We start from the raw sequence: 140,520 nt of genomic DNA on the forward strand, positions 1-140,520 counted from the left end.
CCCCCAGAGTGAGGGAGATAATGAAGAAAATAGGGATTGGTAGAGCTGGAGGGCCCTCAGGAGCTGGGGCCCCGTGTTGTTTGAACCCTTTTGCTCAATTATAGCTACGCTATGCCCCTGTCTCAGTGGCTTCTCACAGGGACAAGATGCTTCCTGAGGGACTGTCAGGCATCCTTGACTGCATTGTGCTCGTGGCAGTGGTGCCTTAAGAGGTTTATGTGTATATGTATCTATATTTTTATTGGGAAAGGATGAAGCTGCTGCAAGGCTCCAGGCACTAGGCAGCGGCTGAGTGGGAGAGGAAACAGCCACTGCTAGCAAAACTGACTGCAGTGCTGCTTTGTCTACAAAGTAGTGTGGCCACAGATCCACAATGAGCACAAGTGTGTGTGTGTGTGGGGGGGCAATCAGGGCAGTTCCAAACCCCCCTGCTGTGTGAAGTGGTGGATGGTATGACTGCCTGAAGTGATGAAATTTGGCAGGCCAGTGCTCAGCATTCCCTTCCTGGGTCATGCTCCAGGGCTGTCCTTCGGGCATGGCAAGCAGGGCAACTGCCTCAGGTCCCGCTCTTCTAACCCCCATTAGAATTAACTGGAAGAGGGCCCTGCACTGGCTCATTTCCCCCAGTCCCCGCACCTTGTCAGGGCTCTCTAAAGACGGCCCTGCCATGCTCCTACGGAGGCGGTGGCTGCAAGCCCTCTCAGACTATGTCATCAACCCAGGCAGAGGTGGATGGGCAAGGGGGCAGATTTCCCCTCTAAGCATTGGGGTCCTTTCCTCCTCATTTGACTGAACTCCTACTCCAAAGTGCTACTTTCATCTCCCTCAAGCCTTTTTCTTCTCCCCAGCTTTTAAACAGTCTTTCTCTTTCCTCACCCACCACCCTCCCACCCTCTTAAAAAGTGCTGGGCTGTCTGTGCCTGCAAAAGGGTTTTTTCTCCTCTCAAAGTGTCTTTCCCTGTTACCTCAAAGAAATGAAGTGAGGAATTACTCCTCCAGCGTTCCCTTTGTCTGCAGCCCTGCTGGCAGGGGCATTAATCCTAGTTCACTTCTGTTGAGGTTTGTGGTTATTTAGCAAAGCCCCAAGGAAGCTACCACTCCAGTTACAGAGTGCAGAGTTTAGTTGTTGCAGCTATTTAAGGCAGTGGCATAGCTATAATTGAGCAAAAGGGTTCAAAGAACACAGGCCCCCACCTCCTGAGAGCCCTCCAGCTCCCTCCCTCCCTATTTTCTTCATTGTCTCCCTCACGCTGGGGGGCCGCCAGAGAGAGGGATAAACATGGGCCCCCTCTCCCCTAGCTACACCCCGGATTTAAGGAACACACATGGAGATAACTGTAGACCCGAAACTAAATTAGCTTACTGAAGTACATCTGGATTAGGAAAGACATGGGCAGAGCCACCATTGGACCAACGGGTTCAAAGAACCCGGGCCGGGCCCAATCAGGGGCTGCGCCTCGTGGCCCCAACACACCCCTCAACACACCTGCAGGGAAGAGCCGCTCCTGGCTGCGCTGCAAATGCAGCATTAGCCTAAGTAACTCCTGAAGGGGCCGCGCAGCACCCTTCAGCGCCAGAAAGCAGTGCCACCCTTAATTTAGCTCCCAAAGGGGCCATGCGGCCCCTTCGGGAGCTAAACTCCAACAGGAGCCAGACCATGCCCCCCGCATCTGACGTCAGATGCAGGGCCAAGGCTAGCCCCTACATCTGATGTCAGACATGGGTGGCGGGGTCAGGGGGCCGCCGCCACACACAGGCCGTTGGCAGTCAGGCTCCACCACTGAGGAAAGACATATCCAATCCATCAGTTATATAATGAATAAGTAGGGAGAGAAAGAGATGCCTCCATTTTCTCTCTAAGTGGAAAGGAAGAGGACGGATACATTTCTTAAGGCTTCTCTGGGATAAGCACAGCACAACACAATACAATTCAATACAATGGTTTTCGGGCAGTCCTCCAACAGGCAAATGGAGGCAACTGTTCCCTTGGAGAGGACACTAAGATTTTTGGTCCTCCGGGACCCAGTGCATTGTGTGGCAGTAGCAGGATCTTCCTCTCCTTTCCCCACACTGAGCACTTCAACAGTAAGGACGAAAAGGCAGGGGCGTAGCAAGGTCGTAGCGGGCTCAGAGACAAGATTGTAAAATGGACTCCCACCCCTCACTGAAGCTCAAATCATGAAGTAAAGAAATCTTAAATGAGGCTGAATAGTGGAAACAAAAAGCATAGTAAAATTTATCTATATCTATATCTATATCTAGCCTATGTGCCACAATATAACATCATCCTAAATTATTTTTAACAAGGTTTTGTAAATTGTGGACGATGCAAATCATTGAATGGTACTAGAGAAAGACATGGAGCCGGGTCTCATGATCAGTGAGACCTGGTTTAGAACCGTGAGCAGGGAGAGCGGGCTAAGCCTGCTCTACCCGCACACATGCAGGGAGGGAGCCCTGGGCGGCTGGATCGGCCACCCACATGGTTGCTGGCTCCGTCACGGAGGGGCAGGGGCTGGGGAGCTCGGGGGCCGTGTGGCCCCTGGAAGCTCCAGTATGCCCTGCGCGAGCACGCGGGGCATACTGGGGAGATCCCCGGAGCCGGGAGGCGGCTTTTCGCCTCCTCTCCGGGGGTCTACTCGCAAGTAGCCATGGCACAGAGCCGCGCTGCGGCTACTCACGATCACATAGCCCAGGTTTGCGAAGTGCTCGCTCCGCGAACCAGGGCTAAGGCAAGGGCAATAGAAGCGGGTGACCCGCTTGTAAACCACCGGGCTTGCCTACGAGCCCTGTGGTTTACACGATCAGCAAAAATCGGGCTAGGCTCTCCTAGCCCGATTTTTGCTGATCGTGAGAATAGCCCCATGGTGTTCTGGTAGCTCCAGGTCTTAACACTCACATCAATTTCGGAGGATGAATACAACTGAAGGAAGCCCGGGCGGGTGTGTGGCTGGGCGAGTCAGTCATGTGACGGGCCCCCAAGGCAGTGGGCCTCCAGACAACTGTCTCCCCTTGCCCTATTATAGTTACGCCCCTGCAGAAAGAGGATTAAAGGGCATCCATTGGGATGAGAAAGTGGTGCAGTGGGGAAATGCTTGACTAGCAAGTAGAAGGTTGCCAGTTTGACTCTCCGCTGGTACTATATTGGGCAGCAGCGATATAGGAAGATGCTGAAAGGCATCATCTCACACTCTGCAGGAGGAGGCAATGGTAAACCCCTCCTGTATCCTACCAAAGACAACTATAGGGCTCTGTGGGCACTAGGAGTCCAAACTGACTTGACAGCACACTTTACCTTTGTTGGGGTGACCGTTGGAGTGATCCTCAGGGCAGAACCAGGGGGAAGTACGTGGCAGGCAGGAATCCAACAGGAAAAGTCCAGCACTGTGACTCCCATTGCAGGGAAATTTGCACCTGTTGAATTTATACATCTCTGGCACATGTTAAAGGTGCACGAAGAGGAAAAATCAGAAAATCAACATTATAATCCTGGAGTTTCAGTATGTACACCTGCAAGTGCCAGCACTGCTTTTCTCTTCGGGAGTTTGCACCCCCTATGATGGCATTCTATCAAGATAGCATCTGAGGGTTAAAGCTAGAGAGACGTGCATGGCAGAGAGGCAAAAATAGGAATCCGAGATTGTGATTGGTGAGAGTCCTTTCCTGCCCCTCCCACTTCCTGGAGAAAGTGGCCTCTAGGATCTGGTGAGTCTCTCGCCTGCATTTGTTTGGGGGGGTTTCTCCGTGGAAGATGCGTTGCAAATGCAAAGCAGGCAAGCGAGGAGTGGGCGGGTTGGAAGATACCGGGGGGAGAGCAAAGCCGGGGGGCTTGTGGCTGGGGGAGAAAAAAGAAGCCTCCCCCTATATCTCAATCTATGGGGCGGGGCCTGTGCACCTGATCCACCGGGGGTTCTTCCAGTCCAGACCCCAAACAAGCTTCTTTCCTTCCCTCCGCGAACCACGGAGGGCCTTTTAATCTTGAGAGCCTGAAGCAAGTTTGAAACTACTTTCCATGCATAGTTTTCCAGGGTCATGAGGAGAATAGAAAGACAGGGCAGAGGGAGGGGACAGATCTGCCTGGGGTGTTTGAGGGTGGGACGAGCAGAAAGTGTGGGGTCGAAATTATTTTTTGAAATGTTTCTCATACTTTGTTTTCTCATGGAAAATCTGACACTTAATTTTAGTTATTTAACACACTTGTATACCACCCCAAATGCAAGTCTCTGAGAGGTTTACAACAAAACAATAAAAACAACAAATAAAAAGGTTAAAACTTTACGAAAGTTTTAAATTTGAAAGGTTAAAACCAGAAGTGCACCTAGGTGATTTTGGAGCCTGGACTTAAAGGCCTTTAGAGGCCCCCCCCCTGCAAATGAAGCATCATCATGCTCTGACAGGCGACCACACCATCTGGGACAGACTAAAGAGGATTTGGAGGCCCCAGGGGCTGTGGAGGCTCTGGACTTCGGCCTCGAAGTCCAGGAGTATGAACACCTCTGGTTAAAACTATTTAAAACACAATTAAAACAAGATCTAATTAAAAGCCTGGGTGAACAAAGGCATCTTGACTGCCTTTTTTAAAAGTTGCAAAAGATGGGGAGGCTTTCTTATGAGGCAAGGCTACAACACCTGGGGCTGTTTAGTTTAAAAAAAAAAGATGACTACAGGGAGACATGACAGAGGTCTATAAAAATCACGCATGGTGTGGAGAAAGTGGATAGAGAGAAATTCTTCTCCCTCTCCCATAACACTAGAACCAGGGGTCATCCTGTGAAATTGATTTCCAGGAAATATAGGACCAATAAACAGGGGTACTTTTTCACACAACGCATAATCAACTTGTGGGATTCCCTGCCACAAGATGTGGTGACAGCCAACAACCTGGATAGCTTGAAGAGGGATTTGGATAACTTCATGGAGGAGAAGTCTATCAACAGCTACTAATCAGAGGGCTATAGACCACCTCCAGCCTCAGAGGCAGGATGCCTCTGAGTACCAGTTGCAGGGGAGTAACAGCAGGAGAGAGGGCATGCCCTCAACTCCTGCCTGTAGGCTTCCAGCGGCATCTGGTGGGCCACTGTGTGAAAGAGGATGCTGGACTAGATGGGCCTTGGGCCGGTGGCAACTGCAGACAATCTACAGACAATCTCAGTCATTGACTGACATCTAGGGATGTGCAAGGAACCGCGGAGCTGCGGTCCAGCACTGGGGTGGGGGTCCCTTTAAGGGTGGGGGGAGGGTGTACCTACCCCTCCCTCCGCTTGTCCCTCGCCAGCGAGCGTCCGTTTAGCAAGCATTTGGGGCGGCAGGATATCTCCCTTCCCCCTCTGGCAGAAAAAGGCTTCAGGAAGCCTTTTGCACGTGCGCGCGTCATGTCTCCGCAACGTGCGCGCGCTCAAAAGGCTTCCTGAAGCCTTTTGCTGCTAGAGGGGGAAGGGGTGGCAGGGAGGTACCCTGCTGCCCCAAATGCTTGCTAAACGGATGCTCACCGGTGGGGGACAAGGGGAGGGAGGGGTAGGTACACCTTCCCCCCGCCCTTAAAGGGACCCCCACCCCAGCGCCCGAACTGCCCCAAGGCCGGACCGGTCCGGAGGCCTGCAGAATGGCCTCCGGACCGGTCCAAGCACATCACTACTGACATCCAGACTAGCATTGCACATGTGCAGCAGTTTGAGTTCCAAACAGTGGTCCCTCTAATGGATTCCCAGATGTTGTTGACTGCAACTCTGGAAGGGCGGTATGGAAATCGAATAAATAATAACTCCCAGCATGCACAGCTGCAATAGGCTTTGCTTGGGGAATGTGGAAGTCAACAACATCTGGGAACCCCTGTTATTTATTTATTTATTTACTTGCTTACTTACTTATTTTTTACTTTATTTATTTATTTATTTATCTATTTATTTATTTATTTGTTAGATTATTACTATTATTTATTTATTGACTAGTTAATTTTGGCCCGTTGAACAACGGGCCCTAGTAACGGCTCTCCTGTCCCCCCGCTGCCATTCCCCCTCCCTCCCTCATTAAGGGCCAAATCGGCCCAGCCACTTGCCCCCGCAGCTTCCGCCGCCGACCAACCGCCCGCCCACCCAGCTGCCGATACCTCCTTGCTCCCGGAACACGTCCTCCACTTGATCCACTGCTCGATTAACAGAAGGAGAGAGGTGCTCGCATGCAGAGCTCCACTCGCTTTAAAGTCTCTTCCCGAACTGGCTCCGCCGCTGCCTCGCCCAGTTTACCCCGGCGCCGGTTTTCCGGCTTCTTCGGGGCGGCCGCTTCTGGCCGCCCAAGATGGCTGCCGGGTACTGGCGAGCGTGTCTCCCTTGCCCTGTTCTGCGCCTGCGCTTCGCGCAGGCGCAGAACAGGGCAGGGAGGCACGGACAAACGCTTGGTGTCCATCCACGGACGGACACCAAGCGTTTTATTAGAGAGGATTAGATTTATATACCGCCCTTCCAAAGTGGCTCAGGGCGGTTGGGTTTATATCCCACTCTTCCTCCAAGGAGCCCAGAGCAGTGTACTACATACTTAGGTTTCTCCTCACAACAACCCTGTGAAGTAGGTTAGGCTGAGAGAGAAGTGTCTGGCCCAGAGTCACCCAGCAAATATCATTGCTAAATGGGGATTTGAACTCGGGTCTCCCCGGTCCTAGTCCAGCACTCTAACCACTACACCACGCTGGCTCTGGAATCCTTGTTAGAGGGAACATTGGTTCCGGACTGCCACGATGGGAAAGGGGCAAAAGCTGTGCATGTGTACAACGCTGGTTCGGATGTCCAGCATGGTTTCATAAAAGTCTTTAATAATAGCAATTGAATGCCAGTTCAATATTAGGTAAGTTCTACACTTTTTTTTGAAGTTACATTTAATGTTTTCAGGTGATTATACCTAGGAAGTGTGTGAGAGAGCACAAAAGCTTTATTGATTTACTGTACTGAGTATTTCAAAAACGTTTCTTTCCATAGAAAGCTTTGAATTTGTTTTGGTATAATAAAATGCATGAAGTGCTTTTATTGGCAGCCCCCACCCCACATCAACTATTACAGTTCAACTACTTGGCGACCTGAAAAACTCTGGAGATGCAGTGTGGGAAATTAATATGGTGGAAGTGCTTTTTCTTTGGTTTTTAACTGCATAAATAGATGAAATAATGTGCCAAAGCAGATCACAATCTATTTATGACATCAGGAAAATTTATATAGTTTTTGTTTTTAAAAAAATATTTTTAGAAAAATGCAAATTATTCATGAAATGAGAAGGAAATTTGCATGGGATTTTTTTCCTGGAAGTTTTTTCAGAAAACATTTCAATTCAAAAAATGTCCAGCCAGTCTATATCTCTGGAGACAAGGATGAGGAAGAGGCACCTGTTGTTGTTGTGTCGGGGTGGGGGGCGGCACTCAAGAAGATATTTCTGGGGCGGGGGTAATGCATTGTGTGATGCGCAGCCAAGTGGGATGGTGGAGGTCTGTGCCTTGCAAGTGACGGAACCTTCCTCCAGTCCCTGCTTACTCTTGGGATGTTTGCCTGCTTTCCCACAGGGAACAGTCTGTATCAAGAACTGGAATCAGACTGGTTGGCCATTCATCTCTCAGCAGTTGTAGCTTCCACATGAGGTGGCAGCGACAAACTCCCAGTTTGTTTGTTTATTACATTTCTATACCACCCCATCCAAAGACTCTGGGCAGTACACAACAGTAAAATACAACAGGGAAAGGGAAGGTTGTGCCATTGATTCCATGTCGACTCCTGGTGACCACAGAGCCGTGTGGTTTTCTTGGCAGAATACAGGAGTGGCTTACCATGGCTATCTCCTGTGCAGTCTGAGATGATGCCTTTCAGCATCTTCCTATAACGCTGCTGCCCGATATAGAAGTTTACAAGATACTTTCTATCTTTCCTCAGGAGTAGTCTTAGGGATGTGCACGGAACCATGGAGGCGTGGTCCGGCACTGAGGGGCATGTAGCTTTAAGAGTGGTGGTGGTAGTACTCCCCCCCCCCCGCCACTCTTCCCCCTCTGGCGCTGGTGCTGTTAAAAATCTTCTTGGGGTGGCAGAGTTCCTCCCTGCCGCCCCTGCCCCCGGCGTTCTTCAAAGCTCTCAACGGAGTCCAGCTAGCGGCGCGCGTGCACGCCGTGTGACATCACGTGACGCGCGCGCCAGCAGTGGAGACGCACGCGCTGCACAGGGCGCATGCGCGCCACCAGCTGGACTCCGTTGAGAGCTTTGAAGAACGACGACGGGGGCAGGGGCGGCAGGGAGGAACTCTGCCGCCCCAAGAAGATTTTTAACAGCACCAGCGCCGGAGGGGGAAGAGCGGCGGGGGGGGCGGTAAGTACTACCACCACCCCCCTTAACCTACATGCCTCCACCCTGCCGGACCGCCGGACCTCCGAACCGGTCCGGTGCTCCTTAACATAGTTCCCGGACCGAACCATGCACACTCCTAAGCAGTGTTCCCTCTAAAACATGCACATGTGTGTGTGCTCACGAGGGTTTTTTAAACGTCTGCTCAGTTAATTTTAGATCCTGCCCAGGAAGGCCCCACTCTGAATGCATGTGCCTTGATACTGCCTCCCAGAACAAAACTCATTCCGCACACAAATGAACAAACTTAGAGAATACTGCTTGGGGGTGGGGTGTGGGCGGGAAGGCATTTTTCCTATAATCCCTTGTATTAATGAGTAGATGATAAAAGGAAGCCACTGATGAAGACTGGGTCGAAACAAGTTTCGCGAAAATCAAGTTTTTTGTGTGTGCCCTGCAAGATTTAAAAACAAAGGATCCATAAGATAATCAAAGAGTGAAGCCACATGTTGAAACTATTAATAGACTTTAGTTAAGCCAGTTATTATATATTGTGAATTAGACTATTGGACTTTGTATTGTTGATTAGTTTGGATGATTATTCAATCCATCTTTTGTTGATTAAGATTTCTATATTATAATATCATGGATATTAATTAATAAATGTATATTGTACCCTTGATCTTCCTTATTTTATACAGTTTTTGGCCAGATCAGGTACATATCCTGAGAGTTGTTTGTTTAGGAACTGGAATAATTCCTTTTCCTTGTAAAACATCTCCCTGACTTTACTGCATTGTACTTCTCTCTCCAAACAAAGTGTTGGCTTTGCAGAACACAGTGGCCCCACCAATTACAGCAGTTCCTAATGTGAAGCAGAGCCTGACGGAAGAACAACTTTGACCTTGTTGGAGGGTTCCTTTTGGAGCACCAGATGGAATTGCAAGACCCAGCTTGCCCAGATCTAATCATGGCAGGGAGCAGTGAGGAATTCTGGGTAAGGAATGTGCAGAAGATCCTGGATGAGGACATGCTCAGTCCAGATGTACAGTGTCAGCACTTCAGGCAGTTCTGCTACCAGGAGGTTGAGGGGCCCCGAGAGGTTTGCAGTCAACTCCACCATCTTTGCCGTCAGTGGCTCAAACCAGAGCAACACACAAAAAACCAGATCCTGGACCTGGTGATCCTGGAGCAATTCCTGGCCATCTTGCCCCTGGAGATGAAAAGCTGGGTCAGAGAGTGTGGGCCAGAAACCAGTTCGCAGGCAATGGCCCTGGCAGAAGTTTTCCTTCTGAGCCAGGCAGAGGACAAGAAGCTGGAAAAACAGCAGGTGAGAGTTTTTTTCCTGGTAGAAGATTAAGTGAGATCTATCGATCTATCCATCTAAATGAAATTGATATCCTACCTTTCTGTGAACACTCAAGGCATCACAAAACAATTAAGAACAAATTAACACAACAAAACAGTATAATAGTTAAGCAAATTACTAAAATAGAGAATAATCTGAGCAAGGATGATTTCCCCACATTTCTCTCAAAGTCCTTGAAGATGGATGCATCCCAACCCTTCTCCTTCCACATCCCACTCCCCAACACTGCCTGTGGCTCTTCGATTCCTTGTCTAAGGAGGAGGAGGAGAAGGTTTGAGGGTCCGGCTGTTGTTTCCTCCCTTCCTCCTTCCCTCCCCCCCCATCGCTCGGACTTTGCATCTGGCCCTCTGGGTTTGTGTTTCCATCTTGCCCTGACGAGGAGCTGCCTGCCAGCCTGCTGCCTTCAGAAAGCCGGACAACTAACACCTGTGTCAGCCAGCAGTCCTTTGTGGCAGAAGGGGCTGCTGGGAAGCTTTAGAGACTCATAAATATTGCTGAAGACACGCCAGTGGCGTGGCCGGCGGCCTGCCTGTAGGTGGCCGCTGAAGCCGGCCGCCAAAGGGGTCCAGCCTTTGGGGCCGGGCCTTCGGGGGTGGGCATGAGGGCTGGGGGATGGTTGTTTTGTGGGTGGGTGGATTTTTTGGGTCAAGTGCTGTTTTTATTGCCCTGAGTTGTGCCAGGCCTAGTTGATGAGATGTGTTTGGGCTCTCCTGAAGGGGATGATGCGGGGGGTGCGCTTGGCAGCCCTGGGGCAGCTATTGCTGTAGTGGTGGGGAATAGAAGAACTGGTGCTGGCAGAACAGCTGGCCGTTACAGGGGAAGAGAAATTAGTAATTTAGTAACTATTTCTACTTCCAACTGTTCTGACAACTCTCAGGCCTTGGAGAGCAGCATCAACTACCCACAGAGCCTGACCATGCTGCTTTGTAATACCAGGTCAGTTCAAAATAAGACCGAAATTGTTCATGATTTGATCATGGATGAGGGAGCTGACCTGGCATGTATAACTGAGACCTGGTTGGGGGAAGCGAGTGGCCCGGTGTGAGCTCAGCTTCTTCCTCCAGGTTACTCCGTTGTGGAGCAGGTTAGGGGAAGTGGGCGGGGGGTCTGGGTGGAGTGGCTGTGGTCCATAAAAATACTATCTCCCTTACCAGGGCCCTTGTGAGACAGTTGACCTATATTGAGTGTGTATTTTTGAGGCTGGGAACTAGGGAGGGATTGGGGATTCTGTTGGTGTACCGTCCACCCCACTGCCCAACTGACTCCCTGAGCTGACGGAGCTGGTCGCGGAGTTGGTGTTGGAGTCTCCCAGGCTCTTGGTGCTGGGGGACTTCAGTATCCACTTTGGGACTGGCTTGTCTGGTGTGGCTCAGGAGTTCATAGCGGCCATGACAACTATGGGCCAATCCCAATTAATTTTTGAACCAACTCATGTTGCCGGCCACACACTGGATTTGGTCTTCTGTTCGGATCAGGGGGGTGTTCCATGGGTGGGGAATCCGGTGGTTACCCCATTGTCATGGACGGATCACTACCTGGTTAAGGTTGGTATCACGGTCACAATCCACCCCTGCAGGGGTGATGGACCTATTAGGATGGTCCACCCAAAAAGGCTGCTGGACCCAGCAGGTTTCCAAAAGGCCTTGGAGGGTTTCGAGGTTGGTGCGGCCGGTGATTCTGTCGATGCCCTGGTGGGAACATGGAATAGGGAACTCACCAAGGCAGTAGATATTATTGCTCCTAAGCGTCCCTCCAGACCTGCTTCTAAGATGGCCCCCTGGTACACGGAGGAGTTGTGGGGGATGAAGCGGCTTGGTAGGCGACTGGAACACAAGTGGAGGAGAACTCGGCTCGAATCTGTCAGGCTGCAGCATAGAACCTATTTGAAGACCTATGCAATGGCAGTGCGCGCGGCAAAAAAGCGTTTTTGGTCGGCGCGCATTGCGTCTGCCAGTTCACGTACGGCAGAGTTATCCCGGGTGGTGAGGAGTATAATCTCTGCTCCTTCTGCCTCAAATCAGTTCCCAGAGATACTCTGCTGTGACGTCTTTAGTGGGTTCTTTGCAAATAAAATCTCCTGTATTCAGGCCGACTTGGACTCCACTATTTCTGCACGGTCTGTGAGGGAGGTCTCCAGCAATCCCTCTTGCAGTGTTAGGTTGGATCAGTTTCAATCTGTGACTCCTGATGACATGGACAAGCTGCTTGGAGCGGTACGGCCTACCACTTGTTCTCTGGATCCTTGCCCGACCTGGCTGCTTTGATCTAGCAGAGAGATTGTTGGAGATGGCCTAGTTAATATCATAAATGCATCGCTGGGGGAGGGTAGGGTGCCTCCTTGTTTGAAGGAGGCAATAGTTAGACCTCTTCTTAAGAAGCCTACCCTGGATCCCTCAGCGATGGATAGTTATAGGCCAATCTCCCCTGGCTGGGCAAGGTAATCGAGAGGGTGGTGGCTAACCAGCTCCAGGCGGTTTTGGAGGAAACCGATTATCTAGACCCATTTCAAACTGGCTTTAGAACGGGCTATGGGGTTGAGACAGCCTTGGTCGGCCTGATGGATGACCTTTACCGGGGAATCGACAGAGGGAGTGTGACTCTGTTGGTCCTCTTGGATCTCTCGGCGGTGTTCGATACCATCGACCATGGTATCCTTCTGGGTTGCCTGGAGGAGTTGGGAATAGGGGGCACTGCTTTGCAGTGGTTCTGTTCCTATCTCTCGGGTAGATCCCAGATGGTGGAGCTTGGTGACAGTCGCTCCTCAAAGCAGGAGCTGTTATATGGAGTCCCTCAGGGCTCCATTCTGTCACCAGTGCTTTTCAACATCTACATGAAACCGCTGGGTGAGGTCATCAGGAGATTTGGTGCTGGGTGTTATCAGTATGCTGATGACACCCAAATCTACTTCTCCTTTTCATCTTCAGGAAATGGCACTCACTCTTTAAATGCCTGCCTACAGGCAGTAATGGGCTGGACGAGGGAGAACAAATTGAAGCTGAATCCAAGCAAGACGGAGGTGCTCATTGTGGGGGCTCAGAATCTGAGGGGTGAGTTAGATCTCCCTGTTCTGGATAGGGTTACACTCCCCCAGAAGGAGCAGGTGCGCAGCTTGGGAGTACTCCTGGACCCAGGCCTCACCCTGGTCTCTCAGGTGGAGGCCATGGCCAGGAGTGCTTTCTATCAGCTTCGGCTGATTCGACAGCTGCGACCATTCCTTGAGGAGGATGACCTCAAAACGGTGGTGCACCAGCTGCTAACCTCCCGGCTTGACTATTGCAATGCGCTCTACGTGGGGCTGCCTTTGTACGTAGTTCGGAAACTTCAATTAGTTCAGAATGCGGCAGCCAGATTGGTCGCTGGGGTAACTCGGAGAGACCATATTACGCCTATTTTGAAACAATTGCACTGGCTGCCAATATGTTTCCGGGCAAAATACAAAGTGCTGGTGATTACCTTTAAATCCCTGAACGGCTTAGGCCCGAGTTACCATAGAGAGCGCCTTCTTCTGCGTGATCCCCACCGCACATTAAGGTCATCTGAGGAGGTTCGTCTCCAGTTACCACCAGCTCGTCTGGTGGCGACTCCAGGCGGGCCTTCTCTATAGCTGCTCCGGGGCTGTGGAATGCGCTCCCTGCGGAAATCCGTAAGTTGAAATCTTTATTAGCCTTCAGGAGAGCCCTTAAAACATATTTGTTTGGCCTGGCTTTCCAGGGTTTTTAAATTCTAACCCGATTTGGGGGCTTTTAATTACTGTTAATTAATTAAATTAATATTTTTAAATAGTTGATCGTTGTTATATTGTTTTTAATTTGTTTTAGCTTTTTATTGTTTTAGTGGTTTCTTTTAATTGTAAACCGCCCTGAGCCATTTTGGAAGGGTGGTATATAAATCAAATAAATAAATACATAAATAATTCCCTCCTCCCCCTTTGTTGGTATTTCAGGTGCTGGGGCAGTTAGCAGAAGTGACTGCCAATTTCTCTGAGGCAGAGAAGGCTCTATCAGTCACAAGGCAGAAGCTGCTGTCCAGGGAGATCTCTCAGGAGGATGACAGAAATGCCGCCTCGCTGGGTAAGCATGAACGCATCACCCTCCTACTTGATCGCCTTTCCTCCTTTACTACTGCTGCTACTACTACAACAAATATTTATATACCACTCTTCAACCCAAGTTCTCAAAGTGGTTTACATAGATAGAAATAAATAAGAGGGCACCCTGTCCCCAAAGGGCTCACAATCTAAACAGAAACATAAAGGTAGACACCAGCAACAGCCACTGGAGGAATGCTGAGCTGGGGTTGCCTAAAATCAGTCATCTTTATGCCTAAAACAAACCACCTGTGTGCCCCTGAGTCTGTTTGTGGGAGACTCTTATTTCCAGTCTACTCCACAGAAACCTGGAGATCATTTTAGAATCAACAAGCTAAGGCATGTATATGTCCAAACCTTGTGTTTTGCTTGGGAGCCAGTGGGGTGTGTGTATGTGTGATCTGTTTCCGCCTTCAACAAGGAACTGAGACTGAAAATGTATATCAAGGATCAATCATTCTCTCACCACCTTTGTCTCTCCCACAGGCTGTGGAAAAACACGGATGGTGTGTGCAAGATCGTCTCCAGTGGGCGATGGAGGAGAAACAGCTTCCAAGCAACCAGACCAGGTAAGAGAGGGATCACTGGGGAGATGGGCAGGGGTCAGCCTGGGTGCCCTTTTCTGGACATGAAACAAAACTGTCTCTTTGCCTTTGCTTCTGTCTAAGTTGTGCTTTTTAATTTTCATCAATGATCTAGAAGCAGGGGTAAGCAGCGATGTGGCCAAATTTGCAGATGATACCAAACTCTTCCGGGTAGTGAAATCCCAAATGGATTGTGAGCAGCTCCAAAAGGATCTCTCGAAACTGGGGGAGTGGGAGACAAAATGGCAAATGCGGTTCAGTGTTAGCAAGTGTAAAGTGATGCACATTGGGACAAAAACTCCCAACTTCAAGTATATGCTGAAGGGATCCGAGCTGTCGGTGACGGACCAGGAGAGGGATCTTGGGGTCGTGGTGGACAGCTCGTTGAAAGTGTTGACTCAATGTGCGGCAGCTGTGAAAAAGGCAAATTCGATGCTAGGGATCATTAGAAAGGGGATTGAAAATAAAACGGCTAACATTATAATGCACTTATACAAAACTATGGTGCGACCACACTTGGAGTACTGCGTACAATTCTGGTCACCACAGCTTAAAAAGGACATTGGTGAACTGGAGAAGGTACAGAAGAGGGCAACCAAGATGATCACGGGCCTAGAGCACCTTTCTTATGAGGCAAGGCTACAACACCTGGGGCTTTTTAGTTTAGAAAAAAGACGACTGTGGGGAGACATGATAGAGGTCTATAAAATCATGCATGGTGTGGAGAAAGTGGAGAGAGAGAAATTCTTTTCCCTCTCACACAACACTAGAACCAGGGGTCACTCCATGAAATTGATTGCCAGGAGGTCTAGGACCAACAAACGGAAGTACTTTTTCACACAACGTGTGATCCACTTGTGGAACTCTCTGCCACAGGATGTGGTGACAGCCAACAACCTGGATGGCTTTAAGAGGGGTTTGGATGACTTCATGGAGGAGAGGTCTACCAATGGCTACTAGTCGGAGGGCTGTGGGCCACCTCCAGCCTCAAAGGCAGGATGCCTCTGAGTACCAGTTGCAGGGGAGTAATGGCAGGTGAGAGGGCATGCCCTCAACTCCTGTCTGTGGCTTCCAGCGGCATCTGGTGGGCCACTGTGCGAAACAGGATGCTGGACTAGATGGGCCTTGGGCCTGATCCAGCAGGGCTGTTCTTATGTTCTTAAGACTGTGATGGTGTAATCAGGCCTGGTTAATTTAGGGCCCCCCACCTGCTGTTTTTGGACTACAGCTCCCATAATCCCCAGCCACAGCGGCCAACAGCTAGGGATTGTGGGAGTTGTAGGCCAACATCTACAGGAGGGCCAAAGTTGAGCAGCCCTGGTGTAAATCCTCCATTAAAACCCTAAGTGGCTTCGCCTTAATGATCCTCAAAGACTTTCTTGCAAGGGCATGAACTGTTTTGCTATCTGTGAAAAAATAAACAAACTTTTCTTCTTCTTTCAGGGTGCTGTGTCCTTTGAGGAGGTGTCTGTGAATTTCACTGAGGAGGAGTGGGCTGTTCTGGATCCAGACCAAAGAGCCCTACACAGGGAAGTCATGGAGGAGACTCATCAGAATGTGGCCTCTCTGGGTAAGTGTCCCTTACCCAGAAATCGTTGCTCCTGGTCAGTATCCAGCGTGCCCTTCTTTTGGTTACTTCTTCTGGAAGAATTATGGGGTCTTTCCATTGGGGAGAGGAACACTTACCTGGTTATCTTTCCTTGAAGCCACATCTGACGGAATTTGACTTGGATATCAGGGGTTTATCCTCACGCCTTTGGAGGGTGTGAGATGTTCTAGGAAAGTGCTTCCTTTCCTTGTATTTGAGCCCTGCTAGATTATTCTACAAAACTGGCTTTCCCAGTTACACTTCAAGATGATCCTTGACTGATGGAAAGGTGATCCTTGACTGATGGAAAGGTGATCCTTGACTGATGATCCTTCACTGATGATCCTTGGCTGATCTGTGGCTGATGCTTCCAGGTTCATGCAGTTCAGCAGCACTCATTGGCTGCTTGGGAATCATTGAGACACTCTGTCCTCTTGAAGCTGTCTTTGAGAAGAGTGCTTTGGAGCTGATTGGCTGTAGATAAGCAGGGGGAAGGGCTGCATCAGAGCCATATACCATAGAGAGACCTTTGGTACTGAGAATTTGGCAGGGTGAGCTTCTTTGGGGATCTAATGGACATCTTTTTGACAAGCTAATACAGTGGAAGATCAGCTATAATTGGTGGGGGGGCAGTTTGGAGGTGGTACAAATTCTGGAGAAAATGTCTTTCATATATGAGGACTTATTCACCGTACAAAGTAGTGATCCATTGATCTGAACCTTGTCTGCACTGACTGGCAGTATCTCTCCATGATATGCTCAGGATTTCCAAACCCACCTACCAAGATACTTCAGCTAAATATGTTGAGGATTAAGATGGGACCTCCTGCTTGTAAAAGCATGTTCTTCAACTGCTCTGTGAGGTCTTCCTACTTTTCTTTGATTTACATAAGAACATAAGAACAGCCCTGCTGGATCAGGGCAAAGTCCAGAATTCCATTTCACACAGTGGCCCACCAAATGCCACTGGAAGCCCACAGGCAGGAGTTGAAGGCATGCCCTCTCTCCTGCCGTTACTCCCCTGCAACTGGTACTCAGAGGCATCCTGCCTTTGAGGCTGGAGGTGGCCTGTAGCCGTTGAAAGACCTCTCCTCCATGAAGTTATCCAAACCCCTCTTAAAGCCATCCAAACTAGTGGCCAACACCACATCTTGTGGCATAAGTTGATTATGCGTTGTGTGAAAAAGTACTTCCATTTGTTGGACCTAACTTTCTTGGCAACTTGTTAGCACTTTTATTTATTTATTTTTGTTTAACACATTTGTATACTGCGCAGTATCCGGCACCCTCTGCGCAGCGCGAGCATGCACATGCTCCAGCCACACAAATGGCCAGTGCAAATGCACGCTGGCTGTGTGCGTGCTCATGGGAGCGGGCACCGCCAGTGGAAAAGCAGTGGCGCTGGGGACAAGCAGGTAAGGAGAGCCTTACCTGCATCTTAAGGGAACCGATCCCTGCCCCTTCGAACCTATGGCATGGAGTTCGTGCACATCCCTGCTCCAAAGGGTTCTGAACAGTAACGGTGGGGTTATTCCATTTATTTTGGAAACAACCCTGTGTGGTAGGTTTGGCTGAGAGAGAGCTACTGGACAAGGCCACCTATTCAGCTTCACAGCTGGGTGGGGAGCTAAAGCCTCAGTTTCCATAGTCCAAGACCTCTGTACCACACTAGCATTCATTTAATGCCAATCACCGGCCACTATTTGATATGCATCAAGATCTACTTCTTGTCCTGAAACTGTTTTGTCATTTGCAATAGCAGTTAATTAGGTTTATTGCCTACATATTTCCCTGCGATTCATGCTGTTCTTTGTCTGTATTCCAGCAGGTGACGAGTGGAAGAGCAGGACTGAGGGAGAAGTATGCAGAGCATTAGTGGAAAGAGTGGGATGTACAGAAGGGGGACAGCAGAGAAAGGAGACAGAAGTAAAAGAGGAAAGGAGGAATGAATTATCTGCTCTTCATGCTCATGACTGCCAGGAAACCCCAATCCAAGAGAAAAAAGACAAAATAAATGAATGGAGGAAGCACTTTGGCAAAATCTTTGGTTGTAAATCAATGCTTAAACGTCACTGGAGAATCAAGAGAGGAAATACGCCATTTAAGAACTTTGAGTGTGGAAAGAGGTTCAGTCAGAGCTCAGATCTTGCAGAGCATCAAAGAGTTCACACAAGAGAGAACTCATTTAAATGTATGGTGTGTGGAAAGAGCTTCTGTTGGAGCTCAGAGCTTAAGAGACACCAAAGAATGCACACAGGAGAGAAACCATTTAAATGTTTGGAGTGTGGAAAGAGATTCAGCCAGAGGGAACACCTAGAAGTACACTTAAGAATTCACACAGGAGAGCAACCATTTAAATGCTTACAGTGTGGAAAGAGCTTTTGTCGGAGCTCAAAACTTAGGCAGCATCAAAGAATTCACACAGGAGAAAAACCATGTAAATGTCTGAAGTGTGGAAAGAGCTTCAGTTGGAGCTCAGATCTTAAGAGACATGAAGTTATTCACACTGGAGAAAAACCATTTCCATGTTTGGAGTGTGGGAAGAGCTTCAGTCAGAACTCAGTCCTTAAAATCCATCAAAGAATTCATACAGGAGAGAAACCATATACATGCGTGGAGTGTGAAAAGAGCTTCAGTCGAAGATCAGCTCTTACCAAACATCAAAGAATCCACACAGGAGAGAAACCATTTAAATGCTTGGTGTGTGGTAAGAGCTTCTGTCAGAGTTCAGCACTTACAAGACATCAAAGAAATCATGCAGAAGAGAAACCATTTAAATGCTTGGAGTGCGGAAAGAGCTTTTGTTGGAGCTCAAAACTTACGCAACATCAAAGAATTCACACAGGTGATAAACCATGTAAATGTCTGGAGTGTGGAAAAAGCTTCAATTCAAGCTCAGATCTTAGGCGACATGAAGTTATTCACACTGGAGAAAAACCATTTCCATGTTTGGAGTGTGGGAAGAGCTTCAGAGAGAACTCAGTCCTTAAAATCCATCAAAGAATTCATAGAGGAGAGAAACCATATACATGCGTGGAGTGTTTAAGGAGCTTCAGTCAAAGATCAGCTCTTACCAAACATCAAAGAATTCACACAGGAGATAAACCATTTAAATGCTTGGTGTGTGGTAAGAGCTTCTGTCAGAGTTCAGAACTTACAAGACATCAAAGAAATCATGCAGAAGAGAAACCATTTAAATGCTTGGAGTGCGGAAAGAGCTTTTGTTGGAGCTCAAAACTTACGCAACATCAAAGAATTCACACAGGTGATAAACCATGTAAATGTCTGGAGTGTGGAAAAAGCTTCAATTCAAGCTCAGATCTTAGGCGACATGAAAGAACTCACACAGGAGAGAAACCATTTACATGTCTGGAGTGTGGGAAGAGCTTCAGTCAGAACTCAGTCCTCACAATCCATCAAAGAATTCACACAGGAGAGAGACCATTTCAGTGTTTTGAGTGTGGAAAGAGCTTTAGTCAGAGAGCAGCTCTTACAAAACATCAAAGAATTCACACAGGAGAGAAACCGTTTAAATGTTTTGATTGTGGAAAGAGCTTTAGTTGTAAAGCAGTGCTTACAAAACATCAAAGAATTCACACAGGAGAGAAACCATTTAAATACCTTGAGTATGAAAGCAACTTCTGTCAGAGCTCAGATCTTACACAACATGAAAACATTCATACTGAAGAGTTTGGCTTCGCTTTGAACCCTGGCCAGAGCCCCCTGACTGTTTCTTTGGCTTCAAAACTCTATTTCACTGATTTCTGAGAACCGGGTTGCTTCTCTTTCACACCTGGGAAATAGCTGTTACTGTGTGGGACACTAGGATTAATTAATACAGATGGAGGAACTTCTCTGTTGCCTTTGTTTTCCTGCTAGAGCTATCACCTGTCAAGGTCTGGCCAAATGCCAGGGAAGTTCACGGCTTGGCTGAATGCTGTCGACTGAATGACGTACGTTGTTTTTCAGCAAGGAGTAGACGGCTGGTGACAGGATTTATAGTGGAAGCCGATAGCTCCCAGCTGGCAATAATTCACGGCTTATCAGCCTTCAGCAAGAGGCGTTTGCTCCTTCTAATAGATTCTAATTGCGTTCTGCGTTTAGTGCGCCTGCGTTGTTGTGGTGTCAGTGTTTCATTGCATAGTTCTTCTTCCAATTGGTCTCTCACGCTTTCTGCTGACTCAGGTTGTTGTGCCTGCTCTAAATCATTAGTTGGATCTACTACAGCCGTTTCATGAACGCTGACAGCCGGGCTCTGCCCCTCAGACACTCCTGACTCGGCTGGAAAGTTGACAGCTTCCCCTTCCTCCTCGCTGTTGGAGATCGAGGGCGTGACATCACCAATCATGGTTGAAACCATTTTCTAGGGCTGAGGATACTTTACTTTACACATGCATAGCAGCTCATGGAATCTATTAGATAATATTCTAGTGGTCTTCCTGTGTCTAGACAGCCAGATATGCCAGATTCCCAGTGTAAAAATGTCTACTTGTTCATGTTAACTTTTAAAGTAAGGAGAATGGGACAAACAGTGGAGGGTTTTTTTAGTTCTCTTTCTAGAGAAGGGACTCAGAGGCTTGTAGTCTGACTTCTGTGCCTTGCCAGAAGCCACCTTCCTTTTGTCCTTGACTGGGGACAACTATAACGCAGATCAACATGTTAGAGGAGAGGTCGCCACCCCCCACTTGGCCTGGCACACAGAATGTGCCGTGGAATCCTCAGAGAGGGAGGGAGAAACCTCTCTCTCGCCGTGCTGAGGCTCAGCCGCCATATGAAAGGCACACTACGAGCCGAGGATGAAGCGCTGGCGCTCTGTCTCCCTGGTTCCCTTCTAAACTGGCCTGGGGCCCACAGAAAATATTGAGGAGGAAGGGAGGAGAGAAGATAAACACAAAACTCAATTGGCTCAGATATTAGAGTGGAGAAAACGGAGCTCAAAATAGTAGCACCTGCTTGGAGCGAGGCAGGGCGAAGAACCAGATTAGGAAATATGACTGTTGCTGGTGTATATCTTATGTTTCTTTTTAGATTGTGAGCCCTTTAGGGACAGGGATCCATCTTATTTATTTATTATTTCTCTGTATAAACTGCCCTTAGCCATTTTTGGAAGGGCAGTATAGAAATCAAATAAGTAAGTAAGTATGAAAGAATGCCTATGGTATTTTTGAACTAATTTCCCCCCTTGTTCCATCTGGATCATTATTTGCCTATAAACTCTGTTCCTGTTATTGTAATAAAGCAGACATTTTGCTTTTTCATGCTAAAATTAGATTGTGCTGGGTTTTATATTATGCAAGCCACACATGTGCACCACTTTGTCTAGCATTCTATTTGAAAGTTACTGGAAAATTCAGTGAGAAAAACCTCTCCTGACTCCTTGTACATTCTGTCTTAAGGCAGCCCATGAAATCACAGATCAGAATGGAGAGGCAATCGTTATACTTCCCTCCTTCAGCATTTTCCCTCCAAAATTCCTTCCTCCTCAGAGCATGGAGACCTGGCCTTAGTGGATTCTCCTTCTTGATTGGCTCCCTCTCCACTGAAGGTTTACTCTCATTGGCTCCCCTAGTGCCATTCTGGCATGAAGGGAATAATGCAAACCTAGAGTGGGTGGCTGCTATTAACCACAGTCCAGCGTTCCGTTGTGTCCAGTTATTAATATGCTATGGGCTGGTTCACATGATGGATATAATGCGGGCTAAGCAGCAATCTATAAATCCCTGCAGCATGCACACTCCCACAGAGTGTGTCATGTGAATTCAGAAAAATTTCCCCAACCCCAACTGGAACTGTACCAAACCCATTAAGTGTACTCGACAGTGTGGCCTTCCTGTGGCTTTGGTGCAGTGCCAATTGGGTTTTGGGAAATTTTTCTGAGTTCACGTGATGTTCTGTGGTAGCACGTATTATTATTTTTATTATTATTTACATTTTATATCCCACTCTTCCTCCAAGGAGCCCAGAGCAGTGTTCATAGTTAAGTTTCTCCTCACAACAACCCTGTGAAGTAGGTTAGGCTGAGAGAGAAGTGACTGGCCCAGAGTCACCCAGCAAGTCTCATGGCTGAATGGGGATTTGAACTCGGGTTTCCCTGGTCCTTGTCCAGCACTCTAACCACTACACCACACTGGCTCTCATGTACACCACAGAAATTCAGCCAGATCCTGTCATTCTATTAAATCAATGTGATACAAATATCTTTTTATCCAGGGCTTTGGACAATGGCTAGCCTTCTGATTTCATTTACTGTAGCTTTATCTGTTTTATATTGATAATACTTTTAATTGATTTTGTTTTGTTTTGTATTGGTTAATTTTATATTTGTTATTTTTGTTTTTATAATGATTAAATAAAATTCATGCTGATGGGGGGGGGGAGAAATTTTATTAATGCTGCTTTTAATGTGGTGTTCATTGTCCTGGGGTCTCAGGACAAAGGGTCGTATAGAAGGTTAAATAAATTCTCAAGGTAGCTCTCTTTCACTCACTGATAACCCAATACATTAAAACTAAATATCTATTATATGGTAAAACAAGAAACCAATTATTGTCTAAGGTTTTGTGGCATTGGTGGTGGGTCATATATTTCAAATTTTGGATTTTCATGACAACACAGATACTGTAGTCACACTGTGGCCAGATTGCTTTATGTGGTATCTGATATTGTATTTCATATTGTGGCTAATTCATATGGTACATCTGCCACCTTCCTCCAGCCTGACTCCTTTCTCCTACCGTTAATGGATTTTCATGTAAGTTTTAATGTTACATTAAAGCTTTAATGTAAGTTTAGAAAAAATACGACTGTGGGGAGACATGATAGAGGTCTATAAAATCATGCATGGTGTGGAGAAATTGGATAGAGAGAAATTTTTCTTCTCCCTCTCACATAACACTAGACCCAGGGGGCCATCCCATGAAATTGATTGCCAGGAAATTTAGTACCAACAAACACAGGTACATTCTCTGCCACAAGATGTGATGACAGACAACAACCTGGATGGCTTTAAGAGGGGTTTGGATAACTTCATGGAGGAGAGGTGTATCAATGGCTTTTAGTCAGAGGGCTATAGACCACCTCCAGCCTCAAAGGCAGGATGCCTCTGAGTACCAGTTGCAGGGGAGTAACAGCAGGAGAGAGGGCATGCCCTCATCTCCTGCCTGTGGGCTTTCCAGGGGCATCTGGTGGGCCACTGTGTGAAACAGGATGCTGGATTAGATGAGCCTTGGGCCTGATCCAGCAGGGCTGTTCTTATGTATGGGGGTGCGTATAAGAGAAAGAGAGCTACCTCTGGCCCAGCCCCCATTTCATTCATGTTTATTTTTTTTGTTCCCTGGTAGCCACCTGCTTCTAAGTCCTTCCCCTCCTCTATTGGCTGAGTTGCTGTGATGTCACAGAATTTTCACATATATTTTAACTTGGCAAGTCAAACGCAGTCAGCAAAGGAGAATACTGACAACAGTCAGTGAAGAATTTGAGTGGTTTAAAAAAAAAAAAACTACACACAAGGCCTAGATTTACATGGTCAGAAAGGCTGAGGGCTGGAAGAATTTGCAAAGGTGTCCCAGGAGATGGAATATATTAGGGACAGGAACCCGAGAGGTAAGTGGGTGGAAGAATAGCACTGAATCAGGGACTTATGAGAAATACAATTGGGCAAAGCATAGATTTAAAGCAATGGTGGGGTGGAATCTCACACAAGGCTGCATACCATTGACAGTCTGGGACAGGGAGTTCAAAGAAGCATCTGCGGAGTCTGCCATGTGGGCAGGTTGCTAGAGGCAGCACCACGCACTTGGGTGGCACCAGGAGGGCTTCGAGGAGGGGTGGCAGCCGCTGGGCCAGTAAGAACCTTAATCTGCTTTTAAAGGTGCCCTCTCCACACCCCTGGCTGCCCTTTAGCATATTTTTCAAGGATTCCCCCCACCCCTTTGCTTGAAAAGGGGAATCCCCACCAGATTCCCCTGTACAAGCGTAACCCCTTGAACCTCCAAACCACACCGAACCGGTCTGCCACAGACTGGGCTCAGTTCACAATCGAACCAGCCCATTTTGTGGTGAACTGGTTCACGATCGAACGGTTTGTGCACACTCCTAACACCAGTGGTCTAAATGCTGAACATAGCATGTAAAACAGAGTTAAATGATGCTGTGCTATCACAAGGACAAAGAAACTGATTAATATTTGGCCTGAGTAGCAGCAGAAGGCTTGCATGGACAGCCAGTGTGGTGTAGTGGTTAGGGCAGGGCTGTACAACTTTGTTGTACTACAATGGGCTGTACAACTTTGTTGTACTACAATGAAGATGTGACAGATGTACTATTCCTATAATCCCTCACTATTGGCCACTGTGGCTGAGGGTGAGGGGAGTTGTCATCCAAAAACAGCTGGAGAGCTAAAGATGTGTAGTCCTGGGTTGAGAATCAGACTAGAGCTTGGAAAACCTGGGTTCAAATCCCTTCTCAGCCATGAAACTACAACTATGGGCCTATCCCAACTGGTCGTAGGACCAACACATACAGCTGGTAATACCTTCGATCTGGTTTTTTGCTCAGACCAGGGTGGTGTTCCATGGGTGGGGACTCCTAGAGTGTTTCCATTGTCATGGATGGACCACCATCTGGTTAAGGTTGGTTTCATGGCCACAACCCACCTCTCTTAGGATGGACCGCCCAAGAAGGCTGTCTTGGCCAATCAGCTTAACTCACTCACCTTGCAGTGTTGTCGTGAGGGTAAAAGGGGAGGCAAGAACCATGTTGCCCTGAGATCCTTGGAGGAAGGGTGGGATATAAATAAAATAAAATGTAAAAGTTTCCACTAACTCTGTTCTCACCTGTGTGGGGTATATTTTCTTCACACTCTTTATGTAAACTTTAAGCCAGCCATATGAATGCTGAGAAGACAGTGAGCAACATCTCCAATGGGTTTTTTTTTTTAATTCAAAAAAGATTAATTCAAAAAAGATTAATTCAAAAAAGGTTGCATAAAAACACCAAGCTGCCATTGCAGAGAACAAGGTGATGAGGCTGAATGTTTTGCCATCTGTCCATTCTGACTGTGAGAAGAAGATTTATCTTCAGCTTACCCTTTTAGCTTCCTATCTTTTGCTGCCTCTCAATTGGATTTGATGTGTTTTACACCTGCTGGAGTGTGAGGTGTGGCTTTCTCACACTACTACGTGTGTGATGTGTGGCTTTTTCTCTGGCTATTTGAGGGGAGGCAAACAGCCGTTGGTCTAGACTAGAGAGCAAGAACATCCTGTAGTTCTTAATGGTTGATGCTGTGCTGGCTATAATTATGTGTTTGGGTTCTGGTACAAATGGGGGATTTTTTTTTTGGCAGGGTGTGCCTGGGGAGGTCAGGAGCAGCCATTTCAGTCATGATGGGGAATAAAATATTTGGTGTTGGCAGGCTGTTACAGGGAAAGGGATATCAGACATTTAATAGCAGTTTCCCCTTCCAGCTGTCCTGTCAGCTGCCAGGCCTCAGGTGTGTAGTTCCAACAACACATAGAACCTGACCTTGCTCCTCTGCAATGCCAGATCAGTTCAAAATAAGACTGAACTCATCCATGATCTGATCTGGATGAGGGAGCCAACCCTCTGATCATGGATGAGGGAGCCAACCTGGCCTGTATAACGGAGACCTGGCTGGCAGGGACTAGTGGGCCAGTTTGGGCTCAGTTTCTCTCTGCTGGGTACTCGGTTGGAGAGCAGGTATGGGGAAGGGGTGGGGTTGGAGTGCCTGTGATCCATAGAAATAACATACATCTCCCTTACCAGAATCCCTGTGAAAGAGCTGACCTATATTGAGTGTGTATATCTTGGCCTGGGGACCAGAGATAGAAATGGCTCAGGGCGGTTTACATCAAAACAATACCTTCGCTTTGGTTTCCCCCCTCAGATCAGGGTGGTATACCATGGGTGGGGGATAGAGTGTTTCCATTGTCATGGACGGACCACACCATCTGGTTAAGTTTGGTTTCATTGCCACAACCTACCTATAGAACATAAGAACAGCCCTGCTGGATCAGGCCCAAGGTCTAACTAGTCCAGCATCCCGTTTCACACAATGGCCCACCAGATGCCTATCAAAACCTACAGGCAGGAGTTGAGGGCATGGCCTCCTGCTGTTACTCCCCTGCAACTGGTAAACAAAGGTATCCTGCCTTTGAGGCTGGAGGTGGCCTATAGACCTACGATTAGTAGCCGTTGACAGACCTCTCCTCCATGAAGTTATCCAAACCCCTCTTCAAGCCATCCAGGTTGTTGGCTGTCACCACATCTTGTGGCAGAGAATCCCACAAGTTGATTATGTGTTGTATGAAAAAGTACCTTTGTTTGTTGGTCCTAAATTTCGTGGCAATCAATTTCATGGGATGACCCCTGGGTCTAGTGTTATGTGAGAGGGAGAAGAATTTCTCTATATCCACTTTCTCCACACCATGCATGGTTTTATAGACCTCTATCATGTCTCCCCACAGCCATCTTATTTTGAAATTAAAAAGCCCAAGGTGTTGTTGCCTTGCCTCATAAGAAAGGTGCTCTAGGCCCCTGATCATCTTGGTTGCCCTCTTCTGCACTTTTTCCCAGTTCTGCAATGTCCTTTTTTAGATGTGGTGACCAGAATTGTATGCAGTACTCCAGGTGTGGCCGCACCATAGTTTTGTATAAGGGCATTATAATATTAGCAGTTTTATTTTCAATCCCCTTCCTAATGATCCCTAGCATGGAATTGGCCTTTTTCACAGCTGCTGCACATTGAGTCAAGACTTTCAATGAGCTGTCCACCACGACCCCAATATCCCTCTCCTGGTTACTCACCAACAGCTCAAATCCCAACAGCATATACATGAAGTTGGGTTTTTTTTCATCCCAACATGCATCACTTTACACTTGCCAACATTGAACCACATTTGCCATTTTGTCACCCACTCACCCAGTTTGGAGAGATCCTTTTGGAGCTCCTCACAACCTGTTTTGGATTTCACTACCCAAAAGAGTTTGGTATCATCTGCAAATTTGGCCACCTCCCTGATTACCCCTACTTCTAGATTATTTATGAATAAATTTAAAAGCACTACTTTGAGTATAGATCCCTGGGGGACCCCACTTTTTACTTCCCTTCATTGTGAAAACTCTCCATTTATTCCTATCCTCTGTTTCCTGTCCTTCAACTAGTTAGCAATCCACACATGTACAGTACTTGTCCCCTTATCCCATGACTGCTAAGTTTTCTCAAGAGGCTTTCATGAGGAACTTTGTCAAAAGCTTTTTGGAAGTCTAGGTATACTATGTCAACTGGATCACCTTGATCTACACCCTTGTTGACACTTTCAAAGAACTCCAAAAGGTTTGTGAGGCAAGATTTCCCTTTGCAGAAGTCATGCTGGTTCTCTCCCAGCAGGGCCTGTTCTTCTGTGTACTTATCCTTAAAAATGTTTTCCATCAATTTGTCTGGAATGGACATTAAGCTAACTGGCCTGTAATTTCCCAGATCACCCCGGATCCCTTTTTGAAAATAGGTGTTATATTTGCTACTTCCCAGTCCTCCAACACAGAACCTGATTGCAGGGATAAGTTTTTGGGGTTTTTTGCAGGGAGGTCAGCAATTTCACATTTGAGTTCTTTGCGGACTCTTGGATGAATGCCATCCGGCCCTGGCGATTTGCTAGTTTTCAATTTTTCCAGACAGTTTAGAACATCATCTCTTGTCACTTCTATCTGACTCAGTTCTTTAGCCGCCATCCCTGAAAAGCCTGGTTCAGGAACAGGTATATGTTCAGTATCCTCTTCCGTGAAAACAGTCACAAAGAAATCATTTAGCTTCTCTGCAACCTCCGTATCATCCTTAATAATCGCTTTCACTCCCTCATTGTCTAACAGTCCAACCGCCTCCATGGCAGATTTCCTGCTTTTGAGTTTTTGTTATTCCCCTTGATGCTTTTAGCTAAATGTTCCTCAAACTCTCTTTTCGCCTCCCTTATTGTCACCTTGCATTTCTTTCGCCATTTCAGTCTCCTCCCCAAATTTTAGTCTCTTACCCAAATTCATTGCATTTCAGTCTCCTCCCTAAATTTATATTCTTTTTTGTGGCATATGACAGAGTTTCTCCTCAGGATTTTCTTCTCTATTAATGGGACCCAGTCTCACCCAACTAATCTTTTGCCAGCAGGTGCTAAATCCTTCTAAACTGTCCACTTTGTTCATCACCAGCAATTCTTGCTTATGAAAGCCAATGCTCTATATCTGGTAGCCTTGAAGACCTTAGGTCCCAGATGTTATTGGACTACAGCTCTCATAATCTTCAGCCATAATGGCAAAGGTCATGCTTTAAGATGACAAGGGCCTCTGCCATTGCTTCTGTAACAGAACAGGGCCCCGCTTCTCAATTCACTTTCAGCATGTAGTGCAAATAGTGCCCTGATTAGTGCATACTGCATTGCAAAAGAATTTTTTAAAAGGGGAAATGAAAAGCAGTGGAGAGATCAGAGATATTGTTGGATAATTTCCACACATGGAAAGGCAAAGTCAGCAGGGGAAGAGCATAGGAGTTTAGAACTGCTTGCTTCTTGCATCCATATTGTGAAATATTGTTTCTTAGTTTCTACAATAGGTAATAAACCTTTTTTTGTTTGTTTTCACTCCCCCACATGCAATTTATCCTGAAGAACTCCCTGCTACAGGATATGGTAAAATTCCCTGACAAAGGTTTTCTTCCTCCTATTTATTTATTTTTAATTCCACCCTTTTCGGTGACCTTGGAAGCCCATTCTTTTTCCGTGGCTCCAGTAGATTCTGTTCTTCAGGCTGCTGAAGTATTCATTGCATACCTGAGACCTCTCTCAAGTAGGCCCACTATAATTACAAAAGCAAGGATATTTGCATTTGTCCCTAGGCTGATATTGTATTAAGCATAAGCAAAGTACATTAAGCATAAGCAAAGTACAAAACAGAAAATTAAATAATGTTAGGAAGAACATTTTCACAGAGTACCCGTGGGGTTAAATATACTTTACAACACTTTCCAAGTTTGCTGATGTTTGTCTTGCTCAGATTGTCTGATACTCTTTCGGCAGAACAGCCGACAAGCTCAAATGGGGAACTGGTCAGCCACAGTCCCCTCTCTAGAACTCCTATTTCAGGTTTCAACCCAGAGATAAAAGGGAGCATTAGGTTCTGCTCTAATTAATACATTTTTGGCAAGAAGCAGAAGTTTGTTTAGTTATTTATGTGTCTACTCAGAAGCTACATTCTCTGAAGTCAAATGCCACCTACAAACATGTTGTAGTCCTACAAGCAAGACTACATGTGAGCACTGTACGACATTCCCCCTTACAGGACAGGGCCGCTCTGGGAAGAGCATCTGCTTGCTTGCATGCAGAAGTTCCCAAGTTCCCTCCCTGGCATCTCTAAAATGGGGGGCTGAGATTCCTGCCTGCAACCTTGCAGAAGCCGCTACCAGTCTGTAGACCATACTGAGCTAGATAGATCAATGGTCTGATAATATGGTATAAGGCAGCTTCCTATGTTCCAACGCAGAAGTGAAAGCAGGGGTGTAGTAAGGTTGGAGTGGGCCCAGAGACAATATTTTAAAATGCCCCCCCCCACTGAAGCTTAGCTCATGAAGTAAAGAATATTATATATATCCTATGTGCCACAATAGAACATCATCCTAAAGGTTTTGTAAACTGTCGGCGATGCAAGTCATTTTATGGTACTAGAGAAAGACATGCTGTTCTAGTAGCTCCAGGTCTTAACACTCACATCAATTTCAGAAGATGAATCCAACTGAAGGAAGCCCGGGTGGGTGCGCGACTGGGGGAGTCAGTCATGTGACTTGCCTCTGGGGGGGGACCCCAAGGCAGTGGGCCCCCAGACAACTGTCTCCCCTTGCCCTATTATAGTTACGCACCTGAGTGAAAGGAGACCTAGTGTTTATTCAGTGGATATACCTGGTCTGTGCTTCACCTTGCCTCATTTGTTCTAAAGCCTCTGGAACAGGACAAGACTCTTATGCTGGTACACTGATGGCCTCCAGCCATGGGAGGTGGGCATCAGATGACTTTGGGACACTTCAGGCTCTGGTACACCATCTTCTCAAGGGACTGGTTCAGATGTTACTTTGTTGATGCACATGATTAGAAGAGTGGTGTGCCAAGAGTTCATGTCTCTTTTGTGGATGTCCCAATGTTCTCCCAGTGCATTCCTTGGTTGTTGGGGCAAGGAGGCTGTTCATCTGAATGGCTGCTTAGCATCTGTGCTCCAAATACTAGTGGTTGTTCTGATGAAGAGCCCCACCATGTGATAAAAGAATGGGCTGGGAAGATGTTGGGATATCCACAAAAAGACAGGGTTCTTTGTCATGAGCTGTTAAGATCATCTGGAGCGGTCCGGTTATGGTTGCCACTCATTAAGGGGCAACTCGGGACCAGGCTTTCTCTGTGGCTGCCCCGGGGTTCTGGTATATGCTCCCTGTTGAAATAAAAACATCTCCTTCTCTGTTTGCTTTTAGGAAGACATTCAAGACACACCTGTTTTCTCAGGCTTTTAACAGAGATTAATTTTAAACAATTTACTGTGTTTTTATCTTGTACAATTGTTTTTATTTGTCTTGTGAATTTTAACTGTTTTTATTCTGTTTTACAGTTGTTGTGTTTTAACTCTGTCCGCCTCCTAGAGATACACATATCAGGCACTATAGAAATAGGGCTAGACAGATTGATAGAAGAGGTCACAAGGGGCACGCTCTTGGTGTGACCCCCTTTTAATCATGTGGGCCAGTCTAGGGGGGAAATATTGTCATTCCTGGCCCAATGTGTATTAGGAACACACTGGAAAGCTGTGGGACCCACCCAGGACCTTCCAGAAGTGCTGCCCCCCTAAGCTGTTGTAGTCCACATTCTGAACTTGGCCCCTCCCTACTGTGTACTGGCTAGAGGGAGAGAGAAACAGAGGGGTCACACCCAAAGCAGTCAAAAGTGAGCCCAGCTATTGCCGAGGTGGGAGTAGAAGCCCAAACTGGGGGTGCCAACTGGCCTCTTGGACCACAAAGAGCAGATCATGTGATTAATTCTTCCTGAAGCAACCATGTTAGTTGGCAGTTACAGAGAAGGTGTTGCATGTCTGAACACTGCCCCAGGGTCTGTGTGTGTGTGTGTGTGTGTGTGGTGTGTGTGTGTGTGTGTGTGTGTGTGTGTGTATGTAAGCAAGCAGAAAACTGACCAGTCAGGGTGAAGTATGTGCTGCAACTCTTCTCCTTTTTTTACATGCAAGCAGAGTTGTGGATTGTTTTGTTTTTACATACATGGGAACATTCAGAGAGGTGGTCCTCCACCTACAGTTTGAAGCAGTGACATCTGGGAATACTTTTACCACATCTTCTGTTGCTCAGATGGAATAGCCTCAGAGTAATTATCAGGTACCTCCGAAGCAGAGGATCTGCTTTGCATGAGAAGCAGGGGCGTAACTATAACAGGGCAAGGGGAGACAGTTGTCTGGAGGCCCACTGCCTTGCCCCCCCCCGAGGCAAGTCACATGACTGACTCCCCCAGCCACGCACTCACCTGGGCTTCCTTCAGCTGTATTCATCCTCCAAAATTGCTGTGAGTGTTAAAACCTGGAGCTACCAGAACAGCATGTCTTTCTCTAGTACCATGAAATGACTTGCATCGTCCACAATTTACAAAACCTTAAAAAAAATATTTTAGGATGATGTTTTATTGTGACACATAGGAGAGATAGATAGATAGATAGATAGATAGATAGATAGATAGATAGATAGATAGATAGATAGATAGATAGATAGACAGACATAGATATAACGATGCTTTTTGTTACCACTATTCAGCCTCATTTAAGATTTCTCTACTTCATGAGCTGAGCTTCCGTGAGGGGGGGCATTTTAAAATCTTGTCTCTGGGCCCACTCCAACCTTGCTATGCCCCTGATGAGAAGGTCCCAAGTTAACTTGCTGGCATCTCCAAGATAGGTCTGAGAGAGATGCCTGCCTGTAACTTTGAATAGCCACTGCCTGTCTGGGTAGACAGTATTGAGCTAGATGGACCAAGTGTCCGACTCGGCATAAGGCAACTTCCTATGTTTACTAACTACTGTCCAATCTATTACCAAGAAGGACATGGAGACTTCTAATGGGTTAAGTGCTGTTTAATAGGCATCACTTGCAAATCTTCCGAAAATATTCCCAGACACACAGCATCTTTTCCTTCTAACCGTGGTAGAAAAAACAACCCTTCATGTTTAACAACTCCTGATAACACTGAAGCAACACAAGCATCAGCTGACCACAGCAGAAAGAAATCATTTCCCCCTACACCTGACTTCCATGCAAATGTGAAGGTTCATTGAATATTACAAGTTCATGCCCAGCTGCAAATAGGACAGGGCTGCACAATTTCCTACAGATGTTGTCCTACAACTCCCATAATCCCTGGCTGTTGGCCACTATGGCTGGGGATTATGGGAGCTGTAGTCCAAAACACCTGGGGGGGGGGCTAAATTGAGCAGGCCTGAACTAAAGAGAGAGGCATGATCAGAAACTTGAGAATGGAGTTTAGACAGGAGAGAGCCAAGAGTCTGCCAAGGTGGTCTGGAAATGAGATTGTGGCGTGAGTTCATGGACATCTCACTTTTGCCTCTGGCAAGCAAGGGTTTTTGCAGATTTTGGTACTGTTCCACAAACACTGCAATGCTTCCTTGCCTGGAAGCAGCCAGATTGGAGGAAAATGGGTTGATGAGAACAAATGCTTCTTTCAAACACCCTCCAGCTTCCTTCCCCAAAATTGCCAAACCCTTGCTTTATTCCAATCACCGCTCCAGCATTCAATGCACAAGGTGAACTATTGGAATCATCATGGAAGAGGCAGCAAATGAAATACACGATCCTCACCAAGACCTTGCCGCACTCTTGCACTGAACATATGATGTCTTTAAGAGCAAAAGATGGCAGCCGTGGGTGAATTTCATCCCTAGCAATTGAAAAAGTAGCAAAGAGATTTACAAATTAGCTGAACTGTTCACTTAAAAAAAACACAACCGAAAATGTAGGATTTCCCCAGTAAAATTCAACACCTTACCAGATGAACAGAGAACAGCTAATATAAAACAATGATGCCCTCCTCTTTTGTTGTATGCCATGTTCGAGGCTGTTTGGTGGGAAAGCTGCCTAGAAAGAATAAAATGAACACACGCACCAAATGCTTTCAAAAAAAGGAAGGAGGGTCAATGGATTCAGGTTTCCCTGTAACAGAAATATCTATAGTATCACCCTCTTTACATTTCTGTTAACATCTAGAAATATGCAAAGAACAAGAGAAAGTGTGAGCAAATACCCGAATTCGAAGAAGTTGATTCCAGCAGAAATTTTTCTCCAAAAATAACATACTGGTAGGTAGTACCTTCTGCGGTTGTTATTAGGGGATGTCTAAGGTGGCAAATAGGGATATGCATGAATCAAGGTTCGAGCACTGATTCGAAGCCAAACCAGTTTGTGGGGCCTCCAAACTGATCCGACTGGTGGAGCGCAGCGCTGGGTGGAGGGGCGGTGAGCAGCACCTTTAAAAGTGAGCAGATGCCACTGCCACTGCATGCAGCTTCCTGCTGTGATGGCTCTCCCGCTAGCAGCCCTCGCACAGTAGGGATGTGCACGAGCCTGTTCAGAGGCCCTTTTATGGGCCTCCGAATAGGTTCAAACACTGGCCGGTTCGAAGGGGTGTGTGTCTGCCTTTAAGGGCAGGGGAGGGTGCATTTACCCCCTCCCTCTGCTTTCCCCCCGCTGGCGCTTGGTTTTCTCAAAGTCCATCAGGGCGGCAGGGTACCTCCCTGCCGCCCCATTGCCCTGTTTACTGGAAGTAACCAGTACTTGATGTGCCTGCACGTATCAGGCCCCGATGGACTTTGAGAAAACCAAGTGCTGACGGGGGGAAAGCAGAGGGAGGAGTAAATGCACCCTCCCCCATCCTTAAAGACAGACAACCCCACCTTTGAACAGGGCCCACCCGGTTCCGTGCACTGTTGCACAGTGGCAGCATGGCAGTGGCACACACATGGCCTTCACACATGCGCATGGCCATGTGTGTGTCGCCGCTGTGCCATGGAGACACAAGGACTGCTGGGGGGAGGGGTGTACCACCACAACAGGAAGCTGCATGGAAGATCTGCTCTCCTCACTTTTAAAGGTGCCACTCACCACCACCCCCGGCAATGCACTCCACCAGTCAAATCAGTTCGGTCACCTCATGAACCAGTTTGGCTTCAAATGAGTGCTCAAATCTCAATTCGTGCACATCCCTAAAGGTGGATCATCCACCTTAGTTATTTCTGTGCACTACACAGTTTTACCTCTCTTTGCATTCTGATGAGGATACAATATGACTGAATTTAAATCACAAAATCTCTGGTTATCTTTGTGCATTCATTTATCTATTCACCCATCATATTTGTACACCGCCCCAATCTTCTGTCTCTGGGTGGTTTCTTACACTGAAGCACTTTTCGAACCCCAGCCAGTTTCTTCCCTGTGTGAATTTTTGTGTATTTTAAAGCTGATCCATCACAGAAACTTCTTACTACATGTAAGAAGCATGAGCATCTAAAGGTTTTTTCCATAAGTGATGTGTAATAAAGTTTAATTTTCTATCTCCTGAACTTCTCTATAGATTCCCTACTACATGCATTATTTGATGTGAAGTAAGACCATCACACTGACTGAAGCTCTTTTCACATTCTGGGGACTTAAAAGAGTCCTTTACTGTGTGCATTATTTTGTGTTTGAGAAGGTCTGAGTTTGCACTGTAGCTTTTCCCACACTCTGGGCATTCAAATGGTTTCTCCCCCAGGTGACTTCTCCGGTGTGAAGTAAGCCCATCGTTCCGACTGAAGCTCTTTCCACATTCCAAGCATTCAAAGGGCTTCTCACCTCTGTGGCGTTTCTGATGGGACGCAAGACCATCACTCCGACTGAATCTCTTTCCACACTCCAGACATTCGAATGGTTTCTCACCCGTGTGCGTTCTTTTATGCTTAATAAGGTCCGAGCTTGCACTGAAACTCTTTCCACACTCCAGGCATTTAAAGGGTTTCTCTCCGGTGTGGGTTCTTTCATGTTTAATAAGATCTGAACTCTCACTGAAGCCTTTTCCGCATTCGAGACATTTGAAGGGTTTGTCTTGTGCATGTCTTCGCAGATGGGAGTTAAGGGTTCCACCATGACTAAAGCTCTTCCCACATTCCAGGCATTTAAAGGGCTTCTCCCCTCTGTGACTTCTCTGATGTGAAGCAAGCGCATCACTCCGACTGAAGCTCTTCCCACATTCTAAGCATTTAAACGGTTTCTCTCCTGTGTGGGTCCTGAGATGGAACGTAAGGTGTGTGCTCTGATTGAAGCTCTTTCCACACTCCAGGCATTTAAATGGCTTCTCTCCTCTGTGGCTGCTTTGATGCGAAGTAAGCCCATCGCTCCGGCTGAAGCTCATTCCACAATCCAGGCATTTAAAGGGTTTCTCTCCTGTGTGGATTCTTTCATGTTTAATAAGGTCTGAGCTGACACTGAAGCTTTTCCCACACTCCGGGCATTTAAAGGGTTTCTCCCTTGCATGTCTTTTTTGATGCGAAGTAAGGCTATCACTTCGACTGAAACTCTTTCCACACTCCAGGCATTGGAATGGCTTCTCTCCTGTGTGGATTCTGTGATGGGAAGTAAGGTGTGCGCTCTGGCTGAAGCTCTTTCCGCATTCTAGGCATACAAATGGTTTTTCTCCTGTGTGGATTTTCCAGTGAATATCAAGGCTCGATTTACGGGTGAAGGTTTTCCCACATACAGGGCATTCATTATTTCCTTTCTGCATTTTCTGTTGGACAGGAATTTCGTGGATGTCATAACCTGGGCAAGCAAAGACCTCCTCTGTTTTGTTTTTCTCTGGTTTCTTTAATCCATCTGGACTCTCAATGTTCTCTCTCACATCTGGACGCTTCATGCTTTCCTCCATCTCCCGATGTGCTTCCTTTTCAGTTGTCCTCTCCCACACATCCCCTGCGGCAAGAAAGAGAGAAATCTGACATGAGCACAAGGAAAAAATAAGGCTTCCAATCAATCAATTTAGTAAATCAGATGCTGTGGATAATTCCAGAATATTTATTATTTATTTATTTTAATTTAATTGACATACCGCCTGACTTCAAAGGCTCTAGGTGGCTCACATAAATAAACACAATAGAAATAGGATAAAACCAACTATTTAAACAACAATTAAAATTTAAAACATTCAAAGATAACAGCAATTAAAATTTAAACAGCAATTAAAACCTTCAGAAAACTCAGAAAATCTACTCAATATAAGAGTTGGCTCTAATGGACATCCTTTTAAGATTTGGCAGGGAAGCTAATTCTGCCACAGATTAGTCTGTTGATGGATTTATATTAATCATAAATCAAAAAGCAAATAATATCATTTAAATGAGACAGTCATTAGAATCACAGTTAGAGGGTTCTTAAAGGCCATCTAGTTCAATCCCCTGCTCAACACACTAATCCAGATCTAAAGCACCCCCAATAGATGGCTGTCCAGCCTATGCTTGAAGACCTCCAATGAGGAAGAGTCCATCCTCCCTCTAAGAAATTGTTTCCATTGTCCAACAACCCTTAATCGTTAAAGCAATTTACTCTAACGTTCTACTGAAATCTATCCTCCTGTAATTCAAGCCAATTGGAACTGGTCCTGCCATTTGAGCCAGAGAACAAGTCTTTGGCCGCTTCTACAGACTAAGCAGAGTCCAACATGGAGCAAGCCCTGGGGCCGGTAGTAGGAGACGACCTGTGTGGGCAACTTCTAAAAATACCCATTGTGTCATTCCAACGTACCATGCCTCCACATGGGATATCAAGATCCCTTCACCAGTGCCATAGTTGCCCTTGATGGTCTCCTGCTAACTGAGCAAAGAGGCACTTTTAAAAAGTGGTGATTATCTTTATTTAGCAGGGGGAAAGCAACTGGCCCTATCCGTCCCCAGCACAGCATCCCTCCAGTGACTGTTCCTGGTGTCTATCTTTTTTCTTTTTCTTTTTTAGAATGGGATCAGGGAGCCATTTTATTTATTTAGTTTATGTCTATGTAAACTGCTTTGGGAACTTTTTTTTGGAAAAGTGATATATAAACATTTGTCGTATTCGTATTGCCTGCTGCTAAGACTGACCATCTGCTGCAGCTCCTCTCTCCAGCTCAGTTAAGCCTTCTCCTCACATCCCTTTGCTTCAACTCTAAAGCCTCCTGTAACCCAGGATATAATTTTGTCCCAGGTGTGTGAAGAAGTCTTGATCTGTAAAGACCCATTCTAGGTAGTCTGGGTCACAAAGTGATAACCCTGAGCCATGATTTGCTTTCCAGCAAGGTCAGCGGTCTGGGGAAGAAAGATCTATGCTGCATTTCAGACAGCTTAACACAGGACCAAGGGAAACAATATAGGTTTTGAAACCGGTGGAAAAATCTTGACTAGTTCATTGGTGGCTAGCAGGACACCGCAAGAGGACCACAGGGTCTGGAGAGCCAATCTCTTTGATACATTACTTGTGTAAACTTGGGTTTACTTGGATGTCCACAAAGGAAAATGTAAGGATAGAGAAAGAGCATTTTAGTGTCCCAAGTCACGATTACCCAATACAGATTTTATTAATTAACATATAAATGTTCTGGTCGAAGTATCTACAGGAGAACATCATTAATCACGGATTCACGATCTGTGGTTTCGCGTATTTATTTTATTTTATTTTTAAATTTATTTTTACATTTCTATACCGCCTTTTGTTAAAAGAAAACCCCAAGGCAGTACTCTACCTCGGTATACGTGGGAGGGGGAGGTAAAAAATGGTTAGCTCTGCATATCCACAGGTTTTTTTGGGGTGGTGGCCCAAAATGACCTCAGAGGTAATTTCCGACCTCCATTTTTACACAGAGAGTCATTTTATGGCTCATTTTTTTAAAAATGGGCAAAAATTGGTGATTTTCAGCCAGTTTTCAACTCTTGGGGTTGTAGTCAAGCAGTTATTGCTTGACTGATGGGGACCCATGGAGCATGGTAATCACATCCCCCCCCCCGCATTTCAAGGGTATTTTAACTCTGCTTTTTAAAAAAATCACAGAAAATGGGCAATTTCTGGGGGGCATTCCTGGACTGCTGGGGACCCATGGAGCACACTAGGCCATAACCCCCATATTTCTAGGGCCTTTCGAGAGGAAAGGAAAGGAAAGGAAAGGAAAGGAAAGGAAAGGAAAGGAAAGGAAAGGATTGTGCCATCGAGTTGGTGTTGACTCCTGGCAACCACAGAGCCATGTGGTTTTCTTGGAAGAATACAGAAGCGGTTTACCATTGCCTTCCTCCCGCGCAGTATGAGATGATGCCTTTGCTGTTGTCACTGAAGTGAGTATCTGCCTCCAGCACCTTCCTATATCGAGGCTGCCCAATATAGGTTGTAAGATTTTATTTTATATTGAATAAGTGCATAGATAGGTTAGCCATATTGGATTAGATTAATGCTTGACATGAATCTGTTTGCTTGCTACAATTTAGGCCTTGATCTTAGCATGAAGCCATGAATGCCGTCATAGAAGGTGGATTTTTGAATCCCACTCAATGCTCCAAATTAAGATATCCTCCTTATAGGCCTGTACCTAAGCCTCCCACAGTTGGACAGAAATGAGACCATGCCAAATTCCCCTGTTGCTTGACCATGTCTGACTGCGTCAAATTCCCCCTTTTTTCAGCAAACCTTCCATGCTGCCAAAAGCAACCCCATCTAGAGCTTTTGTCTAAAATTAGAGAAAATCGGCCTGTTGGCTTGGGCACACTTCCTCATTTTTCAGTACCTCAGATCGAAAGACTTGGTGTTCCATTTGAAGAGGGGGTCGTTCAGCCCATGCCTCGTTCCTCTTTTGCATCTTCCCTAGCCAATGATATTAAATGTCAAGGGGGAGACAGGTTGCTGGAGGGTCATGGATGGTCAGGACCCCCCTTTCTGTCCAATCACCGTTAGTGCGTGGGCAGATCGGGTGGGGGTACTTAAGACCCTGATCTGGAGCAAGAGGGGGGTCGGTGGGACCAGTGAATGCAGAAGGTGAAGAAAACAGAGGAAGGAGGGGAAGGAACCGATTGCCCAATCTGACACACTTAACATCTCGCAGAAGAAGAGGAAACATCCGTTTCCTTTGGGTAAGCTCAGGGGAATTGAACAAGCCATAAAGAGTGAGTGAAAGTTCTGGCAATCTAGAGAGAGCGTGAGCTTGATATTGCTTTTAATTGTTGAGAGAGAGAGAAAGATTAAAATTCTGTGTGCGCAAAACTCTGTACGCGCTGCTGTGTTTCATCCGAACATTGGTAAGAAAATAAATCTGTTTTGATTAAATATAATCTCTTCACTTTTCCTCGTGTCTTCTTGAGTCTTGGGATTCTTGACAGCCAGTACCATCAAGAAGGACCCACGTCTATGAATGTGAGGATTTTTGGAGCCCTCAATTATTCCTGGTTGCAGGGATTTTAGAGGTGTCAAAAATCTCTTACAAGGTGACTACAAATATATATTTACTAGGCACAGCCTGGGAAGCACACAGGTGGGGATTCAAACTAACAGTGTCTTGCTCCCTAGGCAAGCTGTTTCTCCGCTGTGCTACCACAACCTTAAAAAAAGGAGAGAGAGAGAGAGAGAGAGGCAAAATTGGTGATTTTTGACCGATTTCTGACTCCTGGGGGGGGGCATATATTGACTGCTGGGGACCTGTGGAGCACATTAGGCCACCCCCTCCACATTTCTAGGGCCTTTTAGCCCCATTTTAAAAATTAAAATTAAAAAAAATGGTGATTTTTTGGCAAATTTTCCTCTCCTGGAACCTAACCCCCATGATCCCATTACCCAGTAATAACCCAGTATTCACAGTTTCCGTATGAGTGGTAGTAGCAGAGAATGGAACCCCTGCGAATACAGAGATTCTACTGTATAGACATAACCAGTGTTCCCTCTAACAAATATTCCCAGATGTTGCAGACTACAACTCCCATAACCCCCAAGCAAAAGCCATAACAGCTGGGGATTCTGGGGATTGTAGTCAGCAACATCTAGGAATCCCTATTAGAGGGAACACTGGACATAACAACAACAAATACAATGTATGTCGGTCCAGGGCAGCTCAGGAGTTCATAGAGGCCATGACAACTATGGGCCTATCCCAAAGTGTCCCGGGACTGATGCACGTTGCAGGCCACACACTTAATCTGGTCTTTCACTCTGATGGGGGTGGTGTTCCGTGGGTGGAGACTCCTGTGATTTCACCATTGTCATGGACGGACCACCATCTGGCTAAGGTTGGACTCACAGTCACACCCTACCTTCGCAGGGGCGAGGGGCCCATTAGAATGGTCCGCCTGAGAAGGTTATTGGATCCCATAGGGTTCCAAGAAGCCTTGGAGGGATTTAGTGTTGGCTCTGCTGGCAATCCTTTTGATGACCTGGTGGAGAACTGGAACAGCAAACTTACCAGGGCAGTAGATATGATAGCTCCTAAGTGTCCTCTCCAACCCGATTCAAAAATTGGCCCCTCGATATACGGAAGAACTATGGGGACTGAAGCGGCAAGGTAGATGACTGGAACACAAGTGGAGGAAGACTCAACTCGAATCCGACAGATTACAACATAGAGCACATTTGAAGATTTATGCTCTGGCAATACTGGTGGCAATTCTTTTCAGCCCATACTGTGTTCAGCCCATACAAGTTCATGTCCAGTGGAGTTGTAAGAGGGCTAGTACATGCCCCTCCTCACTTGAATCAGAATTTGGAACCACCAATTACCCATTGTGACATGTTTAATGATTTTTGTATGAATAAAATATCTTGTATTTGGGCCGACTTTGATTTAGACCCCACAATTACTGCAGTGTCTGAATCGAAGGTGACCAGTGACTTCTCTTATGTGGTTAGACTAGATCAGTTTCAGCTTGTGACTCATGAGGATGTGGACAAGCTGCTTGGAGTGATGCGACCTACCACCTGTTCACTTGACCCTTGCCAGACATGGGTAATACTATCTGGCAGGGAGGTTGTTGTGGAAGGCCTAGTAGAGATCATAAATGCTTCTCTGAGGGATGGCAGGATGCCTCCTTGCCTTAAGGAGGCAATTATCAGACCACTTCTGAAGAAGCTTGATTTGGATTCCTCAGAGCTGGGCAACTATAGGCCTGTCTCCAACCTTCCGTGTTTGAACAAAGTAACTGAGAGGGTGGTGGCCTCCCAACTCCAGGCAGTCTTGGATGAAACTGATTATCTAGACCCATTTCAGACTGGCTTTCAGGTGGACTATGGGGTGGAGAATGCCTTGGTCAGCCTGATGGATGATCTCTAAGTGGGAATTGACAGGGGAAGTGTAACTCTGTTGGCAGCTTTCGATACTATTGACCACAGTATCCTTCTGGAGTGTCTGAGGGGGGTGTGGGGTGGGAGGCACTGCTTTGCAGTGGTTCCACTCTTATCTCTCAGGCAGATTCCAGATGGTGACCCTCAGAGACTGTTTTTCAAAAACTAAACTTCAGTATGGTGTCCCTCAGGGCTCCGTAGTGTCTCCGATGTTGTTTAACATCTACATGAAACCGCTGGGAGAGATCGTCAGGAGATTTGGTGCAGGGTGTTATCAGTATGCTGATGACACCCAAATCTTTTTCTCCATGTCAACATCATCAGGAGAAGGCATAAGCTCCCTAAACACTTGCCTGGAGGCAGTGATGGACTGGATGAGAGGTAACAAGCTGAGACCGAATCCAGATAATAATAATAATAAGAATTATTATTATTATTATTATTATTATTATTATTATTATTATTATTATTATTATTCGATTTCTATACCGCCCTTCCAAAAATGGCTCAGGGCGGTTTACAAAGAGAAATAACAAACAAATAAGATGGCTCCCTGTCCCCAAAGGGCTCACAATCTAAAAAGAAACATAAGACACACACCAGCAAGAGTCACTGGAAGTACTGTGCTGGGGGTAGATGGGGCCAGTTACTCTCCCCCTGCTAAATAAAGAGAATCACCACAGTAAAAGGTGCCTCTTTGCCCAGTTAGCAGGGGATAAGAGGGAGGTACTTATTGTGCAGGGTCGAAACTCATGAGATGATTTTGATTTGCTAGTTCTGGGGGTGCTTCCAGATGCAAACCTCTCCCTGGTGTCCCAGGTTGAGGCTGTGGCCAAGGGTGCCTTTTATTAGCTTTGGCTGATACACCAGCTGCATTCATTTCTTGAGATAAATGACCTCAGAACAGTAGTACATCTGCTGGTCACCTCCAGACTTGATTATTGCAATGCGCTCTATGAGGGACTGCTTTTGTACATAGTCCAGAAACTACAGTTGGTTCAGAATGCGGCAGCCAGGTTGGTCTCTGGGTCATCTCAGAGAGACCATATCACTCCTATCTTAAAAGATCTACACTGGTTGCCAATAAGTTTCTGGGCAAAATACAAGATTTTGGTTATAACCTATAAAGCCCTAACAGCTTGGTCTCTGGTTATTTAAGAGAATGCCTTCTTCACTATAAGCCATACCACCCATTGAGATCATCTGGAGAGGTTCATCTGCAGTTGCCACCAGCTCATCTGGTGGCTACTCAGGGATGGGGCCTTCTTCGTTGCTGCCCCAAGGCTTTGGATCATACTTTCTGATAAAATAAGAGCCTCCCCATCTCTTACAACTTTTAAAAGGTAGTCAAAACGCATTTGTTCACCCAGGCTTTTAATTAGATATTGTTTTAGTTGTTTTTTAAATAGTTTTGACATTTTAAATTTTAATTGTTGTAATGTTTTAATCTTTTTATCTGTTGTTTTTATTGTTTTGTTGTAAACTGCCCAGAGACTTGCGTTTTGGGAAATATACAAATGTGTTAAATAAATAAATAAATAATAAAAATAAATATATACAACTTTTCAAAGCAGTTTATACAGAGAAATTATAAATAAATAAATAGAATGAATCCTTGTCCCCAAAGGGCTCACAATCTAAAAAGGAATATAAGATAGACACCAGCAATATTCACTGGAGGGATACTGTGCTTGGGGTGGATATGGCCAGTTGTTCTTCCGCAGCTAAATAAAGAGAATCACCATGTTAGAAAGGCGCCTCTTTGCCCAGTTAACAAGGGTGATTACATTAGGTGATTAGCAGGGGTGATTATAATAGTGATTACATTGTAACTACTACACTAGCATTTTTGGGACCTCAATAACCCCTAGTGTCATAAGTGCATAGCATTTTCAATTTCTCATGAAATGCAATAGGAGTTGTCAATACCCCAATATTCATATTAGTAAAAACAGCACTTTTAGACAATAATACAAGGGTGTAGCAGAAGAAACAACAAAGGGCACTTGACCTTTTTCTGACCTGGAACATGGAGCTGCAGAATACTGGATATTATTATTATTATTATTATTATTATTATTATTATTATTATTATTATTATTATTATTTCCTTCTCAGATGGGGTATGATCCACCCTGACCTCTGAGTGTAAAAGATACAATTATAAAAAAGGAACCATGGTTGTAGGTCTGACGGAATCTTCTAACCTCTGGCAGTTGATGACATAATCCATAATCCATGTTCCAAACCTTTATCTACACACCTGCTGACACTCTCAAAGAACTCCAAAAGGTTAGTGAGGCATGATTTACCTTTGCAGAAGTCATGCTGGTTCTCTCCCAGTAGGGTATGTTGTCCTATGTGCTTTACGATTTTATCCTTGAGGATGCTATCCATCAATTTGCCGGAACAGACGTTAAGCTCACCGGCCTGTAATTTCCCTTTTCGCCCCTGGATCCCTTTTTGAAAATAGGTGTTATATTTGCTACTTCCCAGTCCTCCAACACAGAACCTGATTGCAGGGATAAGTTTTTGGGTTTTTTTGCAGGGAGGTCAGCAATTTCACATTTGCGTTCTTTGAGGACTCTTGGATGAATGCCATCCGGCCCTGGCGATTTGCTAGTTTTCAATTTTTCCAGACAGTTTAGAACATCATCTCTTGTCACTTCTATCTGACTCAGTTCTTTAGCCTCCATCCCTGAAAAGCCTGGTTCAGGAACAGGTATAAGCTCAGTATCCTCTGCCGTGAAGACGGACACAAAGAACTCATTTAGTTTCTCTGCAACCGCCATATTATCCTTAATAATCCCTTTCACTCCCTCATTGTCGAACAGCCCAACTGCCTCTATGGCAGATTTCCTGCTTCTGAGTTTTTGTTATTCCCCTTGATGCTTTTAGCTAAATGTTCCTCAAACTCTCTTTTCACTTCCCTTATTGTCACTTTGCATTTCTTTTGCCACAGTTTGTGTTCCTTTCTGTTCTCTTCATTTGGGCAATTTTGGAAGGAAGTCTTCTTCCTCGACTTAATGGTACCTTTCCTCCTTTTGGGTACACATACTAACTGGACTTCTAGTATTGTGATTTTGAGTAAACTCCATGCATTCTGGAGCAAAGTGTCTCTCTTGATTTTCCCTTTCAGCTTTCTTTTCACCATACTCTTCATTTTGGAGAAGCTTCCTCTTCTGAATTCAAAGTGTCTGTCTTAGACTTCCTTGGTGATTCTCTCCTCACACGTCTGCTGAAATTGATTGCACTATGGTCACTGTTCCCTAAAGGGTTGATGACACTGACATCACACACCAGGTCCTGGGTGACAATCAGAATTAAGTCCAAGGTTAAGGTTAAGTCCAACTCTCTGGTTGGTTCCATGACCAACTGTTCTAGGGCTGTCATTTATTGTATCTAGAAATCGGATTTCTTTGTCATTTCCTGACTCGGAATTTACCCAGTCTATGTGTGGGTAATTCAAGTCAACCATTATTACTGCCCTGCACCTCCTTGACACCTCCCTGATTTCCTCCCGCAACTCCCAGTCACTGTCAGAGTTTTGACAAGAAACCAAGAAAAAACATGCCTTACCTGGAGAGGCCACATTCCCATAATTCTCTAGCATGACTTCCCTGTGCAGAACCCTGTGGACTGGATCGAGCACAGCCTACTGGTCCTTAGTGAACTATACGGCCAATTTTTCAAAGGACACCAGCACCTAAAAGAAAAATACATATCTTATCACTTATCAATTCCCCTATCACACATTTGTGTTTACACACAGGCCTCCATCAAAGACTTGAGTGAGAGGGTAGATCTATGAGAGGAGGACAGTTCTTTAAATGTCTGTTTAAGGATAATATTTAATACGATTATTATAGTATTAAATAAATATATTTAATACTATAATTATTTAAAAAGACAAATCTATTATCTCTTTCTGGAAGAGCAGGAAATGTTATGATCCTTATGGATGTGTAACAGGAGCGCCTGTGGGTGAGAGGAAGACACTGGCAGTCTCAGAGTAACTCACAGATATGTCAATTTCACAAAAATCTGAAGAAAAAGAAACCTAAGGGGGCAGCACCTCTTCAACTACCCCAATGTAGCTCAGTGGAGTGCAACATTAGCAGACTCATAGGGCACTTAACAGGCAGCAAGGTGAGTGGAGCTAATGGAACGCAGTGAGGCTATTCACACAATTGTAGAAAATCAGGCTAGCCTCCGCTAGCTCCATTTTCTACAACCGTGAGAACCACCGGGCTCGGCTGCAAGCCCGGTGGTTCTTAAGCGGGTCACCCGCTTCTGTAGCTCGGGGCTTAAACTGGATTTGCGGAGCGAGCACTCCGCAAACCTGGTTTTTGGAATCGTGAGTAGATGTGTTGCGGCTCCACGTCGTGGCTACTCACGAGGAGACCCCCGACCGGGAGGCTGAAAAGCTGCCTCCCGGCTCAGGAGTCTCTCCAATGTGCCCTGAGTGCTCGCACAGGGAATACTGGAGCTTCCGGGGGCCGTGCGACTCCCGATCCTCCCAGCCCCTGCCGGCTCCGAGCTGGCAGTCGCGTGGGCGGCCGATCTGGCTGCCCAAGGCTGCATCCCTGGTCGTCTGCGGGGAGAGCAGGCTTAGCCCGCTCTCCCCACAAACCCTATGGAGGCGGGTCTCCTTGATCGTGAGCCCCGCCTCACTGTCAGAGGGGGCGGAGGAAGAGTTTGAAGAAAAAGAGCAGTAAATTTCTCAGGTTGAAGAATCCTCCCTCAAGAAATCATAAGTACTTCTCTTCCTGAGGTGGGGTAGGGGGGGACTATCTAAAACTTTTTAGTGTTCTCACCAACCATTTCACACCTTTGTGGTTCTGAGGGGGAAATGGGTCAACACATTTAAGCTCCCTCCACTCCGGCTAACTGAGCAAAGAGGCACTTTTTAAAAGTGGCGATTCTCTTTATTTAGCAGGGGGGGAGCAACTGGCCCTATCCATCCCAGGCACAGCATCCCTCCAGTGGCTGTTGCTGGTGTCTGGCTTATGATTCTTTTTTAGACTGTGAACCCTTTGGGGACAGGGAGCCATTTTATTTATTTATTTATATCTACATACACCACTTTGCAGGCACGGGCCATGAACGCGCCTCCGGGGTGGTGGCGGCGGGCGGCTTCTTTAAGTGTAAACGGAGCCAGTGCTCCGAGCCGCTCAGCAGCCCCCGCAGCGGGGAATTGCCTCCACCACTCACCTGGCCGCTGGCGGGGGCTTGCCTTTGGGAACTTTTGTTGAAAAGCAGTATATAACTGTTCAACGTATTCATATTATTGGCGTTATTTATTTATTATTAATTTGTTCGATTTTTAGACCGCCCTTACAAAATAGCTCAGGGCGGTTCACAAACATCATAAAACAGTTAAAATCAATCAATGACTGGGCATAAAAAATTTAAAATACAATAAAGCAGCTAAAAAATAAAACAATTCTTAACAATAAAACTGAACACCAGTGCCCCCCCCCCCAAAAAAACCCCTAGAAAATAGAAAAAATAATCTGGTATGTGAAGTAAGGCCTAAGTTAGAGCAGGAACTCCTGTCTTTGTTGCTAACTTGTCTTTTCCATCTTGCTCAGGCATAATATATGCACACCAGGAATATACTGCAACATTTGGTTGCAGGTTCATCCTTTAATACTATAATTAGCTATCTTCACTTTTTGTTGTTGTTGAATGATCAGTGGACAACAAATAATGTATGCTTCATTTTCTGACGCAAAGATCGCTTGATCTAGAAACAGCCAAGCTTTCAGGGCCAACATCTCTATTTATTTATTTACATTTATATCCCACTCTTTTTCCAAGGTACCCAGAGGCACATGGTTTTTTTTAATCCTCACAACAACCCTGTGAAGTAGGTTAGGCTGAGAGTTAAGGGACTGGACCAGAGTCACCCAGTGAGTCACCATGTCTGATGGGGATTTGAACTCGCGTCTCCCTGGTCCTAGTCCAACACTCTAAGCACTACATTACACTGGCTTTATGTGTTTATTTTAAAATGTGTATCCTGCCTTTCCCTACAGACTCAAGGCAGCTAACAAAAATTAAAAGAAAGCAACAATAAAAATACAATATATAAACAGCATAAAGTAAAGCGGGGGGGGGCTTCCCCCTGGAAGCTGCACATCTGTTTGGGGATACTGCTTTGGGGATACTGAAGTAAATTGCAGTTTTGCATCACTGGAGACACAATTAGCCCCAACCACATGTTCTGCCATGCTGCGGCACTTAAAAAAACCCCAATGGTTTAGAGGCTGTGCACTCCCATAGGAAAATAGGAAGCTGCCTTATGCTGTCAGTCCACTGATCTAGCTAGCTCAGCATTGTCTACACTGACTGGCAGCAGCTCTCCAAGGTTTCAGGCAGGAGTCTTTCCCAGCCCTACTTGGAGATGCTGCCAGCGTTTGAACTCGGGACCTCCTGCTGCAAGGCAGATGCTCTACTACTGAGCATCTCATAAGGAGAGCTTTAGTGCAACAGATCAGGGGTCCCCCTACCAAGTATCCTGCTACCAACAGGATACTGTTGGCTGATCTGAGGCTTCTGGGAAGCTGAGAAACAGTCCATGAAGTTCTGGGAAGCTAACACACTCCTGCCCCCAGCAACTGGTGTGTAGAGGTACACTGCTCCCAAGACTGGAGGTTTGACTAGGCCATTCTATTTTACTATTGCCATTAATAGCTAAGAGCCACTGATAATGTTTTTTTAAAGTCTACTGCATGGGCTTATACAAATATACTATGAAGGGAGTGACAAACAAGTTTTTGTTTGTCACTCTTCTAAAGTCAAGAGATTTAAAAACACACACACGGGCATGCACACACACACACCAGTTCAGCAAGTTTTCAGAACAGTGAAGCTGGAATGAGGAAAAATCTACCCATGCACGGCACTGACTGGGCTCTGAGATCTTGAGCTTTTGCTCCCAAACTACAAGCCCCAGAGCAGTTTAATCTCTTTAAGTGCATTTACTTTGAAGATTTGTAGCCCACCTTTTGATTTAAGGATGGCCATACTTCGGAAATTCTTCCTAATCTCTAGCTTAATCTGCTTTCTTATCATCTCAGCCCACTGGAACATAGGAAGCTGCCATATACTGAGTCAGACCCTTGGTCCATCTAGCTCAGTATTGTCTACACACAGACTGGCAGCAGCTTCTCCAAAGTTGCAGGCAGGAGTCTCTCTCAGCCCTATCTGGAGATGCCAGGGAGGGAACTTGGAAGCTTCTGCATGCAAACATGCAGATGCTCTTCCCAGAGTGGCCCCATCCACTAGGGGGAATATCTTTACAGTGCTCACACATCAAGTCTCCCATTCATATGCAACCAGGGCAGATGCTGCTTAGCAAAGGGGACAAGTCATGCTTGCTACCACAAGACCTGCTCTCCTCCCACTGGCTCTAGTCCTGCTCTCAGGAGCAAAAGTGAACAAGTCCACTCTTCCTCTTCCTCCTCCTCCTCCTGCTGTGTGGCAGCTCTTCAGGTATTTGAAGCCTGCTATCACATCTTCCCTTAGCCTCCTAGCTAAATGTGCCCAGCTCCTTCCACAGCTCCTCCTAGGACTTGCTTGCAGACCTCTCACCATCTTGGCTGTCCTCCTTTGAGCCGGTTCCACTTTATCAGTGTCCATAAAGTGTGAGACCCAGAACAGGACACACAAAAACTTCACAAGGAGCTGGGCGCAAAGTGGGGCTCCAAAGAATGCTAGAAGCTGGCCTGGGAGATAAAGCTCTGAAAGATGCTTACGGGACAGCGAAACAGACGGTGCAGTTTGGGCTAAAGCCACAGATAAGACCCATGCAGGAAGTCTGGCCGGGAGGAGAGAGCAGTTTGTGCAGGTTAGGATCCGTGCAGGCAGTACACAGAATGCTTGCTGCAGTTCTCACTTCCTGCCGCCCCTTGTTTTTTGATTTTTATTCATTGATTTATTGTTCCGTTTTTATGCCACCTTTCATAAAACATCCCAAGGCAGTTTACAAATATTAAAATACAATAAAGCCCCATAAAAATCACATTAAAACCTTTAAATCAGTTAAACAGTAAAAACCATAAAACACCAAACAAACAAAGAACAATCTCTATAAAAAAGATAAACAGAAGGGGGAAGTGAAGAGTCCCCGGCTGCCCGTAAGGGGTAAAAGCCTGAACAAATAAAAAAGTCTTTAGTTGTTGTTTTAAAGCAGCCACAGATGTTGTTTGTTCGATTTGTTTGTCACAGAGCAGACATTAACTGGGTGAGCATTCCACTGCCCAGGGGCAACAAATGTACACACATTAGACATCAGCCTAGGGAGATCATCCATGAAGACTGAGGAGCAGAATATGCTCCCCCAGTGCTCAAACTATAGGGAGTCTAGAGGGGGCTCAGATTCAGTATGAAGCAGATGCATATGTTAGTGACTACTTTTAGAAGGCTATGGGGGCATGATTTGGTTAAAATAGTGTCAGGGTGCAATCAAAACCTGAGAAACTACTCCTCAATTTAAAATTTGGGGAGGGGGAGTGAGAAGACACAGGGGTATATTTTGAGGGAGTTCAGCAAAATGAGGGGAGGACTTCACTGCTTGCAGGGGAGGATCTGCCGCGGTGAACAGGAGCACCAGGAGGTGGACGTGAAATTGTGGCTTTGAGGAACGTAGGAATATTGGAAACTGCCTACCGAGTCAGACCATTGGAGCATCTAGCTCAGCACAGTCTACACTGACTGGCAGCCATTCTCAAGGCTTCAGGCAGGCGTCTTTCTCAGCGCTACCCGGAGATGTCAGGGATTGAACTTGAGACCTTCTGCAGGCAGGACAGAGATGCTCTACCACTGAGCTACAGTTTTTGCAAAGGGACCAACACCTCTCACCCCCCACCCCACCCCACCCCGCCGAGTAATTCGTGTACTGCACTCCTCTGACCCATACCAACAAGAGACGGGATTAACTAAAGTCTGAAAAGGGGCTTCTGAGGTTGCAGTTCCATGCACACAGTTGCCAAGGGCGGCGGAGTGGAGAACAAAATCTTCCCTCTCTTTTTTTTTTTTTTTTTTTACAGCTCCCCCCCCCCCAAACAGCAATGTCTTGCCCCACGCTTCTACCCAACTTTGCACCTTTAACTCTTTAATCTCCCGCCCCCGCCCCCGCCCCCGGGGAAAGAAACTCACGAGACAAATTTCCCTTTTTTGCAGTCGGCCGGAAGAGGAAGAAAATGAGAGAGCCACACACAGCCAACTCTTTGGTCCGTAGCCCGGATTTCCGGGCGATTTTTGGAGGCCTTTCGCTGCTTCTCTTTAGAGGGGGGATTCTGACAGCTGCTCAAAGGAAACCCTGTTTGTAAAAGCCAGGACTTTTTCTTTGCTGGGACTTGACATCATTGTCTTCCAAAAGTAGAAACAAAGACAGAAATTCATGCTCTTCCAAATTCCAGTCTTATTCCAATTGTGGAGTGGATATACATATATATATATAGACACACACACACACACACACTCAGTGCCTCCTGGCTTGGAAGGATTGTAGCTCAGTGAAAGGATCTGTTTTGCATGCAGAAGGTCTCAAATTCAGTGATCCCTGGGCTCTCCAGATAGGGCTGGGAAAGACTCCTGTCTGAATCCTTGAAGAGCTGCTGCCAGACAGTACTGTGCTGGAGCAATGGTCTGACTTGGTATGAGGCAGCTTCTTGTGTTTCTATGAGGGAACACATATGAAGTGTCTAATATTATTTCCATATTACAGGTGTACATAACAGGGGAAGGGGCTGAAAGATCTTTTTTTTTTAATTAATTTTTATTTTTAAAAACAATTATCATGCCTTTCCATTTGAAAGAAGTATCCAAGGCAGGGTTCACAACCAACAATAAAAATAAACTAAAAATAAAAATGATCATATATCACCATGGGGGCTGATAGGGTGATCATATATCACAATCACAAGTGGTTTTGACAATGCTGCAATGTAATCCAGTGTTATTGTCACCATATTGCTAGTGGTGTTGGGGTGGGGGATGAAAAGTGGGTTGCAATGATCTTGTAAATTTCTTCTTTATTAACATAGCAATAAGCAAATTAGATGTAGGGATACAAACACTATGTATAGGTCCAGTGCATGAGAAGTAATCGTTCTGCTTTGTTCTGTGCTGGTCAGACTTCTCTTGGAATTGATGAGTGACTGATTGATTAAGTGCCATCAAGTTGGTGTCGACTCTTAGCGACCACATAGATAGGTTCTCTCCAGGATGATCTGTCTTCAACCTGGCCTTTAAGGTCCCTCAGTGGTGCATTCATTGCTGTCCTAATCGAGTCCATCCACCTTGCTGCTGGTCGTCCTTTACTGCGAACTCAAAGATAGTGGATTTTTTTAACCCCAGATATAAATCAGGCTACATTCTAAGGCACAGTGAAAAACCCAAATTGTGTGTGAACTGTTTCCCCGATAACTTGCAGGGTCTTCAGGGTAAATCTGGTGAGTTAAAGGTCTTCAAAAGCCTCGTGTGAAAAGCTTCCTGGTTTGGATTGAGAATTAATACATTGAGAGCTAATACGCCCTTTATCAAGGTGAACAGTTTTTCTCTTCGAAATCGGAAGGGCAAGGGAAGAAGCCCCACTTTGATTCCCGACTGAGATGCCAGCAAAGAGTTAAGGTGAGAGAGACATGAATCCTAGAGACTCCAAAAGGGATGTGATTAGCATCAGTCTCTTCCTGGCTGGCCCCCTTCCCTGGGAAAGAGGAGGACTCCAGCATCATTATTTTGGAGAGCCACGCGTGTGTTTATTTGATGGGGAGTCTTGTGGGAGGGTGATAAAAAGGCCAAGGAATCAAGGGAGGAGGGAGTGGGTGGACACCCACCCCCGCCAGAGCAAAGCCCAGAAAGTGAGTGGGGTAAAGGGGGGGGGAGAGAGTAACTCCAGCCCCCCAGTTCAGCTCCTGTATGGGGCTGATCCCTCTGCAGTTCCTCCCAAGCCAAGCCAAGCTTCTTTCCTGCTGTTTGCAAAAAAAGGAGGTTTTGAGGGGACTGAAGCCAGTTTTCAAGCTACTTGCCATATATAACTTTGTAGAGCCCTAATGCGAAAGATGGTGGTCCCTGAAGGAGGAGAAAAGGGAAGAAGCAGATCTGGCTGGAGTATTTGGGGAGGAAAGGGTGTGTGTGAGAGAGAAGACTGTTGTGGGCAGCGGGGGACACAAAGCCAGCCTTTTCGGGGAGAAAGTACTGCATTGGTCTGTGCTGTGGCTTGCAATGAAGGAATCTCCTCCTTCCGTTCCCTAGGAGGGTTTCCACACAGAGCTGTTACTGCGAATCTTCTCCAGAAGAGGGTGTGTGGGTTCACACATCAGCCAGACTTACCCCGAAGTCCATTTGAGATCTTTGAAGCACCCCCCACAGAAAATTGGGCTCTCTCTTTCAAATTATAGCTTGTCTCGATGTATTTCTAGGTTTTACAAATCCTGTTTTTAAGCAAGTCTTTCTGAATACACTGCAGCAAATGCCAGGGAGAGGCACTGACTTAGAGGCTTCACGTAATCATTAACATGATAAGAGCAAAGTATTCTTTAGGAATGCAAAAAGAACTGCCTTACCTAACTGTGAAGAGTTAGGTAAGAGTTAGGTGGAAAAACCACTCTGTAAAAGATCTAGTTTCAAAACCTCTGTGTATGCTCAAGTTGACTTCTTAAAACAATATTAACAGAGGGGTGGTTGGAGGAAGAAAGCTGTTGTGGGCAGCGGTGGAAAGGGGGGACAAAAATAGGGATGTTCACGAACCGGTTCGGAGGCCATGTTAGAGGCCTCTGAACCGGTTCGGAACCGGACCAGTCCGGCGGTCCGGCACTGAGGGGGGGGTCTACCTTTAAGGGCGGGGGGGTTAGAACTTACCCCTCCCGCCGCTCTTACCCCTCACGCATGTGGAGCATGCATGCTCCTGTTACTGAGACTTCCTGGCAACGACGGGGGCAGGGGCGGCAGGGAGGAACGCTGCCGCCCCAAAAACTTCGATTTAAACTGCAGCGCCGGAGGGGGAAGAGCGGTGGGAGGGGTAAGTTCTACCCCCTTACCCTTAAAGGTAACCCCCCCCTCAGTGCCGGACCGGACCGCGCCGTGCGGTTCCATGCACATCCCTAGACACAAAGCCAGCTTTTGCCGGGATGGGGCACTGCATTGGTCTGTGACTTGCAAAGGAAGGAACCTCCTTCCATTCTCTAGGTGCCCTGTGGATGTTTGGCTCCTTTCCTATAGGGGAAAGTCTCTGTAAGGAGCTTGAATAATCCCCTCTCCTTAGTGAAATGCCTCAACCATTTGAGGATGTTCTACTCCAAGCACAGAATTAAGTTTGAACTTTGCAGAACTCAGTGGCCCCACCCATTACAGCAATTCCTGTCTGTTGGTGAAAGAACTCCGGCCTTCTTGGAGGCTGTCTTTGGAGCACAGAATTGGAGATGGAAATGCAAGACTCAGGTGGCCCAGAGACCATCAAGGCTGGGAGCGGTGAGGAAATCTGGGAAAAGGCTCTACAGGAATTCCTGCACAAGGACACGCTCTCTTCAGATGTACAGTGCCAGCGCTTCAGGCAATTCCGCTACTAGGAGGTTGAGGGGCCACAACAGGTTTGCAGCCGACTCAGCCACCTTTGCTGTCAGTGGCTCAAACCAGAGCAACACACAAAACACCAGATCATGGACCTAGTGATTCTGGAGCAGTTTCTGACCATCCTGCCCCCGGAGATGGAGAGCTGGGTGAGGGAATGCGGAGCGGAGACCAGTTCGCAGGCAGTGGCCCTGGCAGAAGGTTTCCTCCTGAACCAGGCAGAGGCCAAGAAGCAGGAAGAGCAGCAGGTGAGAGAGTCGGTGGATGGTCAAATGAATTTTCTTCATTATGTATATTAAAAATTGTAATCCCAGCTTTTTGTGAAAACTCAAGGTGTCACTAATATGAGAAAGAAGTAAAGCTAATTAATGGTTAAGTCTGATTACTGAAATAGAGAGTAATATATGTCGGCCTCTAAGAGAGCCCTAAAAACCTATTGGTTTGGCCTGGCCTTCCAAGGCTTGTAAAGTGTTGTTGTTTTTTAAAGTACTTTAATTGGTTTTAAATGGTTTTAATCATTTTTGAAATGTTTTTATATTGTTTTAGCATTGTTTGAATTGTGGGTTTTATTTCTTTTTAAAAGGTTGTACACTGCCCAGAGCCTCTGGATGGGTTGGTTTGTAAATGTTATAATATAATATAATATAATATAATATAATATAATATAATATAATATAAGCAAGGAGAAATTTCCTTAATTTAGCCATATTTCTCTTAGCGTCCTTGCAGGTGGAAATCTCCTAACCCTCCTCCTCCCACTCACCCTCCTCTGCCATTGCTTCCCCATTCCCTGCCTGGGATTTCTGTTGATGTTTCAGGTGCAGGGTCGACTTGCAAAAGCATCTGCTGCTGATTCTGAGGCAGAGAAGGCTCTATCAGATGCCAGTCGGAAGCTGCTTCATGGGGGGACCTCCCAGGAGGATCATGCAGATGCCGCCTCACTAGGTAAGGAACCATGGATCACACCTCTGCTGGACCTCCCTCCCTCCCTCCTCTTCGGGGGATCCAGGAGGGGAGGGGAGACGAGACTCTCGTAGTTTGACATCACAATTGTCACTTGTCTGGGGAATCCCCAAGTGGAGGGATGGGGTGGGATAAACACCTTGGACCCCCCCCCACACACACACAGGGGAGGGCAGGGTGAGTATATTTATTCGACTGTGAAAGATGGGGGCCCTTTCTACTCGGAGGAGGGATCAGTGCTAACGTCTGTATAGGAAAACAGCAGTCCCAACACCACCACCCTACCCAGAAAAAGCTTATCCAAGAGTGAAGCCTCCACTGAATAGCCCAGCAGCCCACAATCCTCCATTTGCTCTGTGCTTGGCACACTCTTTGCCATCTGGAGAGATCTTCCAGCCTCTTGTGAGTTTCTGCTCCCTCTGCTGCCTTTCGCTCCTGCTTTGGCCAGAGCGGGAAAATAAGCTCCCTCACACCAGCAAGAGAGTCATTTCTCCTTCTCTGGTGGTGGAAAAAGCCCTTCTAAAAAGGTGGGAGGCGCATGCACCTTGATCAAAGCGTCAGGGCACATGCGTGCCTGTCACTATTAATAATAGTCTCCTGCCACAGTCAGAGCGGGAAAGCCAGTTTCCCCACACCAGCTGGGTGAAGTATAAAGTAGAATCCTCCCTCCCTCCCTGCCTTGTTGTGCATTATTGTAAGGTGCAGGATAACCCTCTTTAGACATTTAGAGGATGAGATTTCATTGCCATGAGTAGGTGACGCTTCAGTACAAGGAATTGTACGTGTCATATACTTTCCCCCTTAAACCTATAACCCAGTGGGAAGTTAGAGTGGGAGTATCCTCCTTATATGTTAAGATTTTTTAAAGCCTGTCTTTAAAAAAAATTACCTTCCCTACCAAAAAAGAAGAAAGAATTAAAGCATTTTTACTGCCATTTGCTTTTCCAGTTTATTTAATTTGGGTAACTGCTTAGTCAACTTTCAAAAATATATATTCTGTCTTTGTTTTTGTTTTTTAAGCAGAATTCCGTTTTATTTCAGATTTGCCATGCAGGTCCCAGATTGTAAGGACGTGCCCGAAATGTTTCAGAGTTGATTATAGAAGCCTCCAAAACATTTCGGCCACCGGAGCCATTTCAAATTTTGGAGGTGGTGGGGGTGCTCCCTGAAGGGCGGGGGAGGGTGCACTTACCCCTCCCACCCCATTTCCCCCACCGGCGCTCCGTTGTATCAAAGCCCCTCAGGGCAGCAGCGTACCTCTCTGCCCCCTCATTGCCATCCTCGGCCAGAAGTATCGGGCGCGGGTGTGCGCGCATGCAACGGGGTCACGCACATCCAGTATTTCTGGCCACTTCTGGTCAAGGATGGCAACGGGGCGGCACGGAGGTGCATTGCAGCCCTGAGGAGCTATGATACAAGCGCCAGCGGGGGAAATGCAGCGGGACGGGTAAGTGCACCCTCCCCTGCCCTTAAGGGAGCACCCCCGCCACCTCCGAAGCGTGGAGCAGCAGTTCTGGGCACATCCCTACCAGATTGTGTACCCACCCATCCCACAATAGTTTCTTCATTTTATTTTTTTAAAATTATATGCAGTCCTTCAACAGTGTACCTAGAACAGGTTACAAAATGATTTACTGTTTTTATTACACTTAAATGTGAAGCAAAAGAAAGTAAAAATACAATTTTATAAATAGATATAATCACAAATATATATTCTGTCATCTTCTTTTTTTAAAGCAGAATTCCCCTTTATTTCAGATTTGCCATGCAGTTCCTAGACTGTGTATTTTTTTCAATGACACTATACCAGCATCCAATGCTTAATTTAAAAAAAATCTTCTTAAAACAATAAATTCTTATTATATAAGCTTCCCAAAGTTCTTTATGGCAGAGAGCTGGTGTTTTTCTGCCTTCTTGTTCTGTGATGTTCAGGACAGGACCCACCCATCCCACAAAAGTTTCTTCATTTTATTTTTAAAAATTATATGCAATCTATCAATAGTGTTTCTAGAATAGGTTACAAAATGTTTTACTCTTTTTATTACAAATAATTGTGAAGCAAAATAAAATAAAAATACAATTATATAAATAGATATAATTGTAAATTAAGTTTGTTTCCATATTTATGGGGTGTGTGTGTGTGTGTTGCATCTCTAAGGGCACTGGCACATAATAATGCATATGTGTGCACACTGCCTGGATATTGCCACCCAGAACAAAGTTCATTCCACTCGCTGATGAAAAGAATTAGAGGGGGAAGACTGGGCTGGAGTGTGTGCACTGTGCAGAGGTGCTCTTCTTAAGACCGCCGGGCCTCTGAACGCTCCTTTCCCCATGATTATAATTCATGTGCAGGGCCGATTAATGTTTTCTGAAGTGTGCAAGACGTGTGGGTGAAGGGCCAGGCTATACCTGGCGTAAAAGGGTGACACAGCTTGTAGCTTTGAGTCTCGGCTGTTACCAAGGAATGATGAGTGGGGCCGCCATTTGGGTTGGGACCTCTTCTCTGTGTGGTGTAAAGATTTATAGGTGGGGGGCCCCCAATCTTTGCTGGCCCCCCCCCCAGTTTTTTTATCAACGGAGCCTGAACCAGCTCTTGGTGGCCCTGCTCACACTTCTAGTCTCCCTTTCATATGTAACTAGGGCATACCCTACTTATCTAAGGGGACAAGTCATGCTTGCTACCACAAGACCAGCTCAGACTCCCCCTGTTTGTATCTATCCTGCAAGAAGCTTGAAATCTCTTTAGAGTCCACAGCTGATGTGATGGGCAGTGCTCAGAGGCACTCTTATCCCTGGATTTTGGGGCCAAGGCCCAGGGCCTCCACACCTGCTGGGGGTCCCCAAATAATCTGTTGTCTGTCCTGGGTGGTGTGGTTTGTCCCCTCCACTACCTATGTGTTAAAATGATGCTTAACTTGCAGTGGGGGTTGGGGGAACACACCTCCAAAGGCCTTTAGGTCCTAGCTCCAAAATTACCTCAGTGCCCCTCTGGCAGTGGTCAGTCAGCCTGACCACTGAGCAGGGTTTTAAAGAGTAGTTGCCCTGCAGGCTTGATGGGAAGGGCAACACGTGGGGAAGGAGATTGGGAAGTGATTTTTGTTCCTCTCCTCACGAAAGTGCTGTTTACTGCCAGAAATGTGTCCCTGAAGGCTGCACAGTACAGACAAAGATGTCCCTGAGATGAGCGCTCTTGCAGGGAAGAGACAGAAGCAATCATCACTTCTTGATCTCATTCCCCATGTGCTGCTCTGCCTATTAGGCCTGCAGGTCAGTTATGCTGAAGACTCCCTGCTTTGACACAACTCTGATCCCATGGATGTGTCACTGCCTGTCATGTCATCCAGCAAGTTAAAACATGTCCATGTCCAAGTCAGCACCTCTAGTTCTGCCCAGGAGTCATTGGAAGTGGGGTGATCCTTTTCCTCCCTCTTGAAGGATTGATCTTGAAGATATTGGGATGAACTATCTGGGCTGTCATCCATCAGGGACGCAGGAGCAATTTCATGCAGTGAGCAAGGAGTTGAATGAGAGGAACTCAAATGTCCCAATTGTAACCTTTTAGGGCTCTACAATAAATCATCCTCTGATTTCTTTTGTCTCTCTTAGTTCATGGAACACCACTGGAGGGGTCGACAAGGTTGTGGCTCCCGTGTATTGATGGAGAAAGAGATTCTACACGAGCAGACCAGGTAGAAGATGGCCTTGGTGCCTAGAATAATGTTGTTTCTCTGGAATCTGCCCACTAGGAAGGCTGTGAGGGCTTGAATCCAACCAGAGGACCCTTAGCGGCCTCATCTTAATTCTCCCCAGAGATTTGCTTACAGGGGTTGGAGTGGGGGCATTAGAGAAGACTGTTTTCTTAGCTATGAGTCAGATATGTTCTTGTTGCAGGGTGCCGTGTCCTTTGAGGAGGTGGCTGTGCATTTCATGGAGGAGGAGTGGGCCCTTCTGGATGCAGATCAAAGAGCCCAGCACAGAGCAGTCATGGAGGAGAATAGGCAGAATGTGGCCTCTCTGGGTAAGGCTCCCTCTTTTTCCAGAAATGGCTGCTGCTTCTTTCGTGATTGGGACCCAGCATTCCTTTTTGGTGTGTTTTTATGGCTGGATTATGGTGCCTCTCTGCTCGGTGGGGAACACTTATCCAGCGGCCTGTTGTTGGAACTACATGAAACAGTGTTAGGCCTGGATAAGGGGGGCTTCTTCCTTGTTTAGAACATAAGGACAGCCCTGCTGGATCAGGTCCAAGGCCCATCTAGTCCACCTTCCTGTTTCACTCAGTGGCCCACCAGGTGCCCCTGGAAACCTACAGGCAGGAGTTGAGGGCACTTTCTGAGAAAGTGCTTCTCTTCCCTGGGTTCCAGCCCTGCTGAATTCTTCTCCAAGTCTGGTTTTCCTAATTGAATTACAAGTCCAGCTGGGAAAACAGCAGCTTCATTCTGGCATCGGACTCATGCTTCCTGGTTTATGCCATACAGCATAATCGACTGGTTTGGGGGAGGGGACTCTCTGCCAGCTTGCACCCATGTTTGGGACTAGCTTGTTTGCAGCTGATGGGATCGAGACAAGCAAGATGGACAGGCTACAGCCAAACCATGCTCTCAAGAGAGGCTTTTGACATGGAGAATGGGCCGGGACGGTTGTGTTTCTTAGCTTTGATGAGCTCCTTTGGGTATCTCTAGGACTTCCTTCTGCCCAGCTAATACATAAACTGCGAAGGATGAGCTATAATGGGGGAAATGGGTAATTTGGTAGGTGGGCTGCAAATCCTGAAGAAAAAGGTCAACCCTAAATGAAGAATGATTTACCATACAAAGCAGTGAAAGTTTTGTTGGATGATGCATTGAGCTGAATCTTGTCCTCACTGACTGGTAGCATCACTCCAGGGTCCCTTGCAGAGGACTTCTAAACCCAGCTGCAAACATCCTAAACTGGATGTGTTGAGGATTTAGTCTTGGACCTTCTGAATCCAAATGCTGCATGTTCTTCCTCTGCACTAATGGCTCTCTGTCCTTTTGATTTAACAGCCACCTAAGGCCGCAGCAGGGAAATGACTGGATTAGCAAGCCAGAGGTTGCCAGTTCTAATCCCGGCTGGTATGTTTCCCAGACTATGGGAAAGACCTATATCAGGCCGCAGCGATATAGGAAGATACTGAAAGGCATCATCCCTTCCTGGGTGGGAGATGGCAATGGTAAACCCCTCCTGTATTGTACCAAAGACAAACAAAGGGCTCTGTGGTCACCAGGGGTCGACCCCGACTCGAGGACACACTTTCCCTTTACCTGTTGACTTATCTTTTGTAACCTGGCCTTCTTCCAAAGGGTTCTGAGTAGCAAAGGCAGGCTTATTCCATAAGTAGTTCTTTATACTGGGAAGCAACATTGCTCAGTATAGTTGGCTGAGACATATGAACTGTACAAGGCAAACCATTCAACTTCTCGGCTTGGTGGGAAGCCAAACTCAAGTTCCAGTTTCTGCACCACACTAGTTTTCCAGTCCGCCCTCCCCCATTGCTTATTCTGTGTGCAACCCTTGTGTTATAATAAATTTCAAATATTTAGAAGTGGCTTCAGTCTGGTTTGAAAGGTTCTGGGGAGTTGCTTGCAAAACCCTTCCCCGTGTGCTTTGTAAGGTCATGCACTACTGTTGAGTTGATTTCAGAATAATAGATCATTGTCTAGAGCTGGGTTGCGTGGCCGCCGGCTGTACGATGCCTGTAAATCCAATCCAGACTAGGTTGTTGAAGCTGCCTCTAATCCTGGTCAGTAGTTTTCAATCAGTCTTCAACTTGTGGCAGCCTACCTCGGAGGAGCTGCATGCTCCAAGATCAGGATCAGAGCAATCCCTCGACTGAGGGTCGATCCCAGGAAAGCATAGAGTAACTCCTGTCTCGTCACATACAGGGAAACAATCTGGCTCAATACATTTGGCAGAGACATCAGAACAGTACAAGCCAGCCCATTGAACTTCACAGCTGGGTTGGAAACAAAATCCAGGTTTCCATAGTTCCCCTTTCTTTACCACACCATTTTTCATTTAATGTCTATCACTGATGATGGATTTTATTATTTATTTCCTAGCTTTGAAGCCTGTTTTGTCATTTGCAGCAGGAATTATTTGGCTTTATTGCTTGATTTGCCCCTCTTTTCTCCCTGCAATCTATAGGAGGCTTCTTTCACTCCGTCTCCTTGCAGGTGATGGGTGGAAAAGCAAGTCTGAAGGAGAAGCATGCAGATCACGAGTAGAAAGAGTGAGATGTACAAAGGAAGGACAACAGAGAAAAGCAAGAAAAGGAAACCAGGAAAGGAAGAACGAATCTAGTCTTGTTCATGCTGGTGACTGCCAAGAAACACCAATCCCAGGAGAAATACAGAAGGGAAAGCAGAGAAAGACCCTCCCCTGTGAGAAAAGCATTGGTTATAAATCATGGCTTACATGTCATTGGAGAATGAAGAGAGGGGAGGAGCCTTTTAAGTGCTTGGATTGTAGAAAGAGCTTCAGTCAGAACTCAGAACTTATTAGACATCAAAGAATGCACACTGGGGACAAACTGTTTAAATGTTTGGAGTGTGGAAAGAGCTTCAATCGGGACTCAGTTCTAAGGAGACATCAAATAATCCACACAGGAGAGAAACCGTTTAGATGCTTGGAGTGTGGAAAGAGCTTCAAACGGAACTCACAGCTTAGATTACATCAAATAAATCACACAGGAGAGAAACCGTTTAGATGCTTGGAGGGAAGGCAGCTTTGCTCTCTCAATCCCCACCGCCGCTCCTCCTCCTCCTCTTCCTCCTCCTCCTCCTCCCTCGAGGCGGGTTTCCCAGTCCGTGTTTGCACGAAGGACTGACTTGCCCTTGTACAGTAGTGGCATTTGTCGCTCGTCGCTCCCCATCTGGAGGAGATCTCCCATCGCAGGCAGCATTCCCATGACTTGCCCCAACTGAATGGGGAAAGAGAGCACGAGCTCTCCTTTTTTCAAGCGCCTCTTTCCTGAAAAATTCCCAAATTGAGCCACCAGGAAGGAACAAGAGATACCCTCCTCTCCCACTTTCCGTTAAGCTACCCTTCTAACCACCTACTAGTACTAGGGGGACCACCAATCCACTTGGTTGACATTTTAGCTTTAGCCAGTACTTAAGGACTGCCAACCACACTCTGGTCTCCACCTTATTCACCCGGCCTCCAGCCTTAAGGCTGAGTTGGAGATGCCTTTTGGCCTTTGAAGAACCATTCTGAGAGATTTACTTTGGACAGCCTCCTCAGGGGTAAAGTGGTTCAAATAAGGACCCAGCCGAGCTCCAAAGAGCAGCTGGGCTATGGGCTTGGCTGGAAACCACTTAATAGCTGCTGGGACAAATTGCCCCTTTTTGGAGGGATTGAACCTTGAGATCATAGTAGCACTTCGCTGCTCTGGTTGGGTTCTATAGTCTAAGTGTGCTTTCCTCCCCTCCCCCCCATTGTGTGAAACATCACCCCTAGGTACTTAAAATCAATCATGTTGCTATTAATTCCACATCTGTGAGAAGTCTCTTGGCAAAGACCATTACTTTGATTTTTTGTGGTAATTGATTAGCAAACGGTCTTCTAGACAGAACTGGAAGCAGCACTGCAGTCAGTTTTGCAGTCAGTGGCTGTTTTTCCTCCCATTAGGCAGCTACCAGTTTGAGCCTTGCAGCATTTGCCTATTTTTCTAAGTAAAAGTATAAATACATATAAACATAGACCTATTCAGGGATCACTGCCACAAGCACAATACAATCAATACAGCCAGCGTGGTGTAGTGGCTAGAGTGCTGGACTAAGACTGGGGAGACCCGAGTTCAAATCCCCATTCAGACCACTCACTTCTCTCTCAGCCTAACCTACTTCACAGGGTTGTTGGGAGGAGAAACCTAAGTATGTAGTACACCGCTCTGGGCTCCTTGGAGGAAGAGCGGAATATATAATGTAAAAATAGATAGATAAATAAATAAATAAAAATCAAGGACGTTTGAGTCGCTTAAGAAGCATCTAGTCCCTGTGAGAAGCCACTGAGATGTTGGGTCCTGAACAGTGAGAGGAGGATCTCCCCGCCTTTCACCACACTTTGACCACCACCCCAGCGTTGAAGAGGAAAACTGGGTTATGGGGCATTTGCTTGGGGTGAGGATCTGGTGTGTATGTGCCATCTATTCACCTCAGATTAGAACCAGGAGGAACTAAGTGACAGGCAGGAAATCAACAGGCAAAGTCCATCATCATGCTTCCATGGGGGAAAGCTGCATCTGTTGCATTTCTACCTGTCACTTAAATGCTAAAGACGCAAGAACGCTGCTGCAGGACAGGGGTGTGTTTTTCAATCTAGAGTCCCGTGATGGATTGAAAATTAAAACGCCCCTCTTGGACTCCCGACTGAGATGCTGCCAGTTCAGAGTTAAGGGGAGAGAGATGGGAATCCTAGAGGGGCCCAAAGAGGCATCAGTCTCTTCCTGGCCCGCCCCCTTCCCTGGGAAAGAGGAGGACTCCGGGATCATCTGGGGAGCCCCGCCGCGGTGTGTTTATTCGGAGGGGAGTTTCGGGGGGGGGGTGATAAAAAGGCCAAGGAATCAAGGGAGGAGGGAGTGGGTGGAACCCCCCCCCAGGGGAAGAGCAAAACCCAGAAAGTGAATGGGGTGAAGGGGGGCGGGGGGGAAAAGAGAGTCACTCCAGCAGCCGCCCCCCCCTTGCAGCTCATGGGGAGGTGGCCTGTGTGGGGCTGATGATGATCCCTCTGCAGTTCCTCCCAAGCCGAGACAAGCTTCTTCCCTGCTGTTTGCAAAAAGAGGAGGTTTTGAGGGGGCTGAAGGCAGTTGTCAACCTCCCTACCAGAAATAGCTTTGCTGTGCCCTCATGCGAAGGAGAGATGGTGGTCCCTGGAGGAGGAGGAGGAGGAGGAAAGGGGGGGAAGCAGATCTGGCTGGAGCACTGGGAGGAAAGAGGGGTGGGGATAGCGGGGGAAGAAGTCTGTTCTGGGCAGATGTGGGGTGTGGGGGACAACACCAAAGTCAGCCTTTTCAGGGACTGTGACTTGCAAAGGAAGAAACCTCCTTCTTTTCTCTAGGTGCCCTTTGAATGTTTGACTCCTTTCCTATATAGGAGAGTCTCTTTCAGGAGCTTAGATAATCCTTTATCAGCATGATTTGCCTTTGCTAAGCAGGTCTGCCCTGTTGGATTGGAGACTACGTGTGAGCGCTTTAATGTCTCCATCTTAGGGGATGGGACCCAACCCAAAGTGGTCGAGAACATCATCCAGACGGTTCCGGGTTCAATCCCTGGTATCTCAGTGCCTGCAACCTTGGAGATCTGCTGCCAGTCAGTGTCGGCAATGCTGAGCTAGAAGAACCAATGGTCTGACTCTGTATAAGGCAGCTTCCTAGCTAACCATATTATGAGGACTCCTGTTTTCATGATGCACAGTCTGCCATCAGCATAACTCCTGTGTTGGGGCTGCTGCCCTCGTCAGAGGCAGTCCTGGCAGCCCTGCACAAGAGCACCCTCACACAATAACACCAGGACTGCCTTTTACAAGTGCAGCAGTCCCAGCACATGAGATATGTCAGTGGAAGATGCTGCAGGACGTCTGCCATGGTTTGGGCCCAAGCCATTGGCTGAGATGCTCACTCAGTGAGTCGATAATCCTACTCAGGAGTTGCTCTGTAAGGCTGCTAAATTACAGTACCACTTCCTCTATAAAGCTGAGTCAGGATATGTCAGCTATTGTCAAACATATTCTATACATAGTCTATATTTCTAGCAGTTTTCCAAGCCTTAAAAGCAACAAAGCTGGCATATCTACAGAATATATTCTGGATGCTAATGTAATGGTGGGGCAGGTTAGAATGGACATTTCATGTAAAAATGGCTCCTTCCTCTTCTGAACTGGCAGCAATAGTATGGGAGAGAGGATCGAGACCACTTGTCCATTTTGGAATCCTTCCCGTTTTTCTGCTCACCAAAGTTTTACTCGCCAATGCTGAGACTGGAGTCCCTGACAATGATTCATATGTTGGGGATTTGATCAGAGACTGGATGCCCCAATAATTTCAGGATCCTGATGTTTCAGGATGCTCCAATAATACGCATGGGTGGCTAATTAATCAAAGGTTTATAGCATATAAAGCTCAGGAGAACATGTCATATGTTGGGGATGTTTGGAGTGATTATTTTTTGAAAGGAAGAGGTTCAGTTCCTGGCAATTACATTTTTAAAATTCTGCTACCCACCTAGGCCTTGCTCCTGCCATTCAACCTGCTGTATTGAAATGGGAGGAATGAAATTTCTCCTTGCTGTCGAGCGCAGTTCATTTGAAAAGAAAGCCAAAGGGTTTTAGATGGGGATGCCTTAGACAAAAGTATTCCCCTTAATCAAAAGTGCCCCCGCAATATGCAGCAGCTGTGAAAAAGGCCAATTCCATGCTAGGGATCATTTGGAAGGGGATTGAAAATAAAACTGCTAATATTATAATGCCCGTTTACAAAACAATAGTGAAATGCCTCCACCATTTGAGGGTGTTGTACGTCAAGCACAGAACAAAGTTTTATCTTTGCAGAACTCGGTGGCCGCACCCATTACAGCAGTTCCTGTACGTTGGTGAAACAACTTTGGCCTTTGGAGCACAGAATTGGAGATGGAAATGCAAGACTCGGGTAGCCCAGAGACCATCAAGTCTGGGAGCAGTCAGGAATTCTGGGAAAGGGCTCTGCAGGAAATCCTGCACAAGGACACGCTCCCTTCAGATGTTCAGCGCCAACACTTCAGGCAATTCCGCTACCAGGAGGTTGAGGGACCCCGACAGGTTTGCAGCCGATTCCACCATCTTTGCCGTGAGTGGCTCAAACCAGAGCAACACACAAAACACCAGATCATGGACCTTGTGATCCTAGAGCAGTTTCTGACCATCCTGCCCCCGGAGATGGAGAGCTGGGTGAGGGAATGTGGAGCAGAGACCAGTTCGCAGGCGGTGGCCCTGGCAGAAGGTTTCCTCCTGAGCCAGGCAGAGGCCAAGAAGCAGGACGAGCAGCAGGTAAGAGAGCTGCTGGAAGAGCAAATGAGTTCTCTTCATATGTTCATTTATTTTAAAAATTGTTATCCCAGCTTTCTATGAAAGCTTAAGGTGTCACTAATACCAGAAAGCAGTAAAGCTAATTAATGCTTAAGTCTGCTTACTGAAATAGAGAGTAATATAAGCAAGGAGAAATGTCCTTAATGTACCCATATTTCTCTCAGCGCCTTTGCAGGTGGAAGTATCCTAACTCTCCTTCCACTCACCCACCTCTGCCTTTGCCTTTTCTAAATGCTGCCTTCCCCTTCCCTGCCTGGGATTTCTGTTGATGTTTCAGGTCCAGGGGCAGCTAGCAAAACCGTCTACTGCTGATTCTGAGGCAGAGAAGGCTCTATCAGATGCCGGACGGGAGCTGCTTCATGGGGGAACCTCCCAGGAGGATCATGCAGATGCCGCCTCACTGGGTAAGGAACCATGGATCACACTTCTGCTGGACCTCCCTCCCTCCTCACTATTTCCAATAGTTTCCTTCTGCAGTCAGAGTGGGTGGGCCAGTTTCCACACTCTGGCTAGGTGAAGTATAAAGTAGAATCCTTCCTCCCTCCCTCCCTTGTTGTGCATTGTTGAAAGGTGCAGGATAACCCTCTTTGCTGTATGGAAAGAATCTATATTTGGATGAGATGTCATTGCCATGAGTAGGTGATGCTTCAGTACAAGGAATGGTATGTATGTATGTAGAATATACTTTGCCCCTTAAACCTATAATCCAGTGGGAAGTTAGAGTGGGAGTATCTTCCTTATGTGTTAAGATTTTTTAAAAGCATGTCTTTAAAAAAAACACCTTCCCTACCAAAAAAAGAAGAAAGCACTACAGCCTTTTTACCACTGTCTGCTTTTCCAGTTTCTTTAATTTGGGTAACTGCTTAGTCAACTTTCAAAAATATATCTACTGTCATTTTTTAAAAAGCAGAATTCCCTTTTATTTCAGATTTGCCATGCAGGTCCCAGATTGTGAATTCTTTCGAAGACGCTATACCATCATCCAATACTTAATTTAAAAAATCAATTATTATTATATAGGCTTCCCAAAGTTCTGTATGGTAGGGTGTTTCTCGACTGAACAACCTCCTTGTTCTGTGATACTCAGAACAGGATCCACCCATCCCACAATAATTGCTTCATTTTATTTTTTAAAATTATATGCAATCCTTCAACAGTGTTTCTAGAACAGGTTACAAAATGTTGTGCAGCTTTTATTATATTTAAGTGTGAAGCAAAAGAAAGTAAAAATACAGTTCTATAAATAGATGTTATTGTAAAATACACTTTAAGTTTGCTTCCATATTTATGGTGTGTGTGTGTTTCATCTCTAATGGCACTGGCACATAATATGCACGTGTGCACACTGCACTGATAATGTCGCCCAGAGCAAGATATGTGGGTGAAGGGGCAAGCTAAACCTGGCGTAAAAGGGCTCCACAGCTTGTAGCTTTGAGGCTTGGCTGTTACCAAGGAATGAGGAGTGGGGCCGCCATTTGGGTCAGGACCACTTCTCTGCCTGGTGTAAAGATTTATAGCTGCTCTGCCCTTGCTCCCCCCTCCCCACTTTTTTTATCACTGGAGCCCGAACCAGCTCCTGCTCACCCTTCTCGTCTCCCTTTCATATGCGACCAGGTCAGACACGGCTTAGCTAAGAGGGTACAAGTCATGCTTGCCACCACAAGACCAGCTCTCTCCCTCAAGACCAGCTCCCTCCCACTTTGTCTCTAGTCTATCCTGCACCAAGCTTGAGATCTCTTTATTGTCCACAGTTGATGTGCAGGGCAGTGCTCAGAGGCCCTCTTATCCCTGGACATTGGGGCCGAGGCCCAGGGCCTCCACACCTGCTGGGGGTCCTCAAATAATCTGTAGTCTGTCCTGGGTGGTGTGGTTTGTCCCCTCCATCACCTATGTGTTAAAATGATGCTTAACTTGCAGTGGGGGTTGGGGGGACACCCCCCTCAAAGGCCTTTAGGTCCAAGCTCCAATATTACCTCGGTGCCCCTCTGGCAATGGTCAGTCAGCCTGACCACTGAGCAGGGTTTTTAAGAGTAGTTGCCCTGCAAGCTTGATGGGAAGGGCAGCATGTGGGGAAGGAGATTGGGAAGTGATTTTTGCTCCTCTACTCCTGAAAGTGCTGTTTACTGCCAGAAATGTGTCTGTGAGGGCTGCACAGTATAGACAAAGATGTCCCTGTGATGAGTGCTCTTGCAGGGAAGAGACAGAAGCAATAATCACTTCTTGATCCCATTCCCTGTGTGCTGCTCTGCCCATTAAGCATGCCAGTCAGTTATGCTGAAGACTTCCTGCTTTGACACAACTCTGATCCCATGGATGTGTCACTGCCTGTCATGCAATCCAGCAAGTTAAAACATGTACGTGTCCAAGTCAGCACCTCTAGTTCTGCCCAGGAGTCATTGGAAGTGGGGTGATCCTTTTCTTCCCTCTTGAAGGATTGATCTTGAAGATATTGGGATGAGCTAACTGGGCAGTCATCCGTCAGGAACTCAGGAGCAATTTCATGCAGTGAGCAAGGAGTTGAATGAGAGGAACTCAAATGTCCCAACTGTAACCTTTTAGGGCTCTACAATAAATCATCCTCTGATTGCTTTTGTCTCTCTTCGTTCAAGGAGCACCACTGGAGGGGTTGACAAGGTTTTGGCTCTCGTGTGTTGATGGAGAAAGAGATTCTACACAAGCAGATCAGGTAGAAGATGGCCTTGGTGCCTAGAATAATGTTGCTTCTCTGGAATCTGCCCACTAGGAAGGCTGTGAGGGCTTGAATCCTACCAGAGGACCCTTAGCGGCTTCATCTTAATTCTCCTCAGAGATTTGCTTACATGGGCGGGCAAACTGTTTTCCTACCTGTGTGTAAGATATGTTCTTGTTGCAGGGTGCCGTGTCCTTTGAGGAGGTGGCTGTGCATTTCATGGAGGAGGAGTGGGCCCTTCTGGATGCAGACCAAAGAGCCCTGCACAGAGCAGTCATGGAGGAGAATAGGCAGAATGTGGCCTCTCTGGGTAAGACTCCCTCTTTTTCCAGAAATTGCTGCTGCTTTCTTTTCCAGTTCGAAAATGTCCTTTTTTAGATGTGGTGACCAGAATTGTTCGTAGTACTCCAAGTGTGGCCGCACCATAGTTTTGTATAAGGGCATTATAATATTCGCAGTTTTATTTTCAATCCCCTTCCTAATGATCCCTAGCATGGAATTGGCGTTTTTCACAGCTGCCGCACATTGAGTGGACACTTTCAACAAGCTGTCCAATACGACCCCAAGATCCCTCTCCTGGTCAGATGCCATCAACGTATTCTTGAAGTTGAGGTTTTTCGTCCTAGTGTACATCATTTTACACTTACCGACACTGAAAAGCATTTTCCATTTTGTTGCCCACACGCCCAGTTTGGAGAGATCCTTTTGGAGCTCCTCACATTCTGCTTTGGATTTCACTAACCCAAAAGAGTTTGGTATCATCTTCAAATTTGGCCACCTCGCTGCTTATCCCTGCTTCTAGATGATTGATGAATCAATTAAAAAGCACCAGGCCCAGTACAGATCACTGGGGGACCCCACTTCTGACTTCCCTCCATTGTGAAAACTCTCCATTTATCCCTACCCTTAGTTTCCTGTCCTTCAACCAGTTAGCAATGCAGACCTGGACTTGTCCCCTTATCCTATGACAGCTAAGTTTTCTCAGGAGTCTTTGATCAGGAACTTTGTCAAAAGCTTTTTGGAAGTCAAGGAGGTGGTTCCCACAGTCATTGGAAGCCGCCTGGAGAGGGTTTGCGGGGATAGCAGGCTAAGCCTGCGCTCCCCACGGACGAGCAGTCAGTCTGCCCCATGAGGCCGCAGCGGTCACCCACACGACTGCCGGCTCTGTCATGGAGCCGGCGGGGGCTTGGGAATTTGGGGGCTGCGTGGCCCCCAGAAGCTCCAGCATGCCCTGCGCGAGTGCCCTGGGCATGCAGGAGAGAACCCCAAGCCAGGAGGCGGCTTTTCGCCTCTCCTTCGGGGAACTCCTCTTGAGTTGCTGTGGCGCAGAGCCGTGCCACGGCAACTCACGATCAGGAAAACTGCAACCACAAACCCGGTTTAAGTCCTGGGCTACTTAAGCGGGTGACCCGCTTAAGAATCACTGGGCTCGCAGCCAAGCCCGGTGGTTCTGACAATGGGAGGAAATCGGACTAGCCTCTGCTAGCCCGATTTTCTCCCATTGTGTGAATAGCCTCAAGGTGTGCTATGTCAACTCGATCACCTTGATCCACACACTTGTTGATACTCTCAAAGAACTCCAAAAGGTATGTGAGGCAAGATTGACCTTTTCAAAAGCCATGCTGGTTCTCTCCCAGCAGGGCCTGTTCTTCTGTGTGCGTTACAATTTTATCCTTGTGAATGTTTTCCATCAGTTTGCCTGGAACAGACGTTAAACTAATTGGCCTGTAATTTTCCGGATTGCTCCTGGATCTGTTTTTGAAAATTGATTTCATTTGCTACTTTCCAGTCCTCCGGTACAGAGCCTGATTGCAGGGATAAGTTATATATTTAAGCAAGGAGGTCGGCAATTTCTCATTTGAGTTCTTTGAGGACTCTTGGATGGATGCTCTCCAGTCCTGGCGGTTTGCTAGTTTTCAGTTTTTCCAGACAGTTTAGAACATCATCTCTTGGGAGGATGTGGAATATTTGTATACAACAGTACAACAGGCCCTGCTGGGAGTGAACCAGGATGGCTTCTGCAAAGGGAAATCTTGCCTCACAAACCCTTTGGAATTTCTTTGAGAGTGTTAACAAGTGTGTGTATAAAAGTTATCCTGTTGACATAATTAAATCCCAATGTTTGCACTGGGAGGATATGGAATATTTGGAGAAAGTGCTTCTCTTCCCTGGGTTTCAGCCCTGCTGATTTCTTCTCCAAGGCTGGTTTTCTTAATTGAATTACAAGTCTAGCTGGGAAAACAGCAGCTTCATTCTGGCAACGGACTCATGCTTCCTGATTTATGCCACACAGCATAATCGACTGGTTTTGGGGATGGGACTCTCTGCCAGCTTGCACCCATGTTTGGGACTAGCTCCTTTGGGTATCTCCTGGACATCCTTCAGACAAACTAATACATAAACTGCGAAGGATTAGCTATAATGGGGGAAATGGGTAATTTGGTAGGTGGGCTCCAAATCCTGAAGAAAAAGTTCAACCCGAAATGAGAAATGATTCACCATACAAAGCAGTGGAAGTTGAGTTGGGTGATGCAGTGAGCTGAATCTTGTCCGCACCGATTGGTAGCATCACTCCAGGGTCCCTTGCAGAGGACCTCTAAACCCAGCTGCAAAAGTCCTCAACTGGATGTCTTGAGGATTCAGTCTTGGACCTACTTAATCCAAATGCTGCATGTTCCTCCTCTGTTCTAATGGCTGTCTGTGCTGTTGACTTAACAGCCACCTAATGGCACGGCAGGGAAATGACTTGATTAGCAACTCAGAGGTTGCTGGTTTGAATCACCGCTGGTGTGGGATTCCTGGGAAAGACCTATATCGGGCCTATGGGAAAGACCTATATCGGGCTGCAGTGATATAGGAAGATGCTGAAAGGCATAATCCCTTCCTCTGTGGGAGATGGCAATGGTAACCCTCTCCTGTATTCTACCAAAGACAACCACAGGGCTCTGTGGTCGCCAGGGATCGACACTGACTCAACGGCACACTTTAGCTTTACCTATTCAGTTATCTTTTGTAACCTGGCCTTCTTCCAAAGGGTTCTGAGTAACAAAGGCAGGCTTATACCAAAAGAAATTCTTTATACTTTGAAGCAACCTTGCTCAATACAGTTGGCTGAGACATACGAACTGTACAAGGCAAACCATTAGACTTCACGACTGGCTGGGAATCCAAACCCGAGTTTCCATTGTTCACTTCTCTACACCACATCGTTATTCATTTAATGGCGATCACTGATGATGGATTTTATGATTTACTTCCCAGCTCTTAAGACCGTTTTGTCATTTGCAGCAGGAATCAGTTGTCTTTATTGCTTGGTTTGACACTTCTTTTCTCCCTGAAATCTATATGAGGTTTCTTTCTCTCTCTGTTTTAGCAGGTGATGGTTGGAAAAGCAAGTCTGAAGTAGAAGCATGCAGATCACGAGTAGAAAGAGCGAGATGTAGAAAGGAAGGACAACAGAGAAAAGCAACAAAAGAAAAGCAGGAAAGGAAGAACGAATCTCCTCCTGTTCAAGAAATAGAGAAGGTAAAGCAAAAGAGGAAGCCCCTCCCCTGTGAGAAAAGCATTGGTTATGAATCGTGGCTTAAACGTCATTGGAGAATGAAGAGAGGGGAGAAGCCTTTTAAGTGCTTGGATTGTAGAAAGAGCTTCAGTCAGAACTCACAACTCATTAGACATCAAAGAATTCACACTGGGGAGAAACCATTTAGATGCTTGGAGTGTGGAAAGAGCTTCAATCAGGACTCAGTTCTCAGGAGACATCAAAGAATCCACACAGGAGAGAAACCATTTAGATGCTTGGAGTGTGGAAAGAGTTTCAATCAGAGTATAAATCTTAAGAAACACCAAGGAATTCACACAGGAGAGAAACCATTTAGATGCTTGGAGTGTGGAAAGAGCTTCAACCAGAGCTCACATCTTAGAGAACATCAAAAAATTCACACAGGAGAGAAACCGTTTAGATGCTTGGAGTGTGGAAAGAGCTTCAAACGGAACTCACAGCTTAGATTACATCAAATAAATCACACAGGAGAGAAACCGTTTAGATGCTTGGAATGTGGAAAGAGCTTCAGTCGTAACTCACAGCTTAGGGAACATCAAATAATTCACACTGGAGAGAAACCATTTAAATGCTTGGAGTGTGGAAAGAGCTTCAATTTGAGTTCCGATCTTAAGCAGCATCTAAGAATTCATACAGGAGAGAACCCATTTAGATGCTTGGAGTGTGGAAAGAGCTTCAGTCGGAGCTCAAATCTTAAAGAACATAAAAAAATTCACACAGGAGAGAAACCATTTAGATGCTTGGAGTGTGGAAAGAGCTTCAGTCAGAGCTCTCGACTTAGAGAACATCAAAAAAATCACACTGGAGAGAAACCATATAAATGTTTGGAGTGTGGAAATAGCTTCAGTCGGAGCTCACGTCTTAAGAAACACCAAAGAATCCACACAGGAGAGAAACCATTTAGATGCTTGGAGTGTGGAAAGAGTTTCAATCAGAGTATAAATCTTAAGAAACACCAAGGAATTCACACAGGAGAGAAACCATTTAGATGCTTGGAGTGTGGAAAGAGCTTCAACCAGAGCTCACATCTTAGAGAACATCAAAAAATTCACACAGGAGAGAAACCGTTTAGATGCTTGGAGTGTGGAAAGAGCTTCAAACGGAACTCACAGCTTAGATTACATCAAATAAATCACACAGGAGAGAAACCGTTTAGATGCTTGGAGTGTGGAAAGAGCTTCAGTCGTAACTCACAGCTTAGGAAACATCAAATAATTCACACTGGAGAGAAACCATTTAAATGCTTGGAGTGTGGAAAGAGCTTCAATTTGAGTTCAGATCTTAAGCAGCATCTAAGAATTCATACAGGAGAGAACCCATTTAGATGCTTGGAGTATGCAAAGAGCTTCAGTCGGAGCTCAAATCTTAAAGAACATAAAAAAATTCACACAGGAGAGAAACCATTTAGATGCTTGGAGTGTGGAAAGAGCTTCAGTCAGAGCTCTCGACTTAGAGAACATCAAAAAAATCACACTGGAGAGAAACCATATAAATGCTTGGAGTGTGGAAAGAGCTTCAATTGGAGTTCACAACTTAAGCAGCATCTAAGAATTCACACAGGAGAGAAACCATTTAAATGCTTTGAGTGTGGAAATAGCTTCAGTCGGAGCTCAAGTCTTAAGAAACACGAAAGAATTCACACAGGATAGAAACTGTTTAGATGCTTGGAGTGTGGAAAGAGCCTCATTTGGTGTTCAGCTCTTAGGAGACATCAAAGAATTCGCACAGAAGAGAAACCATTAATGTCTGATGTGTGGAAGGCGCTTCAGTCATAGCTCCAATCTCTCAAAACATATTCATGGTGTAGAAAGAGCTTCCATCTCAGTTCTCCTTCCAGAAGATGAGGTAGAGGAGAGTGGTGCAGAGACTCTCTAGCCACCACTCTCTTCTCCCCCACGTTAGAAAGAACCAGATTGAGGACAGGAGATGCTGTGGTTGGAGTGGTGGGCACCTGTCTAAAGCAGACTCCTGTGGAGTGGAGAAAAGGCATGCTGTGGTGGGCCAGGGCAGGCATGAGGCGAGAGAGAGGAGGTGGGCACACTGAAGGGGTATGCCCATGGCAGTGCCCACTCTTCTGGTCCCTGCCCCTCCCTAGCTGGTTACTTCACACTCAAAGGTCTGCTCCCTAACTGAAGTATGTTGGTGCCACCATACAGTCAACACTCTCCTTGCTGCTCAAGTCAGATTCTGTGAACGAGAAGCCGACTGGATCCCCCTGGATGGGAAATCCAAGGACTGGATCTCCCTGGTGTGCTGCACAGAGGCAGCTGCTGCCAGCGTATCCATCCTTGCATAGTTCCTCACATTTCCAGCACCAGGCGGGCCTCTTCTGTTGGAACCAGAGTGCACAGGACCAGCTGGGCAGGCATGTGTGGATGTTGGGAAGGCACACGGGGAGACTACACCTCTCAGAAGCCCACACAATTTCCCAGCCAGCCCCATGGGCCCCTGTGGTGAGGAACAGCCAGGGAATGACCCACACTGGGAACAGCTGCACCAGGAGGGTGCTGGAAATTCATGGGAATGGAGGGTCTGAGGCACAATCCTGATGGTTGTATTAAAATTAGCAACCCTGGGGGAGGCCCAGAATGTCCACCACAAGGCATTGGTTAGTCTGAACTAGCAATGGGAGGCATCTGTGGTGGTTTTTTAAATAAGAGATTTCCAAGAGAAGGTTTGCTAAGGAAATTTTGTTAATGCAGTAGAGGGTATCTTTTTTATTGTTTATTTCTGAATTTTTACGAAATGCCTCAATTAGTTTTACAACATTTACTTTTGCTTATCTTCGCCATTTATTCTGGAATTGGCAGCATGTATTGACAAAGTGTTTTTCTTTTTTCTTTACCTGCCTCGAGGCCTCTCCAACATCTGCTAAAACCCCTTCCCTTTTGGCCAACTCCTGGCTTCACTTTTTACATTCCTTCCTCCCAGCCATTCTGGACTTGTGCTTCTACTTCCTTCCTCAGACTAATCCTTGTCTTTTTTTTTTTAAGACACTACATAAACATGAATATTGAAACTGATACATAATGACATCCATTAACCATCCTTCCAGATATGTAAATAATTAGATGGAGGAGAATGACTAAAATTATATTGATTTGTGAACAGAATAAAATCTGACCATAGCATGAAAAAAATTTAGAATTAGCTCGACCCGCTCGAAGATGAATAATATGGGTCAATTTTTAAGATATGGCAATATGCCACAGACTGATACCAAGATGTCAAAGACATGGTTTTATGCTTCCAGTATTGTGAAATGGATAATCTTGCCGCAGTTAACATGAAAACTATAAGATCCTTAGACAATAATGCCAAATTAGCTCCCGAAAATACATTTAATAGAGCCAACTCTGGTCTCATATCTAACCTCTGTTGTGTAATTTTACCCATTTCTAAAAATACCTCTGTCCCAAAGCAGAAAATACTGGGACAAGACCACCATACATGGAAGTATGTCCCCCTATTTCCACAGCCATTCCACAAACACACCTCCCCACATTAATTTTCCTTCACTGTATCTTAAAAGGTTTTCAAGTAACCAAGTAGAAATTTTAGAAATGGAAAATTTTCCATTTCACATCTTTGATTTAAGACCTGTGTATAGTCAGAATGTGAAATAGATACATAGTAATCTCATTCATGCCAAATAGCATCCAAGATTTGTTTTCATATCAATCCTGCACATTGCTATTCAGATCATGCTAACCATCGGAATTTCCATCGCCAGCCGTGAGAGATCATTCAGCAAGTTGAAACCCAACACCTGAAAACCCATCTTTTTGCCCAAGCTTTCTCAGCTCCCTAATACTTTTGAGTTTTAATCTCTGGTTTATTGTTAAATTGTTTTTCAGTTTGTTTATGTGTTCTTAACTGGTTTTATGTTATTGTCAATCGCCCAGAGACGAAAGTTTGGGGCGGTGTACAAATTTGATAAATAAATAAAGTTAAAACTAATACTTTCATATTTGAGAGCCGCCATGGGTCAAATAGACCAATTTGCATCAGTGAAAGTAAGGAAGGTGCAGTTATAATTTTCATGTAGTACCATAATTTGTTAATTTGTTAATTAAAAGATTATTGAGCTTGAGTTGTATTTTTGAGCTGATATTATGGTAAGGTCATCTGAAAGATGGGAGTCAGATGTTTGGACAGGAGCGCAATTTCAGTGCTTGCCCTAGGGGGCGCAATTTGAATGAATCCTGGAGTAGGGTGGGGGGAGGGTCGATCTAACGTCAGAGTCCAGCACTGGATTGAGTTAAAACGTCGGAAGGGCGAGGAAGGGAACAGGGGCATAGCAAGGTTGTAGTGGGCCCAGAGACAAGATTTTAAATTGGGCCCCACCTCACTGAAGCTCAGCTCATGAAGTAAAGAAATCTTAAATGAGGATGAATAGTGATAACAAAACACCATCCTAAATTATTTTTGTAAAGGTTTTGTAAATTGTCGATGATCATTTAATGGTACTAGAGAAAGACATGCTCTTCTGGTAGCTCCAGGTCTCAACACTCACATCAATTTTGGAGGATGAATACAACTGAAGGAAGCCTGGGTGGCTGCGGGTTGGGGGAGTCAGTCATGTGACTTGCCTCTGGGGGGCCCCCAAGGCAGTGGGCCCCCAGACAACTGTCTCCCCTTGCCCTATTATAGTTACGCCCCTGGAAGGGAAGCAGCCCCACTTCGACTCAATGCCAGCTCAGAGTTAAGGTGAGAGAGACCGGAATCCTAGAGAGGGCAAAAGGAACAAATCCTAGAGGGGGAAAGGATTTGGCCACACTCTCTTCCTGCCCCGCCCCCTTCCCTGGCAAAGTGGAGGACTAGTCCACCACCGGGGATGATGAGCCCCGCGGTGCGTTTGTGCGGAGGGGAGTCTCGGGGGAGGGAGGGAGGAGGTGAAAAAGGCCAAGGAATCCCGGAAGGGAGGAGTGGATGGGAGGAATTCCCCAGGGGGTGAGCAAAGCAGGGGAAGCGAGTGGGGGCAGAAGGGGGCAAGAGAGTCACCCCAGCAGCCCCCGCATTTCTGCTCACCGGATCAACCTGTGTGGGGCTGATGATCCCTCCGCAGTTCCTCCCCAGCCAAGACAAGCTTCTTTCCTGCTGTTTGCAAAAGGCGGAGGGTTGGAGGAGAATGAAGCCAGTTTTCAGTCTATTTGCCATAAATAGCTTTGCGGGGCCCTAATGGTGGCCCCTAGAGGAGGAGGAGGGGAAAATGTGGGGAAGCAGATCTGGCTGGAGTATTTGGGGAGGAAAGAAGGTTGGGGGAGAGAAGGCTGCTGTGGGGGTAGAAAGCCAGCCTTTTTGGAGAGGAGGCACTGCATTGGTCTGTGACTTGCAAATGAAGGAACCTCTTTCTATTCTGTAGGTGTCCTTTGGATGATTGGCTCCTTTCCTGTATGGGGAAGTCTGTGTCAGGAGCTCGAATAATCCCTTTTCCTTAGTGAAATGCGTACATGACTTGGGGGAGTTCTACTTCAAACACAGAACAAAGTTTTTGCTTTCCAATACTCGGTGGGTTCATCCATTCGAGCAGTTCCTGCTGCAAGGACCAGTCTGTGGAAAAAACAATTTTAGCCTTCCTGGAGGCTGCCTTTGAAGCACAGAATTGGAGATGGAAATGCAAGACTCGGGTGGCCCAGAGACCATCAAGGCTGGGAGCAGTGAGGAATTCTGGGAAAGGACTCTGCAGGAAATCCTGCACGAGGACATGCTCCCTTCAGAGGTACAGCGCCAGCGCTTCAGGCAGTTCCATTACCAGGAGGTTGAGGGGCCCCGACTGGTGTGCAGCCAACTCCACCACCTTTGCCGTCAGTGGCTCAAACCAGAGCAGCACACAAAACACCAGATCATGGACCTTGTGATCCTAGAGCAGTTTCTGACCATCCTGCCCCTGGAGATGGAGAGCTGGGTGAGAGGATGTGGAGCAGAGACCAGTTCGCAGGCAGTGGCCCTGGCAGAAGGTTTCCTCCTAAGCCAGGCAGAGGCCAAGAAGCAGGAAGAGCAGCAGGTGAGACAGTGGGTGGGAGATGAAATGAGTTCTCTTCATCATATGTCCATTAATATTAAAAATTGTTATCCCAGCTTTCTGTGAAAGCTCAAGGTGTCACTAATATCAGAAAGCAGTAAAACTAATTAATGGTTAAGTCTGCTTACTGAAATAGAGAGTAATATAAGCAAAGAGAAATGTCCTTAATGTACCCATATTTCTCTCAGCGCCCTTGCAGAGGGAAGTCTCCTAACCCTCCTCCTTCCACTCACCCACCTTGGCCATTGGCTTTTCTCAACCCTGCCTCCCCACTCCCTGCCTGGGATTTCTGTTGATGTTTCAGGTGCAGGGTCGACTCGCAAAAGCATCTACTGCTGATTCTGAGGCAGAGAAGGCTCTATCAGATGCCAGACGGAAGCTGCTTCATGGGGGGACCTCCCAGGAGGATCATACAGATGCCACCTCACTGGGTAAAGAACCATGGATCTGCTGGGAGCGAGGAGGGGAGGGGAGGCTCTCACAGTTTGACATCACAATTGTTACTTTTCTGGGGAATTCCCAAGTGGAGGGATGGGGTGGGATAAGCACCTTGGCCCACCGTACAGGGGAGGGCAGGGTGAGCTAATTTATTCCACTGTCAAAGATGGGGGCCCTTTCTCCTCGGAGGAGGGATCAGTGCTAAAGTCTGGATAGGGAAAGAGCAGTCCCACACAACAACACCCCACCCAGAAAAAGCGTATCCAAGAGTGAAGCCTCCACTGAATAGCCCAGCAGCCCACAATCCTCCATTTGCTCTGTGCTTGGCACACTTGGGTGTTTTGAAAGCACTGGTGCAAAAAGGTTCTTTTTTATAGAAGAGGCAGCCGAGTCTGTTGGAATATGTGCTTTTGCCATCTGGAGAGATCTGCCAGCCACTTGTGAGTTTCTGCCCCCTCTGCTGCCTTTCGCTCCTACTCTGGCCATTGAGGGAAAATAAGCTCCCTCACACCAGCAAGAGAGGCATTTCTCCTTCTCTGTCTTTGGAAAGAGCCCTTCTAAAAAGGTGGGAGGCGCAGGCACCTTGATCAAAGCGTCAGGGCGCATGTGTGCCTGTCACTATTTCCAATAGTCTCCTGCTGCAGTCAGAGCGGGAGAGCCAGTTTCCCCACTCCGGCTGGGTGAAGGATAAAGTAGAATCCTTCCTCCCTCCCTGCCTTGTTGTGCATTATCGTAAGGAGCAGGATAACCCTCTTTAGACGTTTAGAGGATGAGATTTCATTGCCATGAGTAGGTGACGCTTCAGTACAAAGAATTGTACGTGTCATATACTTTTCCCCTTAAAATATAACTCAGTGGGAAGTTAGAGTGGGAGTATCTTCCTTATGTGTTCAGATTTTTTTGAAGCCTGTCTTTAAAAAAAATCACCTTCCCTAACAAAAAAGAAACAGAAAGTATTAAAGCATTTTTGCCCCTGTCTACTTTTCCAGTTTCTTTAATTTGGGTAACTGCTTAGTCAACTTTCAAAAATATATATTCCATCTTTCTTTCTTTTTTAAAGCAGAATTCCCTTTTATTTCAGATTTGTCATGCAGGTCCCAGATTGTGTATTCTTTCTGATGCTCAGGACAGGACCCACCCATCCCACAACAGCTTCTTCATTTTCATTTTCATTTGAGCTCTCTCCCTCAAGGACAGCTCTCTCCATGTTTGTCTCTTGTCTATCCCGCAAAAAGCTTGAGATCTCTTTGGAGTACACAGTTGATGTGCTGGGCAGTGCTCAGAGGCCCTCTTATCCCTGGACTTTGGGGCCAAGGCCCAGGTCCTCCACACCCCCTGGGGCCCCAAAATAATCTGTAGTTTGTCCTGGGTGGTGTGGTTTGTCCCCTCCACAACCAATGTGTTAAATGATGCTTAACTTGCAGCGGGGGTTGGGGGAACACACCTCCAAAGGCCTTTAGGTCCAAGCTCCAAAAGTACCTTCGTGCCCCTCTGGCAGTGGTCAGTCAGCCTGACCACTGAGCAGGGTTTTTAAGAGTAGTTGCCCTGCAGGCTTGATGGGAAGGGCAGCATGTGGGGAAAGAGACTGGGAAGTGATTTTGCTCCTCTCCTCACGAAAGTGCTGTTTACTGCCAGAACTGTGTCTGTGAGGGCTGCACAGTATAGACAAAGATGTCCCTGAGATGAGCACTCTTGCAGGGAAGAGACAGAAGCAATCATCACTTATTTATCTCATTCCCCATGTGCTGCTCTGCCCATTAAGCCTGCCAGTCAGTTATGCTCTGAAGTCTCCCTGCTTTGACACAACTCTGATCCCATGGATGTGTCACTGCCTGTCATGTCATCCAGTGAGTTAAAAAAATCTACATATCTAAGTCAGCACCTCTAGTTCTGCCCAGGAGTCACTGGAAGTGGGGTGAGCCTTTTCCTCCCTCTTGAAGGACTGATCTTGAAGATATTGGGATGAGCTATATGGACTGTCATCCGTCAGGGACGCAGGAGCAATTTCATGCAGTGAGCAAGGAGTTGAATGAGAGGAACTCAAATGTCCCAACTGTAACCTTTTAGGGCTCTACAATAAATCATCCTCTGATTTCTTTTGTCTCTCTTAGTTTATGGAGAACCACTGGAGGTGATGACAAGGTTGTGGCTCTCGTGTATTGATGGAGAAAGAGATTCTACACAAGCAGATCAGGTAGAAGATGGCCTTGGTGCCTAGAATAATGTTGCTTCTCTGGAATCTGCCCACTAGGAAGGCTGTGAGGGCTTGAATCCTACCAGAGGACCCTTAGCGGCCTCATCTTAATTCTCCCAGACATTTGCTTACAGGGGTTGGAGTGGGGGCATTAGAGAAGACTGTTTTCTTAGCTATGAGTCAGATATGTTCTTGTTGCAGGGTGCCGTGTCCTTTGAGGAGGTGGCTGTGCATTTCACGGAGGAGAAGTGGGCCCTTCTGGATGCAGACCAAAGAGCCCTTCACAGAGAAGTCATGGAGGAGAATAGGCAGAATGTGGCCTCTCTGGGTAAGGCTCCCTCTTTTCCCAGAAATTGCTGCTGCTTCTTTCTTGATTGGAAACCAGCATTCCTTTTTTGTGTGTTCTTATGGCCGGATTGTGGGGCCTCTCTGCTGGGTGGGGGAACACTTATCCAGCGGCCTGTGGTTGTTGGAACCACATGAAACAGTGTTAGGCTTGGATATCAGGGGCTTCTTCCTGGTTTAGAACAGAAGAACAGCCCTGCTGGATCAGGCCCAAGTCCAGCATCCTCTTTCACACAGTGGTCCTCCAAATTATACTGGAAGTCTACAGGCAGGAGTTGAGGGCATGGCCTCTCTGCTGTTGTTACTCCCCTGCAACTGGTACTTAGAGGCATCCTGCCTTTGAGGCTGGAGGTGGCCTATAGCCCTCCGATTAGTAGCCGTTGATAGACCTCACCTCCATGAAGTTATCCAAACCCTGTTCAAGCCATCCAGGTTGTTGGTTGTCACCACATCTCATGGCGACAGGTGTTGAAGCCTTCCCTCACAAGGAAGGTGCTCTAGGCCCCTGGTCATCTTGGTTGCCCTCTTCTGCACCTTTTCAAGTGATAATGCGTTGGGTGAATAAGTACTACCATTTGCTTGTCCTAAATTTCCTGGCAATCAATTTCATGAGATGATCCATGGTTCTAGTGTTATGTAAGAGGGAGAAGAATTTCTCTCTATCCACTTTTTCCACACTATGCATGATTTTATAGACCTCTATCAGGTCTCCCCGCAGTCGTCTTTTTTTCCAACTAAATAGCAACAGGTGTTGAAGCCTTCCCTCATAAGGAAGGTGCTCTAGGCCCCTGGTCATCTTGGTTGCCCTCTTCTGCACCTTTTCAAGTTCTACAATGTCCTTTTTTAGATGTAGTGACCAGAATTGTACGCAGTACTCCCAAGTGTGGCCACATCATAGTTTTGTATAAGGGCATTATAATATTAGCAGCTTTATTTTCAATCCCATTCCTAATGATCCCTAGCATGGAATTGGCCTTTTCTACAGCTGCCACACATTGACTGGACACTTTCAACAAGAGGTCCACCACAACCCAAAGATCTCTCCCCTGGTCAGTCACCGACAGCTTCGGTCCAGTCAACGTATACTTGAAGTTGGGGTTTTTTGTCCCAGTGTGCATCATTTTGCACTTGCCAACACTGAACCACATTTGCCAATTTTTGTTGCCCACTCAATCTATTTGTAGAGATCCTTTTGGAGCTCCTCACAATAAGTTTTGGATTTCAATACCCAAAAGAGTTTGTTATCATCTGCAAATTTGGTGACCTCGCTGCTCACCCCTGCTTTTAGATCATTTATGAATAAATTAAAAACACCAGGCCCAGTACAGATTCCTGGGGCACCCAAAATCTTACTTACCTCCATTGTTAAAACTCTCCATTTATGCCTACCCTCTGTTTCCTGTCTTTCAACCAGTTAGCAATCCACACATGGACTTGTCCCCTTATCCTATGACTACTAAGTTTCCTCAGGAGTCTTTAATGAGGAACTTTGTCAAAAGCTTTTTGGGAGTCCAGGTATACTATGTCAACGGGATCACCTTGATCCACACACTTGCTGACTCTCTCAAAGAACTCCAAAAGGTTTGTGAGGCAAGATTGACCTTTTCAAAAGCCATGCTGGTTCTCTCCCAGTAGGGCCTGTTCTATGTGCTTTACAATTTTATCCTGGAGAATATTTTCCATCAGTTTGCCTGGAACAGACATTAAGCTAACTGGCCTGTAATTTCCCGGATCGCCCCTGGATCCCTTTTTGAAAGTCGGTGTTTCATTTGCTACATTCCAGTCCTCCGGTACAGAGCCTGATTGCAAGAATAAGTTATATATTTTAGCAAGGAGGTCAGCAGTTTCTCATTTGAGTTCCTTGAAGACACTTGGACGGATGCTATCTGACCCTGGCGGTTTGCTAGTTTTCAGTTTTTCCAGACAGTTTAGAACATCATCCCTGGGGATGATGTGGAATATTTGTATACAACTCTACAACAGGCCCTGCTGGGAGAGAGCCAGCATGGCTTCTGCAAAGGGAAATTGACATAATAAAATCCCAATGTTTGTCTTGGGAGGATGTGGAATATTCTGAGAAAGTGCTTCTCTTCCCTGGGTATCAGCTCTGCTGATTTCTTCTCCAAGACTGGTTTTCCGAACGGAATTACAAGCCCAGCTGGGAAAACAGCAGCTTCATTCAAGCATCGAACTCATGCTTTCTGGTTTATGCCATACAGCATAATCGACTGGTTTGGGGGATGGGACTCTCTGCCAGCTTGCACCCATGTTTGGGACGAGTGCTTTGCAGCTGATGGGATGGAGACAAGCAAGATGGACAGGCTACAGCCAAACCATGCTCTCAAGAGAGGCTTTTGACATGGAGAGTGGGCCGGGACGGTTGTGTCTATTAGCTGTGATGAGCTCCTTTGGGTATCTCTTGGACATCCTTCTGACAAGCTAATACATAAACTGCGAAGGATGAGCTATAATGGGGGAAATGGGTAATTTGGTAGGTGGGCTCCAAATCCTGAAGAAAAAGGTCAACCCTAAAAGAGGAATGATTCACCATACAAAGCAGTGGAAGTTGAGTTGGGTGCTGCATTGAGCTGATTCTTGTCCGCACCGATTGGTAGCATCACTCCAGGGTCCCTGGCAGAGGACTTCTAAACCCAGCTGCAAAAGTCCTGAAGTGGATATCTTGAGGATTCAGTCCTGGCCCTTCTGAGTACTTATTTATTTATTTATTATTTAACTTATATACCGCCCAAACGTTGGTCTGGGTGGTTAACAATGACTTGCTGCATGTTCTTCCTCTGTGCTAATGGTTGTCAGTCCTGTTGACTTAACATCCACCTAATGGCGCAGCGGGGAAATGACTTGATTAGCAAGCCATTTCACATTTTTATGTGAAATGTCAGTTCTAACCTGCCCCTCTGTTTCATTAGCATTCAAATTATATTCTTACAATATGCCAGCAGTGTTGTTACTTTAAGGGCTTTGCAAACTGCTAGAAGTATGAATTATAAATAGAACATGTTTATGATGATAGGAGCGACTTAATGGCGCAGCAGGGAAATGGCTTGACCAGCAAGCCAGAGGTTGCTGGTTTGAATCCCCTCTGGGATATTTCCCAGAATATGGGAAACACCTATATCAGAAAAGAGCTATATAGGAAGATGCTGAAAGGCACCATCCCATACTGTGTGGGAGATGGCAATGGTAAACCCCTCCTGTATTTTACCAAAGACAACCACAGGGCTCTGTGGTCACCAGAGGTCAACCCCGACTCGAGGGCACACTTTCCCTTTAGCTGTTGACTTACCTTTGTAACGTGACCTTCTTCCAAAGGGTTCTGAGTAGCAAAGGCGGGTTATCCCATAAGTAATTCTTTATACTAGGAAGCAACCTTGCTCAATACAATTGTCTGAGACATAGGAACTGTACAAGGCAATCCATTCATCTTCACAGCTCGGTGGGAAGCCAAACCCCAGTTTCCATAGTTCCCCTTTCTACACCACACCATTCTTCATTTAATTTCAGTCACTGATGATGGGTTTTATGATTTGCTTCCTAGCTTTGAAGACTGTTTTGTCATTTGCAGCAGGAATTAGTTGTCTTTATTGCTTGATTTGACACTTCTTTTCTCCCTGCAATCTATACAAGGCTTCTTTCTCTCTCTCTTCTAGCAGGTGATGGTTGGACAAGCAAGTCTGAAGGAGAAGCATGCGGAACAAAAGTAGAAAGAGCGAGATGTAAAAGGGAAGGACAACAGAGAAAAACAACAAAAGGAAACCAGGAAAGGAAGAATGAATCTAGTCCTTTTCATGCTGGTGACTGCCAAGAAACACCAATCCCAGAAGAAATAGAGAAGGTAAAGCAGAGGAAGCCCCTCCCAAGTGAGAAAAGCATTGGTTATAAATCGTGGCTTAAACGTCATTGGAGAATGAAGAGAGGGGAGAAGCCTTTTAAGGGCTTGGAATATAGAAAGAACTTCAGTCAGAACTCAAAACTTATTAGACATCAAATGATTCACACTGGGAAGAAACCATTTAGATGCTTGGAGTGTGGAAAGAACTTCAACCAGAGTATAAATCTTAAGAAACATCAAAGAATCCACACAGGAGAGAAACCGTTTAGATGCTTGGAGTGTGGAAAGAGCTTCAAACAGAACTCACAGCTTATTAAACATCAAAGAATCCACACAGGAGAGAAACCATTTAGATGCTTGGAGTGGATAGAGCTTCAAACAGAACTCACAGCTTATTAAACATGAAATAATCCACACTGGAGACAAACCATTTAGATGCTTGGAGTGTGGAAAAAGCTTCAGTTGGAGATCAAATCTCAGAAAACATCAAAAAATTGCTTATTAAACATCACAGCTTATTAAACATCAAAGAAATCACATTGTAGATAAACCATTTAAATGCTTGGAGTGTGGAACAAGCTTCAGTAAGGACTCCGCTCTAAGGAGACATCAAAGAATTCACACAGGAGAGAAACCATTTAGATGCTGGGAATGTGGAAAGAGCTTCAATCAGAGCTCACATCTTAAAGAACACAAAAAAATTCACACAGGAGAGAAACCGTTTAGATGCTTGGAGTGTGGAAAGAGCTTCAATCGGAGCTCAACTCTTAGCACACACCAAAGGATTCAGACAGGAGAGAAACCATTTAGATGCTCAGAGTGTGGAAAGAGCTTCAGTCAGAGCTCACATCTTAGAAGATCTCAAAGAATCCACACAGGATAGAAACTGTTTAGATGCTTGGAGTGTGGAAAGAGCTTCAACAAGAGTATAAATCTTAAGAAACATCAAAGAATTCGTACAGAAGAGAAACCATTGAGATGCTTGGAGTGTGGAAAGAGCTTCGGTCAGAGCTCATATCTGAAGAGACACCAAATAATTCACAGGGTTGAAAAACCATTTAAATGTCTTGAATAAAAAGAATAAAGGAAAAACCATTTAGATGTCAAAATGTGGAAAGAGCTTTTGTTTCAGCTCAAATCATAGACAACAGTGCATAATTCACAAAGGAGCGATACCATACAAATGTCTGAAGTGTGGAAGGAGCTTCAGTCATAGCTCCAATCTCTCAAAACATATTCATGGTGTAGAAAGAGCTTCCATCTCAGTTCTGCTTCCAGAAGATGAGGTAGAGGAGAGTGGTGCAGAGATTGTTCTGCCTCCACTCTCCTCTCCCCCACATTAGAAAGAACCAGAGTGAGGACAGAGGAGCTGTTGTGGTTGAAGTGGTGGGCAGCACCTGTCCAGAGCACACTCCTGGGAAGTGGAAGAAAGGCATGCTGTGGTGGGCCAGGGCAGGCATGAGGCGAGAGACAGGAGGTGGGCACACTTCATGGGTGTATCCATGGCAGTGCCCACACTTCTGGTCCCTGCCCCTCCCTAGCTGGTTACTTCACACCAAAAGGTCTGCTCTCTAATTGAAGTATGTAGGTGTCACCATACAGTGAACACTATCCTTGCTGCTCAAGTTTGAATCTGTAAATGAGAAGCCGACTGGATCCCCCTGGATGGGAAATCCAAGGATTTCTGGATCTCCCTGGTGCTGCACAGAGGCAGCTGCTGCCAGTGTAGCCATCCCTGCATAGTTCCTCACATTTCCAGCGGCAGGCGGGCCTCTTCTGTTGGGACAGAGTCCACAGGGCAAGCTGGGCAGGCATGTGGGGATGTTGGGAAGGCACACGAGGACACTATACATCTCAGAAGCCCACACGATTTCCCAGCCAGCCCCATGGGCCCCTGTGATGAGGAACAGCCAGGGAATGACCCACACTGGGAACAGCTGCCTCTACCAGTGGCGTACCTAAGGTTGGGCAACCATAGCACATGCCCTGGGCACAATTTGAGGGGCCCGCCACTGTCTGCCAATGTGTCCTTCCAGTTCCACCGTGCACCATGGGCAGCCACGGCGTGGGTGCTTGCCACTCAACACCACCCTCCATGCTGTCCAAGCTTCTGCGACACATTAGTTGTTGTGTGCATGCCTTGCCTGCTGCTGCCGTCTTCGGAACGTTCGTAGCAAGGCCTCCCGTCATGTGACTGATGTCGGTCATCGCCCTCCCATGTGCGTGCCTGAGGAGACTCTTTTGCATGCTCCTGTCCTCGCTGCTGCCACCGGCCAATGGGAGCATTGGACAGAGGCCGCAGTGAGGACGAGCGCCCAGCTGACCAGTTTGCTTTTCCCAGCAGGCGATTTTCCCCATGCGCGCCTGCAGCTGGTTGGGATGACGGGCCCTAAAGCCTGGTGTGCTCTCTGCTCTCCAACTCCAAAGAAGATCAACAGAGTAGCAGCCTGAACCCAACCCGGACCCTGAGGCTGGTGGTACTGGGACAAGGCGCTGTGGGGAAGACAGGTACTGGATTCCCCTCCACTTCCTGGGTGGGGGAGGGCTGGGGGGTATTGAGCAGCAGGAGGCAAGTGAAAGTTGTGGGGTGGGGGAGAGGGAGGCAGCTTTGCTCTCTCAATCCCCACCGCTGCTCCTCCTCCTCCTCCTCCCTCGAGGCGGGTTTCCCAGTCCGTGTTTGCACGAAGGACTGACTTGCCCTTGTACAGTACTGGCATTTGTCGCTCGTCGCTCCCCATCTGGAGGAGATCTCCCATCGCAGGCAGCATTCCCATGACTTGCCCCAACTGAATGGGGAAAGAGAGCACGAGCTGTCCTTTTTTCAAGCGCCTCTTTCCTGAAAAATTCCCAAATTGAGCCACCAGCAAGGAACAAGAGATACCCTCCTCTCCCACTTTCCGTTAAGCTCTCCGTTTATCTGTCTGGAAAGAAAATGGCCGTGGTGGGTGGAGAAGGTCTGGGGTCTGGTTTGTTGTCCTTTATAAGAATCCTCATGGTGTGTGTTAATGTGTTTTTTATTATTATTATTATTATTATTATTATTATTATTATTATTATTATTATTATCATTATCATTATCATTATTATTATTGAATATTTTATACTGCTTTCCAACAGAAAGTTGACAGTGCAGTTTGCATAACAAAGGGGCTATTTATTTACAAATGTTCGGCATACCATGTTAGATGATCCTGAGTATGCACTCTTAAGAACATAAGAAGTTCTGTGTTGCATCAGACTTAATGCTGCAGTCCACTTACCCCAGCTTTCTTTGCAATAATCCTATCAATCAGGAGGCACCAGTACAGATGGTCCAATAGAAATTGCTCGGTACCAGTGGACTATGGTTGGTCTTCTGACCACCTCTACTATTGTGTATAAAGTGCTTTCCCCTTCTTATTTCCTTTGAATGCTGCATTTTAACCCCACTCTACTTCCAAGGAGCTCAGGGCAGCATACATGTTGTGATATCTTCACAACAAATCTGCCAGGCAGCATAAGTTGAGAGAGTGGCTGGCAAAGTCCACCCAGTGAACGTCATCTAAGTAGGGATTTGAACCCTGGTCTCTCAAAGTTAGACATACTGTCACTGCACTATGGTGTTGTGTATTCTCACACCTTTCCTGTGAAGTGAGCCTGGAAAACGTGAGACCACCCAGTAAGCTTAGTAATTGTGGAGGGATCTGAACTTGGACCTAAAGATTTCGCAGCCCAGAGAGATTTGAAACAGGGAACTGTAGGTAGTGCTAAGTCCCCTTCTTGCCCTCTCTTTCACCCCTCCTTCCCTGTGCTCAACAACATCTTTTTGCTTATCTTTGCCGCTGTATTCTGCAATTGGCAGCATGTATTGATAATGTGTTTTTCTTTTTTCGTCATAAGTGTTTTAAAACAGGCCCCATCCAGGTGTTGCTGCTGCTGCCATGAATGCCTCTCTCAAGGCCCCCCTCCCTCCCACCCTCTGCTAGAGCCCCCAAATGTGGGGGTCCCCCCCAGATGTGGTGGGATGGAGACTCCCACCATCCCCAGCCACAGAGCTGCAAGAGTTGAGCCCCTTCCACACGGCGGGTGGGGGGGAGATTTTGCATCCCGTGGGGGCTCATCAGGGGCTCAAGGGAGCAGAAAACATCTGTGGTTTTATCCTGACCTTGAAACTGGAGGCGTCAGGAAGGGTTGTAGCTCAAGATATTCCCTTGCCTGCTTGCCCTGCAAGGGCTTTGCTTCTGAGCTGCCTGCAGCCTTGTAGCAGTTCATTCCATAGCACAACGCTCTCTAGTTTTTCCCCACCATGCTATTTCCATATTCCATCTATTTGATTTATATACTGCCCTTCCAAAGTGGCTCAGGGCAGTTTACAACAAGATAAAAACAATTAAAACAGGTTAACACATTTAAAATCAAAACTATAAAAACAGAATAAAACCAATTAAACAATTCAACAGCTAAAAAACCCTGGAGAATCAGGGCAACCATTTAAAACAATTACAACAGTTTTCCAATCATTTAAAAACCTGGAAGGCCAGGCCAAACAGAAAGGTTTTAAGGGCTCTCCTGAAGGATAGTAATGATCTTGAATTATGGATTTCTGCCGGGAGTGCATTTCACAGCCCAGGAGTGGAATGAGAAGGCCCGCCTCTGAGTTGCCACCAGACGAAACAGTGGTAACTGGAGATGGACCTCCTCAGATGACCTTAACGTGTGGTGGGGATCATGCAGAAGAAGGTGCTCTCTAAGATAACTCAGACTTAAGCCGTTCAGGGCTTTAAAGTTAATAACCAGCACTTTGTATTTTGCCAGGAAACAATTGGCAGCCAGTGTAACTGTTTCAAAACAGGCATAATATGGTCTCTCCGGGTTGCCCCAGAGACCAATCTGGCTACCACATTCTGAACTAACTGAAGTTTCCAAACTATGTACAAAGGCAGCCCCACATAGAGCACATTGCAATAGTCAAGCTGGTAGGTTACCAGCTGATGCACCACTGTTTTGAGGTCATCTTCTTCAAGGAATGGGCGCAGCTGTTGAATCAGCCAAAGATGATAGAAAGCACTCCTGGCCATGGCCTCCACCTGAGATGCCAGGGTGAGGCCTGGGTCCAGGAGTACTCTCAAGCTGCATATCTGCTCCTTCTGGGGGAGTGCAACCCCATCCAGCACAGGAAGATCTAACTCACCCCTCAGATTCTGAGCCCCCACAATGAGCACCTCCGTCTTGCTTGGATTCAGCTTCACTTTGTTATCCCTCATCCAGCCCATTATTGCCTGTAGGAAGGCATTTAGAGAATGGATGTCATTTCCTGAAGATGAAAAGGAGAAGTAGATTTGGGTGTCATCAGCATACTGATAACTTCCAGCACCAAATCTCCTGGTGACCTCACCCAGTGGTTTCATGTAGCTATTAAAAAGCATTAGTGACAGAATGGAGCCCTGGGGGACTCCATATAACAGCTCCCGTTTTGAGGAGCAACTGTCACCAAGCTCCACCATCTGGGATCTATCCGAGAGATAGGAGCGGAACCACTGCAAAGCAGCCCCCCCTATCCCAAACTACCCTAGGTGATCCAGAAGGATACCATGGTCAATGGTATCGAACGCTGCCAAGAGATCCAGAAGAACCAGCAGAGTCACACTCCCTCTGTTGATTCCCCGGTAAAGGTCATCCATCAGGCAGACCAAGGCTTTCTCAACCCCATAGCCAGCTCTAAAGCCAATTTGAAGTGGGTCTAGATAATCAGTTTCCTCCAAGACTGCCTGGAGCTGGTTGGCCACCACCCTCTCAATCATCTTGCCCAACCAAGGGAGATTGGAGATTGGCCTGTAACTATCCATCGCTAAGGGGTCCAGGGAAAGTCTCTTTAGGAGTGGTCTAACCATTGCCTCCTTCAGACAAGGGGGCACCCTACACTACCTCAGTGATGCATTTATGATATTAACTAGGCCAGCTCTAACAATCTCCCTGCTAAATAGAAGCAGCCAAGTCGGGCAAGGATCCAGAGAACAGGTGGTAGGCTGCACTGCCCCAAGAATCTTGTCCACATCCTCAGAAGTCACAGATTAAAACTGATCCAATCTAATATTGCAAGAGGGATCGTTGGACACCTCCTCCATAGAGCCTGCAAAAATAGTGGGGTCCAAGTTGGCCCAAATACAGGAGATCTTGTTCGCAAAGAACCCATTAAAAGTATCACAGCAGAATGACCCCGTGGACTGATTTGAGGTAGAAGAAGCAGAAACCAAACTCCTCACAACCCGGGATAACTGTGCTGAGCACAAACCTGCAGTTGCAATGTGTGCAAACCAAAAACTTTTTCACTGCACGCACCGCCAAATGGGTCACATGCTGTATCCTGTCAGATTTGAACCGAGTTCTCCTCCACTTGTGCTCTAGTCGCCTACCCAACTGCTTCAGCCCCCGCAACTCCTCAATATACAAAGGGGCAATTTTTGAAGCAGGTCGGAAGGGACACTTAGGAGCAATCATGTCTGCTGCCCTGGTGAGTTCTCTGTTCCAGGTTCCCACCAGGGCATCGACAGAATCACCGGCCACACCAACATCAAAATCCTCCAAGGCCTTTTGAAATCCTACTGGGTCCAGCAGCCTTTTTGGACGGACCATCCTAATAGGTCCACCACTCCTGCAGGGGTGGATTGCGGCTGTGAGACCAATCTAAACCAGGTAGTGGTCCATCCATGACAATGGGGAAACGACTGGATCCCCCACCCACGGAACACCCCCCTGATCTGAACAAAAGACCAAATCAAGTGCGTGGCTGGCAACACAAGTTGATTCAGAAATTAATTGGGATTGGCCCATAGTTGTCATGGCTGCTATGAACTCCTGAGCCGCACCAGACAAGCCAGCCCCAAAGTGGATATTGAAGTCCCCCAGCACCAAAAGTCTAGGAGACTCCAACACCAACTCCGCAACCAGCTCCGTCAGCTCAGTTAGGGAGTCAGTTGGGCAGCGGGGTGAATGGTACACCAACAGAATCCCCAATCTATCCCTAGTTCCCAGCCACAAAAATATGCACTCAGTATAAGTCAACTGTCTCACAGGGGCCCTGGTAAGCAATTAAAGAGAAAATAGCAATTAAAGAGCAATAAAGAAAAAGCAATTAAAGAGAAAATTGGTATAAAATGTACTTCCGTGGGTACATTACTCCTGTGACTATTAATAAGATACATAGTAACTATTCAAAAGATTGTTGGAGATGTCAGCAGCACATAGGAACTTTCTATCACATGTGATGGACTTGCAGTAAGGCACAACAGTTTTGGGGGGGAATTCATTCTGAGATGCAGCAAATTTTAAATATAAATTTTCCTTACTCACCTGAACTATTGTTGTTAAATGTGACCAAACCTAGTACACCTACTAAATACATGGAGTTACCTTTATACATGATTACTGCTGCTAGGATTTTATATGCTGCCAACTGGAGATCACAGTCAATCCCGTCCCTTGATGCCTGGCTATTAAAACTATGGGAATATGCTTCGATGGCCAAGGTAACAGCCTACCTGCAGAGTAATTCAGAAGAATCATTTCTGCTAATTTGGGAACCCTTTATACATTTTAATGTAATACAAGGTCACCACCCACATCCAAGTCTTGGTTTTTATTAATATGGAAGACCGATTTATATATTATACATACATATTTCATCTCTCTCTGGAATTCTGGCTGTGGGAATAAAGGTGGGCAAAAGGTGGAAGAAGACTCACAAATGGTAACATGTAACATGCCATATATAATGACTATAATTGGGAAGTTCAAGAGATGATAATGTGAGCTATCTTTTTCTTTTCTCTTATTCTTTAAATAAAAAACGTTTTAAAAAAGACACGCAAACTTCACAAATTCTTTAAAAATCAGCCCTTTGCCCAATTCCTTTGGCATCTGGGTGGTAGCAGGCACCCATTGGGGCACTACCACCCGACCCACTTGGCACTCCTAGGAGGCACCCACAGGCAGAAATGGACAAGATCTGTCCCCATTGTCCCGTAGGTTGGATGCAGCACACATCAACAACAGCAGAGCTTTGCAAAGAAAAAGGTTTCCAAAGGTCACGCACATCCACTGTGTCCCACTGTCTCCCCCCCCCCGCAGAAATGCAATTGATCTACACACAACAGTGTGAAACAACAACAACAATGAAATGCACTGTCCCACGCGCCCCCTCCCAATGCAGGGTAACAGCAGCAGCCAGCAACAAGCAAGCAAGCAAGTGTGATATCACAGAGGCAGCAGACTAGGGCCAACAACAGCATCAAATGTGTCTGGCCCTCCCTCTGCCAAGCATTTTTCATCCACAAACTATAGACACAGCTACATCTGTGGCACCCGGCCATAAAAGCGGGTTTAGTCAGAATGCAAAACAACATTCTGCCAGTGGAACAGTGAGGTCCCCCACCACCACCTACACAAGTAGAAGAGTGATGATGACAACAACGGCACACAATTTTTTGCATTTCTTTGATATTCCCGCAACAGATTGGAGCCTGTGGCACCAGCACAGCCTATTATAGATGCAAGCAATCTATCTTATTTATTTATTTCATTTTCTATCCTGCTCTTCCTCCAAGGAGCCCAGAGTGGTGTACTACATACTTAGGTTTCTCCTCACAACAACCCGGTGAAGTAGGTTAGGCTGAGAGAGAAGTGACTGGCCCAGAGTCACCCAGACAGTTTCATGGCTGAATGGGGATTTGAACTCGGGTCTCCCCAGTCTTAGTCCAGCACTCTAATCACTACACCACGCTGGCTCTAGTTTGAATAAAAATGCTGATGATGCTAGAAATCACAATATGACCCAATCTTCATTGCAAAGTAATCCACACACAGAGAGAGAGAACTTGTCCTGTGCCCATCCATGAGGTCCCCAAAATACACAGGCACAACAAAAAACCAAACCAAGGTATAACTAGGGAACAGATACAATAACTAGGGAAGATATAATAGGCTGCTGGCTGGGGTGGTGGCTGAAGGTTTTCTTTGTTTAAAGCAAAGTTGGGGCTGAGGGGTTGGGGGTAAATGTAAATGGGTGCAGGGAGGAGGCTACAGCATGTGCCCACTCAGAGCCTGTAGGCTGCTGGGCAAAGAATATTAATACTGATATATTATGGGCACAGAGGGATGGAGGACAGGCTTCTGTTTTTTAAAAAATGCCCCCCTCCCAATCTTCGGAAGGGGAAAAAAGACAGAATTGTTGTTTTGTAAAACCATGAGGCTACGCGCTACCCTTCTAACCACCTACTAGTGCTAGGGGGACCACCAATCCACTTGGTTGACATTTTAGCTTTAGCCAGTACTTAAGGACTGATAACCACACTCTGGTCTCCACCTTATTCACCCGGCCTCCAGCCTTAAGGCTGAGTTGGAGATGCCTTTTGGCCTTTGAAGAAGCATTCTGAGAGATTTACTTTGGACAGCCTCCTCAGGGGTAGAGTGGTTCAAATAAGGACCCAACCGAGCTCCAAAGAGCAGCTGGGCTATGGGCTTGGCTGGAAACCGCTTAATAGCTGCTGGGACAAATTGCCCCTTTTTGGAGGGATAGAACCTTGAGATCATAGTAGCACTTCACTGCTCTGGTTGGGTTCTATATTCTAAGTGCGCTTTCCTCCCCTCCCCCCATCATGTGAAACATCACCCCTAGGTACTGAAAATCAATCATGTTGCTATTAATTCCACATCTGTGAGAAGTCTCTTGGCAAAGACCATTACTTTGATTTTTTGTGGTAATTGATTAGCAAACGGTCTTCTAGACAGAACTGGGAGCAGCACTGCAGTCAGTTTTGCAGTCAGTGGCTGTTTTTCCTCCCATTAGGCAGCTACCAGTTTGAGCCTTGCAGCAGTTTCCTATTTTTCAAGTAAAAGTATAAATACATATAAACATAGACCTATTCAGGGATCACTGCCACAAGCACAATACAAGCAATACAGCCAGTGTGGTGTAGTGGCTAGAGTGCTGGACTAAGACTGGGGAGACCCGAGTTCAAATCCCCTTTCAGCCATGATACTAGCTGGGTGACTTTGGGCCAGTCACGTTTCTCTCAGCCTAACCTACTTCACAGGGTTGTTGTGAGGAGAAACCTAAGTATGTAGTACTCTGGGCTCCTTGGAGGAAGAGTGGAATATATAATGTAAAAATAGATAGGTAGATAGATAGATAGATAGATAAAAATCAAGGACGTTTGAGTCACTTAGGAAGCATCTAGTCCCTGTGAGAAGCCACTGATGTTGGGTTCTGAACAGTGAGAGGAGGATCTCCCCCTCTTTCACCACACTTTGACCACCACCCCAGTGTTGAAGAGGAAAACTGGGTTATGGGGCATTTGCTTGGGGTGAGTATCTGGTGTGTATGTGCCATCTATTCACCTCAGATTAGAACGAGGAGAAACTAGGCGACAGGCAGGAAATCAACAGGTAAAGTCCATCATCATGCTTCCATGGGGGAAAGCTGCATCTGTTGTGTTTCTAAATGTCACTTAGATGCTATAGAGTCTAAAACATGAACACTGATGCAGGAAAGGGGGGTGTCTTTCAATCTAGAGTCCCGTTATGGATTGAGAATTAAAACGCCTTTTATCGAATGGACGCGAAGTTTCCCTCCTCGGAAGCACAAGGCAAGAAGCCCCTCTTGGACTCCCGACTGAGATGCTGCCAGTTCAGAGTTAAGGGGAGAGAGACGTGGATCCTAGAGGGGCCAAAGGGATCCTGATTGGCATCAGTCTCTTCCTGGCCCGCCCCCTTCCCTGGGAAAGAGGAGGACTCCGGGATCGTCTGGGGAGACCCGCCGCGGTGTGTTTATTCGGAGGGGAGTTTTGGGCGGGGGGGGGAGGAGGGTGATAAAAAGGCCAAGGAATCAAGGGGGGAAGGAGTGGGTGGAACCCCCCCACCCGTGGAGAGCAAAGCCCAGAAATTGAGTGGGGTGAAATGGGGGGGGGCAGAAGGGGGAAAGAGAGACACTCCAGCCCCCCATTTCAGCTCATGGGGAGGTGGCCTGTGTGGGGCTGATGATCCCTCTGCAGTTCCTCCCCAGCCGAGACAAGCTTCTTCCCTGCTGTTTGCAAAAGGAGGAGGGTTGGAGGGGGCTGAAGGCAGTTGTCAACCTCCTTGCCAGAAATAGCTTTGCTGTGCCCTCATGCGAAGGAGAGAGACGGTGGTCCCTGGAGGAGGAGGAGGAGGAGGAAATGGGGGAAGCAGATCTGGCTGGAGCATTGGGAGGAAAGAGGGGTGGGGGTAGCTGGGGAAGAAGTTTGTTCTGGGCACCATTGGGGAGACAAACACCAAGTCAGCCTTTTCAGGGACTGTGACTTTCAAAGGAAGGAACCTCCTTCTTTTCTCTAGCTGCCCTTTGGATGTTTGGCTCCTTGCCTATAGGGGAAAGTCTCTGTCAGGAGCTCAGATAATCCCTTTTCAGCATGATTTGCCTTTGCTAAGCAGGTCTGCCCTGTTGGATTGGAGACTACGTGTGAGCGCTTTAATGTCTCCATCTTAGGGGATGGGACCCAACCCAAAGTGGTCGAGAACATCATCCAGACGGTTCTGGGTTCAATCCCTGGTATCTCAGTGCCTGCAACCTTGGAGATCTGCTCCCAGTCAGTGTAGACAATGCTGAGCTAGAAGGACCACTGATCTGACTCTGTATAAGGCAGCTTCCTAGCTAATCATATTATGAGGACTCCTGTTTTCATGATGCACAGTCTGCCATCAGCATAACTCCTGTGTTGGGGCTGCTGCCCTTGTCAGAGGCAGTCCTGGCAGCCCTGCACAAGAGCACCCTCACACAATAACACCAGGACTGCCTTTTACAAGTGCAGCAGTCCCAGCACATGAGATATGTCAGTGGAAGATGCTGCAGGACGTCTGCCATGGTTTGGGCCCAAAGCCATTGGCCGCAATGCTCACTCAATGAGTCAATAATCCTACTCAGTAGTTGCTCTATAAGGCTGCTAAATTACAGCACCACTTCCTCTATAAAACTGAGTCAGGATATGTCAGCTATTGTCAACATCTGACCCCCAGAGTAGTCTTAAAGAACTTAAGGTTAAATAACCTGTTTTTATTATCACAAACATGTTCTATACATAGTCTATATTTCTAGCAGTTCTCCAAGCCTTAAAAGCAACAAAGCTGGCATATCTACAGAATGTATTCTGGATGCTAATGTAACCGTGGGGCAGGTTAGAATGGACATTTCATGTACAAAAGGCTCCTCCTTCTTCTGAACTAGCAGCAATAGTATGGGAGAGAGGATTGAGATGACTTGTCCATTTTGGAATCCTTCCCGTTTTTCTGCTCACCAAAGTTTTACTTGCCAATGCTGAGCCTGGAGTCCCTGACAATTATTCATATGTTGGGGATTTGATCAGAGACTGGATGCCCCAATAATTTCAGGATCCTGATGTTTCAGGATGCTCCAATAATACGCATGGGTGGCTAATTAATCAAAGGTTTATAGCATATAAAGCTCAGGAGAACATGTCATATGTTGGGGACGTTTGGTTTTTTTTTTTTTTAAGGAAGAGGTTCAGTTCCTGGCAATTACATATTTAAAATCCTGCTACCCACCTAGGCCTTGCTTGTGCCATTCAACCTGCTGTACTGAAATGGGAGAAATGAAATTTCTCCTTGCTGTCGAGCGCAGTTCATTTGAACAGAAAGCCAAAGGGTTTTAGATGGGGATGCCTTAGACAAAAGTATTCCCCTTAATCAAAAGTGCCCCTGCAATATGCAGCAGCTGTGAAAAAGGCCAATTCCATGCTAGGGATCATTAGGAAGGGGATTGAAAATAAAACTGCTAATATTATAATGCCCTTTTACAAAACAATAGTGAAATGCCTCCACCATTTGAGGGTGTTGTAATTCAAGCACAGAACAAAGTTTTATCTCTGCAGAACTCGGTGGCTGCACCCATTACAGCAGTTCCTGTCCGTTGGTGAAAAAACTTTGGCCTTCTTGGAGGCTGCCTTTGGAGCACGGAATTGGAGATGGAAATGCAAGACTCAGGTGGCCCAGAGACCATCAAGGCTGGGAGCAGTAAGGAATTCTGGGAAAGGGCTCTACAGGAATTCCTGCATGAGGACACGCTCCCTTCAGATGTTCAGTGCCAACGCGTCAGGCAGTTCCGCTACCAGGAGGTTGAGGGCCCCCGACAGGCTTGCAGCCGATTCCACCATCTTTGCCATGAGTGGCTCAAACCAGACCAACGCACAAAAAACCAGATCATGGACCTTGTGATCCTAGAGCAGTTTCTGACCATCCTGCCCCCGGAGATGGAGAGCTGGGTGAGGGAATGTGGAGCAGAGACCAGTTCGCAGGCGGTGGCCCTGGCAGAAGGTTTCCTCCTGAGCCAGGCAGAGGCCAAGAAGCAGGTAGTGCAGCAGGTGAGAGAGCGGGTGGAAGGTCAAATGAGTTCTCTTCATATGTTCATTTATTTTAAAAATTGTTATCCCAGCTTTCTGTGAAAACTCAAGGTGTCACTAATACCAGAATGCAGTAAAGCTAATTAATGCTTAAGTCTGCTTACTTAAATACAGAGTAATATAAGCAAGGAGAAATGTCCTTAATGTACCCATATTTCTCTCAGCACCGTTGCAGGTGGCAGTATACTAACTCTTCTTCCACTCACCCAGCTCTGCCTTTGCCTTTTCTAAACCCTGCCTCCCCCTTCCCTGCCTGGGATTTCTGTTGATGTTTCAGGTGCAGGGGCGGCTCGCAAAAGCATCAACTGCTGATTCTGAGGCAGAGAAGGCTCTATCAGATGCCAGATGGAAGCTGCTTCATGGGGGGACCTCCCAGGAGGATCATGCAGATGCCGCCTCACTGGGTAAGGAATCATGGATCACACTTCTGCTGGACCTCCCTCCCTCCTCACTATTTCCAGCAGTCTCCTGCCACAGTCAGAGTGGGTGGGCCAGTTTCCCCACTCTGGCTAGGTGAAGTATAAAGTAGAATCCTTCCTCCCTGCCTCCCCTTGTTGTGCATTATTGTAAGGTGCAGGATAACCCTCTTTGCAGTATGGAAAGACTCTATATTTGGATGAGATGCCATTGCCATGAGTAGGTGATGCTTCAGTAAAAGGAATTGTACGTATCATATGCTTTGTCCCTTAAATCTATAACTCAGTGGGGAGTTAGAGTGGGAGTATCTTCCTTATGTGTTAAGATTTTTTTAAAGCCTGTCTTAAAAAAACACCTTCCCTACCAAAAAAAGAAGAAAGCACTAAAGCATTTTTACCACTGTCTGCTTTTCCAGTTTCTTTAATTTGGGTAACTGCTTAGTCAACTTTCAAAAATATATCTACTGTCGTTTTTAAAAAAGCAGAATTCCCTTTTATTTCAGATTTGCCATGCAGGTCCCAGATTGTGAATTCTTTCAAAGACACTATACCATCATCCAATACTTAATTTAAAAAATCATTATTATTATTATATAGGCTTCCCAAAGTTCTGTATGGCAGGGAGCTGATGTTTTCAACTGAACAACCTCCTTGTTCTGTGATACTCAGAACAGGATCCACCCATCCCACAATAATTGCTTCATTTTATTTTTTAAAATTATATGCAATCCTTCAACAGTGTTTCTAGAACAGGTTACAAAATGTTGTGCAGTTTTTATTATATTTAAATGTGAAGCAAAAGAAAGTAAAAATACAGTTCTATAAATAGATGTTATTGTGAAATACACTTTAAGTTTGCTTCCATATTTATGGTGTGTGTGTGTGTGTGTGTTTCATCTCTAATGGCACTGGCACATAATATGCACGTGTGCACACTGCATTGATATTGTCGCCCAGAGCAAGATATGTGGGTGAAGGGGCAAGCTAAACCTGGCGTAAAAGGGCTCCACAGCTTGTAGCTTTGAGGCTTGGCTGTTACCAAGGAATGAGGAGTGGGGCCGCCATTTGGGTCAGGACCACTTCTCTGCCTGGTGTAAAGATTTATAGCTGCTCTGCCCTTGCTCCCCCCTCCCCACTTTTTTATCACTGGAGCCCGAACCAGCTCCTGCTCACCCTTCTAGTCTCCCTTTGATATGCAACCAGGGCAGACCCGGCTTAGCTAAGGCTACAAGCCATGTTTGCTACCACAAGACCTGCTCTCTCCCTCAAGACCAGCTCTCTCCCTGTTTGTTTCTAGTCTACCCCGCACCAAGCTTGAGATCTCTTTAGAGTCCACAGTTGATGTTCAGGGCAGTGCTCAGAGGCACTCTTATCCCTAGACTTTGGGGCCACGCTGAGGGCCCCCAAATAATCTTTCGTCTGTCCTGGGTGGTGTGGTTTGTCCCCTCCACCACCTATGTGTTAAAATGATGCTTAACTTGCAGCGGGGGATGGGGGGGGGAACACACCTCCAAAGGCCTTTAGGTCCAAGCTCCAAAAGTACCTTCGTGCCCCTCTGGCAGTGGTCAGTCAGCCTGACCACTGAGCAGGGTTTTTAAGAGTAGTTGCCCTGCAGGCTTGATGGGAAGGGCAGCACGTGGGGAAGGAGACTGGGAAGTGACTTTTGCTCCTCTCCTCACAAAAGTGCTGTTTACTGCCAGAAATGTGTCCATGAGGGCTGCACAGTACAGACAAAGATGTCCCTGAGATGAATGCTCTTGCAGGGAAGAGACAGAAGCAATCATCACTTCTTGATCTTATTCCCCATGTGCTGCTCTGCCCTTTAAGCCTGCAGGTCAGTTATGCTGAAGACTCCCTGCTTTGACACAACTCTGATCCCATGGATGTGTCACTGCCTGTCATGTCATCCAGCAAGTTAAAAAATGTACATGTCCAAGTCCGCACCTCTATTTCTGCCCAGGAGTTACTGGAAGTGGGGTGGTCCTTTTCCTCCCTCTTGAAAGATTGATCTTGAAGATATTGGGATGAGCGATCTGGACAGTCATCTGTCAGGAACACAGGAGCAATTACATGCAGTGAGCAAGGAGTTGAATGAGAGGAACTCAAATGTCCCAACTGTAACCTTTTAGGGCTCTACAATAAATCATCCTCTGATTGCTTTTATCTTTCTTAGTTCATGGAACACCACTGGAGGGGTTGACAAGGTTATGGCTCCCGTGTGTTGATGGAGAAAGAGATTCTACACAAGCAGATCAGGTAGAAGATTGCCTTGGTGCCTAGAATAATGTTTCTTCTCTGGAATCTGCCCACTAGGAAGGCTGTGAGGGCTTGAATCCTACCAGAGGACCCTTAGCGGCTTAATCTTAATTCTCCCCAGAGATTTGCTTACATGGGCAGGCAAACTCTTTTCCTACCTGTGAGTCAGATATGTTCTTGTTGCAGGGTGCCGTGTCCTTTGAGGAGGTGGCTGTGCATTTCACGCAGGAGGAGTGGGCCCTTCTGGATGCAGACCAAAGAGCCCTTCACAGAGCAGTCATGGAGGAGAATAGGCAGAATGTGGCCTCTCTGGGTAAGGCTCCCTCTTTTTCCAGAAATTGCTGCTGCTTTCTTTTCCAGTTCGAGAATGTCCTTTTTTAGATGTGGTGACCAGAATTGTTCATAGTACTCCAAGTGTGGCCGCACCATAGTTTTGTATAAGGGCATTATAATATTCGCAGTTTTATTTTCAATCCCCTTACTATCCCTAGCATGGAATTGGCGTTTTTCACAGCTGCCGCACATTGAGTGGACACTTTCAACAAGCTGTCCAATACGACCCCAAGATCCTTCTCCTGGTCAGATGCCATCAATGCATTCTTGAAGTTGAGGTTTTTCGTCCCAGTGTACATCATTTTACACTTACCGACATTGAACCGTATTTTCCATTTTGTTGCCCACTCACCCAGTTTGGAGAGATCCTTTTGGAGCTCCTCACATTCCGTTTTGGATTTCACTACCCGAAAGAGTTTGGTATCATCTTCAAATTTGGCCACCTCGCTGCTTATCCCTACTTCTAGATGATTGATGAATAAATTAAAAAGCACCAGTCCCAGTACAGATCCCTGGGGGACCCCACTTCTGACTTCCCTCCATTGTGAAAACTCTCCATTTATCCCTACCCTCAGTTTCCTGTCCTTCAACCAGTTAGCAATGCACACCTGGACTTGTCCCCTTATCCTATGACAGCTAAGTTTTCTCAGGGTCTTTGATGAGGAACTTCGTCAAAAGCTTTTTGGAAGTCAAGGAGGTGGTTCCCACGATCAGTGGGAGCCACCTGGAGAGGGTTTGCGGGGATAGGAGGCTAAGCCCGCTCTCCCCGCAGACTAGCAGTCAGTCTGCTCCATGCGGCCGCAGCGGCCACCCACACAACTGCCAGCTCTCTCATTAAGCCAGCGGGGGCTTGGGAATTCGGGGGTCACATGGCCCCCAGAAGCTCCAGCATGCCCTGCGCAAGTGCCCTAGGTATGCAGAAGAGACCCCCGAGCCGGGAGGTGGCTTTTTGCCTCTCTTTCGGGGATCTCCTCATGAGTTGCTGTGGCGCAGAGCCGTGCCACGGCAACTCACGATCAGGAAATCTGCAACCGCAAACCCCGTTTAAGTGCTGGGCTACTTTAGCGGGTGACCCGCTTAAGAATCACTGGGCTCGCAGCCAAGCCCGGTGGTTCTGACAATGGAAGGAAATCGGACTAGCCTCTGCTAGCCCGATTTTCTCCCATTGTGTGAATAGCCTCAAGGTATGCTACGTCAACTCGATCACCTTGATCCACACACTTGTTGATACTCTCAAAGAACTCCAAAAGGTATGTGAGGCAAGATTGACCTTTTCAAAAGCCATGCTGGTTCTCTCCCAGCAGGGCCTGTTCTTCTGTGTGCGTTACAATTTTATCCTTGTGAATGTTTTCCATCAGTTTGCCTGGAACAGACGATAAACTAATTGGCCTGTAATTTTCCGGATCGCTCCTGGATCTGTTTTTGAAAATTGATTTCATTTGCTACTTTCCAGTCCTCCGGTACAGAGCCTGATTGCAGGGATAAGTTATATATTAAAGCAAGGAGGTCGGCAATTTCTCATTTGAGTTCTTTGAGGACTCTTGGATGGATGCTCTCCAGTTCTGGCGGTTTGCTAGTTTTCAGTTTTTCCAGACAGTTTAGAACATCATCTCTTGGTAGGAAGTGGAATATTTGTATACAACAATACAACAGGCCCTGCTGGGAGAGAACCAGCATGGCTTCTGCAAAGGGAAATCTTCCCTCACAAACCCTTTGGAATTTCTTTGAGAGTGTTAACAAGTGTGTGTATAAAGGTGATCCTGTTGACATAATTAAATCCCAATGTTTGCACTGGGAGGATGTGGAATATTTGGAGAAAGTGCTTCTCTTCCCTGGGTTTCAGCCCTGCTGATTTCTTCTCCCAGGCTGGTTTTCCTAATTGAATTACAAGTCCAGCTGGGAAAACAGCAGCTTCATTCTGGCAACGGACTCATGCTTCCTGATTTATGCCATACAGCATAATCGGCTGGTTTTGGGGATGGGACTCTCTGCCAGCTTATACCCATGTTTGGGACTAGCTCCTTTGGGTATCTCCTGGACATCCTTCAGACAAGCTAATACATAAACTGCGAAGGATGAGCTATAATGGGGGAAATGGGTAATTTGGTAGGTGGGATCCAAATCCTGAAGAAAAAGGTCAACCCTAAATGAGGAATGATTCACCATACAAAGCAGTAGAAGTTGAGTTGGGTGCTTCATTGAGCTGAATCTTGTCTGCACCGATTGGTAGCATCACTCCAGGGTCCCTTGCAGAAGACCTCTAAACCCAGCTGCAAAAGTCCTCGACTGGATGACTTGAGGATTCAGTCTGGGACTTTCTGTATCCAAATGCTGTATGTGCTTCCTCTGTGCTAATGGCTCTCTGTCCTTTTGACTTAACAGCCACCTAATGGCACAGTGGGGAAATGACTTGATTAGCAACCCAGATGTTGCTGGTTTGAATCCCCGTTGGTGTGTTTCCCAGACTATGAGAAAGACCTATATCGGGCCACAATGATATAGGAAGATGCTGAAAGGCATCATCCCTTCCTGTGTGGGAGATGGCAATGGTAAACCCCTCCTGTAGTCTACCAAAGACAACCACAGGGCTCTGTGGTCGCCAGGGATAGACACCGACTCAATAGCACACTTTAGCTTTACCTACTGAGTTATCTTTTGTAACCTGGCCTTCTTCCAAAGGGTTCTGAGTAACAAAGGCTGGCTTATACTAAAAGAAATTCTTTATACTTTGAAGCAACCTTGCTCAATACAGTTAGCTGAGACATACGAACTGTAAAAGGCAAAACATTAGATTTCACGACCGGGTGGGAAGCCAAACCCACATTTCCATTGTTCACCTCTCTACACCACATCGTTATTCATTTAATGGCAATCACTGATAATGGGTTTTATGATTTACTTCCCAGCTCTGAAGACCGTTTTGTCATTTGCAGCAGGAATCAGTTGTCTTTATTGCTTGGTTTGACACTTCTTTTCTCCCTGAAATCTATATGAGGCTACTTTCTCTAACTCTTCTAGCAGGTGATGGTTGGAAAAGCAAGTCTGAAGGAGAAGCATGCGGAACAAAAGTAGAAAGAGCGAGATGTACAAAGGAAGGACAACAGAGAAAAACAACAAAAGGAAACCAGGAAAGGAAGAATGAATCTATTCCTGGTCATGCTGGTGACTGCCAAGAAACACCAATCCCAGAAGAAATACAGAAGGGAAAGCAGAGGAAGCCCCACCCATGTGAGAAAACCATTGGTTATAAATCGTGGCTTAAATCTCATTGGAGAATGAAGAGAGGGGAGGAGCCCTTTAAGTGCTTGGATTGTAGAAAGAGCTTCAGTCAGAACTCACAACTCATTAGACATCAAAGAATTCACACTGGGGAGAAACCATTTAGATGCTTGGAGTGTGGAAAGAGCTTCAACCAGAGCTCACATCTGAGAGAACATAAAAAAATTCACACAGGAGAGAAACCATTTAGATGCTTGGAGTGTGGAAAGAGCTTCAATCAGGACTCAGCTCTCAGGAGACATCAAAGAATCCACACAGGAGAGAAACCATTTAGATGCTTGGAGTGTGGAAAGAGCTTCAATCAGAGTATAAATCTTAAGAAACACCAAGGAATTCACACAGGAGAGAAACCATTTAGATGCTTGGAGTGTGGAAAGAACTTCAACCAGAGCTCACATCTTAGAGAACATCAAAAAATTCACACAGGAGAGAAACCATTTAGCTGCTTGGACTGTGGAAAGAGCTTCAAACGGAACTCACAGCTTAGATTACATCAAATAAATCACACAGGAGAGAAACCGTTTAGATGCTTGGAGTGTGGAAAGAGCTTCAGTCGTAACTCACAGCTTAATGAACATCAAATAATTCACACTGGAGAGAAGCCATTTAAATGCTTGGAGTGTGGAAAGAGCTTCAATTTGAGTTCAGATCTTAAGCAGCATCTAAGAATTCATACAGGAGAGAACCCATTTAGATGCTTGGAGTGTGGAAAGAGCTTCAGTCGGAGCTCAAATCTTAAAGAACATAAAAAAATTCACACAGGAGAGAAACCATTTAGATGCTTGGAGTGTGGAAAGAGCTTCAGTCAGAGCTCTCGACTTAGAGAACATCAAAAAAATCACACTGGAGAGAAACCATATAAATGCTTGGAGTGTGGAAAGAGCTTCAGTTGGAGTTCACAACTTAAGCAGCATCTAAGAGTTCACACAGGAGAGAAACCGTTTAAATGCTTGGAGTGTGGAAATAGCTTCAGTCGGAGCTCAAGTCTTAAGAAACACCAAAGAATTCACACAGGAGAGAAACCATTTAGATGCTTGGAGTGTGGAAGGAGTTTCAATCAGAGATCACAACTTAGAGAACACGAAGGAAATCACACAGGAGAGAAACCATTTAGATGCTTGGAGTGTGGAAAGAGCTTCAGTAACAGCTCATGTCTTAAAAGACACCAAAGAATTCACACTGGGGAGAAACCATTTAAATGCTTGGTGTGTGGAAAGAGCTTTGGTCACAACACACAGCTTACTAACCATCAAATAAATCATACTGGGGAGAAACCATTTACATGTTTGGAGTGTGGAAAGAGCTTCATCCAGAACTCACATCTTAGAGAACATCAGAAAATTCACACAGGAGAGAAACCATTTAGCTGCTTGGAGTGTGGAAAGAGCTTCAATCGGAGCTCAACTCTTAGCACACACCAAAGGATTCACACAGGAGAGAAACCATTTAGATGCTCGGAGTGTGGAAAGAGCTTCAGTCAGAGCTCAAATCTTAGAAAACATCAAAGAATCCACACAGGATAGAAACTGTTTAGATGCTTGGAGTGTGGAAAGAGCCTCATTTGGTGTTCAGCTCTTAGGAGACGTCAAAGAATTCGCACAGAAGAGAAACCATTGAGATGCTTGGAGTGTGGAAAGAGCTTCGGTCAGAGCTCATATCTGAAGAGACACCAAATAATTCACAGGGTTGAAAAACCATTTAAATGTCAAAATGTGGAAAGAGCTTTCATTTCAGCTCAAATCATAGACAACAGTGCATAATTCATTCCTCAGACTCCATCACGGCTTTTAGAAAGCTTTTAAAGACTTGGCTTTTTACCCAGGCTTTTACATAATTGTTTTTACAGCGGCTTCTCTGTGTTTTTATCTGTTATCTGTTGTCTTGTTTTTATGCCTGTTTTATATGTTTTTAGCTTGATGTTTTTATTGCTTGATGTTTTTATTGCTTTTATTGTATGTTTTAATTTTTGTAAACCGCCTTGGGGTTTTCTTTTAACAAAAGGCGGTACAGAAATGTAAAAATAAATAAATAAATAAATAATTCACAAAGGAGCGATACCATAAAAATGTCTGATGTGTGGAAGGCGCTTCAGTCATAGCTCCAATCTCTCAAAACATATTCATGGTGTAGAAAGACCTTCCATCTCAATTCTCCTTCCAGAAGATGAGGCAGAGGAGAGTGGTGCAGAGACTCTCTAGCCACCACTCTCCTCTTCCCCACGTTAGAAAGAACCAGAGAGAGGACAGAGGAGCTGCTGTGGTTGGAGTGGTGGGCAGCACCTGTCCAGAGCACACTCCTGGGAAGTGGAGGAAAGGCAGGCTGGAGTGTGCCAGGGCAGGCATGAGGCGAGAGAGAGGAGGTGGGCACACTGAAGGGGTATGCCCATGGCAGTGCCCACTCTTCTGGTCCCTGCCCCTCCCTAGCTGGTTACTTCACACTCAAAGGTCTGCTCCCTAACTGAAGTATGTTGGTGCCACCATACAGTGAACACTTTCCTTGCTACTCAAGTCAGATTCTGTGAATGAGAAGCCGACTGGATGCCCCTGGATGGGAAATCCAAGGACTGGATCTCCCTGGTGCTGCACAGAGGCAGCTGCTGCCAGTGTAGCCATCCCTGCATAGTTCCTCACATTTCCATTGCCAGGCGGGCCTCTTCTATTGGAACAGGGTTCGCAGGACCAGCTGGGCAGGCTTGTGGGGATGTTGGGAAGGCACATGGGAAGACTACACCTCTCAGAAGCCCACCCCATTTCCCAGCCAGCCCCATGGGCCCCTGTGGTGAGGAACAGCCAGGGAATGACCCACACTAGAAACAGCTGCACCGAGAGAGTGCTGGAAATTGCTGGGAATGGAGGGTCCGAGGCACAGTCTGAGGCACACCATGGGGGAGGCCCAGAATGTCCACCACAAGGCATTGGTTAGTCTGAACTAGCACTGGGAGGAGTCTGGTGGTTTTTTAAACAAGAGATTTGCATGAGAAGGTTTGCTAAGGAAATTTTGTTAATGCAATAGAGGGTATCTCTTTTTATTGTTTATTTCTGTACTTCTACAAAATGTCTCAGTTTTATGGCATTTCTTTTTGCTTATCTTTGCCGGTGTATTCTGCAATTGGCAGCATGTATTGATAATGTGTTTTTCTTTTTTCGTCATAAGTGTTTTAAAACAGGCCCCATCCAGGTGCTGCTGCTGCTGCCATGAATGCCTCTCTCAAGGCCCCCCTCCCTCCCACCCTCTGCTAAAGCCCCCAAATGAGGGGTTCCCCTCCAGATGTGGTGGGATGGAGACTCCCGCCATCCCCAGCCACAGAGCTGCAAGAGTTGAGCCCCTTCCACATAAGGGGAGGGGGAGGTTTTGCATCCCGTGGCACCCATCAGGGGCTCAAGGGAGCAGAAGACATCTGTGGTTTTATCTAGACCTTGAAACTGGAGGTGTCGGGAAGGGTTGAAGCTCAAGATATTTCCTTGCCTGCCTGCCCTGCAAGGGCTTTGCTTCTGAGCTGCCTGCAGCCTTGTAGCAGTTCATTCCATAGCACAACACTCTCTGCTTTCCCCCCACCATGCTCTTTTCATATTCCATCTATATGGCTTTGGGATATGTTTTTATGAAAGATGGTTTATAAATAGGAGGCGCATGAATGGTCACCTTTGCTAAGCAGGGTCTGTCCTTGTTTGCATTTGGATGGGAGTCCTCATGTGAGCACTTAAATATTTCCCCCTTAGGGGAATGGACCACCCTCGGTGGTAGAACATCTGCATGCTTGCATGAAGAAGGTCCCAGGTTCAGTCTCTGACATCTCCATTTAGGACTGTGAGGAGCTCCTGCCTGTAACATTGGAGATGCGCTGCCAGCCAGTGTAGACAATGCTGATCTAGAAGGACCAATGGTCAGACTCAGTAGAAGGCAGCTTCCTAGGTAATCCTATAACGAGGTCTCCCACACTGTCTTCATGGGCCAACCCTTGGCTTAACCACTGTGCTCGGGGTACTGTCCTTGTTGAAGGCATTCCTGGCAGCCTTGCACAAGAGCACCCTCATACAATATCAGCAGGACCACCTTTTATGAATGCAGCAGACTCAGCACATGAGTTATTCCAGTGGAAGATGCTGCATGAGGTCAGCCGTGGTTTGGGACCAAGCCTAACCAAACAATTCAGTATTACTACTCAGGAGTTGCTCTAAAGGACTGCTAAACTACAGTAGAACCTCCGCTATTAAATTGAGTCAGGATATGTTGGCTGTTGTCAACATCTGACCCCATATTCTTAAAGAAATGGGAAACAGGCTCTTTAACCCTATCTTCAGAAAGGTGAAGGTAAAGTGTGCCCTCGAGTCGGGGTTGACCCCTGGAGACCACAGAGCCCTGTGGTTGTCTTTGGTAGAATACAGGAGAGGTTTCCCATTGCCTCCTCCCGCACAGTATGGGATGGTGCCTTTCAGCATCTTCCTATGTCGCTGTTTTCCGATATAGGTGTTTCCCATAGTCTGGGAAATATCCCAGAGGGGATTCAAACCAGCAACCTCTGGCTTGCTGGTCAAGCCATTTCCCTGCTGCGCCATTAAGTCGCTCCTATCATCATAAACATGTTCTATTTATAATTCATAATAATTTGAATGCTAATGGAACAGAGGGGCAGGTTAGAACTGACATTTCACATAAAAATGGCTCCTTCTCTTGAATTAGCAGCAATAGTATCGAAGAAGAGCCAGACCACTTGTACATTTTGGGATCCTTCATGGGTGGCTAATTCATTAAACATCTAGCATATAAAGTTCAGGAGACCATGTCATATGTTGCGGATGTGTAGAATGAATTTGTTTGAAAGGAAGAGGCTTTGTTTCCGACAATTCCATATTTAAAATTCTGCTCCCCACCTGGGGCTCACTCCTGCCGTCCAACTTGCTGCATTGAAATGGGAAGAATGAAATTTCTCCTTACTGTCGAGCAGCAGTTCTTATGAACAGAGAGCCAAAGGATTTGGATAGGGATTCTTTAGACAGAAGTGCCCCCTTAATGAAAGAATTTGCTGGAATATATTCATTATATTAACAACTTTTAAGGCCCAAAATGGCCAGGACAACACATTTGTTAATGTAAAACAGCAATGAGAAAAGTTTGTGGGTTTCATTTTGTTTCAAATAATAGGAAGCACTAAGCAAGCAAATGTTGTCAGTTGTGCAATACAAAGTAACCTTTTGTGGATCAATGCCATGTAAATCCCTTTATTTCTTTTCTTTGTCTCTGTATTTTGGAATTAGCTATCTGTACTTGGCTATTCATAATAAAGTGTGTAAAGTTACTTCATATTGAGGAGTTGAGGTTTGCTGCTGCTGCTGCTGCTTTACCTGCCTTGAGGAGGCCTCTCCAACATCTGCTAAAACCCCTTCCCTTTTGGCCAACTCCTGGCTTCACTTCTTAAATTCCTTCCTCCCAGCCATTCTGGACTTGTGCTTCAACTTCCTCAGACTAATCCTTGTCTCTCTCTTTTTTTTAAGACACTACATAAACATGAATATTGAAACTGATACATAATGACATCCATTAACCATCCTTCCAGATATGTAAATAATTAGATGGAGGAGAATGACTAAAATTATATTGATTTGTGAACAGAATAAAATTTGACCATAGCATGAAAAAAATTTAGAATTAGCTCGACCCGCTCGAAGATGAATAATATGGGTCAATTTTTAAGATATGGCAATATGCCACAGACTGATACCAAGATGTCAAAGACATGGTTTTATGCTTCCAGTATTGTGAAATGGATAATCTTGCCGCAGTTAACATGAAAACTATAAGATCCTTAGACAATAATGCCAAATTAGCTCCCGAAAATACATTTAATAGAGCCAACTCTGGTCTCATATCTAACCTCTGTTGTGTAATTTTACCCATTTCTAATTTTACCCATTTTACCCATTTCCTCTGTCCAAAAGCAGAAAATACTGGGACAAGACCACCATACATGGAAGTATGTCCCCCTATTTCCACAGCCATTCCACAAACACACCTCCCCACATTAATTTGCCTTCACTGTATCTCAAAAGGTTTTCAAGTAACCAAGTAGAAATTTTAGAAATGGAAAATTTTCCATTTCACATCTTTGATTTAAGACCTGTGTATAGTCAGAATGTGAAATAGATACATAGTACTCTCATTCATGCCAAATAGCATCCAAGATTTGTTTTCATATCAATCCTGCACATTGCTATTCAGATCATGCTAACCATTGAAGTTTCCATCGCCAGCCGTGAGAGATCATTCAGCAAGTTGAAACCCAACACCTGAAAACCCATCTTTTTGCCCAAGCTTTCTCAGCTTCCTAATACTTTTGAGTTTTAATCTCTGGTTTATTGTTAAATTGTTTTAAAGTTTTTGTATGTGTTCTTAACTGGTTTTATGTTATTGTCAACCTCCCAGAGACGAAAGTTTGGGGCGGTGTACAAATTTGATAAATAAAATAAATAAAGTTAAAACTAATACTTTCGTATTTGAGAGCCGCCATGGGTCAAATAGACCAATTTGCATCAGTGAAAGTAAGGAAGGTGCAGTTATAATTTTCATGTAGTGCCATAATTTGTTAATTAAAAGATTATGGAGCTTGAGTTGTATTTTTGAGCTGATATTATGGTAAGGTTATCAGAAAGATGGGAGTCAGATGTTTGGACAGGAGCGCAATTTCAGTGCTTGCCCTAGGGGGCGCAATTTGAATGAATCCTGGAGTAGGGTAGGGGGCAGGTTCAATCCAACGTCAGAGTCCAGCACTGGATTGAGTTAAAACATCGGAAGGGCGAGGAAGGGAAGCAGCCCCACTTCGACTCAATGCCAGCTCAGAGTTAAGGTGAGAGAGACCGGAATCCTAGAGAGGGCAAAAGGAACAAATCCTAGAGGGGGAAAGGATTTGGCCACACTCTCTTCCTGCCCCGCCCCCTTCCCTGGCAAAGTGGAGGACTAGTCCACCACCGGGGATGATGAGCCCCGCGGTGCGTTTGTGCGGAGGGGAGTCTCGGGGGAGGGAGGGAGGAGGTGAAAAAGGCCAAGGAATCCCGGGAGGGAGGAGTGGATGGGAGGAATTCCCCAGGGGGTGAGCAAAGCAGGGGAAGCGAGTGGGGGCAGAAGGGGGCAAGAGAGTCACCCCAGCAGCCCCCGCATTTCTGCTCACCGGATCAACCTGTGTGGGGCTGATGATCCCTCTGCACTTCCTCCCCAGCCAAGACAAGCTTCTTTCCTGCTCTTTGCAAAAGGAGGAGGGTTGGAGGAGAATGAAGCCAGTTTTCAACCTACTTGCCAAAAATAGCTTTGTGGGGCCCTAATGTGAAGGATGGGCCCTGAAGGAGGAGGAGGAAATGTGGGGGAGCAGATCTGGATGGAGTATTTGGGGAGGAAATAAGGTTGGGGGAGAGAAGGCTGCTGTGGGCACTGTGGGGGGTAGAAAGCCAGCCTTTTTGGAGAGGAGGCACTGCATTGGTCTGTGACTTGCAAATGAAGGAACCTCTTTCTATTCTGTAGGTGTCCTTTGGATGATTGGTTCCTTTCCTGAACGGGGCAGTCTGTGTCTGGAGCTTAAATAATCCCTTTTCCTTAGTAAAATACCTCCCTGACTTGGGGGTGTCCTACTTCAAACACAGAATAAAGTTTTTGCTTTCTAATACTCGGTGGCTTCATCCATTCGAGCAGGTCCTGCTGCAAGGACCAGTTTGTGGGAAAAACAATTTTGGCCTTCTTGGAGGCTGCCTTTGAAGCACAGAATTGGAGATGGAAATGCAAGACTCAGGTGGCCTAGAGACCATCCAGGCTGGGAGCAGTCAGGAATTCTGGAAAAGGGCTCTGCAGGAAATCCTGCACAAGGACACGCTCCCTTCAGATGTACAGCGCTGGCGCTTCAGGCAGTTCCGCTACCAGGAGGTTGAGGGGCCCCGACAGGCTTGCAGCCGACTCCACCACCTTTGCAGTCAGTGGCTCAAACCAGAGCAACACACAAAAAACCAGATCATGGACTTTGTGATCTTGGAGCAGTTTCTTACCATCCTGCCCCCGGAAATGGAGAGCTGGGTGAGAGAATGTGGAGCAGAGACCAGTTCGCAGGCAGTGGCCCTGGCAGAAGGTTTCCTCCTGAGCCAGGCAGAGGCCAAGAAGCAGGAGGAGCAGCAGGTGAGAGAGTCGGTGGGAGATGAAATGAGTTCTCTTCATCATATGTCCATTAATATTAAAAAATTGTTATTCCAGCTTTCTGTGAAAGCTCAAGGTGTCACTAATATCAGAAAGAAGTAAAACTAATTAATGGTTAAGTCTGCTTACTGAAATACAGAGTAATATAAGCAAGGAGAAATGTCCTTAATGTACCCATATTTCTCTCAGCGCCCTTGCAGAGGGAAGTCTCCTAACCCTCCTCCTTCCACTCACCCACCTTGGCCATTGGCTTTTCTCAACCCTGCCTCCCCATTCCCTGCCTGGGATTTCTGTTGATGTTTCAGGTGCAGGGTCGGCTCGCAAAAGCATCTACTGCTAAGTCTGAGGCAGAGAAGGCTCTATTAGATGCCAGATGGAAGCTGCTTCATGGGGGGACCTCCCAGGAGGATCATGCAGATGCCGCCTCACTGGGTAAGGAATCATGGATCTGCTGGGAGCGAGGAGGGGACGGGAGGCTCTCACTGTTTGACATCACAATTGTTACTTTTCTGGGGAATCCCCAAGTGGAGGGATGGGGTGGGATAAGCACCTTGGCCCACCGTACAGGGGAGGGCAGGGTGAGCTAATTTATTCCACTGTGAAAGATGGGGGCCCTTTCTCCTCGGACAAGGGATCAGTGCTAAAGTCTGGATGGGCAAAGAGCAGTCCCACACAATACCTCCCCACCCGGAAAAAGCATATCCAAGAGTGAAGCCTCCACTGAATAGCCCAGCAGGCTACAATCCTCCATTTGCTCTGTGCTTGGAACACTTGGAAGTTCTAAAAGCACTGGTGGAAAAGGCTCTATTTAAAAGAAGAGGCAGCCAGGCCTTTTGGAATATGTGCCTTTTCCATCTGGAGAGATCTTCCAGCCGCTTGTGAGTTTCTGCCCCCTCTGCTGCCTTTCGCTCCTGCTCTGGCCATCCCTCACACCAGCAAGAGAGTCATTTCTCCTTCTCTGGCAGTGGAAAGAGCTTCTTAAAAGGTGGGAGGCGCAGGCACCTTGATCAAAGCGTCAGGGCATATGTGTGCCTGTCGCTATTTCCAATAGTCTCCTGCTGCAGTCAGAGCGGGAGAGCCAGTTTCCCCACTCCGGCAGGGTGAAGGATAATGTAGAATCCTCCCTCCGTCCCTGCCTTGTTGTGCATTATTGTAAGGTGCAGGTAACCATCTTTAGAGGTTTGGAGGATGAGATTTCATTGCCATGAGTAGGTGACACTTCAGTACAAGGAATTGTACGTGTCATATACTTTTCCCCTTAAACTATAACTCAGTGGGAAGTTAGAGTGGGAGTATCTTCCTTATGTGTTCAGATTTTTTTGAAGCCTATAAAAAAAATTACCTTCCCTAACAAAAAAGAAACAGAAAGCATTAAAGCATTTTTGCCCCTGTCTACTTTTCCAGTTTCTTTAATTTGGGTAACTGCTTAGTCAACTTTCAAAAATATATATTCCGTCTTTTTTTTTTTTAAGCAAAATTCCCTTTTATTTCAGATTTGTCATGCAGGTCCCAGATAGTGTATTCTTTCTGATGCTCAGGACAGGACCCACCCATCCCACAACAGCTTCTTCATTTTCATTTTCATTTGAGCTCTCTCCCAGTTTATCTCTTGTCTATCCCGCAAAAAGCTTGAGATCTCTTTAGAGTCCACAGTTGATGTGCTGGGCAGTGCTCAGAGGTGCTCTTATCCCTGGACTTTGGGGCCAAGGCCCAGGGCCTCCACACCCACTGGGGCCCCCAAATAATCTGTAGTCTGTCCTGGGTGGTGTGGTTTGTCCCCTCCACCACCTATGTGTTAAAATTATGCTTAACTTGCAGTGGGGGTGGGGGGAGGGACACACCTCCAAAGGCCTTTAGGTCCAAGCTTCAAAATTACCTTTGTGCCCCTCTGGAAGTGGTCAATCAGCCTGACCACTGAGCAGGGTTTTTAAGAGTAGTTGCCCTGCAGGCTTGATGGGAAGGGCAGCACGTGGGGAAGGAGACTGGGAAGTGATTTTTGCTCCTCTCCTCACAAAAGTGCTGTTTACTGCCAGATCTGTGTCTGTGAGGGCTGCACAGTACAAAGATGTCCATGAGAGGAGCTCTCTTGCAAGGAAGGGACAGAAGCAATCATCACTTCCTGATCTCATTCCCCGTGTGCTGCTCTGCCCATTAAGCCTGCAGGTCAGTTATGCTGAAGACTTCCTGCTTTGACCCAACTCTGATCCCATGGATGTGTCACTGCCTGCCATGTTATCCAGCAAGTTAAAACATGTCCATGTCCAAGTCAGCACCTCTAGTTCTGCCCAGGAGTCATTGGAAGTGGGGGTGATCCTTTTCCTCCCTCTTGAAGGATTGATTTTGAAGATATTGGGATGAGCGATCTGCACAGTCATCTGTCAGGAACTCAGGAGCAATTTCATGCAGTGAGCAAGGAGTTGAGTGAGAGGAACTCAAATGTCCCAACTGTAACCTTTTAGGGCTCTACAGTAAATCATCCTCTGATTGCTTTTGTCTCTCTTAGTTTATGGAACACCACTGGAGGGGTCGACAAGGTTGTGGCTTCCGTGTATTGATGGAGAAAGAGATTCTACACAAGCAGATCAGGTAGAAGATGGCCTTGGTGCCTAGAATAATGTTTCTTCTCTGGAATCTGCCCACTAGGAAGGCTGTGAGGGCTTGAATCCTACTAGAGGACCCTTAGCGGCTTCATCTTAATTCTCCCCAGAGATTTGCTTACAGGGGTGGGCGTGGGGTTTGGGGGTTGAAGAGGACTGTTTGATTAGCTGTAAATAAAATACATTCTTGTTTCAGGGTGCCGTGTCCTTTGAGGAGGTGGCTGTGCATTTCACAGAGGAGGAGTGGGCTTTGCTGGATGCAGACCAAAGGGCCCTGCACAGAGAAGTCATGGAGGAGAATAGGCAGATTGTGGCCTCTCTGGGTAAGGCTCCCTCTTTTTCCAGGAATTGCTGCTGCTTCTTTCTTGATCAGGATCCAGCATTCCTTTTTTGTGTGTTATTATGGCTGGATTGTGGGGCCTCTCTGCTTGGTGGGGGAACACTTATCCAGTGGCCTGTTGTTGGAACCACATGAAACAGTGTTAGGCTTGGATATTGGGGGCTTCTTCCTGGTTTAGAACATAAGGACAGCCCTGCTGGATCAGGCCCAAGGCCCATCTAGTCCACCTTCCTGTTTCACACAGTGGCCCTCCAAATGATACTGGAAGTCTACAGGCAGGAGTTGAGGGCATGGCCTCTCTGCTGTTGTTACTCCCCTGCAACTGGTACTTAGAGGCATCCTGCCTTTGAGGCAGGAGGTGGACTATAGTCCTCTGATTAGTAGCCGTTGATAGACCTCACCTCCATGAAGTTATCCAAACCCCTCTTCAAGCCATCCAGGTTGTTGGCTGTCACCACATCTTGTGGCAGAGAATTCCACAAGGTAATAATGCCTTGGGTGAATAAGTACTTCCATTTGCTTGTCCTAAATTTCATGGCAATCAATTTCATGAGATGATCCATGGTTCTAGTGTTGTGTGAGGGAGAAGAATTTCTCTCTATCCACTTTTTCCACACCATGTATGATGTTATAGACCTCTATCAGGTCTCCCCGCAGTCGTCTTTTTTCTCAACTAAATAGCAACAGGTGTTGAAGCCTTGCCTCATAAGGAAGGTGCTCTAGGCCCCTGGTCATCTTGGTTGCCCTCTTCTGCACCTTTTCAAGTTCTACAATGTCCTTTTTTAGATGTGGTGACCAGAATTGTACGCAGTACTCCAAGTGTGGCCACATCATAGTTTTGTATAAGGGTATTCTAATATTAGCAGCTTTATTTTCAATCCCCTTCCTAATGATCCCTAGCCTGGAATTGGCCTTTTCTACAGCTGCCGCACATTGACTGGACACTTTCAACAAGATGTCCACCACAACCCCAAGATCTCTCCCCTGGTCAGTCACTGACAGCTTAGTTCCAGTCAACGTATACTTGAAGTTGGTTTTTTTTGTCCCAGTGTGCATCATTTTGCACTTGCCAACACTGGACCACATTTGCCAATTTTTGTTGCCCACTCACTCTATTAGTAGAGATCCTTTTGGAGCTCCTCACAATCTGTTTTGGATTTTAATACCCAAAAGAGTTTGTTATCATTTGCAAATTTGGTGACGTCGCTGCTCACCCCTGCTTTTAGATCATTTATGCATAAATTAAAAACACCAGGCCCAGTACAGATTCCTGGGGCACCCCACTTCTTACTTCCCTCCATTGTGAAAACTCTCCATTTATACCTACCCTCTGTTTCCTGTCCTTCAACCAGTTAGCAATCCACACATGGACTTGTCCCCTTATCCTATGACTGCTAAGTTTCCTCAGGAGTCTTTGATGAGGAACTTTGTCGAAAGCTTTTTGGGAGTCCAGGTATACTATGTCAACGGGATCACCTTGATCCAGACACTTGCTGACACTCTCAGAGAACTCCAAAAGGTTTGTGAGGCAAGATTGACCTTTTCAAAAGCCATGCTGGTTCTCTCCTAGCAGGGCCTGTTCTTCTATGTGCTTTACAATTTTATCCTTGAGAATATTTTCCATCAGTTTGCCTGGAACAGACATTAAGCTAACCGGTCTGTAATTTCCCGGATCGCCCCTGGATCCCTTTTTGAAAGTCGGTGTGTCAGTTGCTACTTTCCAGTCCAGTCGGTGTTTCATTTGCTACTTTCCAGGGTAATTTGGTAGGTGGGCTCCAAATCCTGAAGAAAAAGGTCAACCCTAAAAGAGGAATGATTCACCATACAAAGCAGTGGAAGTTGAGTTGGGTGCTGCATTGAGTTGAATCTTGTCCGCACCGATTGGTAACATCATTCCAGGGTCCCTGGCAGAGGACTTCTAAACCCAGCTGCAAAAGACTTGAAGTGGATATCTTGAGGATTCAGTCCTGGCCCTTCTGAGTACTTATTTATTCATTATTTAACTTATATACCGCCCAAACCTTTGTCTGGGTGGTTAACAATGACATGCTGCATGTTCTTCCTCTGTCCTAATGGTTGTCAGTCCTATTGACTTAACATCCACCTAATGGCACAGTAGGGAAATGACTTGATTAGCAAGCCAGAGGTTGCCAGTTCTAATCCCCGCTAGTATGTTTCCCAGACTAAGGGAAAGAACTATATCAAGCAGCAGCGATATAGGAAGATGCAGGTATCATCTCATACTGAGTGGGAGTAGGCAATGGGAAACCCCTCCTGTATTCTACCAAAGACAACCACAGGGCTCTGTGGTCGCCAGGGGTCAACCCCGACTCGAGGGCACACTTTCCCTTTAGCTGTTGACTTATCTTTGTAACGTGACCTTCTTCCAAAGGGTTCTGAGTGGCAAAGGCGGGTTTATTCCATAATTAATTCTTTATACTGGGAAGCAACCTTGCTCAATACAGTTGGCTGAGACATAGGAACTGTAGAAGGCAAACCATTCATCTTCACGGCTGGGTGGGAAGCCAAATCCAAGTTTCCATAGTTCCCCTTTCTACACTACACCATTCTTCATTTAATTTCAATCACTGATAATGGGTTCTATGATTTGCTTCCTAGCTTTAAAGAACGTTTTGTCATTTGCAGCAGGAATCAGTTGTCTTTATTGCTTGATTTGACACTTCTTTTCTCCCTGCAATCTATACGAGGCTTCTTTCTCTCTCTCTTCTAGCAGGTGATGGGTGGAAAAGCAAGTCTGAAGGAGAAGCATGCGGAACAAAAGTAGAAAGAGCGAGATGTAAAAGGGAAAGACAACAGAGAAAAACAACAAAAGGAAACCAGGAAAGGAAGAATGAATCTAGTCCTGTTCATGCTGGTGACTGCCAAGAAACACCAATCCCAGAAGAAATAGAGAAGATAAAGCAGAGGAAGCCCCTCCCCTGTGAGAACATCATTGGTTATAAATCGTGGCTTAAACATCATTGGAGAATGAATAGAGGGGAGAAGCCTTTTAAGTGCTTAGAATGTAGAAAGAACTTCAGTCAGAACTCAAAACTTATTAGACATCAAATGATTCACACTGGGGAGAAACCATTTAGATGCTTTGAGTGTGGAATGAGCTTCAATCAGGACTCAGTTCTAAGGAGACATCAAAGAATCCACACTGGGGAGAAACCATTTAAATGCTTGGAGTGTGGAAAGAGCTTCAACCAGAGTATAAATCTTAAGAAACATCAAGGAATTCACACTGGAGAGAAACCATTTAGATGCCTGGAGTGTGGAAAGAGCTTCAACCAGAACTCACAGCTTATTAAACATGAAATAATCCACACTGGAGATAAACCATTTAAATGCTTGGAGTGCGGAAAGAGCTTCAATCAGGACTCAGCTCTAAGGAGACATCAAAGAATTCACACAGGAGAGAAACCATTTAGATGCTTGGAGTGTGGAAAGAGCTTCATTGAGAGCTCACGACTTAAAGAACATCAAAAAATTCACACTGGAGAGAAACCGTTTAGATGCTTGGAGTGCGGAAAGAGCTTCAATCAGGACTCAGCTCTAAGGAGACATCAAAGAATCCACACAGGAGAGAAACCATTTAGATGCTTGGAGTGTGGAAAGAGCTTCAAACAGAACTCACAGCTTATTAAACATGAAATAATCCACACAGGAGAGAAACCATTTAGATGCTTGGAGTGTGGAAAAAGCTTCAGTCGGAGCTCATATCTCAGAAAACATCAAAAAATTCACACAGGAGAGAAACCATTTAGATGCTTGGAGTGTGGAAAGAGCTACATCCAGAGCTCACATCTTAGAGAACATCAGAAAATTCACACAGGAGAGAAACCGTTTAGATGCTTGGAGTGTGGAAAGAGCTTCAATCGGAGCGCAAATCTCAGAAAACATCAAAAAATTCACACAGGAGAGAAACCATTTAGATGCTCGGCGTGTGGAAAGAGCTTCAATAAGGACTCAGCTCTAAGGAGACATCAAAGAATCCACACAGGAGAGAAACCATTTAGATGCTTGGAGTGTGGAAAGAGCTTCAAACAGAACTCACAGCTTATTAAACATGAAATAATCCACACTGGAGATAAACCATTTAGATGCTTGGAGTGTGGAAAGAGCTTCAATCAGAGCTCAAATCTCAGAAAACATCAAAGAATTCACACAGGAGAGAAACCATTTAGATGCTTGGTGTGTGGAAAGAGCTTCGGTCACAACACACAGCTTACTAACCATCAAATAAATCACACTGGGGAGAAACCATTTAAATGTTTGGAGTGTGGAAAGAGCTACATCCGGATCTCACATCTTAGAGAACATCAAAAAATTCACACAGGAGAGAAACCGTTTAGATGCTTGGAGTGTGGAAAGAGCTTCAATCGGAGCTCAAATCTCAGAAAACATCAAAGAATTCACACAGGAGAGAAACCGTTTAGATGCTCGGAGTGTGGAAAGAGCTTCCGCCAGAGCTCACATCTAAGAGTTCATCAAAAAAATCATACTGGAGAGAAACCATGTAAATGCTTGGAGTGTGGAAAGAGCTTCAGTTGGAGTTCACAACTTAAGCAGCATCTAAGAATTCACACAGGAGAGAAACCGTTTAGATGCTCGGTGTGTGGAAAGAGCTTCAGTCGGAGCTCACATCTCAGAAAACATCAAAACATTCACACAAGATAGAAATTGTTTAGATGACAGGGTTGAAAAACCAATTAAATGTCAAAATGCGGAAAGAGCTTTCGTTTCAGCTCAAATCATAGACAACAGTTTCTTTTGATGTATAGTATTGTGTGTGATCTTGTTGTATCGAGAGGCCATTGTCTGTAATAAAGTACTACTACTATAGATAACAGTGCATAATTCACAAAGGAGCGATACCATACAAATGTCTGAAGTGTGGAAGGAACTTCAGTCATAGCTCCAATCTCTCAAAACATATTCATGGTGTAGAAAGAGCTTCCATCTCAGTTCTCCTTCCAGAAGATGAGGCAGAGGAGAGTAGTGCAGAGACTGTCCTGCCTCCACTCTCCTCTCCCCCACGTTCGAAAGAACCAGAGGAGCTGCTGTGGTTGGAGTGGTGGGCACCTGTCTAAAGCAGACCCCTGTGGAGTGGAGAAAAGGCAGGCTGGAGTGTGCCAGGGCAGGCATGAGGCGAGAGAGAGGAGGTGGGCACACTGAAGGGGTATGCCCATGGCAGTGCCCACTCTTCTGGTCCCTGCCCCTCCCTAGCTGGTTACTTAACACTCAAAGGTCTGCTCCCGAACTGAAGTATGTTGGTGCCACCATACAGTGAACACTCTCCTTGCTGCTCAAGTCAGATTCTGTGAATGAGAAGCCGACTGGATGCCCCTGGATGGGAAATCCAAGGACTGGATCTCCCTGGTGCTGCACAGAGGCAGCTGCTGCCAGTGTAGCCATCCCCGCATAGTTCCTCACATTTCCATTGCCAGGCGGGCCTCTTCTATTGGAACAGGGTTCGCAGGACCAGCTGGGCAGGCTTGTGGGGATGTTGGGAAGGCACATGGGGAGACTACACCTCTCAGAAGCCCACCCCATTTCCCAGCCAGCCCCATGGGCCCCTGTGGTGAGGAACAGCCAGGGAATGACCCACACTGGGAACTGCTGCCTCTGCCTAGCACCAGGAGGGTGCTGGAAATTCATGGGAATGGAGGGTCTGAGGCACAATCCTGATGGTTGTATTAAAATTAGCAACCCTGGGAGAGGCCCAGAATGTCCACCACAAGGCATTGGTTAGTCTGAACTAGCAATGGGAGGCGTCTGTGGTGGTTTTTTTAAATAAGAGATTTCCAAGAGAAGGTTTGCTAAGGAAATGTTGTTAATGCAATAGAGGGTATCTCTTTTTATTGTTTATTTCTGAATTTTTACAAAATGTCTCATTTAGTTTTATGGCATTTCTTTTTGCTTATCTTTGCCGCTGTATTCTGCAATTGGCAGCATGTATTGATAATGCGGTTTTCTTTTTTTTGTCATAAGTGTTTTAAAACAGGCCCCATCCAGGTGCTGCTGCTGCTGCTGCTGCCATGAATGCCTCTCTCAAGGCCCCCCTCCCTCCCACCCTCTGCCAGAGCCCGGGCTCCTAGTATTGGGTCACCCCCAGATGTGGTGGGATGGAGACTCCCGCCATCCCCAGCCACAGAGCTGCAAGAGTTGAGCCACTTCCACAAAGGGGGAAGGGGAGGTTTTGAAGCCAGTGGCACCCCTCAGGGGCTCAAGGGAGCAGACAACATTGGTGGTTTTTATCCTGACCTTGAAACTGAAGCTGTCAGGAAGGGTTGAAGCTCAAGATATTCCCTTGCCTGCCTGCCCTGCAAGGGCTTTGCTCCTGAGCTGCCTGCAGCCTTGTAGCAGTTCATTCCATAGCACAAAACCCTCTATTTTTCCCCCACCATGCTATTTACATATTCCATCTATATGGCTTTGGGATATACTTTTCTGAAAGACAGTATATAAATAGAACAAGCATGAATTGTCCCCTTTGCTAAGCAGGGTCTGCCCTGGTTTGCATTTGGATGGAAGTCTTCATGTGAGCACTTCAATATATCCACCCTTAGGGGTTGGGACCACCCTCGGTGGTGGAACATCTGCATGCTTGCATGAAGAAGGTCCCAGATTCCATCCCTGATATCTCCAGGTAGGACTGTGAGGAGCTCCTGCCTGTAACACTGGAGATGCGCTACCAGCCAGTGTAGACAATGTTAAGCTTGATGGACCAATTGTCTGACTCTGTAGAAGGCAGCTTCCTAGGTAATCCTATAACGAGGTCTCCCACACTGTCTTCATGGGCCAACATGATGCACAGTGTGCTGTTGGCTTAACCACTGGCTGGGGCAGCTGCCCTGGTTGGAGGCATTCCTGGCAGCCTTGCACAAGAGCACCCTTGCACAATACCAGCGGGGCCACCTTTTGTGAATGCAGCAGTCCCAGCACATGAGTTATGTCAGTGAAAGATGCTGCATGAGGTCAGCCGTGGTTTGGGCCCAAGCCTAACGAAACAATTCAGTATTACTACTCAGGAGTTGCTCTAAAGGACTGCTAAACTATAGTAGAAATTCCGCTATTAAATTGCATCAGGATATGTCGACTGTTCTCAACATCTGAGCCTATTTTCTTAAAGAACTTCTCGGCTGCTGCCCTGAGATTGTGGAATGTGCTCCCTGCTGAGATACGATCCTCCCCATCTCTTGCAATTTTCAGAAAACACCTGAAAACACATCTGTTCAGCCAGGCTTTTTCAGCTTTTTAAAACTTGTTTCTGAATATTTAATTGTTGTTTCATGATGTTTTCAATTGTTAATTATTTTATGTTTTATAATTTTTGTTTTAATGATTAATTGATTTTAATGGTGTTTTAATGTAAAGCGCCCTGAGCCTTTTGGAAGGGCGGTATAAAAGTTTTAATAATAAATAAATAATAAATAAATAAATAAAGAACTGTGAAACAAGTTCTTTAACCCTATCTTCAAAAAGGTGAAGGTAAAGTCTGCTGTCAAGTTGGTGTCAACTCCCGGCGACCACAGAGCCCTCTGTTTTTCTTTGATAGAATACAGGAGAGGTTTACCATTGCCTCCTCCCGCCTAGTGTGAGATGATGCCTTTCAGCATCATACTATATCGCTGCTTCCCAATATAAATGTTTCCCATAGTTTGGGTAATATACCAGCTGGGATTCGAACCAGCAACCTCTGGCTTGCTAGTCAAGCCATTTCCCTGCTGCGCCATTAAGTGGCTCCTGTCATCATGAACGTGTTCTATTTATAATCCATACTTGTAGCATTTTGCAAAGCCCTTAAAGTAACAACACTGCTGGCATATTTTAAGACTACAATCTGAATGCTAATGGAACAGTGGGGCAGGTTAGAACTGACATTTCACATAAAAATGGCTCCTTCCTCTCCTGAATTAGCAGCAATAGTATGGAGGAAGATCCAGACCACTTGTACATTTTGGGATCCTTCCTGTTTTTCTGCTCCCTGAAGTTTTACTCGCCAACACTGAGACTGAAATCCTTGATCATGATTCATATTTTGGAGATATGATCAGAGACTGGTTGTTTCAGGATGCTCCAATAATATTCATGGGTGGCTAATTCATTAAATGTCTAGCATACAAAGCTCAGGAGAACATGTCATATGTTTTGCGTGTTTAGAATGATTTTGTTTGAAAGGAAGAGGCTTAGTTCCTGGCAATTTCATATTTAAAATTCTGCTCCCCGCCTGGCGCTTGCTTGTGCTGTTCAACCTGCTGCATTGATATGGGAAGAATGACATTTCTCCTGGCTGTCGAGCAGCAGTTCTTATGAACAGAGAGCCAAAGGGTTTGGACGGGGATTCCTTAGACAAAAGTGCCCCCTTAATGAAAGAAATTGCTGGAATATATTCATTAGATTAACAACTTTTAAGGCCCTAAATGGCCAGGACAACACATTTGTTAAATGTAAAACAGCAATGAGAAAAGTTTGTGGGTTTCATTTTGTTTCAAATAATAGGAAGCACTAAGCAAGCAAATGTTGTCAGTTGTGCAATACAAAGTAACCTTTTGTGGATATTTCTTTTCTTAGTCTCTGTATTTTGGAATTAGCTATATGTACTTGGGTGTCTGTCCCACCCGCTTTCATAATAAAGTGTTTAAAGGTACTCCCTACTGAGGGGTTGAAGTTTGCTGCTGTTTTCCTGCCTCGAGGCCTCCAAACTATCTGCTAAAACTTCCCTTTTGGCCAACTCTTGGCTCACTTTTCTAACTCCTTCCTCCCAGCCATTCTGGACTTGTGCTTCTACTTCCTTCCTCAGAATAATCCTTGTCCTCCCTTCAGGTAGTTTGGCCTCCCCACGTTTCTACCCCCCCCAACCCTTAACGACTGTCCCTGAGAAATCCCACCCTCTTTCTCCTCCTCCTCCTCCTGCTCCCACTGATGGCCTCCCTCCTTCAGGAACCTACCAGCCCTCTCTTCCAATCCTGCCTGGCAACTCAGGATCTTTCTCCCTTTACTACCATAGATGCTTGTCTTATAGATAGATAGATAGATAGATAGATAGATAGATAGATAGATAGATAGATAGATAAGAACATAGGAACATAAAAACAACTTCCACACAAGTCTCTGTTAATGTCATTATTGCATCTGGTCTGTTTCTCCCCAAGTGGTCCCCCACAGGCTGCCTCACTCCATGCCCTGCCTCACCCCCCTGGAGCATCCTGTTCATGTCCCCCTCCAAGCCCAGGTGGGCATCATGCCTCTCTTCCCTTCCCCTTCCCTGACGTGAGTGAGGATTAATGCCCCCCCCCCGCCAGCCGGGCTGCAGACAAAGGGGACGCAGGAGGAGCTCTTCGTACCTTCATTTCTTTGAGATAACAGGGAAGGACACTTTGAGGGGATAAAAGTACGTTTTGCCAGGACAGCATAGCACTTTTTAAGATGGGGGGAGAGAAAAAGGCTGGGGAGAAGAACCACAGTTGAGGGAGGTCAAGAGTACCACTTTGGAACAGGAGTTCAGTAACCTGAGCAGGAAATGACTGCCATTCTTGTGAGCGGGTGGGATGTGCTCCCTTTCTGGCCCCCGCTGCCTGGCTTGATGACATACTGGTCTGAGGGGGATTGCAGCCACTGCCTCAGTAGCATCATGACCCGGGAATGCTGAGCCTGCCAAATAATGTTAATCCCTGCAGGCAGTCACCTCACGCAGCAAAGGGTTTTGAAATGCCCTGACCGCCCACACACACACACACCCTGTGCTCCTTATGGATCTGTAGACACACTACTTTGTAGACAAAGTAGCACTGCAGTCAGTTTTGCTGGCAGTGGCTGTTTCCTCCTGTTGTCCCCAAACTGGGTTCTTGCTGTTAGAGGTTGTTGATTTTTACCCTCATTAGGTAAAACAGCAGAGCACTAAGGAATGAGCCCACTGCAATTACAAATTGGGTAGCAGAGGATGGTTTAATTGTTGCAGTTATTAAGAGAAAACACATGGAGATCCTTATAGAATGAAATACTAAATATTTAATGGTTAAATACACTTGGATAGGAAAGACCTAAACCTAATCTAAAGGACTATCTAATGGATAAGTAAGGAGAGAGATGTTTCCATCTTCTTTCTAGGAGGAAAGGAAGGATTGTGACTCAGCACAGGAAGTGCGGAAGAGTCAGATCAAGGGTCATAGAGTAGAGACAGTAGAACAGTCAGGGAGACCCTCACTCACTATCTCTACTCCCAATGCCACTAGTAGTCATTAGGATAGTTGGTGCAAAAGGTCGATGCAACTGGAAATCCATCTCCAACACTTGCCTGGCGTGCCGGTCCAATTGAACACACCAAGGGTGGAGATCAAGAGAATAGCTTGATCAGCGTTGCCTCTGAGGAGTTGGGTAAGCTCCCCTGGCCACCCATTCCCACCACTTTCCCGGCCTCCTCCTCCTCCCAGCCGATGATGGTGGCCATTCCCCCCCCCGCCCGTGGCGGGGGCTATTTTGGGTCCCATCATGGAGATGAGCAGGAGGCATCGTCACCCAGCACCCTATAGGCCAATCCATAGACGCAGACCGGGAAACCCTCCCCTCCCATTCTCTCCCCATGCCAGCCTCCTTTGCCCTCGGACCCCCTTGCCCCTCAGCAGCCACTGGACTCGGGGTCCGACGATGGTGTCGACTCTTCAGAGTCAGATAGGGAGGAGGGGGAGTTGCCTGGAGACGAGGGAGAAGCCTCTGGCTCCCTCCCAGAACCCACCATATTGCCTGTTCTCCAGGGCAGACTTCCTGGTTCTGCTGCACAAAGCCTGAAAGACCCTGAAACTGGAAGGGGTGGTTCAGCCCTCCCGACGAAGTTCCAGAAGGGGACCCTGCTGTATTACTGCTCCTCAGGTGCCCCGAGATCTCCATGCGGTGCCCACAGCTATTCTGGGACCTTATGCAGTCTGAGTGGGAAAAGCCTACCGAGAGCAAGGGGCCTCCCCCCGCCATTAGGCACTTCTACACCTCTAGCGAGGTGGTTATGGATACGCTTAAAGTGCCACCAGTGGCTGCCGAAGTGGCTGCCCTGGTTATGGGGTCTGTTCTCTCTAGGGATGGGGAGGACGCCTTGAAGAACATGGATGATAAGAAGTACGATGCTGCACTGTGCAGGTCACACGAGGTCACAGCCCCTCTCTCTGCGTGAATTCCGTGTTTGTCAGGGCGGCAATACTGTGGATCAAGGAGTTGATTCCGCTTGTTCCTCCTGAGTTATCTGCCCTGCATCAATGACTCAACAAGTTGGGGAAGACGGCTGCTTTCATGGCAGAGTCTTCCCTGGACGCAGCCCAGCTGTCTGCCGGGGCACTGGCTTCTGATGTAACAATATGCCGCCTTCTGTGGCTGAAGAATTGGAAAGTGGATCAGAAGTCCAGAAGCAATTTGGCCAACTCTGCTTCTAAAGGGGGCAAGTTTTTCGGGGAAGTGCTGGAGTCTGTTTTGGTTGAAACCAAAGACAAGGAAAAGGCAATGCCCTCTTTAACACCAAGGTAGGAACATAAGTCCTTTCCCTCCCCTTTTTCTGTCTCCAAGGGGTTTAAGTCCAACTTTCACCCATGCCAGAGTAGGCAGGAAAGGTTCTTGTGGCCCAGAGCACAGCAATTCTTTCGTGACAACACCTCCCATAGGCAACGCACTCAAGCACCAGTTTCAAATCCGGCCCAACACGTAACACTGCACAATGACTACCTCCCCTCTGCCATGGGGGGTCGGCTACAAGCCTTCGCCCACACTTGGTCCACGATGGGCTTGGATGCGTGGGTCCTGCAGATGGTCTCTCAGGGGTACTCTCTGGAACTAGCCGCCCAGCCCCCGGACCACTTCCTCCCATTGCCCCAAGCCAGGGAAGCACCACCTGATGTTGCAGGCCATACAACACCTGCTCGACATTCAGGCAATCGAATCGGTTCCCCCGGAGGAGCAGGGACAAGGTGTTTATTCCATTCTGTTCCTGGTCCCAAAGAAGAAAGGCGAATGGAGGGCCATTCTGGACCTGAAGTTCCTCAACCACTTCCTTTGAAGAAGGAGCTGCCGTATGGAGACTCTACGCTCCATACTTATGGTTCCCCAAGGGGGCGGCTTCTTGGCCTCAGTGGATCTCAAGGAAGCATACCTCCCTGTCCCCATTCACCGCCAGTACAGGCGCTTCCTTCGGTTGCTTACCAGCAGGTCCACCTCCAATACTGGGCGCTCCCCTTCGGTCTCTCGACTGTGCCATGAGTGTTTACCAAGTTCATGGTGGCACTCGTGGCGCACTTGAGGACATGGGGGGTTCACCTCAGCCCATATCTGTGATGTGAATTTGGTTCGTCACCTGGGTCCACCTTTTTGCCAATCAAACAGACACAGTGGGAATCAATTAGAGGCTTGGTTTATTGCTTCGCGATAGCAAGGTAGACAATGTAGCTCACGCATCACATTGAATACAAATTGGTTATAGGTGCATCTTACATTTATACAGACAATCTGAATAATGCTGACATAGTATACGTGGCAGTAAAATGGTGGACTAAGTATCTAGTACGCATGCGAATGATTCATTGTTCATCTGGTGATCACCCCTTATTTGGTTACATCCTGTTTTCTAAACTGTCCTGTGAGAACCAAGTTTCTTTAGATACATTTTAGTAGAGAGAGATAATGACATTGGCTGTGATATCTCTGAGCTTGGCTGGGGTTACTTTAAGTTAGAATTAGGTTTTCTAAGCAAACTTGGGGATGCTTTGGTATTCTAAGTAAAATGGAGTTACTTTGGTTTTCTAAAACACATCATCAGGACAATCTTTTGATCCAGTCGTACTCACTTCGGAAGGGACAGAAGGCTGTCCAGACCACCCTCTCTGCACTGGAGATGCACAGCTTCATGATAAATCACCAGAAGAGCTTGCTTCTGCCCAGGACATAAATCGTCCACCTGGGGGCAATCATAAACACTTTGAGGGGCACCGTGTCCCTTCCCCCCAACTGAAGGGACAGGTTGGTGTCCAGTTTTTGGTCACTGATGTCGCATCCCAAGACCTAATGTCCCTGAGTCAGCTTCAGGGGTTGATGATATCCAGGCTTAGTTCCTGGCAATTTCATATTTAAGATTAACAACTCTTGAGGCCCAAAATGGCCAGGTCAACACAACAATGAGAGAATTTTGTGGGTTTCAGCTTGTCTCAAATAATACATCTCTGAGAGGAAGCATACACAACGTTGCACAAATGTCAGTTGTGCAATACAAAGTAATGGTACTCCATATTGAAGTTTGCTGCTGCTGTTTTACTGCCTCGAGGCCTTTCTGCCATCTGCTAAAGCTCCTTCCCTCTTGACTGACTCTTGGGCGCTTTCCAGATTAGACCCTACGATGGGGTCACGACGGATCTGCTAAGTATGCTGTGCTTTCTGTGTTGTGACACCACAATCCCTACGCTGCCAGCAGGGTGCCGTTCACATTTCTGATGCCTTCTTTCGGATTTAATTGCTGCGATATAGTGCTATAATGTTGTAATTGTGTCGCAAAAAGCTTGCTGTATTTTCCCATTGTAGGAGTTTTTAAAATTCTGGTCATTGTTGAGAATATGATCCTGCCAGCTGGTGTGTTTTACCGCAGTTGTAGCGGGTAATCTGGAAAGCGCTCAGGCTCTCTTTTCTCACTCTTTCCCAGCCATTCTGGACTTGTGCATCGACATCCTCAGACTAATCCTTGTCCTCACTTCAGGTAGTTTGGCCTCCCCATGTTTCCTCCATCACCCATTCTTTAGTGACTGTCCCTCACCCTCCTCCTCCTGCTCTCACTGATGGCCTCCCTCCTTCTGGAACCACCCAGCCCTCTCTTCCAATCCTGCCTGGCAACTCATGCTCCTCCCTTGACTAGATGCTTGCCTTGTAGATATTTCCCTGATGTGAGCTAAGATTAATGCCCTTGCCACCAGGGCTGCAGACCCGTGTTCCCTCTAACAGGGATTCCCAGATGTTGTTGACTATAACTGAGGGTCATAAAGTAGACCAGGTGAAGCAATTTAAGTACCTGGGGGTGGTGTTCAAATATAATGGGTTAGTCAGATCACTACCACAAGCACAATACAAGCAAGGATGTCTGAGTTGCTTAGGAAGCATCTAGTCCCTGTGAGAAGCCACTGAGATGTTGGGTCCTGAACAGTGAGAGGAAGATCTCCCCCCCTTTCACCACACTTTGACCACCACCCCAGTGTTGAAGAGGAAAACCGGGTTATGGGGCATTTGCTTGGGGTGAGGATCTGGTGTGTGTATGCCATCTATTCACCTCAGATTAGAACCAGGAGGAACGAGGTGACAGGCAGGAAATCAACAGGCAAAGTCCATCATCATGCTTCCATGGGGGAAAGCTGCATCTGTTGCGTTTCTACCTGTCACTTAGATGCTAAAGACGCATGGACGCTGGTGCAGGGCGGGGAGGGGGGCGGGTTTCAATCTAGAGTCCCGTGATGGATTGAGAATTAAAACGCCTTTTTATCGAATGGACGTGAAGTTTCCCTCCTCGGAAGCACAAGGGAAGAAGCCCCACTTGGACTCCCGACTGAGATGCTGCCAGTTCAGAGTTAAGGGGAGAGAGAGACGTGGATCCTAGAGCGGCCCCAAGGGATCCTGGTTGGCATCAGTCTCTTCCTGGCCCGCCCCCTTCCCTGGGAAAGAGGAGGACTCCGGGATCATCTGGGGAGACCCGCCGCGGTGTGTTTATTCGGTGGGGAGTCTCGAGGGAGGGAGGGAGGGAGGTGGATGATAAAAAGGCGAAGGCATCAAGGGAGGGGGGGTGGAACCCCCCCACCCGTGGAGAGCAAACCCCTGAAAGTGAATAGGGTGAAAGGGGGCGCGGAAGGGGGAAAGAGAGTCACTCCAGCAGCCCCCCCCCCCGCTTGCAGCTCATCTCATCCGGAGGTGGCCTGTGTGGGGCTGATGATGATCCCTCTGCAGCTCCTCCCAAGCCGAGACAAGCTTCTTCCCTGCTGTTTGCAAAAGGAGGAGGGTTGGAGGGGGCTGAAGCCAGTTGTCCGCCTCCTTGCCAGAAATAGCTTTGCAGTGCCCTCATGCGAAGGAGAGACGGTGGTCCCTGGAGGAGGAGGAGGAGGAGGAGGAAAGGGGGGGAAGCAGATCTGGCTGGAGCATTGGGAGGAAAGGGGGGTGGGGGAGAAGGCTGTTCTGGGCAAGGGGGGTACACAAAGCCCGCCTTTTTGGGGAAGGGGCACTGCAATAGTCTGTGAAGTGGAAATGAAGGAACCTCCTTCTTTTCTCTAGGTGCCCTTTGGATGTTTGGCTCCTTTCCTACAGGGGAAAGTCTCTGTCAGGAGCTTAGATAATCCCTTTTCAGCATGATTTGCCTTTGCTAATCAGGGTCTGCCCTGTTGGATTGGAGACTATGTGTGAGCGCTTTAATATCTCCATTTTAGGGGATGGGACCCAACTCGGTGGTCGAGAACATAATCCAGACGGTTCTGGGTTCAATCCCTGGTATCTCAGTGCCTGCAACCTTGGAAATCTGCTGCCAGTCAGTGTAGACAGTGCTGAGTGAGAAGGACCAATGGTCTGACACTGTATAACGCAGCTTCTTAGCTAATCATATTATGAGTTCTTCTGTTTTCATGATGCACAGTCTGCCGTCACCATAACTCCTGTGCTGGGGTTGCTGCCCTCATCAGAGGCAGTCCTGGCAGCCCTGCACAAGAGCACCCTCACACAATACCCCCAGGACTGCCTTTTACAAGTGCAGCAGGACCCAGCACATGAGAAATGCCGGTTAAAGATGCTGCAGGATGTCAGCCGTGGTTTGGGCCCAAAGCCATTGGCTGAGATGCTCACTCAATGAGTCGAGAATCCTATTCAGGAGTTGCTCTAAAAGGCTGCTAAATTACAGTACCACTTCCTCTATAAACCTGAGTCAGGATATGTCAACTGTTGTCAACATCTGACCCCCAGGGAAGCCATATTCTTAAAGAACTTAGGGTTAAATTACCTGTTTTTATTATCACAAACATTTTCTATTCATAGTCTATATTTCTAGCAGTTCTCCAAGCCTTAAAAGCAACAAAGCTGGCATATCTACAGAATGTATTCTGGATGCTAATGTAACGGTGGGGCAGGTTAGAACAGATGTTTCATGTAAAAATGGCTCCTTCCTCTCCTGAACTAGCCTCAATAGTATGGGAGAGGATCGAGACCACTTGTCCATTTTGGAATCCTTCCCGTTTTTCTGCTCACCAAAGTTTTACTCGCCAATGCTGAGACAGGAGTCCCTGACACTGATTCTTATGTTGGGGATTTGATCAGAGACTGGTTGTTTCAGGATACTCCAATAATACGCATGGGTGGCTAGTTAATAAAACGTCTAGCATATAAAACTCAGGAGAACATGTCATATGTTGGGGATGTTTGTAATGATTCTTTTTTGAAAGGAGGAGGTTTAGTTCCTGGCAATTACATATTAAAAATTCTGTTCCCCACCTGGGGCTTGCTTGTGCCATTCAACCTGCTGCATTGAAATCGGAGGAATGGAATTTCTGCTTGCTGTCAAGCGCAGTTCATTTGAACAGAAAGCCAAAGGGTTTTGAATGAGGATGCCTTAGACAAAAGTGCCCCCTTAATCAAAATTGCCCCCTCAAACTACGGCATCTGTGAAAAAGGCCAATTCCATGCTTGGGATAATTGGAAGGGGATTGAAAATAAATCTGCTAATATTATAATGTGCTTATACAAAACGATAGTGAAATGCCTCCACCACATGGGGGTATTGTGCTTCAAGCACAGAACAAAGTTTTATCTTTGCAGAACTCGGTGGCCCCACCCATTACAGCAGTTCCTGTCTGTTGGTGAAACAACTTTGGTCTTCTTGGAGGCTGCCTTTGGAGCACAGAATTGGAGATGGAAAAGCAAGACTCAGGTGGCCCAGAGACCATCAAGGCTGGGAGTGGTGAGGAATTCTGGGAAAGGGCTCTGCAGGAAATCCTGCACAAGGACACGTTCCCTTCAGATGTACAGCGCCAGCGCTTCAGGCAGTTCTGCTACCAAGAGGTTGAGGGGCCCCGACAGGTTTGCAGCCAACTCCACCACCTTTGCTGTCAGTGGCTCAAACCAGAGCAACACACAAAAAAACAGGTCATGGACCTTGTGATCTTAGAGCAGTTTCTGACCATCCTGCCCCTTGAGATGGAGAGCTGGGTGAGAGAATGTGGAGCAGAGACCAGTTCGCAGACAGTGGCCCTGGCAGAAGGTTTCCTCCTGAGCCAGGCAGAGGCCAAGAAGCAGGAAGAGCAGCAGGTGAGAAAGTTGGTGGGAGATTACATGAGTTCTCTTCATTATGTATAATAAAAATTGTAATCCTACCATTCTGTTCAAGCTCAAGGTGTCACTAATACCAGAAAGAAGTAAAGCTAATTAATGGTTAAGTCTGATTACTGAAATAGAGAGTAATATAAGCAAGGAGAAATGTCCTTCATTTAGCCATATTTCTTTCAGCGCCCTTGCAGGGGGAAGTCTCCTAACCCTCTTCCTTCCACTTATTCGGCCTTTGCCTTTTCTAAACCCTGCCTCCCCATTCCCTGCCTGGGATTTCTGTTGATGTTTCAGGTGCAGGGGTGGCTCGCAAAAGCGTCTGCTGCTGATTCTGAGGCAGAGAAGGCTCTATCAGGTGCCAGACCGAAGCTGCTTCATGGGGGGACCTCCCAGGAGGATCATGCAGATGCCGCCTCACTAGGTAAGGAACCATGGACCACACTTCTGCTAGACCTCCCTCCCTCCTCGTGGGGGGAGCCAGGAGGGGAGGGGAGATGAGACTCTCGCAATTTGACATCACAATTGTCACTTGTCTGGGGAAGCCCCAAGTGGAGGGATGGGGTGGGATAAGCACCTTGGCCCACCGTACAGGGGAGGGCAGGGTGAGCTAATTTATTCCACTGTGAAAGATGGGGGCCCTTTCTCCTCGGACGAGGGATCAGTGCTAAAGTCTGGATAGGGAAAGAGCAGTCCCACACAACAACACCCCACCCAGAAAAAGCGTATCCAATAGTGAAGCCTCCACTGAATAGCCGAGCAGTCCACAATCCTCCATTTGCTCTGTGCTTGGCACACTTGGAAGTTCTAAAAGCACTGGGGGGAAAGGCTCTTTTTAAAAAGAAGAGGTAGCCAGACCTGTTGGAATATGTGCCTTTGCCATCTGGAGAGATCTGCCAGCCACTTGTTAGTTTCTGCCCCCTCTGCTGCCTTTCACTCCTGCTCTGGCCAGAGCAGGAAAATAAGCTCTCACACACCTCAAGAGAGTCATTTCTCCTTCTCTGGCTTTGGAAAGAGCCCTTCTAAAAAGGTGGGAGGCGCAGGCACCTTGATCAAAGCGTCAGGGCGCATACGTGCCTGTCGCTATTAATAATAGTCTCCTGCCGCAGTCAGAGCGGGAAGCCAGTTTCCCCACTCTGGCTGGGTGAAGGATAAGTAGAATCCTCCCTCCCTCCCTGCCTTGTTGTGCATTATTGTAAGGTGCAGGATAACCCTCTTTGCAGTATTTCATTGGCATGAGTAGGTGACACTTCAGTACAAGGAATTGTATGTAGCATATGCTTTGCCCCTCAAACCTATAACCCAGTGGGAAGTTGGAGTGGGAGTATCTTCCTTATGTGTTAATATTTTTTTAATGCATGTCTTTTAAAAAACCACCTTCCCTACCAAAATAATAATAATAATAATAATAATAAAGTATTAAAGCATTTTTACCACCGTCTGCTTTTCCAGTTTCTTTAATTTGGGTAATTGCTTAGTCAACTTTCAAAAATATATATTCTGTCTTTTTTTAAAAGCAGAATTCCCTTTTATTTCACCATGCAACTCCCAGAATGTGTATTTTTTCAATGACACTATACCAGCATCCAAAACTTAATTAAAAATTCTTATTATATAAGCTTCCCAAAGTTCTGTATGGCAGAGAGCTGGTGTTTTTCTACTCTACAACCTCCTTGTTCTGTGATGCTCAGGACAGGACCCACCCATCTCACAATAGTTTCTTCATTTTATTAGATAATAAAATGAGATAACTTTAGAGTCCACAGTTGATGTGCAGGGCTGTGCTCAGAGACACTCTTATCCCTGGACTTTGGTGCAAAGGCCCAGGGCCTCCATATTCCCTGGGGCCCCCCAAATAATAATTGGTCTGTCCTGGGTGGTGTGGTTTGTCCCCTCCACCACCTATGAGTTAAAATGATGCTTAACTTGCAGCGGGGCAGGGGAGGACACACCTCCAGAGGCCTTTAGATCCAAGCTCCAAAATTACCTTCGTGCCCCTCTGGAAGTGGTCAGTCAGCCTGACCACTGAGCAGGGTTTTTAAGAGTAGTTGCCCTGCAAGCTTGATGGGAAGGGCAGCATGTGGGGAAGGAGACTGGGAAGTGATTTTAGCTCTTCTCTTCACAAAAGTGCTGTTTACTGCCAGAACTGTGTCTGTGAGGGCTGCACAGTATAGACAAAGATGTCCCTGAGATGAGCGCTCTTGCAGGGAAGAGACAGAAGCAATCATCACTTCTTGATCCCATGGATGTGTCACTGCCTGTCATGTCATCCAGCAAGTTAAAAAAATGTACATATCTAAGTCTGCACCTCTAGTTCTGCCCAGGAGTCATTGGAAGTCGGGTGATCCTTTTCCTCCCTCTTGAAGGATTGATCTTGAAGATATTGGGATGAGCAATCTGGACAGTCATCCATCAGGGAAGCAGGAGCAATTTTATGCAGTGAGCAAGGAGTTGAATGAGAGGAACTCAGATGTCCCAATTGTAACCTTTTAGGGCTCTACAATAAATCATCCTCTGATTGCTTTTGTCTCTCTTAGTTCATGGAACACCACTGGAGGGGTTGACAAGGTTGTGGCTCCCGTGTGTTGATGGAGAAAGAGATTCTACACAAGCAGATCAGGTAGAAGATCGCCTTGGTGCCTAGAATAATGTTGCTGCTCTGGAATCTGCCCACTAGGAAGGCTGTGAGGGCTTGAATCCTACCAGAGGACCCTTAGCGACTTCATCTTAGTTCTCCCCAGATATTTGCTTACAGGGGTGGGGAGGACTGTTTTCTTAGCTGTGAGTCAGATAAGTTCTTGTTGCAGGGTGCCGTGTCCTTTGAGGAGGTGGCTGTGGATTTCACGGAGGAGGAGTGGGCTTTGCTGGATGCAGACCAAAGAGCCCTGCACAGAGCAGTCATGGAGGAGAATTGGCAGATTATGGCCTCTCTGGGTAAGGCTCCCTCACTCTCCAGAAATGACTGCTGCTTCTTCCTTATGGGGACCCAGCATTCCTTGTGGGTGTATTCTTATGGCAGTGTTGTGGGGCCTCTCTGCTGGATGGGGAAACACTTATCCAGCGGCCTGTGGTTGGAACCACATGAAACCGTGTTAGGCTTGGATATGAGGGGCTTCTTCCTGGTTTAGAACATAAGGACAACCCTGCTGGATCAGGCCAAGGCCCATCTAGTCCAGCATCCTGTTTCACACAGTGGCCCACCAGATGCCACTGGAAGCCACAGGCAGGAGTTGAGGGCATGGCCTCTCTTCTGCTTTTACTCCCCTGCAACTGGTACTGAGAGGCATCCCGCCTTTGAGGCTGGAGGTGGCCCATAGCACTCCTACTAGTAGCCGTTGATAGACCTCTCCTCCATGAAGTTATCCATACCTCTCTTAAAGCCATCCAGGTTGTTGGCTGTTGGCTGTCACCACATCTTGCGGCAGAGAATTCCACAAGTGGATTATGCGTTGTGTGAAAAAGTACTTAGTTTGTTAGGTAGTACTTAGGAGAGGAGAGCTGGTCTTGTGGTAACAAGCATGACTTGTCCCCGTAGCTAAGTAGGGTCTGCCCTGGTTGCATATGAATGGGAGACTTGATGTGTGAGCACTGTAAGATATTCCCCTCAGGGGATGGAGCTGCTCTGGGATGAGCAGAAGGTTTCAAGTTCCCTCTCTGGCTTCTTCAAGATAGGGCTGAGAGAGATTGCTGCCAGTCTGTGAAGACAATACTGAGCTAGATAGACCAATGGTCTGACTCAGTATATGGTAGCTTCCCATGTTCCTATGTTGTTGGTCCTAGATTTCCTGGCAATCAATTTCATGGGATGACCCCTGCTTCTAGTGTTATGTGAGAGGGAGAAGAATTTCTCTCTATCCACTTTCTCCACACCATGCATGATTTTGTAGATCTCTATCATATCTCCCCACAGTCGTCTTTTTTCTAAACTGAAAAGCCCCAGGTGCTGTAGTCTTGCCTCATAAGAAATGTACTCTAGGCCCCTGATCATCTTGGTTGCCCTCTTCTGCACCTTTCAACAATGTCCTTTTTTAGATGTGGTGGCCAGAATTGTACACAGTACTCCAAGTGTGGTCGCACCATAGTTTTGTGTAAGGTCATTATATTAGCAGTTTTATTTTCAATCCCCTTCCTAATAATCCCTAGCATGGAATTGGGCTTTTTCACAGCTGCCACACATTGAGTCGACACTTTCAACGAGCTGTCCACCACGAACCCATGTTCCCTCTCCTGGTCAGTCACCGACCGCTTAGATCCCATCAACGTATACTTGAGGTTGTGGTTTTTCATCGCAATATGCGTCATTTTACACTTGCTGACACTGAACCGCATTTGCCATTTTGTGGCCCACTCACCCTGTCTGGAGAGATCCTTTTGGAGCTCCTCACAATCTGTTTTGGATTTCACTACCTGAAAGAATTTGCCAATTTGGCCACCTCACTGCTTACCCCTACTTCTAGATCATTTATGAATAAATTAAAAAGCACCGGTCCCAGTACAGATCCCTGGGGATCCCACTTCTGACTTCCCTCCATTGTAAAATCTCTCCATTTATACCTACCCTCTGTTTCCTGTTTTTCAACCAGTTAGCAATCCACACATGTACTTGTCCCCTTATCCCATGACCGCTGTTTCCTCAGGAGTTTATGATGAAAAACTTTGTCAAAAGCCTTTTGGAAGTCCAGGTGTACTATGTCAACTGGATCACCTTGATCCACACATTTGTTGACATTCTCAAAGAACTCCAAAAGATTTGTGAGGCAAGATTTCCCTTTGCAGACGCCATGCTGGTTCTCTCACAGCAGGGCCTGTTCTTCTATGTGCTTTACCATTTTATCCTTGAGAAAGCTTTCCATCAGTTTACCTGGAATGGACGTTAAGCTAACCGGCCTGTAATTTCCCGGTTCGCCCCGGATCGCTTTTGGACAATCTGTTACATCTGCTACTTTCCAGTCCTCCGGTAAAGAGCCTGATTGCAGGGATAAGTTATATATTTTAGCAAGGAGGTCAGCAATTTCTCATTTGAGTTCTTTGAGGACTCTTGGATGGATACTATCTGGCCCTGGTGATTTGCTAGTTTTCTGTTTTTTCCATACCGTTTAGAACATCATCTCTTGGGAGGATGTTGAATATTTGTATACAACAGTACATCAGGCCCTGCTGGGAGAGAACCAGGATGGCTTCTGCAAAGGGAAATTTTGCCTCACAAACCTTTTGGAATTCATTGAGAGTGTTAACAAGTGTGTGGATAAAGGTGATCCTGTTGACATAATAAAATCCCAATGTTTGCCTTGGGAGGATGTGGAATATTCTTCCCTGTGTTTCAGCCCTGATGAATTCTTCCCCAAGATTGGTTTTCCTAATTGAATTACAAGCCCCACTGGGAAAACAGCAGCTTCATTCTGGCATTGGACTCATGCTTTCTGGTTTATGCCATACAGCATAATTGACTGGTTTAGGGGAGGGGACTCTCTGCCAGCTTGCACCCATGTTTGGGCTGAGTGCTTTGCAGCTGACAGGATGGAGACAAGCAAGATGGACAGGCTACAGCCAAACCATGCTCTCAAGCGAGGCTTTTGAAATGGAGAATGGGCCGGGACGGTTGTGTCTATTAGCTGTGAGGAATTATTCACCATACAAAGCAATGAAAGTTTAGTTGGGTGATGCATTGAGCTGAATCTTGTCCACACTGATTGGTAGCATCACTCCAGGGTCCCTTGCAGAGGACTTTTAAACACAGCTGCAAAAGACCTAAACTGGATGTGTTGAGGAATTAGTTTTGGGCCTTCTGAATCCCAATGCTGCATGTTCTTCCTCTGTGCTAATGGCTCTCTGTCCTTTTGACTTAACAGCCACCTAATGGCACAGCGAGGAAATGACTTGATTAGCAACCCAGAGGTTGCTGGTTTGAATCCCCGCTGGTATGTTTCCCAGTCTATGGGAAAGACCTATATCAGGCAGCAGTGATACAGGAAGATATACTGAAAGGCATCATCCCTTACTGGCTGGAAGATGGCAATGGTAAACTCCTCCTGTATTCTACCAAGGACTACCACAGGGCTCTGTGGTCGCCAAGGGTCGACACCAACTCGAGGGCACACTTTCCCTTTAGCTGTTTTCTTATCTTTTGTAACCTGGCCTTCTTCCAAAGGGTTCTGAGTAGCAAAGGCGGGTTTATTCCATAATTAATTCTTTATACTGGGAAGCAACCTTGCTCAATACAGTTGGCTGAGACATACGAACTGTACAAGACAAACCATTCAACTTCTCGGCTGGTTGGGAAGCCAAACCCGAGTTCAGGTTTCTACACCACACCAGTCTTCCAGTTCCCCTCGCCCCCATTGCTCATTCTCTGTGCAACCCTTGTGTTATAATAAATTTCAAATATTTAGAATTGGCTTCAATCTGGTTTGAAAGGTTCTGGGGGATTGCTTGAAAACCCTTCCACATGTGCTTTGTAAGGGTCATGCACTACTGGATTTGATTTCAGAATAATAGATCATTGTCTAGAGCTGGATTGTGTGGCCTCTGGCTGTACGGTGCCTGTAAGTCCAAGCCAGACTAGGTTGTTGAAGCTGCTTCTAATCGTGGTCAGTAGTTTTAGATCAGTCTTCAACTTGAGGCGGCCTACCTCGAAGGAGCTGTGTCCTCCAAGATCAGGATCAGAGCGATCCCTCTACTGAGGGTCGATCCCAGGAAAGCATAGAGCAACCCCTGTCTCGTCACATACTGGGAAACAATCTGGCTCAATACAGTTGGCAGAGACATAGGAACTGTACAAGCCAGCCCATTCAACTTCACGGCTGGGCTGGAAACGAAACCCAAGTTTCCAGAGTTCCCCTTTCTACACCACACCATTCTTCATTTAATGTCAATCACTGATGATGGGTTTTATGATTTACTTCCTAGCTTTGAAGCCCGTTTTGTCATTTGCAGGAGCAATCAGTTGTCTTTATTACTTGATTTGTCACTTCTTTTCTACCTGCAAGCTATACAAGGCTTCTTTCTCTCTCTCTTCTAGCAGGTGATGGGTGGAAAAGCAAGTCTGAAGGAGAAGCATGCGGGTCACGAATAGAAAGAGTTATATATACAAAGGAAGGACAACAGAGAAAAGCAAGAGAAGGAAACCAGGAAAGGAAGAATGAATCTAGTCCTGTTCATGCTGGTGACTACCAAGAAACACCAATCCAAGAAGAAATAGAGAAGGGAAAGCGGAATCAAATAATTCACACTGGGGAGAAACTGTTTAAATGTTTGGAGTGTGGAAAGAGCTTCAATCAGGACTCAACTCTAAGGAGACATCAAATAATTCACACAGGAGAGA

The 140,520-nt window shown here is 46.4% G+C and overlaps 7 protein-coding genes and 1 pseudogene across 28 annotated transcripts in view; 7 read left to right on the top strand and 1 right to left on the bottom strand.

Moving 5' to 3' along the window:
* Positions 1–3,626: 3,626 nt before the first annotated feature.
* LOC128347448 (oocyte zinc finger protein XlCOF6-like) lies at positions 3,627–21,203 on the top strand. Of its 5 annotated transcripts, none has more exons than XM_053302139.1 (6): positions 3,627–3,705; positions 9,130–9,639; positions 13,622–13,748; positions 14,252–14,334; positions 15,793–15,919; positions 17,763–21,203. In XM_053302139.1, exons 2-6 carry the CDS (start codon positions 9,244–9,246, stop codon positions 19,703–19,705), a joined length of 2,676 nt encoding a protein of 891 aa, XP_053158114.1. In that variant the 5' UTR covers positions 3,627–3,705; positions 9,130–9,243; the 3' UTR covers positions 19,706–21,203. The 5 variants fall into 5 exon arrangements, with proteins under 5 accessions (XP_053158114.1, XP_053158115.1, XP_053158113.1 ...); XM_053302140.1 differs by lacking the exon at positions 3,627–3,705 and adding an exon at positions 3,732–3,773; XM_053302138.1 differs by lacking the exon at positions 3,627–3,705 and adding an exon at positions 6,385–6,837.
* A 10,886-nt stretch (positions 21,204–32,089) lies between these two features.
* On the bottom strand, positions 32,090–50,627 carry LOC128347517 (zinc finger protein OZF-like). Of its 5 annotated transcripts, XM_053302413.1 has the most exons (4): positions 50,517–50,627; positions 44,931–45,057; positions 43,374–43,493; positions 32,090–35,987 (listed from the first exon to the last, which is right to left on the bottom strand). In XM_053302413.1, exons 2-4 carry the CDS (start codon positions 44,962–44,964, stop codon positions 34,609–34,611), a joined length of 1,533 nt encoding a protein of 510 aa, XP_053158388.1. In that variant the 5' UTR covers positions 44,965–45,057; positions 50,517–50,627; the 3' UTR covers positions 32,090–34,608. The 5 variants fall into 5 exon arrangements, with proteins under 5 accessions (XP_053158388.1, XP_053158390.1, XP_053158391.1 ...); XM_053302415.1 differs by lacking the exon at positions 43,374–43,493; XM_053302416.1 differs by lacking the exons at positions 43,374–43,493; positions 50,517–50,627 and adding an exon at positions 40,477–40,583 and having other exon boundaries at positions 44,931–45,053.
* LOC128347534 (zinc finger protein with KRAB and SCAN domains 7-like) lies at positions 43,652–62,846 on the top strand. Of its 5 annotated transcripts, none has more exons than XM_053302449.1 (7): positions 43,652–43,698; positions 51,796–51,992; positions 53,690–54,178; positions 54,749–54,875; positions 58,503–58,585; positions 58,788–58,914; positions 61,091–62,846. In XM_053302449.1, the coding sequence occupies exons 3-7, from the start codon at positions 54,020–54,022 to the stop codon at positions 61,741–61,743; spliced, it is 1,149 nt and encodes a 382-aa protein (XP_053158424.1). In that variant the 5' UTR covers positions 43,652–43,698; positions 51,796–51,992; positions 53,690–54,019; the 3' UTR covers positions 61,744–62,846. The 5 variants fall into 5 exon arrangements, with proteins under 5 accessions (XP_053158424.1, XP_053158425.1, XP_053158426.1 ...); XM_053302450.1 differs by having other exon boundaries at positions 53,715–54,178; XM_053302451.1 differs by having other exon boundaries at positions 53,738–54,178.
* A 477-nt stretch (positions 62,847–63,323) lies between these two features.
* Positions 63,324–76,319, top strand: LOC128347453 (oocyte zinc finger protein XlCOF6-like). Its single transcript, XM_053302155.1, has 6 exons — positions 63,324–63,426; positions 65,463–65,936; positions 66,253–66,379; positions 68,585–68,661; positions 68,848–68,974; positions 72,038–76,319. Exons 2-6 carry the CDS (start codon positions 65,541–65,543, stop codon positions 73,873–73,875), a joined length of 2,565 nt encoding a protein of 854 aa, XP_053158130.1. The 5' UTR covers positions 63,324–63,426; positions 65,463–65,540; the 3' UTR covers positions 73,876–76,319.
* Positions 76,320–76,616: 297 nt separating this feature from the next.
* On the top strand, positions 76,617–86,187 carry LOC128347525 (zinc finger protein 397-like). Of its 4 annotated transcripts, none has more exons than XM_053302431.1 (6): positions 76,617–76,936; positions 77,592–78,233; positions 78,556–78,682; positions 80,801–80,883; positions 81,085–81,211; positions 84,897–86,187. In XM_053302431.1, the coding sequence occupies exons 2-6, from the start codon at positions 77,838–77,840 to the stop codon at positions 85,475–85,477; spliced, it is 1,314 nt and encodes a 437-aa protein (XP_053158406.1). In that variant the 5' UTR covers positions 76,617–76,936; positions 77,592–77,837; the 3' UTR covers positions 85,478–86,187. The 4 variants fall into 4 exon arrangements, with proteins under 4 accessions (XP_053158406.1, XP_053158405.1, XP_053158408.1 ...); XM_053302430.1 differs by lacking the exon at positions 76,617–76,936 and adding an exon at positions 76,960–77,078; XM_053302433.1 differs by lacking the exon at positions 76,617–76,936 and adding an exon at positions 76,960–77,078 and having other exon boundaries at positions 84,900–86,187.
* Positions 85,584–86,187, top strand: LOC128347567 (zinc finger protein 519-like; the record flags this gene model as incomplete). Its single annotated transcript, XM_053302527.1, is given in 1 exon segment — positions 85,584–86,187. A coding segment is annotated over 1 exon segment (570 nt), but the record flags the coding sequence as incomplete, so codon positions are not given.
* A 9,527-nt stretch (positions 86,188–95,714) lies between these two features.
* LOC128347568 (zinc finger protein 729-like) lies at positions 95,715–124,548 on the top strand (annotated as a pseudogene).
* A 5,801-nt stretch (positions 124,549–130,349) lies between these two features.
* The window catches only part of LOC128347507 (zinc finger protein with KRAB and SCAN domains 7-like), a 15,170-nt gene continuing 4,999 nt past the window's right edge, over positions 130,350–140,520 (top strand). For 2 of the 7 annotated variants that reach the window (XM_053302377.1, XM_053302378.1), the window contains exons 1-6: positions 130,352–130,607; positions 132,699–133,187; positions 133,497–133,623; positions 135,737–135,819; positions 136,007–136,133; positions 140,218–140,520. The exon at positions 140,218–140,520 is cut by the window's right edge. In XM_053302377.1, the coding sequence (XP_053158352.1) occupies positions 132,792–133,187; positions 133,497–133,623; positions 135,737–135,819; positions 136,007–136,133; positions 140,218–140,520 (1,036 nt within the window). In that variant the 5' untranslated portion in view covers positions 130,352–130,607; positions 132,699–132,791. Of the gene's footprint in view, positions 130,608–131,098; positions 133,188–133,496; positions 133,624–135,736; positions 135,820–136,006; positions 136,134–140,217 lie in introns of those variants that run through there. The other 5 variants (XM_053302380.1, XM_053302379.1, XM_053302381.1 and 2 more) reach the window with 5 other exon arrangements.

The sequence above is a fragment of the Hemicordylus capensis genome, chromosome 2 (assembly GCF_027244095.1).
Source record: "Hemicordylus capensis ecotype Gifberg chromosome 2, rHemCap1.1.pri, whole genome shotgun sequence".
Lineage (NCBI taxonomy): Eukaryota > Metazoa > Chordata > Lepidosauria > Squamata > Cordylidae > Hemicordylus > Hemicordylus capensis.

Coding starts and splice junctions, on each gene's coding strand:
- LOC128347453 (XM_053302155.1), top strand. CDS start 65,541: ATGGAAATGCAAGACTCGGGTAGCCCAGAGACCATCAAGTCTGGGAGC. Junction 65,937..66,252: donor AGAAGCAGGACGAGCAGCAG/GTAAGAGAGCTG, acceptor TTGATGTTTCAG/GTCCAGGGGCAGCTAGCAAA. Junction 68,662..68,847: donor ATTCTACACAAGCAGATCAG/GTAGAAGATGGC, acceptor TTCTTGTTGCAG/GGTGCCGTGTCCTTTGAGGA.
- LOC128347525 (XM_053302431.1), top strand. CDS start 77,838: ATGGAAATGCAAGACTCGGGTGGCCCAGAGACCATCAAGGCTGGGAGC. Junction 80,884..81,084: donor ATTCTACACAAGCAGATCAG/GTAGAAGATGGC, acceptor TTCTTGTTGCAG/GGTGCCGTGTCCTTTGAGGA. Junction 81,212..84,896: donor GCAGAATGTGGCCTCTCTGG/GTAAGGCTCCCT, acceptor TCTCTCTTCTAG/CAGGTGATGGTTGGACAAGC.
- LOC128347517 (XM_053302413.1), bottom strand. CDS start 44,964: ATGCTAGAGAATTATGGGAATGTGGCCTCTCCAG. Junction 43,494..44,930: donor TGGGAATGTGGCCTCTCCAG/GTAAGGCATGTT, acceptor TTTTACACTCAG/AGGTCAGGGTGGATCATACC. Junction 35,988..43,373: donor TCTGCAGCTCCATGTTCCAG/GTCAGAAAAAGG, acceptor TTCTTGCCGCAG/GGGATGTGTGGGAGAGGACA.
- LOC128347534 (XM_053302449.1), top strand. CDS start 54,020: ATGGACCTAGTGATTCTGGAGCAGTTTCTGACCATCCTGCCCCCGGAG. Junction 54,876..58,502: donor TGCAGATGCCGCCTCACTAG/GTAAGGAACCAT, acceptor TGTCTCTCTTAG/TTCATGGAACACCACTGGAG. Junction 58,915..61,090: donor GCAGAATGTGGCCTCTCTGG/GTAAGGCTCCCT, acceptor GTCTCCTTGCAG/GTGATGGGTGGAAAAGCAAG.
- LOC128347448 (XM_053302139.1), top strand. CDS start 9,244: ATGGAATTGCAAGACCCAGCTTGCCCAGATCTAATCATGGCAGGGAGC. Junction 9,640..13,621: donor AGAAGCTGGAAAAACAGCAG/GTGAGAGTTTTT, acceptor TTGGTATTTCAG/GTGCTGGGGCAGTTAGCAGA. Junction 14,335..15,792: donor CTTCCAAGCAACCAGACCAG/GTAAGAGAGGGA, acceptor TTCTTCTTTCAG/GGTGCTGTGTCCTTTGAGGA.